A 144,179-nucleotide genomic window follows, 5' to 3' on the forward strand; every position below is an offset into this window, starting at 1 on the left:
ATTTAAGCTACGAGTGAGCTAACGCTCATAAAAGTAATAAAGTATTAATCTAGCTATTTCTAAGCATGGCAAGAGAACAGAAAGTTAGAACAAAATGAGAATCACAATCACGCATTCCATAGATTATCCCTTTTTGGTTTACCACTGAGGATTTCAAAAGCATGGTCGAACACAAGTACACTGAGATCAAGCTATGTCAACCGGACACAAGATGAATAGTCAAAGATTCACATGGTAGTGCATAGATCTCATAATGAATAAAAGCACTTCAAGGTCATCAGCTTAGTCCACATCATACCATAGAGCACTGTGGCTCCACAAGAAACGCTATGTCTCACCTGCGGTCAATGGTGTTAGAACTTGGTCCTACACAATTCCCTTTTAGATTGCCAATATACATTTCCCATTGGCAGGATGCACTTACCAACATATTATTTCCTCATTGGCAGGGTCCACAATTTTAACCTAAACCTCCACAAGAAGTTTCAACAACAAAATATGGCAATGATCATGAAGATATAAACAACACCAAGTATTTTGAAAAGGTCATACGCTGAGGCTTACACAAATAGAATTTTACATATTCAATAGAATGTTCAATATCATGACAATAGTGGGGATAATTCAATGGAGCTTGGAAAGACAACAACAAAATCTGAAGGCATGTTAAAATGAAGCTTTAATCCAAAATTGTAGGCTATTCACTAGGTTTCATATATATATATATATATATGAATCCATGTACAAGATCGTAAATCTAAGGAAGTACCACAGGAATGTTTTGATGTCAAACACTAAAATAATTTGATATTGCTTACCTCAATCCAAAATCCAATGTTCTTCATACTCAAATTTCGATCACCTATGATTCAATTTAGAAATGCGTCCTAGTAGTCCTAAATATCATGATTGCGTGCAAGTTGTTGGATGAACGAGGAATTGAGGCACAGAGGAAGATGCCATGAAGATATAGAAAACCAAAAGTTCCTCATTCGTAAACCCAGAAATCCTAGTTTACTAGATTGATGATGGTGATTGAATTGAAAAACACAAAGAATAGAGATAAATACCAATGTTTTTTACTACCCGAGTAGTAGTCTCTGCTTCATCCAGTCCTTGAACAACATCGAAATTCTTCAAACTTGAATGCCCTAGAAGTTGGAGTGATAGCTATGCTAGATCGGACGAACAATGTAGATATTGAAGAACACTTCTTCAATCTAGGCTCCAAGCTCAAAGAGGAAAAATGTGTGAGTATTCTTAGGGAACAAGAGGAAAGAGAGTCAAGGAACTTGACAGGGAGGGAAAGAGTGCAAAAATCGTGTGGTCCCTTGCGCTCTTTCCCTCTCTACCTCTCCATATTTATAGAGGTAGGGTGGGCGGTTTGGACGCCCGAGGCAACTTGGACGCCCAACCGTTCCCAAAATCTTTGTTTTGAAAAAAATTCCATTTTTCCTTAAACCTTTTGTGCAACACAAATTTTACAAATTGAAATTTTCCTCTCTTTTACTTTTCCGTAAAGTTTCTCCACCAAAATTGGAAATTCCAAATTTCCTCTATTTAATTAATTAATCCCATTGATTAATTAACCAATAAATGCACCGTATATGCACTAAAGTGCATACTCCATATATACGGTATAATTCCACCATGTAATAATTACAAATGGCCACATCTGTTCACACAATACAATAAATCTGGGACCTAGATCCTAAATGGATCTAAATGGGTCAAGCGAGTTAAGAGGGGGATCGATGCAGGGATCCAATGGTTCATTTTGTAGAGCCCAAAATGGGCCCAACCGCAACCTCACACAATGTAGTCCAATTACGGCTGCATTAGGCAAGAGGTCCCCACCAGGGCATTACCCTGAAGATGACAGTTACATCAACATACCCTCAATCACATCGAGTATGAGTATATCCTTCCTCAAATCTATTATGTACTGGTTGTGTCCTACGGAGGTGGACTCTAATTACGCCCTGTGTCCACCCAACGGTATAACTTCCAAACAATTAGTTTGGGCCTACAAATGCATTTGCAAAATCTATTTGAAAAACAAATGTTTTCTCGAAATGCCATTACTAAATACTTTATCAAAATCGACTGGCCAATCATACTTAATAGGCTTAGCAGAGACTGAAACTGTAAATGAATTTTCTCTTTCAATAGAGCCGTAGGATTCCTTATTGGGCATCCATATTGATCTCATGAGTTACCCTATAGTCCAGTACTACCCATAAGTGTACCCAATGGGAACCACTCTGAGGTAGACCAAAACTATAAGGCAAACCCATAGACCAATATGGACACTCAGGTCTAGGGACATATATCTAGGGTCCTGGCTAACAATATGGCCTTATCCATATCTTGTCCACAAGCTATTCTCTTAATGATCCGGTTCAGTATGTGAACCCATCTCCCCACAAATTCTACTTGCTTAGGGTCAACAGCCCAAGTGACCGAGATAAGTCACCCCAACTTATTATGGAAACGAGTCTAATTGTGGTTGTGTCCAGAAAGAGATGTATAGTCTCAACCCCAACTAGGAACTTTTTAGGTTTGCAAAGAACTGGAATGCCATATCTCCTTAGCTCTTAGTATCTATGAATCCATGGGCATGACCATTCCTACGATGCTGCCTAAGGAGGAAACATGTGTCTAAAATAAACAAGCACATCACACATTTTTAATCATATATCCAATGCATGTAGGGCATATACACTAATAAAAGTGGCGCTTAAGATACTCAAAACGGGCTAAAATTCATCCCAAGGTGGACTCAGGTTCGGTCGTTTGGACTCTGAAAAAAAATCTAATAGTAAGATTTAGTAGACCCATTTTCGGTCGAAGGAACTCGAACTTTAAAAAATCCAGTACCTCAGCTTTGGCTGGCCGAAGACCTATTCGGTCAACAAAACACATGCTTCGGTCGACCATCCCTGACAGGGCAGTAGATTTATCCCAAGGCAATTTTCTTTTGATTTTTCTCAAACTTTGAATGCTTCTAAATTCTTTGTTTCTTGTCAGAATTGAGTGAGATTGGGCTCATTGGAACGCTCATGGTGAGAGGTTTCCAAGAATCTCAATGAATTTACCAAAATCTCTCAGGAACTACATCAGACAAGGGAAACTTCCCTTCTTTTACAACCCTAATCTTTGCGAAATCGAAGTAATCCATGAGATTGAAGCAAAGGCCATAATCTAAACATACTTCTCACCTCAAATCGATCTCTCTGGTGTTCTAAACGATCTATAGTGGCTCTCGGCATAAGTCTAGAGTTTTTCGTCTCCTGTTTAGGGTTTCTTCTGGAGAAAATTAGCCAACATTACGATCTATACTATAGGTTTAAGAGCCCTAACCCAGATTTTTAGTTTTGATGAAAATTCTATTAGTTTAAACAAATTTACAGATAAGTGATATTTTAGCTGGATTGTATACACTGTCCGATTATACTTGGATTGGATTGTACAAACTGTCTGATTATGGAGCCACGACTGATGACAATGAAATCCACCGTCTCACTCTCAAGTGACAGACGTGCACGTATGGTTAACCTATTGCGATGCGTACCTTGTTACTGACTGTGATACTTGAGTCGAGCATAGTGTATTCAATCGTGTAAAATTGTTAGGCATACTTCGCTGTTCTAAATGGGTTGGATCAGCGGCGGAGCAACGAATTTGGTCTAGGGAGCAAAGAATGGTTGTTGTTATATGTTGTGGCCCACACTTCTGTAGAGGTTTCTATAAACAAGATGCAATCTATTTACACTGCGGCCTTGTAAATAAACAGTTAGGATCATCCTATGAAACGGGACCTAGCCCTTTTTGAAACATACTAGAGTTCAAAAATACAATAGTTTGGATCAACCGATTCACATTGTGGCCGAACAAATCCTCGATTTCAGGGAGGCAACTGCCCCCATCGCTCCTGATTTAAGGGTGCAACCTATTTACATTGTGCCACAACAAATGAACGGTTCAGATCTCCTGTGAAGTGGGCCGTACTGTCCTTCTATAAATGGTGGACTCTACGGCCACACACCATATAAAAACTCATGATTGTTATAGGTAAATATCAAATTTTATATGTTGTCCCATATGAAGTCAAGTGTTTTTCAAAAACTACTGTGAGGCCAAATTCATAGGATGATCCAAACCGCTCATTTGTTTGGTCACAATTAGATAGGTTGTGCCCTAAAATTCATTTCCATTCATTGATACTAACCTACAGAGTTGGTCCCGTTATTGATCAGAGGGTTAGGATCATCCTATGATAATGATTTTTGGGGCACAACTTATTTACATTGTAACCAAGAAATAAAGGATTTGGATCATCCCATGAAAATGGGTTTCAATCGTTTTTTGAACACAAACCATTTAAAATCTCCTCAGTTATTTCAACTTTTGGCCCACAAACCATATCCAGATTTTTTTGTAGGTTAGAAATGGAAACTTCAGTGAGTGGGTAAGAGAGTACTAGAGACAGAGAGAGAGGGAGTTAAGTGCATTAATTTGGTCGGTTATTGAGGATATTACGGAGCAAATGCTATAAAAAGGGGCTTTACGAAATTTGGCATTGATTTCCGTTGTTAGTGGAGAGAGGAGTTAGGAAAAAAGGCGACGTGGATAGTCTGACATGCGACATACCAGCTGCGAAATGCCTTCTCTGCGATGGACGTTAGCAATTTCCTTATTTGCACATATTCTAAGGAGACTGATATCTGCACGACCATCTTTTGATACTGGGACTAACGGACCTTGTTTTCCATGTTTTAACCAGCTGTTAATAGGCTGTTACAGTTCCCAAGATGCTCTCAGCAGCCTATTTGAGAGGTCCAAAACAAAGTTAGTCCTCCATTATCAAAACATGGTGGCGCACATATAGTAGCTTAATGTTTTTATGGAATTGATTTTAAGAGCACTGCTACGAAAACAGGATTCCATTTTGGGAAAAAAATGGGCGTAACTAATTGGAGCCACGTCCACTAAATGACAAAAGGAAGGGAGCTCAAATCTCCATAAAAGCAATAATTCTCTTGAAAAAGTCAAATGAACGGTCACATCACACCCATTTTTATTTCCAAAACAGAATCCGGTTTTCAAATTGTTGTCCTGATTTTAATGTTGATTGTTAGGGATATGCCAGCGTCCATCACATAAGGCATTACGCAGATGATCTGTTGCATCTGACAGCAGTCACCTCGTGAATGAAGACAAAATCTGTCAGACGCAGAGTGATGTAGAGCCTGGGTGGCAGCTGTCAGATGCAACAGACCATCCGCCAAATGCCTTTTGTGATGGACGCTCGCAAATCCCTAATTATTACTATTTTTAAACCCTTAGTATGCACCGACTAATCTATTTTCCAAACAAGGTGCAAATTTTGTGGTATCCAAAGAGTTCCTTAGTCGAGAAGGGTTAGCTCAAAAGCCAGAGTCTCATTTCCTATATTAGTAGGATATATAATAAAGAACGGGTGGAAGGTCAACCAAATTCTAACAGGCCACGCAATCCACTAAGGATCTCCAGCTCATTTTGCTTTATTATGCAGATGAAAAGGGCAATACGTGCATGCGAGGTGTTAGAGAATACCACCAATCTGTAGTGTAAACCAAATTATATGGAAGGAATGTGCAGATGGGCTTTCCTCCTTCCCATAGCATTACCTAATCTACCTCCTGTGGAGTTGGGGACCGCCACTAGCAACTTGCCCATGACCTTTCTTCAATCATTCGAACGTGATTCCACATGTTATGGATTCCAAAGTGGAGGATTTGCAGGTCTAGACACCTTTCTTCTTAGCTGCATGAAAAAGCTAAAGCCTCTCCCTCCCTTTCTCTTTTTCTCTCCCAGTACAAAGATTTTTCTCAACCAAAGCACCAAAAAGGCACCCTCTCTCTCGCACTCTACATGTATGATTGAAAGAGACAAAAAGCAATTAAAGATGCAATCTTTCTCCAATCTTTCCAATTGAAAGATGGGTGGAGAGGGAGGTTTATTTTCTATCCAATTAAACTATGGGATCAAACCCACTTGGTAACTTTTGAATTGGGATATCAACCGAATATCGGAATCTCTATTTTTGTTTTTTGTAGTTCAAAGCAAGGGAAGATCTATTGATTGTAACAAAAGAAAATTTTACAAGATGCAAAGTTGCACCACAAAATAACATTTAAGGAGTGCAATCCCAAGAATGGAATATCCTACTAAGTTGACAGTGCCATAAGTTCCCAGGGTGGTGGATTCCTTTTCTTTCAGTTTCATGGCTTTGAAACTAAAGTCTTTTGGGACCAATGTGAAAAGAATCGCATTCCAACACTCACGCCATTTTTCCTTTTTAGTTTTTTGTCCTCTCACTCGTGGCTTCTCGCACGACACTCCCGTAACTGGGATTGCTGACCGAACTTAAACATGACAAAAAGGAAACAAAGCGAGAATAGAAAACAGAAAACAACAGGAAATAACGTGGTTCGGCTAGTTCCCTACGTCCATAAAACTATCACTTTAATTGTTCCATTCGATCAACCAAAGTACAACTTAAATATAAAGAAACAGTAACTAAAAAGGGAAAACCATTCCTAGAAGGAAAGTGGATATGACTGTATCCCCACCATATCCCTTTTGTTGTTCGCTAATATGCCGCTCAATTTGAAGCGTGAATATCATAAATGCCGAAAGGAAAAAAAAAAGTATACATTTTTTCTTTTTTTCAATGAGTAAGCTGGGGTTAGGCAAGACCCCCACCAGAATTCATTGAAAAAGAAAAACAATACAAACAAAAAAAAGTAAACATGGTCTTTACAAATGGTGATGCAGTCACAACTTGGCAGCTATGCCATGTCTAGATGACTTGGACTGACTTTCAAAGGTTCTTTTGAAATAAATGGTTGAAAAACTTTTCCAACAACTACTCATTCAGTAGTCCTAGTAAGTTGCATTCCATAAGATGTCTAGTAAGTTGTGTTTAATTAACAAGTATCTAGTAAGTTGTATTTCATTTAGTTATTCTCAGTAAATTGTGTTTCTTTACACAGTTTGGTGGGATATCTTCACAAAGGAGGTAATCAAGGAAGCCGGTTCCTACTTCGTGGAAAGCAAGTTATCTAGACTCTATTCTGTTGGTGGGGTCCAGCCCCATGGTGTGGCCCACATCCCACATACCACGTATCCTATTGAAATAGGAAACAAGAGGTTTCCTATTGAAAAAGGGAAAGTGGTGTGAACAAAAAAGTGAGAATAGAAGGGGAAAGAGAAAAAAAAGAGAAAAGAAAGGGGAAAGAAGAAGAGAAAGAAAACTAGGTTTTTTGTTAGTGGCTTTTTTGGAGGGTATTCTGTGGGATCAAAACCAAGGTTTTGGAGTGTTCTTCTTGGAGATTTTCACCGCGCCGTTGGATCCTCTTGTTGTATGGAGACTTCACGACGATTCGGGATTCTTCGACTTGAAGATCGAAGTTAGTAATTTTTGGTGAGAAAGTTGGTTTTGTTATTCTCAACAAGGTAACCTTTTATCTCTCTTATTTCCTGTATGGTCATAAGTTTTGGGTGAAAACTTGAGAGAAAGACCTTGTATTACTTATTTTGATTAGTGGATATTTCGTCGGATTCGCCCCGTGGTTTTTCCCTCTTCGTTGGAGGGTTTTCCTCGTAAATCTCGGTGTTCTCCTGTGTGATTGCTCTCCTGATTGTTTGGCTCTTTAAATCCACATATTTATTTCCATCGTAATTTAAGTGGGTTTCTTCGGCGAAAAACCCAACAAGTAGTATTCGAGCTGAGGTTGTTTGTGAGCCTTTTGTGCGGATTGAGATGGAGAGTTCTTCAGGAACCATGATCAAGTTGACTGGATCAAATTGGATGATTTGGAAACCAAAGATGGAGGATATTCTTTATTGTAGGGATTTGTATGAACCCATTGAAGGTGATGCGGCCAAGCTGACTAGCATGTCTGATAAAGATTGGTAAAAATTAAATAGAAAGGCTATCAGATATATTAGGCAATGGTTGGATGACAGTGGGTTCCACCATGTGTCTAACGAAACATCTGCACATTCTCTTTGGACGAAGTTGGAGGGTCTTTATGAGAGAAAGACTGCCGTGAACAAAGCTTTCTTAATTAGAAAGCTTGTGAACCTAAAGTTCACAGAAGGTGGTTCGGTTGCAGAGCATTTGAATGAAGTTCAGAGCAAAGTGAACCAGTTGTCTTCAATGAAGATGGTGCTAGATGATGAGTTGCAGGCATTGTTACTTTTGGGCTCGTTACCTGACAGTTGGAAAACTTTGGTGGTGTCACTTAGTAACTCTGCTGCAGATGGTGTACATAGTATGAGCCAAGTTACTAGTAGCTTGCTTAATGAATAGAATAGAAGGAAATCAATGGGTACAGACCATGCACAGGCTCTTGTCACAGAGAACAGGGGTAGAAGTAAAAGCAGAGGGTCAAAAAATTATGACAAATCCAGAGAAATGTCGAAATCGAGAGAGAGAAAAAATGCTTCCACTGTGGCAAAGGGCCATATAAGGAAGAATTGTTGGGTTTACAAAAGAGAACAAAAAGAAGGTAAAAATCATAGAAAAGGATGATGATAAAGACACTACGGCTACCTGTGAGACCCGATCCCGCGAGAGGGGTGGGGCGCGAGCCGCCACGTCTTCTCTTGGTCTCTCGTACCCACGCGATTGGCTTGTGCTCTTTTATTATTGATTTTAATTCATCTTTTATGTGAACTTGGGACTACTAAGGCAATCCGAATTCCACACAAAAGAGACTGACAGAGTTGCCACCTAGATGTGGGATCTAGGACCCATAATTAACCAGAAATCTAGACTCGCTACCTGGTTACGAGAATGGAAGGTATGGGGAGTTATCCACCACATGCACCATTCCTGCCCGATAATCGGTCTTCGATTCCAAAAGCTAACTCTTTTAAATTTATTTTAAATGGCTCATTCAACTCTCTGTTAATGTGCGAACTACGGGACATGCATCCTATGATCTAATTTCAATGTGAATCCTAAATGTGTATTTTGATTTCTTAATTTGTCTGGATTCAATCTAAGTGCAAGTTCTCCTAAGATTCTAATTTCATGGGGAATCCTAAGTGATTTAATTAAGAATTTACAAGAAAATTAATATACAAAACACCACAATTTGTTGTAGTGCCGACTCGCGGTTGGTATGCCATCAGACATCCAAGCTGCCTACGTACCCAAGCCTCACTGGGATCAGAGTCGACGTAGTTCAGTGCACCTAAGCTAAGCTACATATGCCTAACTCAACTAAGACACCGACCTAGACGGATTTGACTGTTTCAACAGTTTTAGGAGAAGTTATTTAATTCAAGTTGAGGATTTTATTATCCTAAGATTTCATCTAAGTTGCTATATGATTCTTATCTAAATGCAAGTGGTTCCTTAGACTAATGCAGGTTAACCTACATCCTAGTTTACTAGGCTTGTCCTAGGGAAAGAGTGGGTGACTAGTGTAACTAGACCTAAGGCACGGTTCATATCCATAGCAAACGTACGTGATGAGGCTGGACTCCCTAAAACCTAAGACTCCCTAAAACCTAGGACACGACCTGACACAAGTGTTCCTAAATTGGGCTCTAATGGTTCTTATGACGGAAACCATGATCCAACGATTCCGAAAAACACAAAGTAAATCGATTTAAGTTCTTGAGGTTAATTAATTTCAGATTTCAAGGATTTTTGATTTCTGGATATTTAAGGAATACCAATGGTTCTAGGGTTCACCAATTTCAGCCTCGAATGGCATCCAAGGAAGGGAATCGTGCGTTCTTTTCTTGTGCAATTGAATACTTAGGTTATAACATCTTATTACCTGGCATATCTCAGGATTTCCGTGGACAGTGAACCTCAGAGCCAACAACATGCTATAGCTTAAATATTCAAATTGTCAAAGATCGAGTGCAATTGGGATACGAATATGGATGCACTGACCATTTTTCCAGGAAAATCTAAAGACCCTAAAATTTCTGTTTTAATGGATTAAGGAGTTAATATGTGACAGAGATTTAAGGTTCTTTAGAGATTTTCAGATGATTTTCAATTAATTTTGGATTTTCAATGAATTTTATCAATTTTAAACATATGAGTGATTTTTACAAGCGGAACTGTTGCAAACGAATTCAAAATGAGTTGAAACTTCTACAGCAGCAAGATATGATCAAATGTAGCTTACGGGAAGATTTTTACAGATTTTTACATTAGGCTCATATTTAAATTTGATTTAACAATTAATTGACCAGATTGCAAAAATAACACAGAAACTACTAGAAATAGAAATGTAAATTGAATGAAATTTCTTCAGAAATAAGATATAAGTAAATATAGCATGCTGTGAGATGTTCCTGAATTTTGGAAACTATTTACTATCAGTTTCGGATTTTTCAATTTTCAAACCAGATTATGAATTAACACTACATCCCATATGAAACAAGATCTAAATCACTTGAAAATTTTACAGAAACTAGAAATATAGAATATAAGACTACTGTAAAAATTGTGGGAATTTTATCTGTGACCTGAGGTCTGTAAAAATTCTCCCAAAATCTGATAATTTTCAAAGAAAGCATAAAATAATATACCAAACCAATTCTAAAAATTCTCAAATATTCATGGTAGAATATACCAGTATCATATGATTTTCCCACGAAATTCCATTAATTTTCGAATCCGTTTAGTATATAATTTAGTTTTCTTCGTCAAAAAGATATTTTTGAAGAGTTTTCTATTTTTAAAACACGATTTTCGAGAAAATTACGACTCCGGAAAACGTCCTTTAATCTTGTTCTGCTATGATGAACACAAGAAAAATTTTAAATTCCAAAAAATAGATCATCCTGAGATGGCTATTTTTTCGAATTTTGTAATTTCTCAGCCATTATTTTAAATAAAATTTCACTCATCACTCAAATTTTTGAAATCCTTTGATTCAATGTCCGATCCAATCCGATGGTTATTTTAGTCTATTTAAATAGATCAGTGTATTAAATTTCGGGACGAATCGGAATTGAAACACTCATGTAGATCGTGATTTTGAGCAGATACATATAATATTGAATTAAATTCAATTAAATGCTAAAACTCGTGCAAAAATACATAAAAAAATATCAAATAATCCTGAAAAAATCTGAGAATAGTGCACCTACCTGTGATGAAGATTTTGGGTATCCTTTGAATAGGACAAGATTTGAAGGCGGGGATATGGAGGATTTCTCTAGTAGTTTTCTTTGAGTCTTCTTCCTCTTTTTTTCTCCCCCTTTTGAAAGAAGAGAGCATGAGTATTTATAGGTGAGGGATGAGCCAGGTTGCCATCTTTAGGGCCTAGAGGTGTAGGGTGGAGATTGAGTGATGGAAAAAGAAAGGGGAAAGAATCGCCAAGATCGGATTTTTCTAGAATATTCTCCCTCTTCTTTGGCATCTTCCATTTAAGCCATGACTATGTTAAAAATGGCAGGCACTTATGCGGTCAGGATCAAGTACTAAAGATTTAGGAACAATTCAAGGTCCAAGATGATGCCATTTGTCCTTGGAATCTTTGTAGATTTTGGAAGCAAATTTCAAGGTAAGGGAAATGTCCAATTTGGTTGCCTTTGTAGAGAATGGCAACGATTTGGATGGTTGCTATTAACTGCAATCTCCATGTGATCGAAAGAACGGGCGAGATCGGGTCTCCAAATATCCTGAAATCTTTGCAATGATATGGAATAAGATTGGGTGATTGAGATCAATTTCGATCGAAAGAATGGACGAGATGATGCCTCCAAATCTCCTAGAATCTTGTAAAAGATTTTTCAAATATTTTGAATGTAAAAATCGAAAAATGCGGTTTTCAGGAGATTTTGAAGTCCAATTTCGATAATTCTTTCGCCAATAAATCGTTGATTTTTCCTCTTTCATTTAAGCCCAATGTTGCCATAGAAATATTATTTTCAGAATTTTTGACCAATGCGAGCCGTCGGTTTTTAACAGCGAATCGTTTTTCCAACCGTTGATCAAATTGACGATTCGATTGATCCAACCAACTTAATCAATTTTTTTATGAATGATCCTAACCTTTGAAATATGAATTTTGACAATAATTAAAGTACTGAAAGCACTGTTGTTGATAATTTGGTTAAATTATTTTGACGGCTCTCGTTCACCCACATTGATCCGTGATTTTTCACTGGGTTTTTGCTCAATTAAGTGACACAATGTTTAATCTGAATTTGAGATTAACCTTGATCGATCTAAATGATCACAAATTCTTAGTAAGGAAAGACACCCAGGTTAAGATCTGCCCTTGATCTAACGATTTACGGAAATCGGGTCTCGGAATGGAATCAGGTCCCGGGCTGTGAAGTGACCCTAGCTTATTTTGTCCCGATTGATGATCCGGAAAGTCAGATCGAGATATTAATGACCTAAAACATATAAATCAATGATAGAGGGGCTCTCACATGGATTTAACACACTAAATTCACCAATCAAGGTATTTTTCAATTTTTCGAATCTAATCATCTCACCAAGTACATCTCTTTATCATTTCAGTTTTTAGAAAATTTGAGGATGCATACTTTACCAATGAAATTTCACGGATCAATATATTAGGTTATTGTTGGTTAAAGTGTAGCAAAATGAGGGTGTCTACAGATGCCCCTCTTTGGTCCCTCTTTGGTAGAGATGACGTAGTCATCAAATACCAAAGTAAAAGTGACAGAGCCATTTTGCGTAGCTTTAATCGACAAAGGACTCCCTAGACACAATGCAACCTACTATAATGCAAGACCCTAGATAAAATCCTAGAATTTGAACATATATCAAACATCTTTTACTCTAAACACCATGAGATGGCAGTTTAGAAACATGGAGAATCAGATTTACCCGGGGTGTACAAATCTTGCAATCCAGAACAAAAATGATTATGATGCGGCGCCGTTCACAAACAGGCAACGAGAGAATGAGATATCATTTTCGAATGGATTCTGAAGAGAAGGAACAAAGATCGTTCTCAAACGGTTTTTAGAAGAAAATGAGACACCGTTCACAAACGGTTCAAGGAAGATAAGAGATATTCCCAAATGTACTTAGAAAATGAGGCACCATTCACAAACGGCCTCAAGGAGGATAGGAAACCATTCACAAATGGACTCAGAAAATGAGACACCGTTCACAAACGGGTTTAAGGAGAAGACGAGACCATTCACAAATGGACTCGAGAAATGAGGCACCGTTCACAAACGGGCTCAAGGAGGACATGAGACCATTCACAAATGGACTCAGAAAATGAGACACCGTTCACAAACGGGTTCAAGGAGAAGACGAGACCATTCACAAATGGACTCGAGAAATGAGGCACCGTTCACAAACGGGCTTAAGGAGGACATGAGACCATTCACAAATGGACTCAGAAAATGAGACACCGTTCACAAACGGGTTCAAGAAGAAGACGAGACCATTCACAAATGGACTCGAGAAATGAGGCACCGTTCACAAACGGGCTTAAGGAGGACATGAGACCATTCACAAATGGACTCAGAAAATGAGACACCGTTCATAAACGGGTTCAAGGAGAAGACGAGACCATTCACAAATGGACTCGAGAAATGAGGCACCGTTCACAAACGGGCTCAAGGAAAACAAGACCATTCACAAATGGACTAGAGAAATGAGGCAGCGTTCACAAACTGGCTCAAGGAGAAGACGAGACCATTCACAAATGGACTCGAGAAATGAGGCACCGTTCACAAACGGGCTCAAGAAAACATGATAGCTTTGATTGATGAATTCAACAACGAAGAATTTAGAGATTTTTCATGAACTTGAATTTGACGTAGGATTGGATTTTTTTTGAATCGGGGATTGGATTTGATGAATTTTTTTTTTTTGAAAAATGAGGCACCGTTCACAAACGGGCTCAAGGAGGACATGAGACCATTCACGAATGGACTCAGAAAATGAGACAACGTTCACAAACGGATTCAAAGAGAACATGAGACCATTCACAAATGGACTCAGAAAATGAGACACCGTTCACAAACGGGTTCAAGGAGAAGACGAGACCATTCACAAATGGCCTCGAGAAAAGAGACACCGTTCACAAACGGGCTCGAAGAATTTAGAGATTTTTCATGAACTTGAATTTGACGTAGGATTGGATTTTTTGAATCGGGGATTGGATTCGATGAATTTTTTATTTTTGGGAAATGAGGCACCGTCCACAAACGGGCTCAAGGAGGACATGAGACCATTCACGAATGGACTCAGAAAATGAGACACCGTTCACAAACGGGTTCAAAGAGACCACGAGACCATTCACAAATGGACTCAGAAAATGAGACACCGTTCACAAACGGGCTCGAAGAATATAAGAAACTATTCCCAAATGGATCTAAAAAATGATGCACCGCTCCCAAACGGGTTAGAAGAAGATAACAGGCCATTCCCAAATGAACCCGGAAGATGAGACACCGTTCACAAACGGGTTCAAAGAAACGAGATAGCTTCGATTGATGAGTTCAACAACGAAGAATTTAGAGATTTTTCATGAATTTGAATTTGACGTAAGATTGGATTTGATGAATTTTTGATTTTTTGAACTCAATGAAATCGGGGATATTATGAATCGTGCCTGAAAAGATATTGGAAACTAGGAATTTGACAAATGATGAAACGGCAAACCTTAGGAACGAAGAACCATTACTAACAAGAATGGATTAGGAACACTTTTATGAAACTTCAACAAGATTTTTCTCAAAGAGACTGCTGGTCTTGTCTTCTGGGGATTTTGATAACTGAAACCTTGAACATGATACTTGAAATTGGTAATCTAGAACAACGGGTCTCTTGGATATAAGTGAGATTTGCCTCTTGACAGGTGTTTAGATAAACATTTCTTGACCAGGATAGTATTTAACTAACTGGAAGGAGATTCTGAATTTTAATGGTTCATCTCTTTGAGAAATTGGCTCAACCACCATTGCATCTGAGGCTCTTCCAAGCTTAAGGTGCCTTCCTGGGGTATGATCTTTTTACGGAAGCTGGGCTTTCTGATGTTTCTACTTTTAAATTTTTCTGAGTTGATCTTCTTTGAAATGAAGCTGCTTGACTAGATTACCGAGCTCTTTCGTACGATCGCAGGGAGCTGCCGAGGCCGGGCCTCCTTCACCAAGACAGTTGCATCATTTGGACATAAGAACGACGATTGACTCTTTCTAAAGATAAAACTTAGGTAAAAGGCACTACTCAAAGGATTGAGCAGCCCTGAAGGAGTGAACATAGAATGATAAAGATTGACTAACTACACTGACAGACACAGTAATGCTTCTGACTTAGTTAACGTTTTATTTGGTAAGTCTATCCTTTCAAGAAATGGTTTTTCAATTGGTAAACACTGGACTTTTTCTTTAAAACAGTATTGCCTCAAGGATTTAATTACGCCCCCTAAGATTGCTTAGCTTCAATGCCCCCAGTTTTGAGGATGTCACTTGAATTTACTTAAACTTCAGTTGATCTTCAGTCTTGATACCGGCTGTAGCCTTCTTATAATGATTCTCTTACCGTGACCAAGTCACCTCTTCGAGGTTTTTAACTTGGCGGACCGTGCTAGCCTTAACTTTTGCCTGAACCACCTTTCTAGGTTTTTGATCCAGCAAGATATCCCCTTAGCTTTTGCCTAAGCCGCCCTTTCGGGTTTTCAACTTAGCAGGAGGGTGATCTTAAATTTTGCCTAGACCGCCCTTTCAGGTTTTCAGTCTAGCAGATTTTCAAACTCCGTTCTTTTTCTTATTCATCATTCATTTTTTTTTCACTTATTGTGTCTCGGGACCTAGATCATTAATTCTGAAAACCGGAGGGACTTTATAGGTAGGATAGGGCTTTTCAAAGAATGGCTTAAGGTTAAACAAAGATTTCGACCGAACCTGTGAACAGGTTGCCTACCTATCCCAAGGTAGGAATTAGGTCGTGTGTAGTTCAGGGCGGATGCCCCTAGTTTGAAGATAAATTGTTTGAAGGTTAATTGATTTTTCTTTTTTTTTTCTTTTCTTTCTGGAATAATTGACTTCTCTTCTTTTGGAACTTGTCCCTCTTTTTTTTTCTTTTTTTTTTTGAAAGTGGTTGAATTTCTCTTTTTTTTTTTTGAATCGACCGAACTCGGTTTAACCGAGCTGCCTACGTACCCCAGTGTAGGGATCAGGTCTCGCGTAGTTCGGGGCGAATGCCCCGAGTTTGATGGGTTTTCAAGAAAATTTGATTCAGGCTCGAAGGGTTTGCAAACCGGTATTCTTTTGACATTGGGTTCTGATTTTGGGATTTAATCGGCCAAAGGAGGCCTTCCGATGTTCAGATTGGGAATCGATCTAGGTTATTAGAGTCCCTCTGGTACTGATTATTTATTTATTTTTATTTTTTCGGAGTTTGACGGCATTTCTAGGTAAGAGATAATGGATCTTCTTCTTTCAAGATTCTAATATGTGCTTTCGACTTTCATAGAGCAAAATGTGTTCTTTGACATCCTCCATCTATGGATTTGTAACTCTTGATATTTGATGATCACTTTTCAATACTTGCTCTTGAACTTCTTATCTTGAATTTGTTGGCTTCATGTTATGAATTTGAGAACCGAGGTCATTGATTGGAAATATAAAAGTTGTTTCCGCTCTATGCCCCTTGTATAGCATATATCTTTCACTTTCTTCATTCTCTTGAGCTTTCTATCTATGTATTGCCCCTGGTATCGGTTGTAGCTTTTCCAGACAATCTTCTTATTCTTGAAATAAGTTTATCAATTCTTCACACTCTTTAGAGGGTAATGTACTTTTAATCGGCATTCACTGAATCAAAGTTTCAGTGCCAATGTTTACCACTTCAATTTCATCTTTGAAGGCTAGGATTGGCGCTCCTCCTCTTGTTCAAGTAATTGCTGTGACTCAAGTGGAGTTTCGTCAATTTTGTCCTCATTTGAGGAGGGAGTCTTATTTTAAGATCAAAAGCACACTTAAGAAATAGACACAAGTGAACTATTGGAACTGAAATTTTATTTAAAGAAAAAGTTATTACATCTGACGACCTATCCTGAACATGCTCAGGATTCACAACTCTGAATAAAAAGAAAAGCAAAAGACAACTTGCCTGGACTAGGCATTAACCTTGAACTGTAAGACCGGACCCAACAATTATACTGACCATGATGACTGACTCAACATAAAATAGTAAACGACTAAAACTTTAACTGACGCAACTGTCTAGCTTCGGAAGCTCGACGAAGGCTGGTTCATATCATGATAGCAGCTACTAGAACATCTTCATTGTTTGCATCTTCTTCTTCTTCAAAAGGTTCTGACCCAGATGTCTCAAAGGTAGGTTCTAAGGCACAGATAAGAGTGAGAAGATCAAATTTTGGGTCCCCTATGGTTATAGCACTGACAGTAGCAGCAGGGTTTGAATGACCAGGTAATGGGTTATCGGGTTTTGGCTCGAACACAAGATCTTTGTTGTCGAGCAACCTCTGGATCCTGAATTTTAGGGCAATGCAATTATCAGTGAGATGGCCAGAATTTCTATGGTATTCGCAGTGTTTATCTGTTCGCCAATTTGCTGGTAAAGGATTAGGAAGAGCCCTAATGTCGGGCAGGATTATGCGACCTGAGGCTAGACACTCCTTGAGTATCTCAGATGGTGGAAGAGGGAGATGGGTAAATCCATCACCATGGGGTTCTGAGGTTTTGAAGGTTGAGGCTTGGAACGGGAAAGGTTATTAATTTCAGCTGATGGAGACTTCCTGAATTCTCTGGTATTCGGGTTACTTCGGTTGAATACACCTTGAGCCATAGCCTCCTCTATTTGGGTGCCTGCCACGATAAAGTGTTTGAAGTCTAGATAATACTGCAACGACATGTGATACTGGAGCTGGGGGAAAATATTTTTCATGATTATCTGGACCTGCTCTTCCTCAGAAGGGTGCTCCATCATCTGAGCTGCTAGTCTTCTCCATCTCTTCACAAAAATTAGAAAAGATTCCCTCGAATCTTGCTTGGTCCTTTCCAAATCCTTTCTAGTAATTTCTGTCCCATCGTCATATTTGAACTGCCTGATGAATTGCTCACCGATGTCTTTCTATGTCCTATAACGAGTCTTGTCTAGGACCATGAACCACCTTCTAGCGACCTTGGTTAGGAAAACCGGGAACAATTGAGCCATTTGCTCAGGAGATAAGCGTTGAGACTGACACATGATGGTAAACATCTGTAAATGGGTGATTGGACAACCCACACCATCATATTTGTCGAAATCTGGCATTTGAAAATTGGCAGGGAGACGGATTTCGGGAAACAGCGTAAGATCACTTGGATTGAAGCCACCCTGGTCTTGAAACTGGATGTCTTGAACTTTCCTGGCAAGACTTTCTAATTTCTCCATAACTGCCTTGTCTATCATGGACTGAGAAGGCCTACTGCGATCCTCGCTATACTTCTCTTTTTCCAGATCTTCTACGGTTTTATCAGGGATAGTGATGAACACTGGCTGGGCAGGTGTTGCTGAAGTAGCTGCTTGGTGCATAGGCCCTTTATCCTTGGACAACGACGGTCCCAACTTCTCAGAAAGCTGAGCCTTGATAACTCGGTTCTCTTCTTTGAGTTCTTGAAGCTGTTGGAGAATCAAGGTAAGAGTATCGGTAATAGCAGCGGGTGGAAGGCCATCTTGGTTGTCTGCCATTGGTGAGGATGAGAAAGAAGGAGATGCTGGGGTTCTCGGAGGGTGGTGGAGAGATAGAATTCCTCTCCAATCGGGAAGAGACCCGAACCCAAGGAGTAGTAGGGTTAGCTATGGTGTTCACTGCCCTGAAATATTTGGAAGACACATTTTAAAATCCCAGAAAGAAGTAAACAACGATGCATGCATAGACTAGGATAATGAGAGGAAGATAAACTTTATTGATAAATCATCAAAGCTTGAGTACATGGTTTATTTTTTTCAAAGATGAACGGATAAGATTAAACATGAAACTAATCACTCTTTCTAGACTTCTTCTTCAGACGACGATCTTCCACAACTGACTCCTTTAAAGGTTTGATGACTCTGGCATCCCAAGCAGATGAAACGGCTTTGACAATTTTGGGTTTGAGATCCTCAGACGGATAGAAATGACGAAGGGGAGGCACAATGGATTGCTTCCAAAGAAAATGGGGAATTAGCTTCCCCACTGACCACGAATAGATTTAAACCCAAGAAGCTTTCCTGGATTTTCAGTTGTGAACAGTCCTGACATGAGAACAATAAGAACAGTATATGAGCTTGACATTCAGGGAATTTTTCTTTTCTATGATTGACATGATAATTATGATATGACTAGTTAAGGAATGGGAGGTAAAATGATGGTTCCTCAAAACAAATAAACACAACAATGATGACATGATAGCACGTGGGGAATGCCCCTAGTTCAAGGATTATGAGAGTGAACTCTGAAGGACTTAGCAAAATATTCTTGAAACAGGTTGTCCTTAGAGTAAGAAGAGACAAAGGGTACAAGTACGATTAGATCACCCAGGGTACAAGAATTGAAACACAATTCTTGCCAATTGAGGGAGGGAATGAAGATATAATCGAATCACACAAGAGGCGAATGATAGACACATGATCAAAAGATTAGATTGCATAGGATTACTTTCAACGGATAGATCATGAATGACTAATCCTATGAGATCTTTGGAAATGATGGGATTTATATCCTAACCCCAAAGGGAAAGTTTTTTTATCTTCGCACATTTTAACAGTGTTACCTAAAGACATCAAACCCTAATCCTAATCTAGCAGAGTGGAGAGAGGATCTCGACTCATGACTTTGTTTGTGTACCTAAAGACCGATCGTAGCCATTGGAAGATGAACTACGGCCTAATCTAGACACAAGTGGGTAGGATGTCCTAAGCTAGGCTCACACACGTGATGCACATGTGTTCGTATACTACATGCATGTGTGGGTTAATCTATGTGTAAGGCCAAGAGTTCCCTTAGCGCGAATCCATGTTCGATATACTGTACCAGTGTCCGGCGTATCAGTACGTGAACAAGAGATCCGTTTACGTACCATAAAGGTACTAGGCTAAGGGTGGAATGCTTCTCTAGCACAGAGGCACCAGGTGATGAAATCCCAGTCAACCATGCTAGATAACACTCCAGGTTCCTAAAATAGGACGTGTGTGCACGTGAGATGCAAGGGTTTAGATGCAAGTGATGTAAGTGTGTGCAATATGTTTGCGCAATCTATGATGCCTTCAGGTTTTGTTAGATTAAGTTCGAGTAAAATGTGATGAGAAAATAAAACAAGACAAACTAATCTAACAAGTATAAAAAAAAAGATAGAGTTTTTATGAGCCAGTTAAATTAAATCCAAATGAGTTATCTTTTGAAATTTTAATGAAGTTAGGTGGTCCCCAGCAGAGTCGCCAAACTGTGAGACCCGATCCCGCGAGAGGGGTGGGGCGCGAGCCGCCACGCCTTCTCTTGGTCTCTCGTAACCACGCGATTGGCGTGTGCTCTTTTATTATTGATTTTAATTCATCTTTTATGTGAACTTGGGACCACTAAGGCAATCCGAATTCCACACAAAAGAGACTGACAGAGTCGCCACCTAGATGTGGGATCTAGGACCCATAATTAACCAGAAATCTAGACTCGCTACCTGGTTACGAGAATAGAAGGTATGGGGAGTTATCCACCACATGCACCATTCCTGCCCGATAATCAGTCTTCGATTCCAAAAGCTAACTCTTTTAAATTTATTTTAAATGGCTCATTCAACTCTCTGTTAATGTGCGAACTACGGGACAAGTATCCTATGATCTAATTTCAATGTGAATCCTAAATGTGTATCTTGATTTCTTAATTTGTCTGGATTCAATCTAAGTGCAAGTTCTCCTAAGATTCTAATTTCATGGGGAATCCTAAGTGATTTAATTAAGAATTTACAAGAAAATTAATATACAAAAGACCACAATTTGTTGTAGTGCCGACTCGCGGTTGGTATGCCATCAGACATCCAAGCTGCCTACGTACCCAAGCCTCACTGGGATCAGAGTCGACGTAGTTCGGTGCACCTAAGCTAAGCTACATATGCCTAACTCAACTAAGACACCGACCTAGACAGATTTGACTGTTTCAACAGTTTTAGGAGAAGTTATTTAATTCAAGTTGAGGATTTTATTATCCTAAGATTTCATCTAAGATGCTATATGATTCTTATCTAAATGCAAGTGGTTCCTTAGGCTAATGCAGGTTAACCTACATCCTAGTTTACTAGGCTTGTCCTAGGGAAAGAGTGGGTGACTAGTGTAACTAGACCTAAGGCACGGTTGCTATCCATAGCAAACGTACGTGATGAGGCTGGACTCCTAACTCTAGGACTCCCTAAAACCTAAGACTCCCTAAAACCTAGGACACGACCTGACACAAGTGTTCCTAAATTGGGCTCTAATGGTTCTTATGACGGAAACCGTGATCCAACGATTCCGAAAGACACAGTAAATCGATTTAAGTTCTTGAGGTTAATTAATTTCAGATTTCAAGGATTTTCGGTTTCTGGATATTTAAGGAATACCAATGGTTCTAGGGTTCACCAATTTCAGCCTCGAATGACATCCAAGGAAGGGAATCGTGCGCTCTTTCCTTGTGCAATTTAATACTTAGGTTATAGCATCTTATTGCCTGGCATATCTCAGGATTTCCGTGCACAGTGAACCTCGGAGCCAACAACATGTTATAGCTTAAATATTCAAATTGTCAAAGATCGAATGCAATTGGGATATGATTATGGATGCACTGGCCATTTTTTCAGGGAAATCTAAAGACCCTAAAATTTCTGTTTTAATGGATTAAGGAGTTAATATGTGACAGAGATTTAAGGTTCTTTAGAGATTTTCAGATGATTTTCAATTAATTTTGGATTTTCAATGAATTTTATCAATTTTAAACATATGAGTGATTTTTACAAGCGGAACTGTTGCAAACGAATTCAAAATGAGTTGAAACTTCTACAGCAGCAAGATATGATCAAATGTAGCTTACTGGAAGATTTTTACAGATTTTTACATTAAGCTCATATTTAAATTTGATTTAACAATTAATTGATCAGATTGCAAAAATAACACAGAAAATACTAGAAATAGAAATGTAAATTGAATGAAATTTCTTCAGAAATAAGATATGAGTAAATATAGCATGCTGTGAGATGTTCATGAATTTGGAAAACTATTTACTTTCAGTTTCGGATTTTTCAATTTTCAGACCAGATTATGAATTAACACTACATCCCATATGAAACAAGATCTAAATCACTTGAAAATTTTACAGAAACTAGAAATATGGAATATAAGACTACTGTAAAAATTGTGGGAATTTTATCTGTGATTTAAGGTCTGTAAAAATTCTCCCAAAATCTGATAATTTTCAAAGAAAGCATAAAATAATATACCAAACCAATTCTAAAAATTCTCAAATATTCATGGTAGAATATACCTGTATCATATGATTTTCCCACGAAATTCCATTAATTTTCGAATCCGTTCAGTATATAATTTAGTTTTCTTCGTCAAAAAGATATTTTTGAAGAGTTTTCTATTTTTAAAACACGATTTTCGAGAAAATTACGACTCCGGAAAACGTCCTTTAATCTTGTTCTGATATGATGAACACAAGAAAAATTTTAAATTCGAAAGATTGTTGGAATGGTGAAGATGGAGTCCTTCACTTCACTTCATATAAAGCAGAAGACTTTGGTATGGTGAAGATGGACAATAGTAGTCTCTCAAAGATTGTTGGAATTGATGATGTGTGCATAGAAACCAATGTTGGGTGCACATTGACTTTGAGAGATGTTCGACATGTTTTTGATTTGCGCGTAAATCTTTTTTTTGGGATAGCAATGGATAGGCAAGGTTATGAAAGCTACTTTGGTAAAGGAATTTGGAAACTTACCAAAGGGCTACTCGTTGTTGCAAAGGGGAAGATTTGTTGCACAATATATAAGACTTATGCAAAGGTGTGCAAGGATGTGGTAAATGTTACTGAAGACAGTTCTCCTAGCTTGTGGCATAAGAGGCTTGCTCACATGAGTGAGAAGGGGTTGCAGATTTTGACAAAGAAGGCACTTATTCCATTCGTCAAGGTATGCATCTTTACCTATGTGATCATTGTCTATTTGGTAAACAACCAAGAGTCTCTTTTGTTACGTCATCAGAAAGAAAATATGATATTTTAGCCATGGTTTATTCTGATGTGTGTGGTCCTTTTGAGGTGGAATCTCTTGGTGGCAATCGTTATTTTGTCACTTTTATTGATGATGCATCGAGGAAAGTGCGGGTTTATTTTTTGAAAACAAAAGACCAGGTGTTCCAATGTTTTTTCAGAGATTTCATGTCATGGTAGAAAAAGAGACAGGAAAACCTTTGAAGTGCCTCTATACAGGTAACAGTGGAGAGTATATATCAAACGAGTTTAAAGGTTATTGTTCTAAACATGGTATAAGACATGAAAAGACAGTTCCTAGTAATGGAGTGGCAGAGAGGATGAACCGCACTATTAGTGAGACAGTCAGATGCATGGTGAAGATGGCTAAGTTGCCAAAATCATTTTGGGGGGAAGCAGTTCGCACTGCTTGCTACTTAATTAACAAGTCTCCCTCGGCTGCATTGGATTTTGATATTCCGGAAAGAGTATGGATAGGAAAAGATGTTTCGTATTCTCGTTTGAGGGTGTTTGGGTGTAAAGGTTATGCTCATGTGCCCAAAGAGCAAAGGTTGAAGTTTGATGATAATGCTACTCCGTGCATATTTATGAGCTATGAAAATGAGGAATTTGGCTACAGACTATGGATCTTGAAAAGAAGAAGATAGTCAGAAGCAGAGATGTAGTGGTCCATGAAGACCAGACTTTTGCAGATTTTGAGAGGCGTGAAGACCTTAAAGGTAAAGGTGTGATTGATGGTATTATTGATCTTACATCTATTCGTTCTCCATTCGAGCATGTTACCCATGGGGCAGAAGTGCAAGAAGATGGTAGTGATCATGGATTAGATGCAGGTGGTCATGATACTATGATAGATCATGAGCAGGGGGAGCAGCTCCCAAAGAGAGAGATAGTGGAATCTCAGGTTAGAAGATCTACTAGAGAGCATCAACCATCAACGAGATATCATACCTCAGATTATATATTGGTTGCTATTAAAGGGGAGCATAAAAGGTTTCATGAGATACAATCTCATAAAGGCAAAGAATACTAGGCAGTAGTGGAATTGATTTTCAAGAACCGATGGATCCGTGATGTGATCGACATGTGTTATTGCAGTTTAAGAATATTCATACTGATAGGAATCTGTCTGATATGATGGCTAAGGTTGTTTCCAAAGGAAAGCTTGAGCTATGCTTATACATAGCTCGTATGGACTCCAAGTGAGAATCAATCTTGGTGTGTCCTCTTCATGGGCCGGAGGGGGAGATTGTTGGTGGGGTCTAGCCCCATGGTGTGGCCCACATCCCAAATACCACGTATCCTATTCAAATAGGAAACAAGAGGTTTCCAATGGAAAAAGGGAAAGTGGCGTGAGAATGTGGGGTGTGTTGACGTTTTGTAAAACGTTAAAAAAGAAAGAAAAAAGTTAAGAATAAAAAGAGAAAAAAAAGGGGAAAGAAGAGAAAGAAAACTAGGATTTTTCTTAGTGGATTTTTTGGAGGGTTTTGTGTGGGATCAAAACCAAGGTTTTGGAGCGTTCTTCTTGGAGATTTTCACCGCGCCGTTGGATCCTCTCGTTGCACGGAAACTTCGCGAGGATTCGGGATTCTTCGACTTGAAGATCGAAGTGCGTAATTTTTGGTGAGAAAGTGGGTTTGTTATTCTCAACAAGGTAACCTTTTATCTCTCTTATTTCTTGTATGGTCTCAAGTTTTGGGTGGAAACTTGAGAGAAAGACGTTGTATTACTTATTTTGATTAGTGGATATTTCGCCGGATTCGCCCCGTTGTTTTTCCCTCTTCGTTGGAGGGTTTTCCATGTAAATCTCAGTGTTCTCTTGTGTGATTGCTCTCCTAATTGTTTGGTTCTTTAAATCCACATATTTATTTGCTTCATAATTTAAGTGGGTTTTCTTCGGCGAAAAACCCAACATATTCCTCAACTATTAAAGTCCCTAAGCTTCTCTCGTGACTTTAGACCTATCACTTTATAGAACTTCAGTTATAAGATTTTTGCAAAAATCATAACTACGAAACTTGTCGTCATGCGCCCAGAGACCCGAACTGACACCACATCCCAATATGCAACAACGCCACACACCCGCAAACAGAACTCTACCAGTATGCAAGGCTACAAGAACTATTCAGAACCATGCCCTCCTACTTTTTAATATAGATTAAAGTACAAGTCATAAGGATTTAATGAGGTAATTATAAGAATCCCTCACTCTTCCCAACAAAATCCAAATTCGATAATAACACGTACCATGTCTAGTCAAAACCCACTCGAATGAAATCTAAAAGTCAGAAAGTGTCATAATTAAAAGAACTAAACTCCCACTGCACTAAGTCAGAGCCAAAATCAACCCTAAGGATCTGAAATGCAAACCACTACAGTGAGCTAACGTCCAATGAAGTAATAAAGTTCTACAACTGGAAGGTCTAGACATGGGAAAACAAAAACCAATATCCTAATTTCATGTGTGGTAATCCAAAGTGGCCGAATAAGGTAGGTTAAATACCCATCTGAATCCAATTCAATATAGTTTGTAGAAAATCACTAAGTGTATCACATGGAAAAAAAGATTCAGATGTCATAACTAAAAAGGAAATGGATCAAAACAGAGATCGTGGTCTAAATTCAAATATCTAGAAGTCAGAAATCAAAATTAGATATCAGAAATTAGATTCAGCACAAATATCAGAATAAGCTCAGGGTCATAGGCTTAGTCCAAAAATCAGCAGGCTCGTTATTTTATCACTGACAGCCCACGGTGCCGGAAATCATTCTCACTGAAGTTTCCTATCGACAGGGCTAGCGTATTATGAATTCCCCACTGGCAGGGTCCAGAACCAATGTATTATGCGTTTCCTATTGGCGGGATCCAAAATTGCCAACATATTATGCTTTCCTAACTAGTGGGGTCCCAAATTCAATTCTAAGCCTCGCACGAGGCGCCAATCACACAGTGATCCAACAGTCAAGTAAGCATAGCATAAACTAAATGTACATGAATCGATGCATCAACTAGTCAATCAGAACCATGATGGGATAGATTCTTACTCTGTGGAATACCGACAACCAAGTTACAGAGGCAAGTAAGAGCTGGAGATCAACAATAAGGCAAGCACAACTCAAATTGTTTGAATACGTAGTTCCATCGATCAATACGATCCAATTCGAGGATGTATGAAAGGGTTTGGGAACATATGACTAAAGTAGCCCCTTATTACTTACATCTATTAGAAGTCCAAATGTCTTTCACATTTTACTCTTCGTTTACCTACGATCAATGGCACAAGAATACGCTAATAAGTCCCAACAGGGTTATCAGATTCAAAGAGCGTGTCTAAGATGCTCACGACGGATCAATCTGAGGTTACGTGAAAACCAGAGTATATGGGGCAAAATATCATTAAGACCATACCAAAGAGCCTTTATCAAGGGGATTTGTGCTCTTGAGTGGAAGTTGGGTCGCATAGACCCTCAAAATAAAATCCCCAAAAAGTCATGGTTGGATGCCCGAGCAAGCCAGTTCGAGCATTCGAGCAACTCGGTTCAAATGTTTCTTCAGGCGCCCAATCTAATCCGAACTAGAAAGCCCACAAATCTTAGTCATGTTTATTCAGACAGCCAAAGGCAGGTTGGGCGCCCAATTAGGTCATTTAAGCATCTGAATCGACGAATGGAGCTTCTTGGTTTTTGGGTGATTTCTTCTGAAATGCAAGTGTGACAACCCAAGAGGGGGGTGAATTGGTCAATTAGAAATTTTAGGCTTAATTAAGTGGAAGATTAAAAGTCAATCCATTAATTAAGCACTAATTAGCCTAACCCTTGTTCAAATAGGAATATCAATGAAAGCTAGGGTTTTGACATTCGAATCATGCGCAATTACTCACCCTTGTTCAAATAGATATTGTAATACAATTAGGGTTTAAACATTTCAATCAAGTGCATTTAGTAACCCTTGTTCCATTAAAAGCATAAACAAGTTAGGGTTAGAGATTACCAATTACCACATGTGCAAGAGAGAGATAGAGTAAGCATCCACAAGGCACAAGATTTATAGTGGTTCGGTCTATCACAAGACCTACTCCACTCTTCCAAGTTTTCCTCCTTGGGATCTTCACTAAAAATGATGAAGTCGTACACTCGACTCCTCCATCACCAAAGGGAACAAACCCTTTCTGCAAGAAGCCTTGACGAGGGGACACACCCTCTTACATGATTCACCTTTGTTAACAGGCCGAATCAGAGACCCTCATCTTCACAACTCTTAGCGGGCCGAAGAGAAGACCCTCATCTTCACAATTCTTACCGGGCCGAAGAGAAGACCCTCAATGAAGAACAAAGAAAATGAAAAACACTCAATGCCTCTTAATAGGCGGATTACAAAGTTTATAGCTCGCAATCACTCTAAAGAAATAAGCAAAAGAAAGACCTATGGAGTGCCTCTTGACAAGATGTTGAAATGCAAGCTCAAAGAGGTTTTGCTTTTGATTTTGAAAAGTTTAAGCACTAGGAAAGAAGGGATTTGATCTTTCAAATGTTGAAAATCTTATTTAGATAGGTTTTAATCATGTATATATAAGGTAATTGAAAATATGACCGTTTGGGGGTAAAACTGTAAATAAGTTAAAAAATTCAACCTGCAAAAGCCCCAACGGCTAGTTTGCCGGACCGTCGCGGTCGACCGAGCCACCGCGGTCGCCCGCTCCTATCGTGTGCCCTTTTATATTTTTAAATTTCTTACCGTCACGGTCTACTGTTCCCATGGCGGTCGCCCGATGAGGTCAACCTGTTTGCTCAAAAATTCAACTCAAAAACCTATCTCAGTCGACCGACCCACGGCGGTCACCCTCCCAAACCCATGTCGGGATGTTCTATTTCAACAGAACATATTCCGTGGTCGCCCGGCCCTTCCCGGTCGACCGGCCTGATAAATTTCTGCAAGTGCTGGGTTTCCAGCTACCTTGCCGCGGTCGCCCGAGAGACCTCTCGTCGACCGGCCCTGTGTAAAAGTCCATTTTAGCATTAAAAATCAGGGATTTTGGGCCATGGTTTTTGGACTTAAGTCTAAGGTTTTCAAACACATTTTTGAGTGTGTGTATAGTTTTCACAAATGTAAAAAGTTAAATATGAAAACCGTTTGAAAACCTATTGAAAGTGCATTTACAAAATATCAAGAGGACTCTAAATATATTGTAAAAGTGAATACCATGAGTCTTCGTGGAATGTGTCAGCTTCTTTGCACTTCCTTGGACTTCTTCTGCTTGGGTGAACATCTTGACCTTGTCTTGGCTCTTGTGACTTGTCCTCCAATCTTCAATGCATGTTGAGGTACATGAGGTTTTACCATGGCATGTTCAACTCCAAGCTCCTTCTTGACACTTGCTAGGAACTTGTGGTATCTTCATGTTGAGCTTCTTGACTTGAACACCTTCAAATGAGGATGTCTTCACTGTACGTGCAAGCTCTTGGTTCCTTTGATCCTTGATCCACAAGCCATTTGTTGAGAAGAGTTGTGTAATGACGATTATGACATGAAAATCGTGTATACAACACAACACCTCAAAGCAACACATTAGTCCATAAATGCTAATCAATTTGGTTTGCTAACATCAAAACAAGAAGGTAAGGTGAATGATTAACCCATGGGAACCCTTGGGCTTACATTCTCCTCTTTTTTATGTTGGCAAACAAATTGATTAGGGAGGCAGGAGATATTAAACAAATAGATGAATAAGCTTTAAATACTATAAACAATGAAGCCATGCTCCCCCTCACTATATGCACAAGTGTAATATATGAATGTAAAGCATATGATGCATACAAAATATGGACAACCTAATAAATTCCCAAAACTCTCCCCCTTTTGGCAACAACAAAAAGGAAGAGATTCACAAGTGATAGTGCAAGTGGGGTGTCAAGATGCTTAATAGCTTATAGAAGCTATATATATGGGATATGATAGGACATTCAAGCTCATATGATGCTTATTAAAATAGAAAACAAAGTAAAGTGCATGATAAGCCCCCTTTTTTTAATTTTTTTATTATTTTGATCTAAAGATTTGCATGAAAAGCACAAGTAGGGGGTAATACACCATGTGAGCACATCACAATGATTATATAAACATGAGTATATAACTATTTAGCTTTCCCCCTATGTATTTGTCATTGGCCCTTGGTGAAACCTATGTTAGGGCATGACAGAGTAGAATGGTTGGAAAGGTGACGGGTTTTAACTTTGAACTCTTGGGTAATGAGCAGACAAGTCTCTTCTAGAGCATGAATATACTCTGAACTTATAAAATAACTTTTTAAGCACAAGTTGCTTACCCTAGAGATTTGAAATTATCGCTCCCCCTGACTATGTGCATATGGACTAAATATAATACCTCAAGCACATAGGGCAATTGAGTTGCCATTTTACACCTTTAATCATTCATTATTGATCCATTCGAAAGAGTTTTTCATTTGAAATGTGAATGGATGAATATCAAACAAAAGATATACCAAATGAAATGAACATGGTCTGATATAAAAATGCACATGGATACAAAAATAGATAAGTAAATACCATATCCATGGCAAATAATGGAACATGTATATATAGAGAAAGCAAAATAGAGTTCTATGTACATGAACCAAAAATGGAAGAGATTTTACTATTAAAGCTCAATTTATAATATCATGATTTCTCTCCCAAAGAACTTATCATGTATATAAGATGTATAAAGTGAAACATACATGATAAGAACAATCAAACATAGACCTGAAAAATAGCAGTGTAGAGCAAATCTATGTTTGAGAATGGGCATAGATAAAGTGATTTACTGTAAAGCACTTCTATGACCCATGAGACTGCAAAGGATAGGCATAATAAATGATAAGCATATACCTTGCTGGGAAGGTTGTTAAGGAAGCCTTGGACATGATTAACGATCCTCTTAGAATTGGCAGATCTGTTACTTTTCAAGATGATTTGGAAATCTCTCGAAAGAAGTAAAACTGAACTGCGCATCATCCTTTCCGGAACTCATTTTCAAAATAATTTAGACTAGCTTTACAATAGTCTACATATAGTTAGAGCTCTCATACAAAGCCTTTCGACTCTTTCAGATGAGTTACGAAATGACTCTCCAAGAGGGAAACGATTGAGATACAAGACTACTGATGAAAGTTGAGAAGAACTTCAATCAATGCTTGATCTTTTCATCCTTGTGCATAATATTAGCATCCTTAACAATCTTCCTAGTTGGAGGGACTGTGTACTTTGTCTTAAATCTTTTTCTCTCATCAAAACATAATCCTTAAGAGGATTCAAGAAATGCACATGCCAGCCTTTAGTCATGAATCATCAATTTCCATAGTCTTTGTTCATCCTTCACTGCGGAAAGGGATAGGATTGGATAGAGAAAAATTGTGTACATCAACCATCTTATTACATCTGGCACAATGGAGAGAGACAGGTATCTTAGACAAGCTGCGAAGATCCAATTTTCTGAATTGGTCTTTTCTTTCGCAGACAAACGAGATGATGAGCAATGATGGGACATGACAAACTCAATGATATTAAGGATGATACTTTGCCATCCCAAAGAATCATCTCTCCCTCAAACAATTGTCATTAGCCTTAGATAAAATCTATAGGGTAAAGCATGACAATACACAATGGCTATAGATATGTCTATAAATGTATAGCCATTGGATCTTATCATGATGAAAGATGTTCTTTTTCAAAACACATGATAAGAGATAACTCATAGGAAACAAGATGATCAATTAAAGTGCGATCCTATGAGGAAGAGTTCTAGAGATTTTTTTAAAACTCTAGAACAAGATACTTATCATTGGAAATGATGATATCATATAAGTCCATCCAAGATAAGTATAACGCCTAAAAGGATATATCATTAAGGCACAGGCTAAGGGGACTTGTCATAAGTGAGATATGCTCTCAGAGTGACAGTACAAGACAAGACCCAATTACCACACATATGGAGCAATATAGCTCCACATGAGTGAGCTTATCATATGTGATGCACATCAAACAACATATGATAAGATGGATGGATAGACATTGAGCATGTATGGTTCTCTCTTTAAAGGTGAATTCAAAGGGGTGTCCAACCAGAGAGACACCAAGGGATTTAAAGGTGAATGATTTTCAAACCATCCTTGGCCCACTAATGCATGATTTGCTAAGGATATTAAAGTATCAACCTAGCATACCATGCTCCTCCTAAATATGTGCATAATATATATATATATATATATATGTATAACACACAAGGCACATTTGGTTTATCATGGTTAAGATATTGGCTAAAAACTAAAGAAATTAGTGTTTTAATTAAAGGTGAGTGTACACTCTCCATCTTACTAGGTAAGAGGACTAAGAGTACCAATTGAGTGATTTTTAAGTTTATGTTTACCATCTTTACCATGTACCTAGTAGCATACAAGGGAAAATAACTATAGATTATATAGATTATCAATTAAGCTTAAATCTATAAAGCTTAGACATTATATGATAGATCAATACAATCCCATGTCTAAGAGAGACATCCATGGCTCATGCAATGAGAGCATTCATGGATAGTCAACCATGTTTGGACACAAGAATCCTGGTCCAAACATCTATGCATTACATCCACAAACCACTATATATATAAGATAGGGCATTTAAGCACAAAGTGCAAAAGGCCCATGGAAAACTAAGATGTGTGGGATACAAGTGTTCCCATCACAATGTCTTATATGATAACCACTAAAATGAGTAGCTGCCCAACAGAGATCCTAAATTCCTATGATATTTTCAATTTTACTCAATTGAGTTTCACACATTGAATCTAGACTCATCTTCAATTCTCTAAAAAAACTACTATGACTAGATAGTTTTATCTTAGTCATGAGAGGATATTCATTTTAAGCTTTTTGGAATATATCAATTTAACCCATCAAGATTTCTTATGCATTTAATGATAATCATTAAGCACATAAGAATGGGTTAGAAGGATAACTAGGTGCATAGTAATAAACATACTTACTCACCTAGGGTAAAGGGATGTCTAAGAAAGGATTTGAGTGGATTTCCTTAGACAAGGCTTTTAACACACAATCTTGCTAGAAATGATATTCTACCTGGGTTGAATATACTAAGATCTAGCAAATGCCGAAATTGTCCTAAATAGAGTTCAAGACTGAAAGGAATGAACTTGAAAGATCAATTTGAACTCAAGGGCAAAAAGGGTGGTTGACTTTCATGAAAGCACACATATGGTTTTCACATTTGAATTTTCTATTGTGGATTTACTTTGGGGATACTAAGTGCACAAGTGAAGTGATTTGCACTTAGATAGGGTTTTCAAAAAGATATTCAATAAAGCACAAAAATATAGTCTAAGACAAAGATTTTCATTGAGTTACTTTTAGACTATAAAAAAGATGTGATCATTTAAGCACAATGAGTAAAGATACATTCTTTTAGAAGTGATGAGTATCTATGCTTATGAAAACTAGATACAAAGAGTATTCAATAAATTAAAGTATCTAGAATGAATGTGAATGATACAACAATGTAGCACAACCTCTAAACTAATACATTCACTAATTACTTTAGATGGGATACTTTGGAACCCAAATCCCTTTGGTTCCATCCAAGTTTGTTTGTGGGAGTGTATATTTTCTTAACCAAACAAACTTGTTAAATTTCATAAATCTAAGCTTACATGTAGATTTGTGATGTCCAAATCTACCACAATAAGTACATGGGTAATGATTGGTAGAGGAGGAAGAAATAGAATCACAAGACTTTAAAATTAAGCAAATATGCTTATCTTTTTTTCTTGTAGTCTTTGATTCTTAGTGAAGAGTTCTTCATTTATATTGTTCTTCATTTTCACAAATATATTTATATTTTTTAACAAATTCAATGTTTGTGCATTCAAGGCTTTCTTTTTCTTTTCCAATGATGAAAATGATTTTGCTTTAAGACATCTTCTGGGAAAGAAAAACCCCTTTCAAAGACATCTAAGATGTCAAATCTATGGATTTGAGATAGACTTGCATTTGTGCTTTCCAAGCTTCATAATTCATTCCACCAAAGAATGGAAGGATTTTGGTGGATCTGCCTTTCCCAAAATCCATTTGGATTGTCACAGATATTTTCTCTTGTAAATTTTTAAGATTAAAAATCTCTTTAAGAGCCTTAGCTTTGATACTAAATGAAATGCAAGTGTGACAACCCAAGAGGGTGGAGAATTGGTCAATTAGAAATTTTAGGCTTAATTAGGTGGAAGATTAAAAGTTAATCCATTAATTAAGCACTAATTAGTCTAACCCCTGTTCAAATAGGATTATCAATGAAAGCTAGGGTTTTGACATTCTAATCATGCACAATTGCTAACCCTTGTTCAAATAGATATTGTAATACAATTAGGATTTAAATATTTCAATCAACTGCATTTACTAACCCTTGTTCCATTAAAAGCATAAACAAGTTAGGGTTAGAGATTACCAATCACCACACGTGTAAGAGAGAGAGAGAGAGTAACAATCCACAATGCATAAGATTTATAGTGGTTCGGTCTACCACAAGACCTACTCCACTCTTCCAAGTTTTCTTCCTTGGGATCTTCACTAAAAATGATGAAACCGTACACCCGACTCCTCCATCTCTAAAGGGAACAAACCCTTTCTGCATGAAGCCTTGACGAGGGGACACACCCTCTTACATGATTCAGCTTTGTTAACGGGCCGAATCAGAGACCCTCATCTTCACAACTCTTAACAGGCCGAAGAGAAGACCCTCATCTTCACAATTCTTACCAGGCTGAAGAGAAGACCCTAAATGAAGAACAAAGAAAATGAAAAACACTCAATGCCTCTTAATAGGCGGATTACAAAGTTTAGAGCTCACAATCACTCCAAGGAAATAAGCAAAAGAAAGCCCTATGGAGTGCCTCTTGACTAGATGTAGAAATGCAAGCTCAAAGAGGTTTTGCTTTTGATTTTAAAAAGTTTAAGCTCAAGGAAAGGTGGGATTTGATCTTTCAAATGTTCAGAAGCTTATTTAGATAGGTTTTAATCATGTATATATAAGGTATTTGAAAATATGACCGTTTGGGGTTAAAACTGTAAATAACTGGGTTTAAAAAGTCAACCTGCAAAAGCCCCAACGGCTAGTTTGCCCGACAGCCGCGGTCGACCGAGCCACTGCGGTCGCCCGCCCTTATCCGGCGCCCTTTTATATTTTCAAATTTCTTACCGCCACGGTCGATCGGCCCCATAGTGGTCGCCCGGCGAGGTCAACCTTGCTCAAAATTTCGGCTCAAAAACCTATCTCGGCCAACCAACCCACGGCGGTCGCTCGTCCAAACCCATGTCAACAGAACATATTCCGTGTTGGGTTTCCAACAACCCTGTCGCGATCGCCCGGGAGACCCCCGGTCGACCGGCCCTATGTAAAATTCCATTTTAACATTAAAAATCAGGAATTTTGGGCCATGGTCTTTGGGCTTAAGTCCAAGGTTTTCAAACACATTTTTGGGTGTGTGTATGGTTTTCAAAGATGTAAAAAGTTAAGTATGAAAACCTATTGAAAGTGCATTTTACAAAATATCAAGATGGCTCTAAAGACATTCTAAAAGTGAATACCATGAGTCTTCTTGGAATGTGTCGGGTTCTTTGCACTTCCTTGGACTTTTTCTGCTTGGGTGAACATCTTGACCTTGTCTTGGCTCTTATGACTTGTTCTCCAATCTTCAATGCATCTTGGTTCCTTTGATCCTTGATCCACAAGCCATGTGTTGAGAAGAGTTGTGTAATGGCGATTATGACATGAAAATCCTGTATACAATACAACACCTTAAAGCAACACATTAGTCCATAAATGCTGATCAATTTGGTTTGCTAACGTTAAAACAAGAAAGTAAGGTGAATGATTAACCCATGGGAACCCTTAGGCTTACATCTCCGATTTTCACCAAAGTTTGGAAGGACATGTCCTCTTCGTTTCTCGTTGAAAGCAAGCAGGGTTAGATTTGTTGGAAAGCTCGTGATGTGAGCCTAGACTAGGGTTGGACATATCCCCACTATTTCAAGAATGATACTATTCATTTTCTTTTACACTTTTCTGGTTGGTTACTGAGAGCATTCTAGGAATTGTTATAGCATTTAGTAGATGCTTAAAATTTAAAATGAAAAGAGTACTGCCATTATAAAAATATGTTACTATTGATACCTGCCCCTTTGTTCTCACTTTCATTTTTTTAATTCCTCTTTAATTTTAATCAATAAATTTGAAAAAAATTTAAGAGGCTAGTAGAACCCTAGCATAAGCCAGCTGAGTTGAGTTCATGAGTCGAGCCATCTCTTATATAAACTAATAATTAGAAAAAAAAATCAAAATCTAGGGTTAGCATTAACGGTTTAATAAATATTATATATAGTTACATTACATTTATGGTATGGGAGGATGTCGAAGAGGATCAGCACGGAAAAGGGTGAAACAAACGAGATAAGGTCACAAGGACACATGCTCACATGGCTTAACACATGAAGAACCCTTGCTCAAAGACAAGATGAAATCCCAATAGGCAAACCAAGAGGGGTGTGAATTGGGTCTAATTCAAAATTTTGAATTTCCAATGTGAGTTAAAACCCTAGAAATTGAAAGTGCAACTAGCCCTTGTTAATTTATAAGAGAATAAGGAAAGATAGTAACAACAATATTGCACAAAAGAGAGAAGAGTGAAAGAGACAATGAACACAAAGATTTACGTGGTTTGAAGCAAGTCCTACGTCCACACTCCACGTAGGAGCGCGGGTTCCACTATCTTGATCCTCCTTCAAATGGCCGGATCAATGAGCCAATTACAATCAACAAGCTTCTCATTTCTTGGGCCGAAGCGTAAGACCCTCTTACAATCAAGCTTCTCATTTCTTAAGGCTGAAGTGTAAAATCCTCTTTAAAAAGTTAGACAAATCAAAGAACAAACACTCTTAGCCTCTTAATAGGCTTGAATAATACAATGGATGCTCTCAACTCTCCAAAAGAATAACAATGGAAGCCTAAGGAGACCTTCTTCAAGTGTAAAATTGCACAAATTAGAGCTTTGAAGAAGTATTAAGAAAAACTTGAAGATTTGATAGTGTAAGCTCAAATATAAGGATTTGATCTTTAAAACTCTTGATTTTGAAGGTCTAAAATAGCCTATATATAGGCAAAAAATAACATATGACCGTTGGAGGGCGAAAGGGTAATTTTGTACTTTAAAAAATTAAAGACCCGTTGTCCAATGGTTATATTTTTTCCAGATCAGATGTCTGGTCCATCATCTGGTTGCATCCAGGGAGCAATCAGATCGATGATCGACTAGAAGTCTGGTCCATGATCTGGTTTGGTTTTTTCCTATGATAATGAATGACTTTTCTTCCCAAATTTTGTGTGTATAATGCTTGATTATAGAGAAGGTTGTATACCAAATTTGAGCTTATTTGGAGATCATTTGACTCCTCTTCTAAGTGATATACTAGTCTTAGAAAGTGGGCCAGAAGTCTGGTCTAAGATCTGATTGGCCAAAACATAAACCTCCCGGATGAGTTTTCTTACCAAATTTGATATGAATATCATTTGATATTAAGGGAAGGTTCATAAAAAATTTCAGCTCATTTGGAGTTCATTTGAGTATTCAACTGATGGGCAGACCTTCAAAATATATTAGGAAAAAGACTTTGAAATTTAGCTTTAAAATTTGATACAACTTTTTGGCTTCACAAAAAAGGTTTGTATGATCATTTGAAACTTGTTTGTGCTGAGAAATTCAAGGTTTAAGTTAGTTTTAAAAATCACTTTGAAAACCCCTTGAAAATGCCGTGAAAATGTGCAAAAATAACTTGAGATGATCTCCAATACAATGTAAGCATAAAAATCATCATCTTGGGATTGTAATGGCTTCAACATCTTCAAAGACTTGACTTGGCTTTGATTTGGATGGTCCATGTGGCACCTTCACTTGAATTGGCTACTTTTGCATGTACTTTGAAAGGATCACCACCATTAGTTCTTCTCTAAGCTTGTGGCTAATCCGCATGTGCAAGTGAACTCTTGAGTTTGCTTTGGTCCATGTAACTTGTATCAATCTTGATCAACCAACAATTTGAGTCCATAAGTGATTCACCATGTGTAGTTCACCTCCAAGCCTCCATTTAGCTCCTAGTGTTGATTTTGATAAAACCTGGCTAAACAACAACACTAGCAAAACCATTAGCATCATATAATCAATTTGAGTTTGCAGATCATCAAAATGTGGATAGGGTTGAACCCTTAGGCTTACAATCTCCCCCTTTTTTTATGATGACAAACCAAATTGATTATAAGGTGGAAGCTCACCCTTAAGGATTGAAAAGTGTAAATCTAGCTCCCACTCAATCTATGCTTATAATAAACATTGCAAATGATGAGACTAAGCATGTTTAGCAAGTTTATAACATTGAAGCATAATATGCATAGAATATGCATGCTATGTGATCACAAAAGGGACATATGTGCGTGATATGAGAATATGAGCAAAGGTACTTCAAATATCATGAACAATATGTAAAACATATCAATTTACTCTTACTTCCCTCCATTTTGTCACATAAAAAAGGTGGCAAAAGGATATAACCATTTAAGTAGTTTTCTCCCGAAGTTTTTTTTTTGAATTAGAATAATTAACATTATGAGCACAACTAGAGGGATAATGGACAATGTGAATACACTACAATGGTCCATATAATCATGAGAAATGACACTCTTAAGCTTCCCCCCTAAGGATTTGTCATTGGCCTTCGATAAAACATTAAAGGCAAGGCATGACAAGCAAGATGCTAGAGATACGACAATGATAGCTCATCTTGGACAAACTTATTATGGATATAGATGTAAATAGCTTTAAGAGCACATGATAAGTGTGTAGATTTATAGGATATAGGATTAATTAAATGAGACAAGATCCTATGGATAAAATTCAATAGAATTTGCAAGACAAGGCTGAAAAATTAGAAACTTATCGATGGCAAAGGTGATAATCATCATGAGGCCATTCAAGATAAGTTTGAGACCTAAGGAGGATATGAAATTGAAGCACAATCTCGGGGCTTTTGTCAAAAACCAAAAAAATGAGAGGTATTCTCAAAATAAGAGCATAAAGACAAGCAAGCCCAATATAAATGATCCAAACGATGCTCCAAATGATGGTACTTATCATATGACAAAGTGAAAAAACAACAAGCCTAGATATGACAAGACCACAAGTATGAATAGATATAGCAATGAAGCTCTAGGCAAGAGTACTTATCATATGAGAATAATGAACACATGATGTACCATATGATAAGTCCAAGATGGGACATATATAACTTCGAAGCTCCCCCTTTGTTAATGACTCACACCATGAGTGAATCTAAAGGGCTATCCAAACATAGTCATCAAGGGTTAACTAAGAGAATGGGTGAAAGAGAACGCTTGGGCTACAATATTGCAAGCTTGCCATAGACTAAATAGAATCATAGAATGTTTTGGCAAACACATGCTCCCACTGAATATGTGCACCACAAGTCACATAATCATAGTTAAGAGTTAAATGACTTAATAGATTTTACATTTGGGTTTAAGATCTAAAACCAATTGAGGGTTACTAAATAATAGAGTGCATATACAATAAACAAACAACCATATCAAGGATAGCAAATATAACCATTCCAACAATCTAACCTAGGACAAGCAACTCTATCATTTCAAGATGACTAGCTCAATTTGATTTTTCCATAGATACAAACTAGATTTCATCCCTTATCAATGTGTTTTGATGGATTTGAGTAAAAAAAATCAAGTTATATTTACAAAACACATTTTAGCCTAAAACAAACGTTTCTAATTCAAATATCTCAGTTTTAGGCACAAGTTAGGCTTATATAATCATAGTCTCATGAAATGCAAGTTTGAGTGAATAAAGCAATTTAGGTTTTCACATAACTCAAACTTATATGATATAAAGTGATTTAGCTTAAGAATGATTTAACTTTTGATACACATAGATCACACATATATAATAGACAAAATATATAAATTTTAATCATATAGCATTAGTTAAAGAGATTCAATGAATATTACAATTGTTGTTCCCTCTTTAATTAGAAGTTCACACAAATTTGGATTATTCATGACTATTTAAATTTTGTGAACTTATCATAGATCATATGGAAATCATAGACAAATAATCATATAAGACACTCCATAGACTATGTGCACCTATATTTATTGTGAAGGGGTTTAAGATAATCAAAATTTCATAGTACTTCACATCCTTTAATCAAATTTCACTTGTTTGAGTGTTTTATGTTCTTCTCAGACTTATTTTAAAACAAGTGAGCTACATGTCATAAATGAATGATCATATTGAAGCTCGTAGACATGAGTAGTTCAATAAAAAGTCAAGATAACTCACATGTATTTCTCACACTGAACCAAGTCTCAAATATTCCTTAAATGATCTAAGATTTTGAGTTCAAGGGGATTATATCAAAAGCCAAGGATATTCAATTGTATCTCATAAATGATAAACACCTTAGGCTAATGAATCAACTTATAAATTTCTCATGATATTAACAATAGTTCTGAAAATTCACTAACTTTTGTGTTTTGACCCAACCTTGTTTGTTTAGAGAAGTCTGAGGTTTGATTTACAATGATTTTGCTTAGACAAAATATTTATGCATTTTTCTTAATTTTTTATCATTTCTTCTATTTTCAATTTCTATTATATTTCTTTTATGCTTGCTAGAATGACATGATCAACAACTCTAAAATAATGAAATCTAGCAATAGCAAGACTTGTTTCATTTGAGTTCAAGTTTCAAGATATTAGACTAAGGAATCTAGCTTGAACCAAACTAAGCTATTCCTATGGGTCATTAAGGATACTAAGTGCATGAATGAGTTTCAAGTGATATACCAAGCACTTAGACCATACTACACGATCATACAAAAATAAGAGAGTGTAATTTATTATGCACAATAGCATGAGTTTATAGAGATCAACATAATTGTAAGCCTAAGGGTACATCCCTCTCTTGTTTTGATGATCAACAAACCCAAATTGATGGTAGTTTGCTAATGGTTGTTCAAGTATTGTGATTAAGACAGGGTTCATTCATGTCAACACTTGAAGCAAGAAAAAATGAAGGCTAGTCTTGGAGAAAGTCAAGTCTTGGTGGTCTCCCTTCAAGCCGTATGGTGTATTGAAGAATCAAGGGATCCACAAGTGCAAGAACATGTTTGAAAACTATCTCAAGACAAGGAGAAGATCGTGCAAGCGCCAAATAAGATTGAAGATCAAGAAGACCCAAGGTTGTAGTTAGTAGAATGCATGGGAGTCCTCTTGGCATTTTGTATTTTCATGTTTTAATGTTTTCGAATCGTCTCTAAAATTATTTTCTAGGTGCATAAATGTATTTGAAAACACATGTTTAAAGTCCAAAGACCATGGCCCAAAAGCCCATGGATTTTAAAGTTAAAAATAGATTTTCACTCAAGGCCCTGAAATTCAAAGACATCTCGAAACTTATCGGGCCGGTTGACTGGGACAATTCGGTCGACCGCAGATGCATTTCTAGAAATTTAGAAAACATCCAGATGGGTATCAGAGGTCGACCGCCAACCCCTCGGTCGACCGCGAAAAGTTTATTAGGCAACATAAATTTTAGAAACAGTAAGCCCATGACGGGCGACCGCGAAGGTCAGGTCGACCGCGTAACCCTCTTTCAAGCCAAAATATTTCTAAACAGTACGCTATCGCGGGCGACCGCGACTACTTCGGTCGACCGCGGCGATAAAGATTTTGAAAATAAAAAAGGGCGCCCGATAAGGGCGGGCGACCGTGGTGGCACGGTCGACCGCAGCGGACTCGTAAAACAGACGTTGGGGTGTACAGTGGGTAGGTACAACCACCTAGTTTTATTACAGTTTTGCCCTTGTTCTCTCCCAAATGAACTAGGGTTATTTAAACCCCATCAAAGACCTTCTCTACCACCTTTTGAATATTTGAATATCAAACCTAGAGCTTTCTCTTGAAAAATCAAAAGGATTCTTCTTCAAATCTCTTGAGTATTTAAACTTACATTTACTTCTTGTCAAGAGGTTCTCCCTAAGCTTTAGTTTTAATCATTGGGAGTCTTGTGAGCTTTGAGAGTTGTATACGCCTATAAGAGGCTTGAGTGTTCTTCATTTTCCCTTCTTCTTCCCTTCATGTGTATGTGAGATTGCAAAGAGGAGTTTCTTGCTTCAAGGCCGGAGTGCAACGAAGAAGAACATCTTTGGAGGTGGATTTGTAATACAAGGGTGTGTCCCCTTGTGGAGGTGGTGAATGTGTATACGCTTTGTGAGACGGCGTTAAGGAGTCTCACAATAGTGGAGGAAATTCCAAGGAAAGGCGAAGTACTTGGGTAGTGGAGTAAGTCAAGTTGTCACCGAACCACTATAAATAATCGTGTGGTCACCTTACTCTTCCTCCTCTCTCTTGTGGTGTTAGTAATCTCTTTCCCTTTTATTTTTAATATAACTTGAAGAAGGGTTAGAACTAATTAGGCCAAATTAACTTGCCCTAGCTTTTCAAATCGAAAAATTTGAAAACACCAATTCACCCCCTTCTTGGTTGTTGCCCTTCGGAATTTCACTTGGTATCAGAGCTAAAGGTTCTTAATAGAGATTTTATATCCTAAAATCTACAAGAGAAAGATCCATGGCAACCAATCCTCCTCCATCTTCATCCAATCCCCTTCCTCCTCCGGTAGCTTCCTCAGGGTATATTGAGGGTCATGCTTCAAATAGACCTCCGTATTTTAATGGACTAAACTACGGGTATTGAAAAATTAGAATGGCCTTTTATTTAAAATCCGTAGATTTTAAAATTTGGGAGTTAGTCCAAGATGGGTACATTGAACCCACAACGGATAGGAAGGAATGGAGTCCCGCCGACAAGAGAAGGGCTACATTGGATGTCAAGGGAGTAACACTACTATTTTGTGCTCTTTCTCCTGAAGAGTTCAATAGAGTCTCGACTTGTAAGACGGCGAGGGAAATTTGGACCTCACTTGAGACAACCCATAAAGGGACAACTCAAGTGAAAAATCTAAAGTAAATATGTTTATTAGTGATTTTGAAGCCTTTGAGATGCATGAAGGAGAATCTATCTCCAACATGTTCACAAGGTTTACTAATATTGTAAATAAGTTGAATGCTTTAGGAAAAACCTATAGAAATTATGAACTGGTCCAAAGGCTCCTGAGATGCTTTCCTCACTCATGGGATCCAATGATCACGGTGTTAGGGGTAAAATCGGCACCTACTGTTGATGAATGACACGTGGCATTTCCAAGTGATTAGGAGCTGACCTATGGGATAAGGGGATGAGACCTTATCCCCTCCTTATAAATAGCACCGTCTATAATTGGGGAACCGACTCTCAAAGAGGCAATATACTCTAAGGCGGTGACTTTCTAAACATAAGGGTCTCATTATTAGTAACCTATTGATATAGGGAAATAAGGAATCTATTGAAAGTAGATATAAACTTACCTCCTGAGAAAGTTGACCAATAAGGAAAGACTCCTAAAACAGTAAGATTTTATTTATCATGGACTCTATTCTCTATAAAAGGAGACCTTCACCTTCATAATGGAACTACGTTATACTTGATCCCCAAAAAAAGGGGTACGTATGCAGCTTGGGAAGACCAAGTTTAGTCCCAATCCTTCTCCATCAAACGTCATTGGTAACACTTTTGAACTTCATCTCCTTCCCTTCAAATCACCTGTGATTCCGATTTCTAGCTAAGTATTGTAATATCACAACTCTGGTACTCTTAACACCTTTCTGTGAGTGCAAGTTGCTTACAGGAACAACTCTATCACCGCTAGATCGCATAGAGCGGATTTTGGCATCATTAGATTGGCGCCATCCGTGGGACCTTCATGACAAATTCGAGATCCAAAACCTCGAAATCAGTCGCCAACCCACAAGGCGAAGGAGTAATGACCAGGAGTCAAGTACATGCTATAATCCCCGAGAATCAAGTTCCGGAGGAAACGCTTAACAACGAAGATATCACTCCAGTCATTATGACCATGTTCAACCAACTTGCGTCGCAAGTTGGTGATGTTTCTACTGCCCTTCAAGAAATATTAAGGCGTCTGCCACCCCCTCCACCAATGGCTCCGAAGGTCAATGTTTCCCCATTAATAGCAGAGGTGAGAGACCTGAGGAACTCACCCTTAGAAGAAGAGCAGGATGAATCACCCGAGGGCGAAAACCCTCGTAGTCGAAGGCCAATTAATCACCGACCCTCTGCTTCAATTACTAGCCCCAGGCCTAATCATGGGAACGGGGAAGCGAACGATAGACGGGCACCAGAATTGACCTTTAGGCCTATACCGAACCAAACCAACGTTCTCCAAAGAACTAACAGCGTAGGAAACCCGAACCACGCGCAGGACAACCCGCCTCATAATTTGAGAAACGGAATCAATGCGCCTGACTCGGGACTCCTCGCTGAACTTCAACGACAAGTCAGGGAGATGCAACGTCACATTAAGAAACCCTATGAGCCGGATCTCCTGACTGAATGGGAAAATGAGGTACAATCACCATTCAAAGAAGTTACAGCACAGGCCCAATTAATGCCAAATTTTGACTTACCAAGGCTTGATCTCTACAATGGTACGTCAGATCCATTAGAGTACCTACAGGCCTACCGGCGGGCGATGGAATTCAAAGGCGCTAATGACAGAGTCATGTGTCGCGCCCTTTCTTCATATTTAAAAAGATGAGCGAATAGTTGGTACGGCCACCATAAACCTAACTCCATATCTTCTTTTCGAGAGTTAGGTAGGGAATTTGTGACGTACTTCGCCAATAGTCAGCCACAACGCGCTCCTCGCTCTCTGCCAAGGAAAGGATGAATCCTTGCGATCTTTTATAGGTCGGTTCGGGGCTGAATTATCTCAAATCAAGGACCCTAATCATGAGATGGTTAGAGCCGCGTTGAAATCGGCTGTCCACGATAGGGATCTCAAGGTAGCCCTGAATATCGACCCTCCCCGCGATCTCCAGGAGCTAATGGCGGTAGCAGACAAATATGTTAACAATGAAGAATCTTTCGCCATGGAAAGAGAATTGGAACTCGCCAAAACACCAGAAAAGAGGAAGGAGGAGGTTCGTTCAACCAATGGTTAGGAAAAACCTCCTCGATCCGACAATAGGCAGCCGCAATCTGGTAGCCGAGCTCCCTCACAACAGTTTGAAAGGTATAACTACACTCCTTTAAATACGTCTGTAGCGAATGTCCTTTATGAAATCCGAGGAAAGGAAGATCTTCAATGGCTACCAAAGATGAAAGGTACCTGTCGAAAACGCAATACTAGTAAATATTGCCATTTTCCCAACGACCATGGCCACACTACAGATGATTGTTATAACCTGAAGAATGAAGTCGAAAGGCTGGTAGGGCTCGGACGTGTCGAAAAATACTTGTTGAACTCGAAGCATAGTGGACCTTCTCATAAACCCGAGATTCCGAAGAAGATCAATCCGACCCAACCGACCACCGAAAATGATCCAAACAGACATATTTCCAAGATTAAACAACTCCCGGACGTAGGGACCGACGCTCCAGCTAGAATTGTAGGAAGTATCGATGTCATCGCTAGGGGATTGGCATCAGCAAGACCAACAATTTCTGGACAGAAAGCCTATGCGGTAGAAGCCCCGACAAAAAAGTTACGATCTGATCCTACTGACAGCAGGGAGCAAATAGTCTTTTTCGAAAAAGACTACGATGATGTTTCCCTCCCTCACGATGATGCGATCGTCGTCCGACTCATTATTGCCAATTTCAATGTGAGTAAAGTGATGATAGATACCGGTAGCTCTGTCAATATCTTACATTACAAAGCTTTCAAAGAAATGCACTTGGGGTTGGACAGACTTACACCAGTAGAATGGTCCATCTACGGTTTTTCCGGCGGCTCAATTAGTATCGAAGGAAGTATTGACCTACCTATAACGTTCGACACCAAGCCTCGATAGAAAACCATCATGCAAACTTTCCTGATTGTTAAGGTCCCCTCCACTTATAACGCCATTATAGGACGTCCGGCTCTAAACAAGCTTGAAGCGGTTGTCTCAACACCCCATCTGAAAATCAAATTCCCTACAAAAGCAGGAGCCCGCGAGGTAAGAGGAGATCAGGAACGGGCTAGGAACTGCTATGCTGATTACACCAAAGTGGTCAACAAAGCAAAGGAAGCTTTCCAAATAGCCAGCACCGACCCACGTTCAGATACCCACCAGATGCATGGAGAACTGGTAGAAGAACTAACCCAGATACCGTTATTCGGAGAAAACGATGAAAGAACGGTCCAGATCGGCTCACTCCTCACTGGTAAACTCCAAATCAACCTAATCAATTTCTTGAGAGCTAACGCAGATGTTTTTGCATGGTCTGCTTTAGATATGCCAGGTATCTCGACGGACGTTGCCGTCCACCGGCTCAGTGTCGACCCCTCTCACAAGCCCGTCAAACAAAAGAGACGGAAGCCGGCACCGACCTACGTTCAGATACCCACCAGATGCATGGAGAACCGGTAGAAGAACTAACCCAGATACCGTTGTTTGGAGAAAACGATGAAAGAACGGTCCAGATCGGCTCACTCCTCACTGGTAAACTCCAAATCAACCTAATCAATTTCTTGAGAGCTAACGCAGATGTTTTTGCATGGTCTGCTTTAGATATGCCAGGTATCTCGACGGACGTTGCCGTCCACCGGCTCAGTGTCGACCCCTCTCACAAGCCCGTCAAACAAAAGAGACGGAAGCCGGCACCGACCTACGTTCAGATACCCACCAGATGCATGGAGAACCGGTAGAAGAACTAACCCAGATACCGTTGTTCGGAGAAAACGATGAAAGAACGGTCCAGATCGGCTCACTCCTCACTGGTAAACTCCAAATCAACCTAATCAATTTCTTGAGAGTTAACGCAGATGTTTTTGCATGGTCTGCTTTAGATATGCCAGGTATCTCGACGGACGTTGCCGTCCACCGGCTCAGTGTCGACCCCTCTCACAAGCCCGTCAAACAAAAGAGACGGAATTTCGCTCCTGAGCGGCAGAAGGCCATAAAGGAGGAGGTCGATAAACTTCTACAAGCCGGGTTCGTCCGAGAAATACATTATCCGGAATGGCTCGCCAATGTGGTAATGGTAAAAAAAGCGAGCGGGAAATGGCGGATATGCGTCGATTTTACTGACCTGAATAAGGCATGTCTGAAGGACCACTACCCCCTTCCCCGAATTGACACGTTGATAGATGCTACATTCGTCCATGAGATGCTCAGCTTCATGGATGCCTTCTCCGGATATAATCAGATACGAATGTACTCCCCTGATATCCCCAAAACATGTTTTGTCACAGAGCAAGGCCGATTTTGTTACAAGGTCATGCCCTTTGGTCTCAAAAATGCGAGAGCCACGTATCAAAGGTTAGTCAATAAAATCTTTGCACCACAGATTGGTCGGAACATAGAAGTATACATCGATGATATGCTTGTTAAAAGCTTCAAAACTACAGACCATGTCACCGACCTCCAGGAGGCTTTCACTGTCTTACGAAAATAGCAGATGAAACTCAACCCCTCGAAATGTGCATTTGGGGTGACATCCGGTAAGTTCCTCGGATTCATGGTGAGCCAACGAGGTATAGAGGCTAATCCTGAGAAAATACAAGCCATCCTCGATATGACACCACCAAGAACCGTGAACGAGGTACAGCGACTCGCAGGAAGGATAGCGGCATTGAGCCGATTCATGTCCAAATCCGCTGAGAAATGCCTCCCGTTCTTCAAGATACTGAGAAATATGAAAGATTTTCAATGGACAAACGAATGCCAGGATGCATTCGACAAGCTAAAGCAATACTCCAATCTCCTCCAGTGTTAATGAAGTCGTTACCAAATGAAGAGTTATATCTTTACCTAGCGGCAAGCCCTTTGGCCGTAAGTGTTGTGCTTACTAGGCAAGAACAAAGGACGGAACACCCTATATATTATGACAGCCGCGTCCTCCATGACGCCGAAACCAGGTATGAAAATATCGAGAAGTTTGCATTCACTGTGGTCATTGCCGCCCGGAAATTGTGCCCATATTTTCAAGCTCACAGCATAATTGTCCTCACCGACCAACCATTGCGTAAGATCTTGCAGCAGCCGGATACTTCTAGGCGGCTAATCAACTGGGCGGTCGAACTGGACGAATTCGACATACAGGTATGACCCCGCCCTGCCGTTAAGTCACAAGTACTTGCTGACTTTGTCGTGGAATGCACGGCTCCGACTAACGACTCGGGGGGGGGGGGGGGGCAAGAGGAGATAAAATATGAAGAAAAACTGTTTCCATGGATGTTGTTCGTCGATGGATTGGCCAACTCAGACGGTAATGGTGCCGGATTAGTCTTAGCCGGACCCGATAGATTCCTAGTAGAATATGCCCTGAAACTCGTCTTCGATGCTTCCAACAATGAGGCTGAGTATGAGGCACTTCTGGCCGGACTATCACTAGCCTTAGAATTGGAAGCCAATCGATTAAAGGCCCATAGTGATTCACAGCTCATTGTCGGACACATTAATGGCCTTTATGAGGCAAAAGACCAAAGGATGCTCAAATATCTAGAAAAGGTGAAGGGGAAAATCTCCCTTTTCAAAGAATTCAAGATTGTGCAGATTTCTACAACTCTTAATGCAAGGGCCGACACTCTTTCTAAAATGGCCTCCTCCGGCACCACCAACTGAGGGAACGTATACGCTGAGATACTCTCCTGTCCTAGCATCGAGAAAGAGGAGATTGCCCATATTATCCATGAAACCAGCTGGATGGACCCCATTATACAATACCTTAGAGACGATACCTTGCCAGAAGACCGAAAAGAAGCAAGGAAAATTACTGCCAAGGCCGCCCCTTACATCCTCAAGGGTGAAGCATTATACAAGCGATCGTTTTCTTGGCCGCTACTAAAATGCCTCCGACCCGCAGACGCCGACCGAGCGATGGCGGAAGTACATTAAGGCATATGTGGAGATCATTCGGGGGGCAAGGTGCTGGCTCATAAGATCCTTCGTCGAGGATTCTTTTGGCCGACTATACTAGGAGATGCTCAGAATTACGTCAAGAAATGTGAACAATGCCAAAGGTTTTCATCGGTACCTCACCAGCCAGCAACCCAATACTCCCTATCTCCAGCCCAATTCCTTTTGCGATGTGGGGTATGGATCTGTTAGGTCCATTTCCACCGTCAATCGGCGGGCATACAATGATATATGTCGCGATAGATTATTTCACCAAATGGGTAGAAGCCAAGGCAGTAAAAAAGGCCACCTCTAAGGTGACAGAAACCTTTTTCTACCACGACATCGTATGCCGGTATGGGATGCCAAGGGTATTGGTTACTGACAATGGGCCCCAGTTTGCTAGTGAACAATTCAGAAGTTTTTGCTAAAGGCTCATGATCGAGCAAATATTTACTTCGGTTGGACATCCACAGGCGAATGGACAAGTCGAGGTAACCAACCGAATTCTCCTTCAAAGTTTTAAAAAGAGAGTTGAAGACACCAAAAACATTTGGGCGTCAGAGTTACCGAATGTCCTGTGGGCCTACTGAACTACCCCACGCACCGCAACAGGTGAATCTCCATTCAACCTAGCATTCGGTGTTGAGGCAATCATTCCGGTCGAGATAGCCATTCCCTCTCCAAGAGTCAAAGGCTACAACGAATAAATGAACGATGAACTCATGAGGAGTAGTTTGGATCTCGTAGAGGAGACCAGAGAAAAAGCTCGAATCGGAGTTACCGCCTACCAGCAGAGGGTCGCTCGATACTACAACCATCGGATGAAAGAAAGAGCTCTTAAGGAACGAGATCTGGTACTCCGTCGGGCAGTGGTTTTAGACCCAAGGAATGCCAGAAAACTCATCCCCTCATGGGAAGGGCCTTACAGAGTTATAAGGAACCTACGCCCAAGAGCATACCAATTGGAAAATCTAGATGGCGCACCAATTCCCAAGACATGGCATATGCAGAACTTAAGGAAATTCTATCAGTAAGTTTAGTTAATTTCCCTTTATTTGTTTTTGGTATTGTGTTTTGTTTTCGTTTTTTCAAATGCAGGAATAAGTATAGACAGATCTCCAAGAAAGAAATGATGTAATAAGGAATTTCACGTGATGAAATAAAAGTTTAGTTTTGTTTCAATAAGTGTTCCTATTATACTTCCATGAATAATTAATGTTTCTATGTGTGTTTGAAAAAGTCTTGAAATATTATAGCCCTCACCAATCGTGTAGGTAGGTTGATTAAAACAGGGTAAAAATGCTTACCCTTGAAAAGGAAGAGATAAGCTTATACACACCTATGTTAAATAATTATGTTAAAAAAATAAACAAACAAAAATATTTATATGCATAGAAATATGACTACATCATTTAACCTCTTAAGGTTAATGCCCACCGATCGAGCCAATAAGTCGGCCGAGTAGGGTGAGGCACTCGTCCGACCCATTAGACATGAGTACCCGATGCCCTGATCCTTAGATCAAACCAGATGATATGATATGTGCGACCGAGGTTGATCATCCCGGATACCACTAAGAATATCACTGGATATGAGTTCCCTCATAAAAGGAGAGCGGGTCAGTCGACTTCGAATTGATCAATCGAAGAAAGACGACCGACGTGCAAAGCACAAAGGGAGTACCCGAAAATTGTTACCTTTATAAAGGAAAAAGAGAGCGTATCCCTAAATAAAATGGGAACAGGACCGAAGGTCCGGCCCACTCCTCGTAAGTAAAGTACGGACCAAAGATCCGGCCACTTCTTTACCTGGATTCCCCCCTTTTATTTTTAAATAAAATGAGAGAGGAGTAACCAGAGTAATAAAAGAAAACCCCGCCCCTCACAGAGGAAAGGCAGGAGGTTTATACCAAGAGAGCGTATCCCTAAATAAAATGGGAACAGGACTGAAGGTCCAGCCCACTCCTCGTAAGTAAAGTACGGACCAAAGATCCGGCCACTTCTTTACCTGGATTTCCCCCTTTTATTTTTAAATAAAATGAGATAGGAGTAACCAGAGTAATAAAAGAAAACCCCGCCCCTCACAGAGGAAAGGCAGGAGGTTTATAAAATTAAAATGTACAAGTCTTATTCCCCCATAAAGGTGAGGAATACAGCTCGTACATTGTATAAATATAAATTACTTGTAAGTATCAAAAAGTGCTAACAAAAGCACACCAACACAAAGTATATACCCCATCATGAGGCAAATATTACAAACCAAATAAGTTTAACCAAACGCATCTAGAAAAGAACTTTACACATTAGCAGAAGGAGGGTTCAATTCGGCAATGATCGGAGAGTCAGTAGCCACGGTATCTGTCTTACGGACGGTGAAACGATCTACCGAAAAATCGGGCATAATTTGCAGGACTTGCCTCTTGCACTCTTCGAACCCCCTCACTTCAAAGTCGAGAGCGTGGAACGCCACTTCAAAACCAAAATCCTCGCTTTCCTTAAACTTGGAAATCGCCTCTGCGTCGACTACCGACCGATCTCGAGCTAGATCGCTAACGGCCTCCTCCGACGTTTTGAGTTTCCTCTGCGTGTCCTCCAAGTCCTTTCGGAGCACGGCAATGACCTCTGCATCGGTTTTCTCCTTTCCCTCCAATTCTGCAACTCTGTCTTGTAAAGAACCATTTTTTCCCTCTAGCCGCTAACCACATCCCGAAGCTGTAGATTGTCTGCCAACGTATCCATAATATGGTTTTAAGCTACGGCACTGAGATCACTCATCTAGCAAGGGATAGCGGGGAATAAGTCCGAGCAAATATGAAGAAAAAAAAAAGAAAAAAGAAAGGTTCGGTTATACTTACTATCTTCTGTTGGCGAAGGAAGAAGCGGCTTAAAGCCCCAACGCTCAATTTCCGTAACTCTTCCTTATTACTCGGGTGTACGCTGTTCAAACACATTTCTACCCCGACCGTCGGATTATGGATCGCCGAGTCTTTGTCCCCAACCTTCCAAGAAGGAATAAAGGGGTCTCCTCAAACTTGGGCGTCCCCTTCCAGAAGATCGACATGATGAAAGAGAAGTTGTGTTCGCCTACTCCCGTCAATGGTAAAGGAAGAGTGAAGATTACTGGGACCTCCATCTATCGGAACCCCATAAGTGTTCTCCTTGAGTTTCTTCCCCTGGGTCAGGCCGTTCTCCTCTAGACGGTTCTTTCGATTTCCAAAAAAAGAGTCGTCAAAGGAGGAGCAGTGCCGGGTTGATTCCCTCCATATCTAGCTCTTCGGGCCCTCTCCAAAGTCGCCGCTGATATCATGGGAGCCGGACGAGGAAGAGCTCCACCCCCTTTAGGAATTTTATCCTTCTCGGACTCTCTACTCCTTTCAGGAGCCGGGATTTTTTCTGTGACTTCTCCCCTCTCAGGAACACCGACTTGTTGAGACGCCATTCCTATATAAAGAAGCATAATTATTAGAATTTTCAGCAAGGGCACAACCGAACGAATAAAAAGCACAAACGAGAATTACAGCTTTTAGCGGATCCGACCCCCTTGATGGAAACTCTGGGGCGAACTACCTCGCGGCACAAGCCAAATTCTACAAGCTTCTCTTGGTCTTTGAACTCCGGGTGTCAATCTTAAAGCTTGATGAGATGGACTTGAAACTCTTATTTCCCATATCTCCTAGCTTCGGTAAAACACTTAATCTGTCGGCCAAGGGTTTTCTCCAATCAAAGGGAAAATTCTATCCGGCGCTCGTTGGAGACCAAATGAAAATAAACTCATTCTTCCACCCTTTGATTGAAGAAGGGGTTTTTGCCCCGATCATTATGTTCCGGCGATGCGTGATGGTCAACCATCCCCCATCATCCACCAGTTTAAAACACCGACGGAAGATGTCAACCGACACATTAGTATTCAAAAGTTTGCTTTTGGCCAAGTAGGCCAGTAAATTTTTCCAACTGTTCGGAAAGACTTGAGAGGGAGCTATCCCATAAAAGTTGAAAATTTGAGGAATTACTTCCGCCACAGGGAATCGTAGACCTTCGCGAAAGGCCTCTAAATAAAAAGTTGTTTCACCCATGACCGAACTTTCGCAAGCTCGCTCGGTGGAATCGGTATCCGAATATAATAATCATCGGGAATGAGGTACTCCCCGCGGATATCATCTACATCCTTTCCTATCAAGGTGCAAACCTGAGTAGTGACTATTTTCGGTCTATGGCGCCCCCCAACGTCCCCCATAGCCTCGAAAAAATCAGTCGACTCTTTAACCAAGGAAATGTGTTGCTCCCCTAATGGCGTTTTCATTCTCAAACCTAAGGGTTTATAAACCTCGCTGGTAGCCCCTGAATCGGTTTTTGTCCTTTTAGACAATTTTGGAGCCCTCTCCTTCCTAGTAGGATTTCTCTTCTTATAAGATTTCGCCGGAACCGGTGGCTCACTAGCACTGGCCTTGTCTCCAAGCCCTTCCTCTGAATCTACTTTATGAAGAGACTCTGAGTTCTCCATGTGTCCTATACTCTCGGATGGATTTTGTGAGCCTGAAGCATCAGACATATTTAAGGGCAGAAGTATCAGAAAGAATAGGAGAAGAACTTACGAGTTTTCGCGGAGATAAAGGTTCCAGATGAGCCTTACAAGTCGAGGAAAGCTTCACTACTCTTGTCCACCACCTTTGAAACAAATTCAACGGGTAAAAAGGCTTTTGGTAAAAATAAAAAGAGGAAAAAGCCATATAAATGGGGTATAACCCTTAGGCGGGAAAAACCAGGGTTTCCCTCTAAAAAGAAACACGTGTCATGTCCTTAGACATTGACGATTCACATCCCCATCATTGCGCCTAAAATAATGGCGGTTACTGTTATAATCAAGAGTGTCGATTCCCAAGGCGATAACCGTCAAAAGTTAAAAGGTATGGTCCTTTTCATCCGGTACCGATCAATAAGAAAATGACAAAGATGACCATTTTCTAACGAGCAGTAGTGGATCCTTCTTCGGGGCTGAGGCGAGATAATCAGAATGAACTCGTGACCCAATGAATGTGCATTACAGAATGACATATATAAGTAAAGGAGGATTATCATTAATCTGTTCAAGAAATTACATTTGGGGACTTCAAGGTCGACTTCATAAAAACAAAAAATTAAACTAGACCGAAAACAAGAAGAATTTACTATGATCAACAAAAAGAAGTGAAAATTATCCGCGCCTGCCCCAGATTATGTGGAAATACGGGAGTGCAAAGAGCAAAAGTCCCTTCTCCTCAACAACAAAAACAGAGTCTGGGGTGCCGAGGAATATCATTCGGTAGGGAGCATTCCGGAAGGATTGCCCGAGGGGCCGGCTCCCCCTGTCAAACTCACCAAACGAGCGCGCAACACCACGTTCTCTTCCTCCAGGAGAGCCGCCTTCATCTCCAGATCACTCAACTCCTCCGCTAATTCTACAAATCGGCGGGCAAACCCTATGCTCTGATCCTTGGCCCGCCTCACTGAGCGCCGATGGTTACGAGCGAATAACCCCATCCCCTTTAGATCAGACATCTCGCATTGAGCGTCTGGCGGGCCTGAAGAAGAAGGTTTAGCCTCCTCCGGCCTCTTTCTAGCCGACGGCGGAGTGGGAGAGGGGCGCCTAGTGATCTCTTCCATCATCTCTTCTTGTTTCGCTACCCCCTTTCTGGTTGAGGCCCTCCCGGTTCTCTTCGCAACTGGTTCTGCCGGTGGTTCCGGTGAAGATATAGGGATAACATCCACCTCTGGAATAGCCTCAACATCGATGGCCTCAGCGTCAATGGATTGGGCTTCGAAAAGCCCAGGGGTGGAGAGATCCAAATCCTGGTTTTCAGCCATAGCAGTGGAAGAAGCGAAAAAAGGGGAAAGGGGAAGAAGAAATGGGTCACTGTCAAAAAGACCGCAAGGATGAAAAACCGAGAAAAACCTCCCTTTAAATAGAATTTGAAAGGCGGTGAAAAAGATATCCTTTGGATTCTCCCGCTCTTTTTTGACACGTGGCATGCGGCCATTTGTCTTGGGAAACGACGATCATTATGAGGGAGTCCCTTCCCATCGTATCATCATGCTAAATGTAGTCATTTCTTCAAAAAGAGATTTGACAGCTGGTAATGATACGCAATGAACAATGAGAAAATACGGTAACCCGCGTATAAGAAATTTGGTTCCTCCTGACCGACCATATACCAAGAACGATCAGTTATGATTAGAATAAGTTTATACCACGATCGGTACCGTGTGATGGATATTAGTTTGCATGTTCGGTTATACTTTTGAGCATTAAGTGATATACCGCGTCATGGTATTAAGTCCATGACTCGATAAACATGTAATTCGGATCAAAACAGGCGAGTGGTAAAAGCAAGATGAAATTATTGTGAACAATAGTTACCAATAAAGGAGTAAACCTTTTCATTAAAACTTCAAAATTGTTTACATGTAAGGGGCTCAATGGCCAAAAATATATAAACAAAAAGTAGACAGTAAAAGAAGAAAAATCCTTTAGATCATCTAAAGAATGGCCACCTCTCCCCAGCCTAATCAGACCAGTCACGAGGAGTTCTCCTCGCTCGAGTAGTCCTCGTTGTTAGGCCTTGGCTCCGAAGAAGTCTCCAGGGAGTCAGTCTCGTACTCGGCCAGTTGTCTGTTGAGTCTGTCTACTTGCTCCTTCAGACTCAGGTTGGCAATCCGGAGGTATGTAATCTCTTTATCCATGGCCAGTATCCTCTCACACATCTCCATCCCCTCATGATGCGTGGAGGACAATCACCAAGAATGATTTGATGGTTCCCCATAATAGACCACGAGGAATAAAGAAATCAGAAGTAATTACATATATGAGAATCAGTCTCATTTTAAGAAATACCGACCGGATATGAAGATCGCATTAGTAGCTACAACGGTGAGTTTATGAGACCGTTGGTACCAAACAAATCCCCTGCGTAAATCTCTGAACTACTTCCTCGACTCAACCATGACTCAAGGAAGTGGGGGGCAATATGTTAGGCGTAAAATCGGCACCTACCGTTGATGAATGACACGTGGCATTTCCAAGTGATTAGGAGCCAACCTATGGGATAAGGGGATGAGAGCTTATCCCCTCATAAATATCACCGTCTATAATTGGGGAATCGACTCTCAAAGAGGCAATATACTCTAAGGCGGTGACTTTCTAAACATAAGGGTTTCATTATTAGTAACTTATTGATATAGGGAAATAAGGAATCTATTGAAAGTAGATATAAACTTACCTCCCGTGAAAGTCAACCAATAAGGAAAGACTCCTAAAACAGTAAGATTCTATTTATCATGGACTCTATTCTCTATAAAAGGAGACCCTCACCGTCATAATGGAACTACGTTAGACTTGATCCCCAAAAAAAGGCGTACGTAGGGAGCTTGGGAAGACCAAGTTCAGTCCCAATCCTTCTCCATCAAACGTCATTGGTAACACTTCTGAACTTCATCTCCTTCCCTTCAAATTACCTTTGATTCCGATTTCTAGCTAAGTATTGTAATATCACAACTCTGGTACTCTTAACATCTTTCTGTGAGTGCAAGTTGCTTACAGGAACAACTCTATCACCGCTAGATCGCATAGAGCGGATTTCGGCATCATCACACGGCAGTAGAGCAATCAAAAGACTTGGATACCCTTGAACTAAACGACCTCATGGGTAACCTCATCACTCATGAGATGAAGATGAATAAGAGGGAAAGCAAAAGAAAAGGAAAGAAGGAAGAATCTAGGAAGAAGGATGTGGCTTTCAAAGCCAGGGTGGAAAGCGAAGAAGATGACAGTGAGAGAGAGCTAAGTATGGAAAACCTAACTTCGAAAATGGCTCTCCTCTCCAAACGGTCCAAACGGATCTCGAGGTTTGGGAAGTTCAATCGGAAAAATAGGAGCTCAAGAAGAAGCACCTCCCCAAAGAGAGATAAAGATAGAAGAAGAAGAGATAATGATGATGATCCTATTCGATGTTTCGAATTTGGTAAAGAATGACACATTCGTACTCACTGTCCATCATTCAAGAAGAAGGAAGATAGAAGTAAAGGAAGAGATGACAAGAAGAAGAAGAGTTCTAGTGCTAATTGGGATGGGCTGAGCGATACATCAGATAGCAAATCAAGTGGAGACGAGAAATCCAACTTTGTGTGCTACATAGCAAGTGATTCCTCCAAACTCAATGTAAGTCAAATCTTAGACTCTTTTGTTCGAAGTAGTGATAGTGATAATAGTAGTGGTAGTGAAAGTGATAATGAAAATGAACAACCTACCATGAATGAATTAATTGATACCTGTCAAAAAGTCAACAAGGCACTCCTTCTTGAAGTTTCCAAGAACAAAAAATTAAAGAAGTCACTTGAAAATATAACCAAGGACTTTGAAAACGAGAAAAATGAGCTTGATGAAAAATCTTCTCTAAATGCATGGAAAACAGATTGCTTAAAAGAAAATATGAAAACTTGAAGTAAGTTTGATCATTTGAAAGAAGAAAATGAAAAATTATATATTGATATTGAAAAGATATATGATGAGAACAAGAAACTCAAATATGAAAATGATAAACTTGTTCTTAGACATGCATGTGGAAAGGACAAACTTGATGAGATATTGGCAAGCAAGGTTTCTATTGGGAAGCAAGGTCTTGGTTACAGAGATTCCCAAAAGAACGTTGTTCATAAAATTAAGTTTGTTAAGTCCAAAACTCCTTACAAGAAGTTTAATACCTTCTCTCCTACATGTTATTATTGTGAAAAATTAGGACATTATAATTATCAATGTAGATTGAGAAAATCATCTAACTTTGTTTGGGTAAGAAAGGATAAGTCTATTGATACTAATAATGGAGGACCCAACATAGCTTGGGTACCTAAGGGCAAGACTTAAACCTTCTTGTAAGGGTGCTTGAGCTCAAGAGCCACAACAGATAGATGGTACCTAGACAGTGGATGCTCAAGGCACATGACCGGAGACCCCACCAAATTCTCAAGCATTATCATGGGAAATCAAGGACATGTCACCTTTGGAGACAATGGCAAAGGAAAAATCATTGGGGAATGTACTATTAAATTCAAAGATCCTAGTATAAAAGATATTTTTCTTTTTGAAGGCCTACATCAAAATTTGTTAAGTATTAGCCGACTATGCGATGTTAATTGTGAAGTTTTGTTTAAAAATAACATGTGCATAGTTAAGAAAGAAAATGAAAGTAAAAATAAATTTGCAGCGGCTAGAGACAGAAGCCTATATTCGTTGGTCCTAGAAGAACTAAATGACCAAGACGTGAAATGTCTTTCCTCTACGGAAGACAATTTATGGATTTGGTACAAAAGGCTAGGACATGCGAATATGGATCTAATGTCGAGGCTTGCCTCAAAAGAAATTGTGAAAGGTTTACCCAAGTTGAAATATGACAATGATATTGTATGTAGAGGTTGTCAACTTGGTAAACAACACAAGGATTCATTTAAACCCAAGCATATCATATCTACTTCTAGACCATTGCAATTATTGCATATGGATTTGTTTGGTCCCATGAAAACATGTAGTCTTAATGGTAGAAGATATGTGTTTGTGATTGTTGATGATTTCTCTCGATTTACGTGGGTTTGTTTTCTTGCATCCAAAGATGAAACGTTTGAAAAAAGTTTTACTTTATGTAATAGATTACAAGTTGAAAAATGGTGCAAGATTTTAAAAATTAGGAGTGATCATGGAACTGAATTTGAAAACATTCACTTTAGTTCATATTGCAAAGAACATGGAATTGATCACAATTTTTTTAACACCTAGAACCCCACAACAAAATGGTGTAGTGGAGAGGAAAAATAGGGTTCTTCAGGAAATGGCTAGGTCTATGCTTCATGACAAAAATGTGCCTAGAAATTTTTGGGCGGAAGCCGTTAACACGGCTTGATATGTCATTAATAGAGTCATGATTAGGCCTTACACTCAAAAAACACCTTATAAGCTGTGGAATGATAGAAAGCCTAATATTAAATATTTTAAGGTGTTTGGATGTAAGTGCTATATCTTGAATATAAAAGATAACCTTCATAAATTTGATGCCAAATCCGATGAAGGTATTTTCCTTAGATACTCTACTTGAAGTAAATCATATAGAGTATTCAATAGAAGAACACTCTGTGTTGAAGAAGTCATTCATGTGAAATTTGATGAACTTAGTGAAGAAATGAAAAGATCACATGATGATGAAGATTATAAGGTTACTCCCTGAAACACAAACCTAAACGAAATTGAAAATGAAGTGCCTGTTGATAATATTAGCGAAACCCTAGAGACACTAGAGCTAGAAAGTCCTCCTAAAGAGGTTGATGATCAAGGAAAAGGAAAACGGATTCTATCCGGTTACCCATGTACCCAAATCATTGGTGATACCTCTCAATGAGTCAAAACAAGGTCTCAGTATAGAAATATATGTGAGTTTGTTGCATTCTTGTCACATATAGAGCCTAAGAGTACAGATGAGGCAGAGAAAGATGATTTTTAGATTATTGCCATACAAGAGGAGCTAAATCTATTCGAAAGAAATAAAGTTTGGAAATTATTTCCTAGACCTAGAGACCATCTTGTGATCGGCACTAGATGGGTCTATAGAAATAAGCTGGATGAACAAGGGGAGATTCAAAGGAATAAAGCTCGATTGGTAGCCCAAGATTACAATCAAGAAGAAGGAATCGACTATGATGACCTTTGCACCGTAGCTCGGTTAGAGGCCGTTAGGATGCTTCTTGCATTTGCTTGTCATAAAAGATTCAAGCTATATCAAATGGATATCAAGGGTGCATTCCTAAATGGATACATAATGGAGAAAGTTTATGTTGAGCAACCACCCGAATTTGAAGATTTCAAATTCCCTAACCATGTATATAGATTGGACAAAGCCTTTTATGGTTTAAAGCAAGCTCCTAGAGCCTGGTATGATAGGCTTAGTTCATTTCTACTAGACAAGGGTTTTGATATGGGTAAGGTGGATAAAACCATTTTCATCAAACGTCAAGAAAGTGACATACTCATTGTACAAGTATATGCGTAAAGAGTTTGCTCAATCTATGCAAGATGAATTTGAAATGAGCATGATGGGAAAACTCAAATATTTCATAGCTCTACAAATTCATTAATTAAGAAATGGCATATTCATCAATCAAGAAAAATATACAAGAGATTGCTTTAAAATGTTTGGGATGGATAGCTCTCCAACAAAGCCTACTCCTGTGAGTACATCCACCAAACTAAGCAAAGATGATCTTGGCCCATCTATTGATCAAAAGAAATATAAGGGTGTGATAGGGAGTCTACTATATTTGACTGCTAGCCGACCGAACATTATGTTTAGTGTTTGTCTATGTGCTAGATTTCAGTCAGATACTAAGGAATCCCATTCGCAAGGTGTCAATAGAATATTCAAATATCTCAAGGGGACTCCTAGCCTAGGTTTATGGTATGAAAATTCCAATGATTTAAACCTAGTAGGGTGTTCGGTTGCTGACTTTGCCAGATGTAGAGTGGATCGAAAAAGTACAAGCAGCACTTGTTAGTTCCTAGGTAGATCCCTTGTTTCTTGGTTTAGTAAGAAGCAAAATTCGGTCGCCTTATCCACTACAGAGGCCGAATATATTGCTGGAGGAGCTTGTTATGCACAAGTCCTTTGGATGAAGAACACCTTGGAAGACTATTGTCTCAACTTTAAATGTGTTCCAATTCATTGTAATAACACTAGTGCTATCAATCTAACCAAGAACCCTATTCAACACTCTAGGACAAAGCATATAGAGATAAGACATCATTTTCTTAGAGATCATTCATAGAAATGTGACATATCAATTGAGTATATTCACACTGATGCTCAACTTACTGGCATATTCACCAGACCCCTATGTGAAGAGAGATTTTGTGATCTTAGGAGTGGTTTGAATATGTGGTCACTTCAACAGGTAAAATAATTTTGAACTGGCATGCATATACAAATACTCTATATATTTGAATGATTGTGTATTATGAAAAGCATGGTCATGATGTCAACTTAACCTTAAAAGCTACTCAATTTGTACTCTTAGTCCTCTTACCCGTAAGATGGAGAGTGTACACTCACATTCTAATTAAGACATCTAATCATTAGGCTTCATGCCTCATCAAGACTATTATCATGTATATTTGTTCTCGAAATACTATATGTATCTAGGCATGTATTCTACAAAGAAAGGGGGAGAAACCGGCTTTTATAAAAATAAAAAAACAATAATATATATATATATATATATATATATACACACAAAAAGGGGGATTTTCACGTGTTTTTATCATTCCCCATTCTTTTTTATGTGACGAAAGGGGAAGAAGAATGGCAAATTGCTTATGTATGCATGTGTGTTCTCACACTTTTGTGTTCCATGCATATGCTTTCCCTAACCACCATGTTAGCTCTACCTATGCTTATTTTGTGCTCATTGTCATTTGTTAAAAATGGATTCATAAATCTTTTAATCTTCACATTTATGATAACCATATAATGAGGGGGAGGCAAAATTTGTATAAATGTATTATCAAGGGGGAGCCTCCAACCCCATAATCAATTCAGGCTTATCATCATAAAAAAGGGGGAGAATGTAAGCCCAAGGGTACATCCCTCTCTTGTTTTGATGATCAACAAACCCAAATTGATGGTAGTTTGCTAATGGTTGTTCAAGTGTTGTGATTAAGACAGGGTTCATTTATGTCAACACTTGAAGCAAGAAAAAACAAGGGCTAGTCTTAGAGAAAGTCAAGTCTTGGTAGTCTCCCTTCAAGCAGTATGGTGTATTGAAGAATCAAGGGATCCACAAATGCAAGAACATGCTTGAAGACTATCTCAAGACAAGGAGAAGATCGTGCAAGCGCTAAACAAGATTGAAGATCAAGAAGACCCAAGGTTGTAGTTAGTAGAATGCATGGGAGTCAACTTGGCATTTTGTGTTTGCATCTTTTAATGTTTTCAAATCATTTCTAAAACCATTTTTCTAGGTGCATAAATGTATTTGAAAACACAAGTTTAAAGCCCAAAGACCATAGCCCAAAAGCCCCTAGATTTTAAAGTTAAAAATAGATTTTCACTCAGGGCCGGTCGACCAGGGCATGCCAGGCGACCGCGAGATGCTTACTGGAATTCAAAGACATCTCGAAACTTATCGGGCCAGTCGATTAGGATAATTCGGTCGACCGCGGAAGCATTTCTAGAAATTCAGAAAACATCCAGATAGGTATCAGAGGTCGACCGCCAACCCCTCGGTCGACCGCGAAAAGTTTATTAGGCAAAATAAATTTTAGAAACAGTAAGCCCATGGCGGGCGACTACGAAGGTCCGGTCGAGCGCGTAACCCTTTTTCAAGCCAAAATATTTCTAAACAATACGCTATCGGCGGGCGACCTCTAGTACCTCGGTTGACCACGACGATAAAGATTTGGAAAATAGAAAAGGGCGCCCGATAACGGCAGGCGACTGCGGTGGCTCGGTCGACCGCAGCGGACTCGCAAAAGAGACGTTGGGGTGTACATTGAGTAGGTGCAACCGCCCAGTTTTATTATAATTTTGCCCTTGTTCTCTCCCAAATGAACTAGGGCTATTTAAACCTCATCAAAGACCTTCTCTACTACCTTTTGAATATTTGAATATCAAACCTAGATCTTTCTCTTAAAAAGTCAAAAGGATTCTTCTTCAAATCTTTTGAGCATTTAAACTTGTATTTACTTCTTGTCAAGAGGTTTTCCCTAAGCTTTTAGTTTTAATCATTGGGAGTCTTGTGAGCTTTGAGAGTTGTATACGCCTATAAGAGGCTTAAGTGTTCTTCATTTTCCCTTCTTCTTCCCTTTATGTGTATGTGAGATTGCTGATGAACACATTTATGTGTGAATGGTAGTATAGGAAACATGCATATTTTCTCATTTAAAGCGATGCTACTAAGGTATTTTCCTTGTTTTTGGTGTTTCAGGTTATTTATGGGTTTTCACGAAAATTGAGCTAAAGAGATGAAATTTCGAAGAAAATTTTAAATACGAGAACACCACCTTTGTGGCCCATCATTGGGTTTAGATCATCTATGGTTCACTAATTGGTTGGCTCGGAATAACCTTAGAAAATGATTCGAGGGGTACATCCAATTCCATCAAGGTTCATAATTTTGAACGGTTCAGATCATATTATTGAAATAGTTTTAGGAGTGCAACCAATTAAATGATGAGCTATAAAGTGGACGGTCGGATCAAGCTATGGAGATGAATTAGAAGGGCAACCCATTTATGTTGATAGCCCATCATTTGAACGGTTTGGATTACCTGACGGAGGAGTACAATTAATTTAATTGTGGCCCATTGAAATGGATGGTTTAGATGAACCCATGAAAGACTGAGTTGTGGGCCCTACCATTGGAAATGATATTTTGGGATGTAACCTTTGTGGCCCTATTATTTGGACGGTTGAGATCACGAAAAGGATCAAGATGTGGTTCGATTTATCACTTCCAAAAATGGGAAACGTTTCCAACCTACTCTCTCTATATCTCTATTCTTTCTATTTATGAGAAAACAACCCATGTGTAGAAGAGACCAAAACAGCCCCCACTTTTGGCAACTTGTGATCTTCCTATTTTGGTGCAACACTCTCCTTGCCATGTATTTAGGATTCGGTCATTCAAATGGGACCCACTATCCAAGGCAAGAAAGAGAATGATATTGTTTCTAAAAAATGGGTATGTGTGCATGCATTTGTATGGCAAGTGATGTCCATCAATTTTGGCATCTTGCCTATGAACGTACAACCTTCATGCAATGGTGGGACCCACTTGGAATTGCACAATTCCATTTGATATAATAGCAGCCACTCTCACGTTTTTTTATAGTGTATTGCTAATACATGCAAAACCGTGGGACCCACTTATATCTATTCACAGCACTGTTTTTACGTGAGGGTGAAGTTGCCCATTTGAGATGAAAAGCCATAATACATGCAAGTGGGCCCATCAAGCTAAATGATTTGTATTAGAAGTTGGAAATTTGAGTTTCGGCCAGCTTGTATTGGGGCCACTAGCGATTCTTGTTGAAGAAAGACAGAGGTAAGATGCAAGCCATGCAAGTATACACGAATATTGGTTTTAGAATTTGAAATTGGGGCCCACCTAAACCGTTGCATTAAGATTATATTTGGTGGAAAAGTTTAAAGAAGGCAATGTCTTAAATTAGACCCTTGTTGCCAAAGCCAATTATTGCTCTCGAAAAGCAAGCAAATGATGCCGACCGTCCACAATTCGATCCAAGGTGACACCAAGGCTTGAAGGAAAGCGATCAAGGATTCAACTATTGCGAAGAGGAGAAAAAGACTAAGTTTTATTTAATTTTTGTTATTTATTTTAAGTTCAATTTGATGTAATTTTGTTTCAATTCAAGTTAGTGAAGAAGTAATTAGCTTTTGTTTAATTTTCTTTCAAGTTCTATATGGCAATTCTTCTCCCATCTATCTCGTTTATTTTTATTTTTCTTCCCTTCTTCATGAGTAACTAATTCCTAATTACTTAGGGTTTAGTTGAAGCCATGGGGAAGGAGAAATATTTATAATTAAATCAATCTACTCAATTGAAAAATTGTGTAGGATTTTGTGTTTGGAAAATCTCAATCATTCATGCCATTGGCTTTTCCCTTTCGTATGAATGATTGTTGATTAACAAATATAAAGTTCTATATAATCAATGTAAATTGGAGAGTGGATTTGATTAATTACTTATAAGGAATGACATCTCTTTGATCTTATTCCTTATTGACTAGTTAATCGAATTTTCAACTCAATTCAAGAGTTGTTTTAATTAATCAATTTAATCCAAACCCATGGTGGATTCTTTTTTTTTGAAATGGTAAATTATATATTGAAGGAAGAGAAACTGAGATGGTTCTCAATGATTACATTAAAAGATAAACAACAAAATAAAATGACTCAAGGCGGAAAATAGTTGAACCATTCCAGACCCAACCTAGGCACACCCGATCTAGCTAGAGCATCTGCTTCACCATTAGCAGATCTCCTAACATGATTAAAGGCTATAGAAGATCCGAAGGTTAAGTCTGAGATCTCATCAAAGAAGGAGAGAAACCTCCAAGGAGGGTCAACCTTTTCCGAAAGCCAACTGATCACATTTAAGGAGTCCCCTTCTACAACCACCTCATTATAGGACTCTTTATTCAGATGCTTGATGCCATGGAAAGCCGCCCTAACCTCCGCTTCACTAGAATCACATATTCTAATAGGACCAGAATAGGCCCACAAGACCAAACCAGAAGAATCTCTGCATAGACCCCCAACACCTGAAGGACCCGGATTGCCTAAACAAGAACCATCAAAATTTAGTTTAATAAAATCATTAGGAGGGGCTTCCCACTTTTGAACAATCATGGATCTTCTCTCCCTATCATTGCACACTATCCGCCAACCCTCCTAGAGATCAAAAGCCGATACAAATCTAAACAAAGGGGTACTTCTAGCCCACAATATGGAGACTGCAATAATTTTGATATAAAGTCTAAACGGAGATTTAGCCACCCCATCAAACACCCTAGAATTCCTTTCTTTCCACATAACCCACCAAGAGGCCAAAAGACAAATCTTCCATAAAACCTTCTCTTTCTTCTTCCAAGGGTTTGACTCCCAACTCTTAATCACCTCGGGGATAGATTTCGAAAAAACCCAGCATATTCCAAACCGCAATAAAATAAGGCCCCAAACCTCTCTAGCAACCCTGCAGTGGATAAAAAGATGATATATAGACTCTCCATCTTCCAAACATAAGGGGCAATGGTCCACTAACCACATCCCTCTTTTTCTAAGAAAATCCATAGTTTGAATGCGACCACGACTCACTGCCCAACCAAAAAAGGAAACCCTAGGATGGCACTGAAATGACCATACCTTGTCTGAAATAGAAGGTAAACCACAGGGCACAAGTTGAAAGTCAAAAGATTTAACTGAAAAGAAACCCGATGGATTCCAGATCCAAATTCTTCTATCAGACCCAAACCTCTTGATATAACACCCTTCAATCAACTTTCGCAATTGAGCAATAGAAGCCAACTCTCTAACAAAGAAATTCCTTCTGAAACTCGGATTCCAGACCACCCCAAGCTCAGACCGATCAAAACAATCAGCAACCAACGCATTCTTTTGAGAAGCATGGTGGATTCTAACCCTAAGTAATCTTTTATATTGAATTAAGGATTTTACACTATTCCAAATTACTTTTGTAATTTTTCAATTCACTTAAGCCCTTAGAATTTGGTTTTCTAATTAAATTAGATAAGTAGTTAATAGAGATCATTAAAATTTGCTACACTTTGCCTAAATTAAGATTTTAAATATAAAAGAAGATCTTAGTTAAATTTGATTCTTAGATTGAATAGAATATACGCTTATATATAGTGTTGGCTCCGAGGTCTAAGTCCACGGAAATCCTGAGTCCATTCCAGGCAACATTATATCATAGCTAGTATTCTAATCGGTAAAAGAATAAGATTGACAACTAGATTTCTCTTCCCTGAGTTCGACCCGTATTTACACGATCCGTGCACTTGCGGTTATTTAATATTTACAAACAATTGCAAACAGGAGTCTCTTGGTTCAAGACCGGAGTGCAACGAAGAAGAACATCTTTGGAGGTGGATTTGTAATACTAGGGTGTGTCCCCTTGTGGAGGTGGTGAATGTGTTTACGCTTTGTGAGACAGCGTCAGGGAGTCTCACCATAGTGGAGAAAATCCAAAGGAAAGGCGAAGTACTTGGGTAGTGGAGTAGGTCAAGTTGTGACCGAACCACTATAAATCATCGTGTGGTCTCCTTACTCTTCCTCCTCTCTCTTGTGGTGTTGGTAATCTCTTTCCCTTTTATTTTTAATATAACTTGAACAACGGTTAGAACTAATTAGGCTAAACTCACTTGCCCTAGCTTTTCAAATAGAAAAATTTGAAAACACCAATTCACCCCCCTCTTGGTTGTTGCCCTTCGGGATTTCAATAAAATATCATGTCATCAATGGTATGAATACCTAAATATAGACACATATAGATAAAGCAAGATAAGCATATGCGTATCTATAATATATTTTTGAAATGATGTGATCTTAAGAACTAATGGATACATGAAGATAATCAATAATGAGCACATGTATTATAGAACTCATTTTCAAATAATATAACTTTTAAGCACAAGTATAGATTAGATACAAGAAGTGAAGTATCTAGAGAACCTTTTCACTAGATATAACAATCAAGTGCATGTGAGTGTAGACATCCTATTTTGATCGGACCCTAAACTATCATTTCTTTGAATAAAATTCCAAAATGAGTGAATTAGAGTCCCAAAATTTACCCAAGGGTATTTTAGGATCCGAAGAAGGTCCCTGCAAAATTTCATGAGAATCGAAAAAAAATCCCTAATAAGACAAGTCAAGTTTGAATTGTAGTGCAAATGGAGTGAATTCCCATCTAACAAGTCAGTTGCACACTGAAACCAGAAGGGGGTGAGTTAGCATAGAAAGGGAATGTCTTAGCTTAAGATCTAAGCTAACACCTAAACAGGGTGGATTATCCTCACTAATATTTCATTAAACGTTTTACCTGAGACCGCCCTCATTCAACAAAACAATTGTTAAATTGCAATGCAAAGGGGGATGTCCCGAGGAGGATTTGAGGGGTGAATTTAACCAAAAAACTATAAATAGAGGTGTTAGGGTTCTCTAAATCTAGGATTTTGATAGATTTCTAGAGAGAGACAGAGAGAGAGAGAGAGAGAGAGAGTTCTTTTGACCTTCTTCTCCGGTGGAGATTTCTAACTCCAGCGATCCTTTCAGACTCTGATTGCCATCAAAACTCTCATTGCTACCTATATTTCTTTCAAAACCTGGATCTCACACTCATCATTACTAATTTTCTTAGATTATCCTATCTCTTCTCTAGGAAAAACCTTAGATCTGCCCTAAATAATCCTTCTTACAGGATGTTTTTCTCAGAATTTATCGAACTCCAGCTTTGTTTCCATCTTTAACCATCGTTAAAACCTATTTTTAACTGATTTCTTTCTTCTCGTTATTAGATCTCAAGATCGCCATTATATCTGGCGAAATTCTCCAGAGACTGAAGAGATAGCTCTTAGATCTCAAGATCTGATTATCATTGCTTTCATCATCACTAATTCATTTGCAATTCCAAGAAATTTGCCAGAATTCGTAGATTTCATAAAGATTTGGTGATCTTAGCATCGGATTTGTGTTTCGATCACCACATTCCGATCATCACAGCAAAAGTACTGATTTGATCAGACCTTAAAGAGGTAAATAAGAGTTATTCACATCCACAATAGTCCGAGCAAAGAAAAAGAATCCATCGGTTCAACTTGTGGGGTTCGAGGGGAATAGAACAATCGCAAACGTTCAAGGAGTAGATCAAGCAGCGTGATTCATTGATTTCTTCTTCAAAGATGTATTTCTTTATTTTTAATTAATCTATTCTCTAGGATCTTGGGCAATTGCAAGATCGAAAAAGAAAATTTAAAGTTCTATGCGATTTTTGTTCCGCTGCCGATATGATCTTGCCGGAAGAGGATAACCTTCCTTCAAGTGCTATCAAAGCAACTAGGGCTCAGATTAGGAGATTAATCTATCCAAAGACAGATCTTACGATATATCCGTTGTGAGTCCGGACGTTCTATCCCAGCTCTCCGATGTTGTTATCAGTATTGTTAATTAATTAACATAAGGACTATTGTGTAAAAATCAGATATGTTGATCTACTCAATGGGATTCTTGATCTGATCTTCATTGATGGTTAAAAATTAGACTCGAATACGAGTCCAACGCATCAAGAATCATCAAAATCCAATGAGCAGATTGGGAGATATGATTTTTAAAAGTTAGGCCAAAAGTGCAGTCTTTTGCTGATTTTTATTTCGGGAATTACATGTTTTATTTCAGAATAACCCCAAAGTTGTGAGAAAAAATTATAGCCCAAGATTAAATTTTTCAAGCATTATTAAGGTGTGTTTTAAGTATAATCAGTAACAAATATGGTAGTTAGAATAATTTTTCTCCCACTTAAAATATTCGGAAATTATGCTATTCTGAAACGGTTCCCGAAAATAAATATTTTGAGCTTTTCTTGCTCAAACGATTTCGTTTTTGTGCAAATTTTTTTTGTGGTGACTTCTGACATCATAAGGATTTATTATATCTAGTTTGTTTAGATGTCAGTAGTTTTTATGGCTGAATTAAAATTTATTTAATTTAATTTCAGTATGATTAGATGTCTATTGGTGAAAATTGGGCAAAAAGGATTATTCGACCTCTATCCATGCATGAATGAATATGGATAATATTTGGGGATGTTTGTTATTTATTCTTATGGTTTGATATTGCTGGAATGTAGCAATTAAAAGTCTGCAATGTAATAATTAATGATTTTATTGGTTTATGTACTCCCTCCGGGCAATTGTGCGGACAATTGGTTTTCCATGAAGAATTTCGTTTGATGTACATATTATTTAAGCTAGTGTAGGACACTAGGGTAGTCTATTTCTTATTACATCAGAAGTAATGAAGAAAGGAAATCGCTCTTAAGGTGGTCAATCGAAGAATCAAAGAAAACTTGGACATGGCGATGCTTCAAGAAAGCTATAGATGATGGCAGACCTTGATTCTATCGATCCAATGGAGGGCGGACGCATTCTTCATGATTTGTTACTGATCTAGAATACGTCATATGATGAAGTATATCAGTATCATTACCTTTGAAAAATCGCCTTAAGGTGCAGATTTTTTCTATTGCGAATAGCGAACAGTTGCCCAAATTTCACCCTTAATGTTGGTAATATGGAATTATGGGGATTAACTAACTCTAAAATAGTTAGATAATCCTTAAATGGTTAGTGGGAGAATCCTTATAAATTCAAGATGCCAAAACTAAGCTTATGGATGTGGTTGTTTTACTTTTCGTGGTTTGGAAGTGTGATAGATGATTGCATTTTCATTTCCTTATGTATGTATTTTCATTGGATGGTTTGTTTTAGATGAATGCATAGGAATAAGATTCACCCAATTAAAAGAAACCCTCGTTATAAAATATTAACTTGTAAATAGGGATTTAAATCAAAACGATTAATCTCCATGACCTTCCATATCCATCTATTGGTTGGCTTGTTTAGAGAATAAGACGGTCATATGCCAAAGCATAAGCCGATCTTGATTTTCTATCTAGAGTAACTGATAGATTCCTATAAGGATAAGGGATAATTGAAAATATATTAGTCAAATGCCAAAGTAGAAGCCAGTATGTTTTGTAAAATGATTCTGAGGAAGTAGGTGTTAGCTTAACCAAGCAAAGAGTGTTAATCCCAAAGGATAGATACACTGCGATGCTTGGAGGCCAAAATCAAATCGGATATCATAATTATAGTATGATGGATTTGATGAATCCTCTCATACTCAATAAAGTTGTTGTTGATGAGCATCCAATGCCAATTGGAGAAATTATGTTATTTCTCTTGGTTTATGTGTTTGAGGGGCACATAAATGAGACAAACAGTGGGCAGTAGCATCACAGATCAAAAATCCATATCTAATGGTTATATGTCATGATAAAATGTAAAATGGTTAGTCTTGCTTATTTTACGCCTCATATCCTTTACATTAGATATGGCATCCTTCAATCCATTAGCTAGGATCCTTGAAGACAACAAACTTATTAATTCAAACTATGTGGACTGAAAGAGAAACTTAACCCTAGTGCTCACAGCAACCAAAGTTTATCGGGTCTTGCCTACTGAGGAACCTAAGTTGACGGGACCCGATGCACCCTAGGATGTCAGGGGCAGAGCCACAAAATGTCATGAAGATAATGAAATGGCTAAGTGCTATATCTTTGGGTCGATGTCGAATGTGTTACAACAGCAACATGTCAGAATGGCTTCATCATGGATATTATGTACAATCTTAGGGAGATGTTTGGAGAACAAAATCGCAGTGCCAGACAAATAGCAATAAGGGCCTAGTTTCCAGTAAAATTGTTAAAGGAACCCCAGCTAAAGATCACATGTTGAAGATGATGGGCTATCTAAATGAGCTCGAAGTTTTAGGAGCCATGTTAGATGGAGAGTCGCACGTCGACATGGTGTTAGAATCCCTACCACCATCATTCAATCACTTCGTTATGAATTACCACATGAACAAATTCTCAATGACGTACACAGAGTTGTTTAATCATCTTCAATCTACTTAGAACCTTCAGAAAAAGAATAAATAATCATCTTTCTTAGTTGAAGCTAATGTAGTCTCAACTCCCAAACCGAAAGGCAAGGGAAAAAGAAAGGGTAAAAGCCAGGGTTCTAAGAAAAATATTTTCATGGTCAAGAACAAGAAAACTTTCAAGAAGAAGTCAACCAAGACCAATGATGCATACTTTCATTGTGGAAAGGTTGACTGAGGGTTAACTCTACCTACAGGTTGGAACGGATGCAACGGTTGCAGTCCAAGCTGTGGGTGATCTACTCCTAGCATTTTCAAGAGGATATTTACGCTTAAATAATTATCTATATATACCTTCCATAAAAAGGGATTTGATTTCAATATCTAGACTATTGATTGATGGATATTCAACAACTTTTAGTAAAAGTAGTGTTTTTATCAAACACGAAAATTCCTTAATTACAGAAAGTACATTAGTGACGAATTGTTTATAGTAAATGTCTTAGAAAATATAAGTAACATTGAGGATATTCCTATTCAAAATATCCTTAACCTCAAAAGGGTAAGGAATATAACTAATCCCACACATCTATGGCACCTTCGATTAGGCCATATTAACCTAGATAGGATTACAAGATTGGTAAAAGGCAGTCCATTGGATTCTATCCAAATGGAATCTTTTCCAACTTGTGAACCATGTCTTCAAGGTAAAATGACCAAAATTCCCTTTAAGGGCAGGAGTGGAAGATCCCAAGATTTGTTGGAGATTATACATAGTGATGTATGTGAACCCATTTCTCATCCGGCAAGAGTGCTGATATACTTCGTGACTTTTTACGGATGACCATTCAAGGTACGGATATTTATACCTTATGCGATGTAAGTCTGAGACCTTTGAAAAGTTCAAAGAGTTCAAGAAGAGGTAATGATCGGTTAAACAAAAGAATAAAGACTCTTCGCTCTGATAGAGGTGGAGAGTATCTCTCGGATGAGTTTAGATATTACTTAAACGAAAATGGAATTATCTCTCAAAGGACCCCACTTGCAACACCAGAATTGAATGGTGTTTCAGAACGTAGAAATAAGACTTTTTTGGACAAGGTCCGGTCTACGATGAGTTTCGCAGAAGCACCTCTGTTTCTACGGGATATGCCCTAGAAATGGCGCTCTATGTCTTAAACTGTGTCCCAACTAAATCAGTACCATCTACTCTATATGAGATGTGGATATGGACTGGCAAGAAACTCTCATTGAATCATATGATGATATGGAGGTGTCCCGCACATGTTAAAAAGATAAGTGCTCATAAGTTGGAGACAAGAACAGAGAGGTGTATTTTCATTGGATATCCCAAGAAAACAAAGGATTATATATTCTATAACCCAAGCGAGCAACATTGTTTTGTAAGCAAGAATGCGGTATTTTTAGAAGAAGAGTTCACCAAAAATACTATCAAAAGGGATATGATTGCCTTGGAATAGCAACCTCAGATTCCAATAGAGAAAGAGGAAGACAGTGTGCAAAAACCAACTATACCCATACAAACACTCCGTCGTAGTAGTAGGATGATCAAACAACCTGATAGACTTGTCTACTTTGGTGACACATATGATACGATCTCAGACAAAAATGATAATGATCCCCTCAACCACAAAGAAGTGATATCGGTCATCGATACGGAAAAATGGATGGAAGCTATGAAATCTAAAATGGACTCCGCGTACACTAACGGGGTCTGAACTTTAGTTGATCCACTAGAGGGCATTAAACCCATTGGATGCAAATGGATATTCAAGAGGAATAAAGGCCCTGACTGTAAGGTAGAGACCTACAAAGTACGGTTGGTGGCGAAGAGATATAGTTAAAAGGATGAAATTGATTATGAGGAAACCTTCTCACTGGTAGCCATGCTAAAGTATATTGGGATTATATTAGCTATCTCAGCACACTATGACCACGTGATTTGGCAGATGGATGTCAAAACCGCTTTCTTGAATGGAAACATTCAAGAGAATATCTATATGATCCAGTCAAAAGGTTTTGAAGCTGCTGGAGAAGGAAGTCAGAAAGTGTGCAAGTTTATGGATTAAAGCAAGCATCCCGCAGTTGGAATCCTCGCTTTGATCAAGCAGTCAAAGAGTTTGGTTATACTTAAAACGTAGATGAGGCTTGTGTTTACAAAAATGTCAGTGGGAGTGCTGTGACATTTCTTGTTTTGTATGTAGATGACATTCTACTTATTGGGAATGATACTGGAATGTTGTCTAATACGAAAGTATGGCTTTCTAGCACCTTTGCTATGAAGGATTTGGGTGAAGTATCTTATATCTTAGGCCTTAAATTATTTAGGGACAGTAAGAATAGGACACTTGGACTGTCACAGAAAGCTTATAATGATAAGATATTGGCTAAGTATAATATAGTAGATTCTTAGAAAGGGGTAATACCTTTTAGACATGGAATCAAGCTCTCTAAGAAGATGTCTTCTAAGACATCTAAAGAGAAGGAAGAAATGAATAGAGTTCCCTATACCTCAGTAGTGGGAAGCTTGATATATGCCATGTTATGCACAAGGCCAGATATTTGTTTCTCTGTATGCATGGTTAGTAAATATCAATCAAACCTAGGTCCAGAGCATTGGACGACGGTCAAGCATATTTTTAAGTACCTCAAAAGAACCAAACATTACTGTTTAGTATATGGAGGAGACAAATTAGTCATTTCTGGATATACCGATGCGGATTTTCAATCAGATGTTGTCGACATGAAATCCTCATCATGATTTGTCTTCACCTTAGCTAATGGAGCAGTTTCATGGAGCAGTTGAAAGCATGACACCACGGCGGACTCCACGACTGAGGCAGAATACACAGCTGTGAGTGATCTGGCCAAGGAGGCGGTATGGGTGCGGAAGTTTATAGAAGAACTTGAAGTCGTACCCTCTGTTAAGAGACCTATTACGCTAAATTCTGATAACAGCGGGGCGATCACTCAAGCAAAGAAACCAAGGTCTCATCAGAAGTCAAAGCACGCCCTCCGAAAATATCATGTGATACGAGAAATTATCAATAGAGGGGATGTGTCCATATCTAAAGTAGCTTCAGTGGACAACGTGACAAATCCTTTAGCCAAGTCCCTTATTTAAAAGGTTTTTGACAAGCATCTGAAGGGAATGGGTCTAATATACATGCATGACTGGCTTTGAGGGCAACTGGGTGATTGTTAGAGTATATGCCCTGAAAATCCAATAGAATGATATTTATTAATCGAGAAAGATTTGTTTCTGTAGACACCCTCATTTTGCTACACTTTAACCAACAATAGCCTAATATATTGATCTGTAGAATTTCACTGGTAAAATATGCATCCTCACATTCCCTGAAAACCAAAATGAAAAAGAGATGTACATGGTAAGATGATTTGATTCAAAAAATTAGAAAAATACCCTGATTGGTGACTTTAGAGTGTTAAATCCATGTAAGAGTCCCTCTATCATGGATTTATATGTTTTAAGGCATTAATATCTCGATCTGACTTTACGGATCATCAATTGGGACAAAATAAGTTAGGGTCAATTCACAACTCGGACCCTGATTCCATTATGAGACCTGATTTTCGTAAATCGTCAGATCAATGGCTGATTTTTTACCTGGGTATCTTTCTTTACCAAGAATTTGTGATCATTTATTCAAAATAATATCAATCAAGGTCGATCTCAAATTTGGATTAAACATTGGGCCATTTTAATTAAGCAAAAACCCAGTGAAAAGTTACACATCAAGGCATAAGCGAGATCCGTTGAAATCCTCCCATTAAATCATCACTTTCTAATGTCTCAACTATTGTCAATATCATGGTTTAATAGTTTTAACCGTTGGCCCAAAGTTGATCGAATCAGTTGCTTCGTTTGGACCATCGATTTGCTCGATCTTAGGAAAAACGATCTACCGACAGAGATCGGAGGCTCGCATTGGTCGAAAATTCTGAAAACAGTATTTCTATGTCAATATTGGGCTTAAATGAAAGAGAAAAAATCAACGATTCCAACGGCGATAGAATTATCGAAATCGGACTTCAAAATCTCCTGAAAATCGCGTTTTTTGATTTTTCACCTTCAAAATATTTAGAAAATCTTTCACAAAGATTCTAGGAGATTTTGAGGCATCATCTCATCCATTCTTTTGATCCCCTAACGATTGCAATTGATCTCAACCACCCATACTTAGTCCATATCTTTGCAAAGATTTCACGATATTTGGAGACCCCATCTCGCCCATTCTTTTGATCACATGGAGATTGCAGTTAATCGCAGCCATCCAAATCGTTGCCATTCTCTACAAAGGCAACCAAATTGGACATTTTTCTTGTCCCAAAATTTGCTTCTATATTCAAAAAGATTCCAAGGAAAAATGGCATCACCATGGACCTTAAAATTATTAGGAATCTTTAGTGCTCGATCATGGCCGCACAAATGCTTGCCATGTTGAACATGGCCATGGCTTAAATGGAACATGCCAAAGAAGAGGGAGAATATTCTAGAAAAATTCGATCTTGGCCATTCTTTCTTCTTCCTTTTTTCATCACTCAATCTCCACCCTACATCTTTAGGCTCCTAAGAAGGCAACCTAGCTCACCCTTTACCTATAAATACCCATGCTCTCTTCTTCTCTAGACAGAATTCAATACTCCAAGAGAGCCCACAAAAAAAAATCAGCTCTCTTCCTCTCTAAATATTCCGTCCACCCTAGATCTTTTTCTCTCTCACAATTCGGCCAATACATCTTGCCGGCATAATTCGCGCATGAATTAGGAATCATTTTGGGAACCAACGTCAAAGGAATCATCATCTTTAAAGTTCTTCACCAAAGGTTCATTAAGCTTCGAAAAGATAGGCCATTTAACTTTGAAATTATATAATAAGAGCATGCGAATTTCTTTGATTACTTTAGATCTTTGAATTAAGAGACCATCGGGTTTGGCTTCTCAAATTTGAAAAAGTGTATCCAAATTCGAAGATCTCTTAATTAAAAATCGAGAAATCTTCAGGCATGAAAATTTGAAAGATGGTTTTGAAGATTTCGCCGAATTAGATCTAAAAGTGGAAGTAAAGTTTTGGGGGCTTTCGGAGAATTAGAAAATGACAGAAATATGCATGCCTAATATCAGTCCATGGGGATTCATTGCCGAAACTCAGCTATTTTAGTGACTTAATTATTAGTCCCATTGGCCCTAATCTTACTGGTTGGTCTCCTTAGATCCTTATGCCAAAATATAACTATTACCTTGATCGTGGTTCACTCGGCCTACTCTAAACCATTTCCAATAGCAAGAGGCCAGAGACCCAATCTTTGGTGCCTCAATTCATGCCCTCTGTGTGTGTATTCCATGTAGGTTTCGACCCAAAAATCAAATCCAGCTCTATTGGGCCCACGCCAAATGGCACCTCAAAGTCAACCCAAGCCATACCCCAAACCTGAGCCGCACCTCAACTAGACTCAGCCCATGAACCCGAATTAAAACCCATAGGCAAGACATCTTAATCCCTTTGCCAAGATCCTGAATACCATGAACCTTTGATCAGGAACCCCAACACCATGAATCCTTGGTCATAACACCATGAACTCCAAAATCGTAAATCCATGCGTCAAACTCCTCGGACAAATTTCACATAACCATATCCACATACATCTCAGGCTACAGCCCATCATATGCTTAATCCTGAATCCATCTTCGTAATGCCATCTTCAGAAATCAAATAGCCGCAACCCAATACCCCACCTCTATAGCCATCAGATCATGTGACCCATACTCTACTTATATCTCCATCTCTATTCAATTGCATTGTCATACTCCTATGAGCCCACCCCCCATAAAAAACACCATCCCAGCAGTACCCACATCCTCATACCCATATTCCTAAAATTATGTATCCTCATGAACATCTCACATAATGCATTCATCTATTACTATCATACCCATCCGACAGCACACAGCCGAATCCTAACTTGAACCCAATCTAAAGCCCAACTGACCGAACCCGGTTCAGCCCCAACTCAACCTGAGTCAACTTGATCTAACCCAGCCCTAACCCGAGTCCAACTCGGACCTGAACCCCAACCCAAGTCCAACTCGGACCCGAACCTTAACTCGCACCCCTGAAACTGCACCCCTAACTCCAGCCCGATCCCAATCCTCAACCCAAACCGACGGCCAACCCATGCATAACAAAGCCCCCTACCCATGCCTAATCCAGCCTCAAACCCGTGCCAAAATGAGTTCTAAGTTCATGATCGTTGCCTCATTGGTTAAGGCATATATGCTGTGCATATGAATAAGTAATGACTAAATCAATTATGGTCGAATCATGCACTGTTCGCATATGTGAATGGATGTCCAAACCCACCAAGGATAGCTTAACTCATGCACTGTATGCATTCACCCACATCTAAATCCATATGAATTTCAATCCAAACCAATTAGCCACCCTCCCATCGTAACCATGCATCAACCCATCTGGACAAGCCACTTCTCCACCCATCAGACCCTACTTTTTCCCCAACTATGGCTGTGGAGCCAAACCCCCCACGCCCAAATTGGTCAAAAAAAAAAACATAGTATCCAAGCATCGCCCAATTTTAGCCTCGCCTACCACCCGGCCCGACCTTGCATCAACCCCGCAACGAACCCGCAACCTGGCCCCAACCCCAAGCCAGCCCAAGCTAACCCGGTTCAGCCCTAACCCAACTCGGTTCGACCCAAGTCAGCCCAAGCCAACCCAAGTTAACCTGGTTCAGCCGTAACCCAACTCGGGTTCAACCCAAATCTAACCCAAGCCGCGCCCCTAGCTGTATCCCACACAAACCCAACCAGCCCCTACTCCAACCCAATCCGGTTCAGCCCGTAACCCGAACTCCAAATCGGTCTGAACCAGACACAACTGACCCCACTCTACCCGTCCATTAACCCAACGGCCACATAGTCCATGTCCTTACCCCTTCACATCTAATTCATGTATCATCTCACCCCACCTTATTAACCAGACCACACCCAATCAATTAAACATAACCATGCCTAACCAACTGCTCAAACTCAATCGGGTTCTTTAACCCAAGTAACACCAAAACCACCTTCCCTAAACCCTATGTGTTGTATACATGTGTGAAGTAATAAGATCCATTCTTGTCAATACACTGTGCATCCCACGAGTCTTTTATATGCAGAGCACATGCATGGACGACTAAAACCCATTTCCCCATATACTATGTGTATCTTTCAAATCCATTAACCATATGCATAGTATGCATGCCCCAAGCCCCCAGGCCATGTGTACGTCAACCTAACTCATTAATCATGTGCTGTGCACATTTGTTCTAGCCCCGAATTTCTCTTGGCTCAAACCAATGGGACCCACCCGGTCCAACCCAACTCACCCTAACTCTATTTGACTAGGCTCACGACCTTCGCCTCAAGGGGTCCACTCGCTCACCACAGCCAATAGGGTCGAATCCACTCGCCCACCACAGCCCATTCGCCCTTAGGGTCTAACCCGAACCACTCACTTCACTCACTCGCTTCTACCCATGCCTATCCCCTAGCCATCCTCCATTCTAGCTTAACCTCCATCAGCCCATACATATCATCTAAATTAACCTCATACCCTTTAATTCCATACGATCCATCCATGCTCCCATCCCCACACTACATCACCCACTGCCGTACCCATACGCATAGATCATACTCCCATACCCATTACTACCACCCCCTAGCTAATCACTCATGCCCATCATCCCAACCCCATCAATTCGAACAAACCCTATCCCATACAACTAATTCCAAACGCTTCTCATATCTTCATGCTTGAACCCCATTAGTGTACTTCTCTCTCGGTTATCCCTAACAAGCCTAATCCCATCTACTGTGCCTAACATCGTAACCCACAAATTTTAGACCCAATTCAACCCAGTTCATCCCGTTCTCTTGGATTCCGCCACTCACCCTACCAAGTGGGCCTCACCCTTGCCTAAACTGAGTGGACCCCACACTTACCCAATCAACCACACTTACTCAATCAAGTTGCACCTGTAGCCCATCCAAGTTTCATCAATAAACTTGCACCCGCTTTCCCTAACTGAATTGGACCGTTTTCCTAGTAAGGTTGCTCCCTTTGCCCAAGCCTAACTGTACCCCTTTTGCACTCCAACCAAGTTGCAGGTACCCAGACCTCCACCAAGTCTCCTATCTTCTTAAAACCGTTTGGCTGAGTATCTATGGTTCCAAAACCAATGTCCCTAGATCCACTCCTTGATGATTCCTTTGAAGCCAATTCCGAAACCTAAATCCAAGTTCTTAATCCAAGATCTTACCTCAATCTCAATTCCCATTCCAAATTCCTATGGAACTACGTGTGGCTTGATCCCCACCACGGGGTACGTAGGCAACTTGGCACTCCTAAGTTCAGACACACATTTCTCCATCCTTCTCGTTCCCCTACACCCTTCTTCATCCCTTCCATTTCCTTGTTCACCCTTTCATTTTCCTTAAGCCTTTTTGCATGTTAGATGTTTCTTTTTGCTTAGTTGCATGATTAGTTGCATGTTTAGATCTCTTTAATTGTTCTTATCGTATGCTTAGAATCACATGCTAGTTGTTTTGCTTTGCTCTTTGCCTATTTTGGTACTTTGCATGCTAGTTGCTTTCTTTGCATGATTAGTTGTGTTTGTTAAATTTGGAACTCAAAAGAATTCAAAAATCCTAAAGAATCTAAGAACTCCTAATCATCTAAGTTGGAAAATCTCAATCTCCAAAACATAAAGTTATAGGTTCTAAACTTAGAAATCACACTCTAAGTCCTCAAAATAGAATTCTTAGAATCCAAAGTTCACAAATATAGTAAAAATGCAAATTAGGTCAATTGCATTAGATCTAGGTTCATATAGCATAGGTCACTTCACTTCAAATTAATCAATCAAATTCAACTTCAACCAAATCTCCCCAACCTCATAAAATATAAAAATCACTCACATAAGCACATAGGCATGTAGTTGCATGTAGGATGCACTCCTGGCCCTCATGAGTCTAAACTGTTAACGGCCAAATCATTAGTAATATTTAGATTTTCCAAATAAAACTCACAATTGCCCCCTTTAGTTAAAACTTAAACAACTAAAGCATTTAAAAGCTAAAGTCTAATCTCGTAATCAGGTACTTTCGTCAGGTAAGATCGATGATGTACACTTCGTGTGGTACACCTTCTGATCTCGTAATCAGTTAACTTACCTAGAATTTAAATTGTAGACCAAATATACAGAGTTAATCATGGGTCCTAGATCCCTAATCTAGGTGGCGACTCTGGTCCTGACTTCTCTCGTAAATTAGGATTTTTATCCTAAATTTACGAGAAAAGCAACCATATTCAAATCCAATGAACAAAGGCGCTATCATCATAAAAACACACACCCTCGTGGACCCCCCTCGGGATGGGATCCACTGTTTCATGACATGAATGGGAATTATAATAATGAATGTGTGTGACATGCTTGCTTATTGACACATGTTTTTCCTTAGGTAGCATAGTAGAAATGCCGTGCCCAAAGGATTCACTGATCCAAGGAACCAAGGAGATATGACATCTCGGTTCTATGCAAGCCTTGATAGTTCCTTGTTGGGAAAGAGACTTGACTTGTCTTTCTGTATACAACTAGCACCAGTCTGGTCTACATGCACGTGTCGTGAGGTGACTTATCTCTGTCATTTGGGTAGTGGACCCTAAGCAAGAAGAGTGAGTGTGACGATTGGATCGCGCAACTAAACTGGATTAAATAAAGATCAACTTGTGGGGAAAAGAGTATAAAGTTGTTTTTCCAGACAGGACTCCTGACAATTCCTTAGACATGAGGTATCTTATTGGTCTGCCGGCTTGTTCTAGGGTCTTAGTCTATCTCATAGTGATTCTAGTTTAGAGTTACATTCGGATAGAGCTATATCCTAGAGTAAACCCTCGAGACTAATAGTGATACTCAACAAGAAATTCTTCACCCTAAAATTTAGGGATTGACATCTACAATTTTGTCAAAGCGGTAGGTCTACTAAATAGCCTGGCCAGGCGGATTTGACAAAATATTTATCGGAAAGTTTTATGAAACATTGAATAGTTTTTCAAAGGATTTTACAAATGCATTTGGAGGCCAAACACCGCTTTATAAAAATAGTATACCAAGAGTGGGCCAAGGGGGTAAGAGGTGTCCACCCCCCGTATGACTGAACTCAGTAGATGTAGTCAAGAAGAAAGGACTTGCACATACAAGATGTGATTAGGGGTAAGATGATCTGACGGTCATCTTCAGGGTTACGGCTCGATGGAGGCCACAGACCTAATGCGTGTAGTTTAACTACAGAGCGAGATAGTAGTGAGGCCCACTACAGGGTTCTGCAGGATCGACCGTCGGATCCCTACAACGATCCCACTCATAAATAGAATGACCCAGTGACATCCAAACAGATCAGGGTTTCGCCTTTTATGTAATTGCACGGACGGATATAATCTGTTAGATCAATGTGGATATTAATTAAGTAAATAAATATGATATATGTATATATATATATATATATATATATATACATGTCTTTGTTAATAGTTAACAAGAGACAATAAGAGAATTATTTTAATACAAATTGGAGCCGAAATAACTCCCATTTGATGTGAGTTATTAATTAATTAATTTGTTGGTTAATTATTTATTTATTTTACATTATTATTTATTATTAATTTGATTAATAATAAGAATAATAATGTGTAATCCAAATGAGGATAGTTATCCCCAAACCGGTTTTGCAAAAATTACGAAATTGGAACGGAATTGGGACTAGGGAATTGGGACAGGAGTACACATTTGGATAAATATGGTAGGGCCCACCACACACCCAAATCAGTTGGAGAGCTGGGAAAAAGGTCTAGCAAATGCTCAAGGACTTTGAGTTGCACTCAAACTCCTTGTTAGATAAGAATTGCTAAATTGTAGGATCTGCAAAGCAAGCAATTTGTTTTCAACACCAACTCTTATGAGATAAAGCCATAAGGGCTGTAAAGAGACTTCAGTACACGTTCTTTATGTATCTTGGGGGTCCCTACACAGCCTTGGATGTTTGGGAGAGTCACATTAATTTGATAAGTCTCAATTCAAGTTGGTTTCTCAATTGGATAGAAATTGGGGGAGAGAAACAAGGATTTATCAAACCAAAACTCTTTATAATATATATGAGAGAGAGATGAAGGAATTTTGATGTAGGAATACTCAAAAAATCGTCCACCCCTCTCCCCTCCCTTGTGAAAAATCATTTTCCATCTCTCTCTCTTTCTCTTCTAATTGAAAAAGTTCAAAGAGAAAGGCTTCCAAACAATTTCTCCTTTCTCTACAACAAAAGTACTGATTAAATCTGACCTTAAAGAGGTGAATAAGAGTTATTCACATTCACAATAGTCCGAACAAAGAAAAAGAATCTATCTGTGGACCTCGATCTTGAGAATGGTGAGGGACAGATCCCCTTCATCCTTTTAGATCTCCACATGTGAAGGAGAGCTCTACCAAGGAACTCTGAAAATGGTAAAAGTGCTCTCACAGCATGAGTGACTATATATGAGATACTGTAGACACCCCCATTTGCTACACTTTAAAAAAGCAAAAGATTCAGTAGTTTGTCAAGTTTCAAGTATGTATTCCACCTAGGATTAGGCATCTTTGCATTTTAGGGTAGATTTCGCCTCGTTGAAGAAATTCTGAAGTTGATTCGCGATCCTAACGATTTCTAGGGTGTTCCAATGGTATCTAGAAGATGTGTCTAGTCTGACCCCCGAGTTATATTTGAGAAATCTTGAGTGATTTTACAAATTTTGAAAAAGCTGCTATATTTAGAAACTCATGGGGCTTCCACATTTTCATCATCTTATGGATATTTCAATCATTTCTCATATATCTAAAACTATCTTGAGGGTACGGCTGATGAATTAAGAGTAATTTCGTATGATTTGGGAAACCTGCTAAATTTAGATCTCTCAAGGTTTTCTCTTAGTCTTGCACTTCGGGGATATTTTAGACATTTTCAACATGTCATATTTGGTCCCTAAGTTGTGTCTAAGAAATCTTGAGTCCGTTCATAAATTTTCGAAAATTTGCTATTTTTGAAATTTCTCAAGGTTTTCCCTAGTCTCGCCAAATTCTTGCACCTCGTGGTAATTTGGTCTTTTCCTGTGTAATTCTTTTGATCCCCGAAAGGTGTCTGAGAGATTATGAATGATTTCCTGAATTTTGGAAAACCTGCTAAATTTAGAATTTCTCTGGGGTTTCGCTTAATTTGGAAATTCTGAGTGTTGAGCTGAGGGCATTTTCGGTATTTTCAGGGGATACCAAATGATCCTGTTTGATATTGCTCACCGAAAGGACCCAACTTTAAAAGTTTCTATTTTTGAAGTTTGACCATAAAGACTTTCCATTTTTTTATTTTTCCCATTAGGGGTGAACCAATTTGAGTGTATTTTGGTCGCATTTGGATGTGTAATGGTCAAATATGGGCATTTTGGTCCGAAAGTTATTTTCCCAAAAAAATGGTCTGATCACTTGTTAGGGATGCACTATAAATATCATATGCAAATCCTCGTCAGTGAAAGATAAAGCTCTGAAAGCTCTTGCTATTGCCACTAAACTGACCAACTCGTCTGGAGTGATGTCAACTAAGACCTGAGATGCATTCAGCTCACGAAGTACAACTTGTCTATTCTTTGGGGATGCCATTAGCAAATCCCAGATGAAAACATTAGCTTTTGTTTTCTTCAATTGCTTTAATAAGTTGTCTTCTTCTTCTTCAACACTGTTTCTATTTCTGTTTCTGATTCTCTGACGCCCTAGCAACTTCAACAGGATTTTCAACTCGTAACTCAGCTAGTTTGAAAATGCGTCCACCACGTGTAACATGGCGGAGTTTATCACACTGTTCATTCAGGAACAACAGATCATCATCCTCTATCTTAAGGGCATATGGGGAATTAGTCTCTTTCTCTTCCTCATCATCACCAATCCTTAAAATATATGGGGTTTCATTTCCTTTCTCTTCATCTTCACACTGAAGGACATATGATTTGCTGGACGACTCAGCGGTATCAGCGTCATTCCATGACAACACATATGCTTTCTTATTCTCTGACCATTCATCTTCTTCCTCAAATTTAAGAACATAAGGCTCATCAGATATAACGGCACATATAAAGGATGTAGGATTAAGAGCAGACTCCTCAACACAAATGACATTTACTAAGGCTGGCGGTCGCACTGCATGTGTTGGTAAGGGATTTCTAGTTACATTTGGTTGCTCAACGGTATGTTTCCCCTGTTCAATCATGTTCTGAACCTGGTGTTTCAGAGCCAAACACCTATCAGTAAGATGATTAGAGCTACAGTGATAATCGTAATCTGATCCTCTCTCTAATATTTCGACAATGGATTTGGCAAGGCTCTAGGATCAGGTAATGTGATCTTTTTGTCCCTCAACAACTTCTTTAGAACTACGGACAGCGGGTAGGGAAGAGGATCAAAGTGACGAGGGGGTTTCTTCTCCATTGGCTTTCTCACCTCAGTCACTGCTTTAGCTGGTGGCCTGGCATAATTGACGTTATGCACCTCTTTCGGCACCACCATAGGTCTCTTTCCTTCTCTAACCTCAGAGGAGATCCTTGTCCTTAGGCCTTTGGCCAAGGCATCCTCTATCTGAGTTCCAATCTTGACAAGATGGTTGAAATCACTGAAGTACTGAACGGCATATATGGAAATACTGCGGTGACAGATTCTTAACCACAATCTTGATTTGATCCTCATCTAACCATCTATGAGTCATCTAAGCAGCTTTCCTTCTCCATCTTCGGATGAAGGAAGTGAAAGTTTCGTTATGCCCTTGCTTCAACATTTTTAAGTCTCTCTGTCACATCGATTCCCTCCTCCATGGAAAACTATACCACGAACTTGTTAGCAATGTCTTCCAAGGTTCTAATCTGTTCCGGCTTCAGACTCAAAAACTATTTCTTTGCAGTTCTGACTAGAGAACTAGGGAATATGAGAGCAATCTGCTCTGGAGAAAGACCGTGATGTTGCAGAAGAAGGATAACAGATTTCAGATGACTTCTGGGACACCTTGTCCCATCATACTTGTCGAGATCAGGTACTTTGAATTTAGGAGGTAAAACTACTCCCGGGGCTATCATAAAGTCTGTCATATTCAACTTCTTTGGGCCCTGGTATTTCATACTCTCCATTTCTTGAGTCACCTTCTCTACTTGATCAGCTAATCCCTTTCCTTTATCAGGCCTATCGAGGTGAGGAAGACAGTTTTCTTCCACATACTGTTCATCATCAAAATCATCATCAACAATCAATACGGCGGGCCAAGTTGTTACAGGGGGAACAATTGGGGGTTGCTGAGGAATAGGCCCCTTAGAGGTAGAACCTCTATCACTTTTTAGACGGGCTATTTCTTCATTCATGTTGTTCATTTGTTGCAACATCTATTTCATCATCTCACTCATCTCTGCTAAGGTACTTCCGGATTCCGCCATTGGAACTGGGGTAGGTTGAATGGGTGAGAGTGTTCCTGAAAATCAAAAAGAGGTAATGCTGGAGAAGTAAATGAAATGGGTGACAAAGATTGTCTGCTCAGCCTGGAATCAGAAGACTGAAGGGACTAGGTTGGTTTTGAAATAGCGGTTCTCTTTGGAGCAATGACTGCTCACCTGTAGAATCCTGAGATGGAAATGTAAACACTAGGTTAAAATATTGATAATTGGAATAGAATACTTTGAACAAATATATATAGGATAAAACATAAACACATTTCATTAATTGATATTTGAGTGGGTTACACAGATAAAACAGCTGACAAAATGAAAGATAGTATTGTCATAACAAGGAAACTCTGGATAACAAGATGTTCATGACATGTAACAGTCATCTACAAGATAGAATTTTCAATCATCCTTCTCCTCCAATCTCGCCTTCTTAGGTTTGCGCTTCTCGATGTCTTCCATCAACCATTGATAATAGCCTTCAGACACCCCACAATAAGTCTTGCCTCGCATACCCCAAGATGACTCTATTGACCTGTGATCCCAATCTTCCATGATATTTCGGGCAATGAAGTGGTCATACTTTATAGACCTTGTCTTTGAGACTTCCGTATTGGCAAAAAATACGGTCAGGGATATAGAAAGAGGTTTCTCGAAGCCCGGGAATTGAACATATCCACACGCTCTGGTCTGGGTTACAAATTGATGATAAACAGGGAACCAACAAGTAATTTGGTCAGCTTGACGAGATGCTAACCAGTCAATCCATTCTTTCTCGGTATAATTAAAAGTTTTTTGTTCCCACTGATTGAACTTGGACAAGCTAAAGTTTATTTTGTGAAGGGGCATAGATCTGGAGTTTTAAACAAAGCCAAACGTACAAAAGGACTGGGGAACCAGCAAAAGAGTTACAGACTCCATTGACAATGTCATTCAATCCATTTAGGGTTTCTGCAAGGACAGTAGGGATTGGATTACTTCCTATAGAAATTTGATACACAAAGTCCAAAAGTTTAGGGGAAGCATAATGGATATCCGACACACAACACTAGGGCATGACGACGACTCTTTTGAAATTCAGCAGTGAGTTTACCAGGTTCATCAAAGTATTTGACCAGTTGCTTAATGGACACACCTTTCTCTCCTAAGAAGGATTTAACTGGAGCAACTTGATGGGGAATAAGTTGCTTAAAGGCATGATGATAACCTAGTTTAGTGTCAATCTTGACCAGGGGACCAGAGCGTTCATGATCCATCAAATAACACCATTCATCAAAAATAGGGCAGACCACTTGCATGCCAAATCGAAATACATGGACATCAGGTTGCCAAAATGTGGCGGCTACCTTAAGGAGATTCCACTCAATCTTATCGGTAGCAAGATAGAAGAAATTGGAAATGTCATGACCAGCGGAGTTAATGAGAAGACGACAACCTCTATGATCAGACATCCATTCCTTCAAAACTTCATTAGACATAATGAATTACCTGATAATCGAAGGAGATAAGTAGGATGAGAATAAGGTCAACCCTAAATTTGGAGTTGTAAACACCCTCATTTTGCTACACTATAACATACGATAACCTAATACTGATCCGTGGAATTTGCCCTCTAAATCACTCAATCTCACACTCCTAAGGTCCAAAATGTACGGCAAGATTTGCCTGGTAAGACATAGTTGGCCCGAAACGTTAAAAATACCCTGTTTGATGAGTTAAGCGTACTAAAGCATGTGAGAAAACCTCTCTAATGAATTTATATACTTAAGGTCATCAAAACCCTAATCCAACCCTACGGATCATCAATTGGGGTAAAATTAGGTATTGTTATTTCACAGCCCAAGCCCTAATTCCATCCCAAGACCCATTTTTTAAATCATCAAGATCATTTCGTTCAGCGTAAAACCTGTGAAAAGCTACAGATCAGTACGGATAAATGAGAGCCGTCGAAATTATCCAATCCTATAATAAATAACAAAATTTAAACTCATCAACTGGTGGTTTGAAGGCTCAGATCATCAATCCGAAGTTGATCAAGTTGGATCGTCCAATCGGATCGCCAATTTGATCAAGGTTGGAAAAATGATCCGCAGTTAAAAACCAACGGCTCTCATTGAACGAAAAAATTTAAATTTGGAATTTATATAGTAATATTGGGTTTAAAAGAGTCAGAAAAAATCATGGAACGAGAATTGGTGAAAATCATTTAAAACTAGCTACAAAATCTAACCCAAATCTCCAAAATCCAAAATTTTCCTCACTTTCCCTCTCCTCTTTTTCTCTCCTCCATCACACGTTTTTCCAACTTGGGAAAATGTTTATTGCTGTAATTCACCCTCTTTTGTAGGGATTTTGGTATTAATTTGGGAGGTTTTAAGTTATTTTCACCAATTGAAGTAAAAAAGACAAGACTAGCTAGATTATTGCCAAATTAAATAAAGCTAGTATATTTTTATTGAAAGACCATGGAAACCTTCTATTCCCAGTAGCACACGTCCATATTGGATTCTTTTCTTGGATTTGAAGACATTCCAATTTAAAAATAAGAACACTCTAGCTTCCTTGATCGCTACCATTGTGTGGGACCCGATCCCGCGAGAGGGGAATGGCTCACAAGCCGTCTCCCTCTCTCTTGGTCTATCGTACTCACACAGTTGGCGTGTGCCGTTTATTATTGATATAAGCCATTATTTCCGTGAACTTGGGATCACTAAAGCAATCCGAATTTCACACAAAAGAGAATGACATAGTCGTCACCTAGATGAGAGATCTATGACCCATAAGTGACCAAAAATCTAGATTCGTTACCTGATTACGAGAATGGAAGGTATGGGGAGTTACCACCACATGCACCATTCTTGCCCAATAATCCGATCTTCAATTCCAAAAGTTAACTCTCTCGAATTTCTTTTAAATGGCGCATTTAACTCTATATTGATGTGTGAACTATGTGACATGCATCATGAGATCTAATTTCAATGTATTCCCTAATGTGTATCTTGCTTTTCTTAATTCGTTTGGATTCAATCTATATGAAAGTTCTCATAAAATCTAGTTTCATGGAAAATCCTAGGTGATTTAGTCAAGTTAATTTCAGGTTTTAAATGAGAGATGAAATAAAAACTACCCTAAACCCCACTGATTTTGTGTGGGGCCGACTCGTGATTGGTATGCCATCAAGCATCCAAGCTACCTATGTATCCAAGCCTCACTGGAATCAGAGTCGATCGTAGTTCGATGCATGAACTAAGCTACATGCCTAAGATATCTAGGACATCAATCTAGACTGGAATGGCTGTTTCAACAGTTTAAGAGAGATTATTTAGTTCAAGTTGAGTAGATTTTATTATCCTAGGACTCCATCTAAGATGCTATATGGTCCTATCTAAGTGCAAGACATCCCTTAGACTAATGCATGTGAGCCTACATCCTAGGTAACTAGGCTTGTCCTATGGGAAAAAGGGGTAACTAGTGTAACTAGATCTATGACTCAATTGCTAATAATAGTAATCGGTCGTGATGAGGCTGAACTCCCTAACTCTAGGACATCCTAAAACCTAAAACACAACGTGACAGAAGTGTTCCTAAGGGCCCTAAAGGTTCCTACGATGGGAGACCGCAATCCAAAGGTTCCCAAAAGACATGGAGTAAATTAATTCAATTCATTGAAGATAATGATTTCAGATCTTTAAAGGTTTCCGACTCCTAAAATCTAAGGAACACCAATGGCTCTAATTCTGACAAGTTTCAGCCTTGAGTTGCATCCATGGAAGGGAATCGTGCTTTCCACCCTTGCATAATTTGGCACGTAAATTATAGTATGTTATTGCTTGGCATAGTTCTTAGGATTTCCGTGAACAGTGGACCTCGGAGCCAACAACATACGATAATTTAAATGCTCAAATTATCATGGATTGATCGCAATTAGGATACGATGATGAACACAATCTTGGCGGTTAAACTATCATAGCATTGCAAATTAGCAAAGGGAATCAATGATTCCTAAGGTTTCTATTTCGATAGTTTAAAGATTAAATACATGATGGAGCATTAGAATTCTCAAAAACAATTTATAACAATTTGAATTTATTTCGATTTTCTTAAATATTTAAAAAAAATTCAATTCAGATTATAGATTTACACATCAACTTATAGCAAATCTAATCGAAATAAGATGAATTTTTATAGTAGCTTTCTCTTGACCAGAAAAGTCTATTGTACAATTTTCATGGATTTTAAATGTGTTTTGTTATCCGTTTTCCAACGTTGAAGATTTTTGTCCAGAATATAAATTTACACATGAACTTATAACAAATCTAATCGAAATAAGATGAAATTTTTACAGTAGTTTTCTCTTGACCATAGAAGATTACTGTAAACTTTTCATGGATTTTAAAGATGATTTACTAACAATTTTCGATTTAAAAAATATTTGTCCAGATTATGAAATTACAAAAGAACACATAGTAAAAATAGTCCGAATCAATCCAAACTACGTGAGAACTTGTCATTCCAGCAGTAAATATCAACAAACTATTTACAGAATTTTTTATTACAATTTACTATTTTTTTAGATTTAATATGGCATGCTTGATTTGGCATAAAAAATATCTAACAGCAACAAAAAATCTTAAAAAAATCACAGGATATTAGATCAGGTTTTAGTTATTTTTCATCCAAATTTCAATTTTGAAAACCCTATATACTTTTCAAAAATTGATTTTTTCCAAAAATGCCCCTAGAATTAAATAAATTTTTAAACCCCTTAAATTAAATCCAAAATTTTTCAAAAAATTCGTACTGTTTCAAAACCTTAAAAGTCAATTATGTTTAAATTTTCATTGATTTTTTATTATTTTGACATCTTTTTAAATTCGATCTTTGGAATTTTCCCCCTTTAAGGGTAAAGTTCAAAAGGTCAAAACGAAATCAAAATTCTTGAAAATTTTAGATTTCTATACTTTTTAATACACAAAAGACTCAGGAATTAAAAAACTCAAGAAATTTCAAGGGCTTATTATAGTTGCTTTGTAAAGTGGTTTTAAACCTTCTTATTTTCAAAAAATCATATTTTAATATTAAAAAATAGATTTCTCAAGAAAAATTTCAGATTATAAAATAACTTAAACCTGATCTCATCTCCTCAAAATTTCACATGTAACCACTTTCGTTTTGATAACTTTTCAAGGAAAATCCTAAATTTACTCTTAGCATGCTTCTAGTTTAAACTACATGAAAGAGAGTTTAGAAAAGAAACATTGCTAGCTCTCATTGTCTCTAGGGTAAGTGATCCTTAGATATACACTTTGACTTACCCTTTTAATCGCAAAAGAAAACCCCAAAGAATAATAATCTAGCCTCCAATATGTTGAATATGTGAAAGTACTTTATGTAGAACCAAGTGGAAGATATGAGCACCAAAGCACAAAAAAGATGGAATGAATTCCAAGGGGAAAGAGAGAGGGGCGAATTTTCCAAGGGAAAGAATTGCCTTGGGAAGGTTTGATTTTATACATAAAAGACTTAGGTTGAATGATTTTGAAAATTTTCATTGTGAGCACTCTTCCCTTTGGCTTGTTTCAAATTTGTGCATTGACTTTCTCATTCTTTGATTTCCATATTGAACTTATTTCTAAATCTTGTTTCTTGCAAGCTAAGCAATGCTAAATTACACAATGAAGATCCTTCAAGATCAACCAAAAAGGGCTGCTCGATGTTTGAGCTCGTTTTTGACATATTTAAAGGCTGATTTAGGAAAAGTCATAAACTAGAAAGTTGTAGATCTTTTCGAGACGTTCGAAACGAGTATAACAGTCAATTTTTTAGATGATAAGGTAAAACGTTATGGCCGTTTTAGCAACCTGACCATACAAGTCATTTCTAATTATAACTCTTCATTTCTTTATTATTTTTTCAAAACAACTATGATGTCACGAACCACCTCATCCCATGTTTGACGTTTTCGTATGTGGCCTCCTCATGTGGGGTGCTCACTTATGTTGCTGACCCACATGGGTGGGTCCACATAGACCCCCACCTTGTGGGCTTTAGCCTAATGGGCCTTATGACATGTATTTTGGGTTTTTTCAATGAAAATTCAATAAAATCCTTTAAATTTAAAATTTTTATTGATGAACCCAACTCATATGATATTTATGGTGCACCATCGACATATGGTCGTACCATCCCCTTTAGAAAAAAATAATTTTTCGGAACAAAATACCCCTATCGACCATTACACATCCAAATACGACCAAAATACCCTCAAATTGGTTCACCCCTTAAAGGGAAAAGTTAAAAATGAAGTCTTTGTGGTCAAACTTCAAAAATAGAAACTTTTAAAATTAGATCATTTTGGTGGGCAATATCAAACAGGATCATTTGGTACCCCCTGAAAATACCCAAAATGCCTTTGACACATAAAATTTCCAAGTCAAGCGAAACCCCTGAGATTCTCTAAATTTAGCAGGCTTTCCAAAATTCATGAAATCATCTAAGATTCCTTAGACACATCCTAGAGGTCAAATGAAACATATTGAAAATGACCAAATTACCCCTGAGGTACAAAATTTGGTGAAACAAGGGAAAACCCTGAGAAATTTCGAAAATAGCAGGTTTTTTCACTTGCTTGAAAACTTGAATTTTCATCTTCCAGATACTATTGGAACACCCTAGAAACCTTTAGGATTGCGAATCAACTTCCAAACACCTAAAATGAGATGAAATCTAACCTAGAATGCATGGATGCCTAATCTATTTGCGGAATATGGACTCGAGACTTGACAAACTACCGAATCTTTTGCTTTTTAAAGTGTAGCAAAATGGGAGTGTCTACACATTGCCATCATTTCTAATTTTTTCATCTTTCAATCACAACCCTTGCTCTCCAATGCTCTAACTTAGCAACCCCTCCCATTCTAGCTCTATAAATACAGCCTACCCTCTTCCAATAGAAGACACACACAAAAAGTTTGTTACTCTCTCCCCCCAATGTTCCCCAAATCAACCCCCTCTTTGTAGTTTCCAAAAAGCCCAAAAGACTGTAGAAATTGTGAAATTTGGTGGGACCCACAAAATCTCATTAAAGCCACAACCTTTTCTCCTTCAAAGATCCATCCAAAGATTTCCAAAGATCTCAATTTTGGTCTAAAATGTGATGTCTTGAGCATAAAGAATAAGAAATTCTTCTCTATTGATTTTATCCTCAAGAATGATTGCAAATATCCAAAATATTTCAAACTTTAAAGAAATAAAATATCCTTAGGAGATGAATTTGAAAAACTTGGAGGGGAAGCTAGAAACATTTTCCTAGGGAAATCAATCTAGAGAGATTTCAAAGATCCTTAAAAATTCTCAAAATATCTCAAAAGACACCTATAAATACCCATGTTCTCTTCTTCGCTCTAAACAACCCAATACTCCAAGAGCCCACACAAGGAAAAGTCTTAGCTCTCTCTCTCTCTCTCTCTCTCTCTATAACCACTTAGCAAGTTTGGCCTCACCCTCAACCCTCAGCAACCCAAACCTTTAGCCCGCCAAAAGAGTCATCGTCTTCGAGGAATCATTGTCATCAACAAGTCATCGTGTTCAAGGAATCATCCATCAAAGGAATTCGAAAGAAGAGAGCATCATTACAAAAGAGGTAGGCCGAGTTTGTTTTCCAAATTTATGTTGAAATTGATGTGAGCTTTCCGAAAGAAATTCTTGGATTGAAGTTTTTAGGATTGGATGAGATCTTGATCTAAGATGAGAAAATCCAAAATTCAAAAATTTCAATCTAGGGAATTCTTGAATCAAAGTTGATAAGCCCATAACTTGTGATTAGAAAAAAGTTATTTTGGAGAACTAGCTTGTTCTAATCTTAAATTTGAGAAAAGGTTTCACAAATCAGTAATTTCAAAAAGAGTCCATCTTGAGAAGCTTTTATGATTAGGATATTGTTTTTTAGATTAATATGGTCTTTTCTCTTTTCTTTTTCTTTTCTTTATTTCTATCTTCTTAATCCCGGGTCCCGATTCGGTCTCTCCTAGTAACACCCTAAAACAGCCCCAGTGTAATCCAGCAAACCCAACCCTTGATCATACAACCAAGACAAAACCCCAACCCAATCCCATTATTGTTATGACCGATCCCAACCTCTCCCCCCACTCCATTTGTTGTAGCCGAAAACCCATATCTTCATCGACATGGCATAAACCCATCCCATAACCTATCCTATATCATTTCACCATGCCTAAACATTCCACCCGAATTAATTCCACTCGGTCACATCCCGATTGATCCCTCATTAGACCATACCTATATCTAATAACCATATCCTCATGACCACCATGTACATGTTCCAACACCATAAGACCTTGTCCCACCTCCCACATCCTTCAAGCTTCTACTATCCTTTCATCCCACTCTCTCCTCTGTTATTCCAATTGATTACATGTACGCCCATAATATCACAGTGTAATAGCCTATGCCCAGCCATGTCTCCACCAAAGCACAATTTTGCCCATACCTATGCCATGATATACCATAGCCAATAACCATATACCATAGTCCATAACCCTACCAAATCTAAATGGCATTGGTACCATCATCCTCTTATCTAAGCCCATACCCAACGACCATATCCGTACTCCAAACGCACATAGAGCTGTAATGGGAACCCAAACCCCGACTTTAAACCCGAACCCAAACCCAAACCCTGACCTTAAACCCGCAACCTGCAGCCCCGATCCAACCCGGATTTGGCTTAACCCAAATCAGACCTACCTGGTCCAACCCCGATTCACCCAACCCAAGTCAACCTGATTTCAGCCCGAGCTAATTCGGTCCAACTCGGAGCCGATCCAAGCTAACCCGAGTCAGCCAGAGTCCAACCCAAGCCAACTCGGGTCTAACCCGAGTCAACCCCAGCCAACCCGAGCCGACCCAAGTCAAGATGACCCGATTCAACCCGGCCCAAACCAGGCCTAACCCGACCCAACCCATTCAAGCCGGTCTTACCTCAACTCAACTTGGTCTGTCCCAATTCGACCCATCATTTTAATCAGTCGTACACCATCTAATGTTCTCATGACCCATCCCATAGCTTAAATTACTCATCCCCATTCTCATAGTTTATAACCTGGCCATACACCCTCTCCTCAACATCATTCAGCCACAATTCCATAACCCATCCGAGCACTACCTATACAATGCTAGCACCCCACCATTCAAATGGCCATATCATTCATCAATCCCTCCCCAACATGCATCCCATCCTCAACACCTCACATACCACCAGGTTATTACCATAGCACTAGCCATAGCCATCAGCTCCCATGCCATACTCCCATTAACATATACGCCATAGCCATTACCCATACCCCCGTTAACCCACTACGCAGAATACTATATACATAGCCACTAACCATGTCCCACGACCATCTCTTAGTTAATACCCACACTTCATAAACCGAACCCCATCTCCATATCCCATGTTTAATACCCAACAGATTCCATAAATGAGCCCCTCACATCTCATACCCCCATTAACCCAAAGCCGCAACCCTTTTTACCATGCCCATAGCTAATAACCATTTACCATGACCATCCCATAATTAAATACCCATAGCCTAAAGACCATGATCCCAACCCCATCTCACCATGTACCCATAGCCTATAGTCCATGTCACACTCCCCATCCATCACACCCCAAATCCTACACCCGCATACCCCTCACTGTAGATCTATCCCCACAGCACACATCACCATAATCATTATAACCCATAGCCACCCACATCAAATACCACCAGACCTCATCAATTTCATTAAATTCATATTCCAAGAACCCATTCTTTTAGCGCCACATCATATCAAGCAATCCCACGTGCCTCTTCGGCCAACACACAACACTCCATCCGGCTACTCCTCTTTGCCCCTACCTCCAATCATAGTCGTTCCCATAGCCTCATCAGATCGATACCCGCAACCTACACAATCTGGTTTGACCCAAACCTAACCCAACTCAACTCGGTTCAACCTGAACCTAACCTGACCCCACTCAGTCCAACTCGGACCCGAACTCAACCCGAGTCCAATGCGAGTCTAACCCGAGTTAGCTCACCCTAGTTGACCAAACCCATAACTTAAACAATCATTTCCTCTTACCCTCCTTTGCATCCCAACTGAGTTGCAGCCTTATACCCGAACCACATTGCAGCCCCTAGACCCCAACCGAATTGCATCCTTATGTCCAACACAGCCCAAATCCCATTCACTTAGCCGAATTTCATAAGCCCATCCCTTGGACCCTCAAATCACATTTCTTGGATATAGATGATTCTTTGTTCAAACCCTTGAAACCCATTCCAATTCAAAATTCCAATCTAAATATCAATTCCAATTCCAAAATTCCATCTGTCAAAATCCAAATCTCCTAATGGAACTACTTGTGGCTTGATCCCCACCACGAAGTACGTAGGCAACTTGGCACTCTCAAGTTCAGTCGCACATTTCCGCACCTTTCTGCACATTTCTCCACCCCCCTCTTCATCTCTTCTATTCCGTTGTTCACCCTCTCATTTCCCTTAAATCTTTTCGCATGTTAGATGTTTCTTTTTTAGTTGCATGAGTAATTGCCTATTTTAAATTTCTATATTTAATAATTGTTCTCATCATAAGCTTAGGAATCACATGTTTAGTTGTTGTGCTTTGCTTTCTCTTTGCATGTTTTGTTAATTCGCATGTTAGTTCGCTTTCTTTGCATGCTTAGTTGGTTTGTTTGAGTTTGGAACTCAAAAGAATTCAAAAATTTTAAAGAATCTAAGAACTCGTAATCACTTAAATTGGAATATCCCAATCTCCAAAATATAAAGTTCTAAGGTTCTAAACTTAGAAATCACACTCTAGGTTCCCCAAAAATAGAATTCTTGGAATCCAAAGTTCGCAAATAAACTAAAAGTGCAACTTAAGTCCATTGCATTAGACTTAGGAGCATGTAATATAGTTCACACAATCTAATCCAACTCAAACTAAATCTCATCAATCTCAATAAAACATCAAAAGAGTAGGCATGTAGTTGCATGTAGGATGCACTCCTGGCTCGCATGAATCTAAACCATAGTTGTAAATACCGTTTCGTTTCGTCCGGAATGGACGAAACGAACCGGTTTCGTTCAAATTTCGGAATGAAATTGACAAAATTTCGTTTCGGACGAAATTTCGTTCCATTTCGTCCATTCCGGACGAAATTTTCCGAAATCCGGAATTTCGTCCGGAATGGACGAAATCCGGAATTTCGTCCGGAATGGACGAAATTCTCCATTCCGGCCGAAATCGTCCATAACGGCTAGTTTGACTTGCAGAATTTACGACAATGCCCCTGCAACGGCTCTTTTTGGTTTTTGACCATTTTAACCTCAAAATGTGACCGTTTATAGCTGTTGGGAAGGGTATTTTAGTCATTTTTAAATGCACAATCAATAAAAAACTCTATAAATAGCATTTTCCCTACCTTCTTTTCCTCCACCTTCACATAAGTGATTCTCCTTCTCTTCTCTACTTTCACTTACACTATCTATTCTACTAAATTTCCTACAAGTCTACCCTCTTCTTCAACTCAATCCAAGTCTATTTTGGAGCAAAGGGAAGGCATACATTCAACTTACCACTACAAGAAGTCAAGAACTATTTCCAAAGGCTTATTTCAAGTGAGTGAAGGCTAATTTTTTCTTCTTCTCTTCAACTCAAGTTCAACCCCAAGGTTCTCTTTATTTCTTTCCATTTCCTTTCTTTTATTTCTTACTTCATTTGTCCCCTTCTACTTCATTTTTTTGTAATTTGTTTCAATTTTCTTTCTTCTAATTCATTTTTCCCCTTCTTCTACTTCATTTCAGAATGAGTGGGTCGGGTTCGGGACCTTCCGCAGGAGCATCCTCTATTGGTTCGGCACCCGCTAGATCGGATGACCCGGCATGGTCTTACGGTACATTGGTTCCGGGTCAAAGAAATAAAATAACTTGCATATTCTGTGGCAAAGTCATATCGGGTGGAGGTATAACCCGCTTGAAAGAACATTTAGCGGTTGTTCCTGGTGAAGTAGCATCATGCAAAAAAGTGACTGAAGATGTAAAATATCGAATGAAGCACCTTTTAGATGCAAAGAGAAAAGAAAGGGCTAGATGAGCATATCCAGAGCAGAGGTTGGAGGTTTTTATGGCACACCAGACGAAGAAGAAGAGCAGGATGAAGAAGACCTTGGCACACAATTGCCTCAAGTCCCTCAACGAAGAGGTAAGGAAGTTCTTGTAGAACCGAGTGGTACAAAAAGGAAGAAGAAGGGAATCACAGGAGGGATCAGGAATTTCTTTGCAGCACGAACAACCCCTGGAGCCCAGCCAAGCATTAAAAGTGCTTTGGCTACTAAAGAAACAATGGATAGAGCAGACATGGCGGTTGGCATGCTTTGCTACGATGCCAATCTCCCTTTCAACGTTGCCAATTCACCTTTCTGGCAACCTATGTTTGACGCTGTGAATGCCGTGGGTTCGGGTTATAAGGCACCTACTTATCATACTTTAAGGGGTCCCATTTTGAAGAATACAGTGGATGAGGTAAACAACTACTTGGAGGAAATTAAGATGTCGTGGAGATACACTGGTTGTAGCATTATGGCAGATGGATGGACAGACACCAAACAACGTTCCCTAATCAACTTTTTGGTGTACTGCCCTAAAGGAGTCATATTCCTCAAATCCGTTGATGCATCTAGCATAGTGAAGAATGCCGATGAATTATACAATATCTTTGCAAAGATTGTCGGAGAGGTGAATCCGGAATATGTGGTGCAATTTGTAACTGACAGTGAGCCAAGTTACAAAGCTGCTGGGAAAAGACTAGAAGCCGCGTTTGGTACATTCTTCTGGACTCCGTGCGCAGCTCATTGCTTAGATCTCATCTTGGAGCATCTGTGCAAACCGACTGTATTTCCTCACATAGCAACCACAATTGAGAGGGCTCGAACGATTACAAAGTTCATCTACAACCATGGAAGCCTCTTGAATTTGATGAGGAAGAAGTTCACAGGAGGGAAGGAGTTGTGCCGCCCTGCTGCAACCAGATTTGCTACAAATTTCATTAGCATACAAAGTCTGGTGTTGAATCGGAAAGCACTTCAGCAGATGTTTGTGTCTGATGAGTATAGTACTAGTAGGTTTGTCCAACACCCACTGAGTGAAGGGGTAGTTAGTACTGTGTTGGATAAATCTTTTTGGGACCAATGCAAGTACATTCTAAACATCAGCGAGCCTTTAGTGAGAGTGCTGCGCTTGGTAGATCGGCAGGACAAACCGGCGATGGGTTACCTATATGAGGCTATGGATAAGGCCAAAGAGAACATCAAGGAGAGGTTGAAGAGAAAATCAGATTACAATCTCATCTGGAGGATCATCGACCAAAGATGGGATAGGCAACTCCACAGTCCCCTCCATGTAGCAGGATATTTTCTTAACCCTGCTCTCTTTTTCACTCCTACCTTCTCTAGGCACAGTGAAGTAACCAGAGGCTTGTTGGCATGCATCACTCGACTGGTACCTGATGAAGGTACACAAGACCTCATCACCAATCAGATTGAGGATTATCGAGACGCTAAGGGTATGTTTGGAATGAAGCTTGCAATCCGCAACCGAACGAAGTTGGGACCAGGTATATTTGAGTTTTTTGTTTAATTAAGTATAATTCATTTTAACTTTCAGTTTCTCAACAAATAATGATTTACTATTTATTACTTTACAGTTGCATGGTGGAATCAATTCGGAGGTGACGTGGAAGAATTACAGACATTTGCGATCAGAATTCTCAGTCAGACCTGCAGTGCGACTGGGTGTGAAAGGAATTGGAGCACCTTCGAACACATTCACTCTGCAAAGAGAAATAGGTTGGAGCACCAGAGATTAGATGACTTGGTGTTTGTCCATTACAATCTTAAGTTTCGAGAAAGGTATACAACGTAATATAATGTTTTCAACTCTCACCTCATAACTTTAAGCTTTTAAGTTTAACCTTTGACATTGATTAAACTTAATGTTTTCCTTTTCAGGGACTTGTTGAGGAAATCATCTACCACTAGTGACCCTTTAAGCATAAACCATCTGGATGTCATGATGGATTGGGTTGCAGAAGAAGAAGATGTCATATTCACGCCGGAAGACATTGGGTGGGAAAATCTTAAAGCACCTACTGTTGTGGTTGGGGCCGGGGACGACAATGACGACTTTCTCATGCCTCTTGAAGAAAATGTCCATACTGGTGGTCCAGGTGGTGATGACGGCAGCGGCGACGACGACGACGACGAAGAAGACATTGAGTATGATCATCCGGGTTATGATGACTGAGAGTTGTTGCTACTAGCTATTGTCTATGTTTCATTTTCATGTATCTTTTTTTTTTAATGTTTTTCTATGTATCAGACTATCAGTTGCACTTGTGCAAGACTTTGTGTTTAAGTAATGAATATGCCTTTTGGGACACATATTTTGGACTATTTATTAGTTTTTCATCTTTTTCTATTGATTTTTTATTTTTTTGGATTTTTCTCATATTTTTTAATATATTTTTTGTGTGAACGAAAAGTTTCGACCGAAATGCACAGAAATGACCGAAATCCCACCGAAATTCCGTTTCGGTGGCCAAAACGAAATGGCGACCGAAACGGAATTTACAACTATGATCTAAACTGTGAATGGCCAATTTATTAGTAATATTTAGGTTTATCAAATAAAACTCACATTACCCCCTTTAGTTAAAACTTAGCCAACTAAAGCATTTAAAAGGTAAAGACCGACTTTCGTCGGGCAAGAAGGATGCCTAAACACCTTCCCTTTTTGTAACCAGGTAACTTACCCAACTCGGAATCGTAGACCAAATACACAGAGTTAATCATGGGTCCTAGGTCCCTAATCTAGGTGGCGACTCTAGTCATGGCTTCTCTCGTCAATTCGGAATTTCATCCCAAATTTATGAGAAAAGCAAGCACTTCAAAATCGACGAACAAATGCGCTATCATCATCATAACACGCACCCTCGTGGGTCACCTCCAGGCGGGATCCACAGGAGTTTACAAAGAATATCTTTGGCAATACTTCACTCACTCGAAAGGATACAGATAAGATCAAACTTTTCCATCAATGATCTCGACATGATCCAAGGGTAGGTAAATTAATGACAAATGGCGTGGAACAGATCTATGATCGAAAGGGATAGAGAATGGACCATGGCCACAATATTTGCAAAAGTATGACCATTGGCCAGATCTGACTCTCAAAGATGGATTGATATATTTGATAGATTTAGACAAGGAAGCCTCACTGAAAGTAGGTCATAGTCTAATAATCAATGGACATAAAGAACAGATTTTATCATCAACGAATCAAGAGATAGACTATGGTCATAAGAATGGTTAGTAGAAACCAATGACCAAGTCTAAATCTGAAAGATGAATCGACATAAATGATGGATTAGCAATAGATATAAAGATTGAATTTATCATCAATGAATCAAGAAATAGACCACGACCATAAGAGTGGCAAGTAGAAGCCACTGACCAGGTCTAAATCTGAAAGATGAATTGATATAACTGATTGAATTAAATAAGAAAACCTCACTAAATAAGTAAGCCCTAATCTAATAATTAATAAAGATAGGCATATATATATATATATATATATATATCCTAACCAGGGGCACCAACCCTAGTTTAATCTAGCGGAGTCAAGGATGTCTTGACTCATGACAGACTGATGAGTGTACTAGAACCGTTTTTGTAGTCACACGAGGTGAACTACCCTAGTCTATAGATAGGACAAGGCTCCTAACTCTAAGCTCTACATGTGTAAGCAACACATGTTCGTCCCTATATGCAAACAATGGACAATGCAATATATAGAAGGGTTAAGGCTGAGGTCCACCTGGCCGGGTGCATAATTACTTGTACAATGTGACTGTCGTCCAGTATACGAACTATGTCTGTTTTACACACGAAGTGTCCAAGTGTTGAGTGTACTATAGGTGCAGTGATGCCTGAGTGAGAGCGGGTATAGCTCTCGTGGCTCCTGCTGATACTACCCCGAATAAGTCATCTGATATCCATCCACAACAAACCATAACAGAAAAGTAACCAATAAACAGGATAATATATGCAGGGACGAAAATGGTGTGTGAGCACTTGTTTTATTATGCACCTATTTGGTGCCCCTGAATTTCTAATAATAAAGTTCCCATTTGAAATAATTTTGGCCCAAATTTCTTCAAAATTACTTAAAATGGCATTTTTATAAAGTTAGGCAATATCACAAAAGATCCCTAGCAGAGTTGCCAGCCTATGGACTCGCGATCTCGAGGCTGAACCCCAAGGGGCCTCTCGATCTCCACACGATGGAGAGCTCTACCAAGGCTCTCTCGAAATGGTGCCCTCACAGCATGAGTGGCGATGTATAAGATACCCCTTGATTTGGAGACAAGCCCGGAATCAAGATGTACCTAAAATATGAAGAGTCGTCATTCATTGAATACGACTATGGAACCAAAAATCTACTCTGTGCAATGGATAAATCCAGAGATAATTTGGGTCCGTGCCTGATTACGAACGTGGGAGGTGTTAGGCACCCCATTCGCCTTAGCACACTAGGTCTCTTATGCCATTTTTTACTAACTTTGAAGAGTTTTGGGCAAAAATCATGTGAAATGAGAACAAATATCCCCGAGAAAATATCTACCTAAACATGCATGACCATGGGATGGGAAAAAGAAAGAATAAAATATCCAAGTCCTAATGAGAAGTGATATCAGAATTATCTGACAATTGGAATGAACACTAGAATCCACCATCACATAAAGAGGTGGAGAAGACTAATGCTAATCCAATATCTGACAACCCTGTTACCTATCTTCACACATCCCATCTAATCATAACTCATCACATCTATGAAAGCGGTAAACAAACGCACGCATATCTATAGCTAAGCAGGTAATGGCAATGATAATGAGCAGATATGATAGGCTAGAATAAGCAGAAAAGTAATATAAAAGCTATAGCTAAGCATATTATCAAGAAATAATAAACTGGAAAGCAGTAAAGAACGATAGCTAAGCATGTGAGTAAACGTGTAAGGTAAGAAAGAAATACAAAATACTACAGCTAAGCATGTGAATAGCAGTACAGAAAGCAATAAAAGAATGAGCATACTCCATCTAAACATGTGAATGAACAATAAAGAAAGCAGTCTAATACTGCAGCTAAGTGTAGAAAAGCAAGTGAGGCTGTGTAAAAGATAGGACAACTAAGTAATAGAAGGAAAACATATTAACATGTACCTATGCAATAAGTAAAGACAAATATCAGATCATAGACCCTTACAACTCTCGAACAATAAAAAATGTGCAACAGTATTCACCTGAACTTGGATGACCAGCCACCCATGATGCCTACGTATCCAAGCCCCTTTTTGGAATCAAGGTTTACGTAGTTCTGTGGCCTATTCTAAACTACAATGCCTATTTGTGCCTAGACCACTAAACTAGACGCAACCTAAAAGACTTGACTTGTTTTTAAATCTTCTTGTATGCGATTAGTTAAGTTGAAGTGAATTGTGAATTTTAGGACACCCTATATGCCCTAACTAAATGCAAGTTTAGCCCTATACTAATGCAAGTGGTCCCTACATCCTTTGTGCAACTAGGTTGTATCCTAGGGAAACAATAGGCGGACTAAGTGCATCCTGAAGCTAGCCATCAACCGACTTTGTGAAACTACACTAGTCAAACTAACCGCACAAGGGCTCCTAACTCTAGGACTCTCCAACTCTAGGACAGACTTCTAACTCTAGAGGAAGATCTTTTTTTTAAAAAAAACAATTTATTGAAGAGGTTTGAATTATTTCTTTTTGAAAGTTTGAAAATATTTATTTTGAAAGGTTCTGCTGGACTTGGGATGAAGATCCCAAACTGCCTACGTACCTCGTGAAAGAAGATCAAGCCAATGTAGTTCGGAAACAGCTTTCCTAACACGCTACTAATTTTCCTAGCTTTTCTGATGTTTCAAAATACTTTTGAGATTTTGAAAATCTTTTCACCCTTTTAGCTAGAGGGAACCTAAATGACCACACTCCGTGATCCACAGCCTGGCGGAGTGTCAACACTAATGTAAGTCCAAGGGTACGTCCCTCTCTTGTTTTGATGATCAACAAACCGAAATTTATGGTTGTTTGCTAATGGTTGCTCTAGTATTGTGATTAAGACAGGGTTCATTCATGTCAGCACTTGGAGCAAGAAAAACAAAGGCTAGTCTTGGAGAAAGTCAAGTCTTGGTGGTCTCCTTTCAAGCCGTATGGTGTATTGAAGAATCAAGGGAACCACAAGTGCAAGAACATATTCGAAGACTATCTCAAGACAAGGAGAATATTATGCAAGCGCCCAACAAGATTAAAGATCAAGAAGACCCAAGGTTATAGTTCTTAGAATGCATAGGAGTCCTCTTGGCATTTTTTGTTTACATGTTTTGATGTTTTCAAATCATCTTTTAAACCTTTTTTTCTAAGTGCATAAATGTATTTGAAAACACATGTTTAAAGCCCAAAGACCATGGCCCAAAAGCCCCTGGATTTTAAAGTTAAAAATAGATTTTCACTCAGGGTCGGTCGACCGGGATAGGCAGGGCGACCGCGAGATGCTAACTGGAATTCCAAGGCATCTCGAAATTTGTGGGGGCCGGTCGACCGCGGAAAGTGTTTAGGCAAAATAAATTTTAGAAACAGTAAGCACATGGCGGGCGACCGCGAAGGTCCGGTCGACCACGTAAGCCTTTTTCAAGCCAAAATATTTTTAAACAGTTAGCCCTCTGCGGGCGACCGCGATTATCTCGGTCGACTACGGCGATAAAGATTTTGAAAATAAAAAAGGGCGAGCGGCCGCCGTGGCTCGGTCGACAGCGACGGTAACGCGAATTAGCCGTTGGGGTCTGCAGTGGGTAGGTGCAACCACCCAGTTTTATTACAGTTTCGCCCTTTGTTCTTCCCAAATGAACTAGGGCTATTTAAACCCCATTAAAGACTTTCTGTAATACCTTTTGAAATTTTGAATATCAAACCTAGAGCTTTCTCTTGAAAAATCAAAAGGATTCTTCTCCAAATCTCTTGAGCATTTAAACTTGCATTCACTTCTTGTAAAAAGGTTCTCCCTAAGCTTTTAGTTTTAATTATTGGGAGTCTTGAGAGCTTTGAGAGTTGTATACGCCTATAAGAGGCTTGAGTGTTCTTCATTTTCCCCTATTCTTCCTTTCGTGTGTATGTGAGATTGCAAAGAGGAGTTTTTTGCTTCAAGGCTGGAGTGCAATGAAGAAGATCTTTGGAGGTGGATTTGTAATACAAGGGTGTGTCCCCTTATTGAGGTGGTGAATGTGTATACGCTCTGTGAGACGGCGTCAAGGAGTCTCACCATAGTGGAGAAAATTCCAAAGAAATGCGAAGTACTTGGGTAGTGGAGTAGGTCAAGTTGTGACCGAACCACTATAAATCATTGGTAATCTCTTTCCCTCTTATTTTTAATATAACTTGAACAAGGGTTAGAACTAACTTGGCCAAACTCACTTGCCCTAGCTTTTCAAATAGAAAAATTTGAAAACACCAATTCACCCCCCTCTTGGTTGTTGCCCTTCGGGATTTCAACTAAAGACAGAATCCCTCTAGCCTAAGGGTATACTCCTATCTAAAGAACAGACTCCTAAAAGGAAAGATCAGACTCCTATCTTTATAATGGTAGGACAGACTCCTGAACTGCGCAAAGGTTAGGACAGAATCCTGAACTGCGCAAAGGTTAGGACAGAATCCTGAACTGTGCAAAGGTAGGACAGAATCCTATGACTCTATGACAGTAGGACAGACTCCTAAACTGAGGGACTGGCTCTTAACAGTAGGGGACAGACTCCTATCTAGAGGACAAACTCCTAACCAGAGGGTAGACTCCTAACCAGAGGGTAAACTCCTAGTCTATAGGGGTTGACTCTTAATATATGGGCTCTAAAGGGAGTGCTAACTAAACTAAAACAAGTCTGCTAGAAGAAGAGAAGACAAAGAAGGGTGTTAGTGAGACTGGGCAAGTCTCCTAGACATAGAGGTGGGCTCCAAGTATTCCTATCATTACCCTTGCAATGCTAAATAAGACTAACTATCTAAAAGACAAAGTTATAACTTAATTGGGAGTACAACTACTTGTGAGACTCGGATAGTCTCCTAGTATAACTCACTAATGAAATCATGATGGTCTCCTAAATGGGGGCTCTAGATGACTCTTTCATTGTCCGTGCAATGATAGAGGGAACTACCATCTAAGGTTCATGTCTAAAAGACTAGGAAAGTCTTCTAAAAGAGAGGGGGAAATGCTTCTGTGACTTAAGAAGTCCCCTAAATGAATGGGCTTGGGATGACTCCTTCATCGCCCTTGCAATGATACGATGAATAGGCTAGAAAGATTAAATTAGCCCTAAATTAGTAAGAGTAGAAAACCCTAAGTATACATTACTAAGCCTCTAAAAAAAATATGCATGTCAATGATGGTGAGCATATGAAATGTAAACTTATCTGTATTGTAATAGAGTCCATCAAATTAATTTTACCTTTAATATCTCAACAAGTTTTTCTCATATAGGCTTATTGATGAGTATTCTTGTTCCACATAAATTTAACCTAAAGTAATAACATACAACCAGCTTCTGAGATATACACTTAATGATTTATAATTATTTTGACAAGGAAATAATGCCAAAGCCAAATTCATTTTCATTTTCCTAATCATTAAATTCTCAACCCTTATGGAAATATACTTAACCATCATTACATTTCCAGTTTATTACATTTTCACTGATTATTAAACGACAAGGATACCCTTCAGGAGATATTTATTAAGATTAATCATTATAAAAACTAACCAAACATATACAAGTAATGAAGCATTACAGTACTGTTTACTAACCAAATTTTTCACAAGCTTTATTTTATAATCGAAACTATAAGGTCGTTTTTTTAAATGAAAACCAAATAATAATTTTTATATATCATAAAATACAGGACTATTAAGAAAATCACAAAATTAATCTAAACAGGTGGCATATCTACCCAAAAACATGTACGGAACTTCTTAACTCAAACATACTAATTACCTTTAGGCACACTAATCTACTCTCTACACTTATCATAAAAATGACCAAGAAGCCGGTGATTAGTACCAATAAAAGAACAAAATTTTGAACCACTAAACCAGCTATTCTGCCCAATGAACAGTCAAACCAATTTCATTGCTAAACTAACTTTTCACCATAAACAACACTACTATTTTGCGGAAGGAATCCTCATTAATTTTTACATCAATAATGACACTATATACTATTCAATGGATGAAATTGGAGTCAGTTTCATTTCCTAGCCATGTAGAATTTTCAAATAAAATTCAATAAGCATTCCTTTTGTATTTCTTATTTCACAAATCATGTGAGACTGCCAATTGTAAGTACTGTTTCAATCAGGTCAATCTATAAATTTCAGCCACTTGTGCTATGGAATATGCAACTATTGAAAGTAGTATGTGTGTGTGTGTGTATATATATAAGTAATCTCAAAAAAAAAAATCAACCAGAGAAACTGCAAAGGCAATTGTAAAAAACACAAGGGGTGAATAAGACCAATACTTCTCATTTGTAACCTGTACCTTTTGAATCAAGAAACCCAAGCTATGAAACTGGATAATGGCAACATCAAGGGCCTAATGAAGACATCAGCGTAAACATCGCTGCAATAACATAAAACTCTAAGATGATTTGATCAAAGCCAGAAATACATGTCACTTTCAATGCCACACTAGATAAATCCATGATAACCTTTACCAACACCGACTGATTAGTTCTTAAAATAAGAGACCAATATGCAAAGCCCAAGCTACATTGCAAAAAAAAACACATATCTATGGACTGGTATTTTAACATCATTAGGTTCATAAAATGCCTGTAAGTTTCATTGCCTAAACAGGATAAAACTCCAGACCATTTAAGTATTACATGCTTAAACAAGACAGGGAACAATAATATAAACAAGGGATAGCATTGAACTCGCATGCAATATAATTGGAGTTCAAAAATCTGCCAATATAAAGGCAAAAGATCCATTTCACATACACCACACTATGTTCTCAAATCTATAGACACCAGCATTATAACACAAGATTAAAGACTCAATGAAGGTCCAAACAGCATAGTTTTTTTTTTTTTTTTAAGGTTAAACCCTCTCCAATTTACACAAGGATCCATTAAAAGGAGACTCAAGCACCAAAAATCATAAATCATGAAAAATGAGGAAATTAAGCTCAGATTCTTGATCACATCTTCATTCCCTTTTGAATGAAAACATCTAAAACAATCATAAAATCCTATTCAGAATCGAACTTAGAGATTAGGCTGATGTTATTAGTTGAATAAATGCCCCCAGCTAAGTTTATTCTCTTTGTCCATGAACTGCTTGGGTTACTCATTATGACTCGGTTCAAGCAACAACTATCTAGACTAAAAGAAATTGAAGCTACAAGAGAGGGTAATAGAACCTGTTATAAAAGAAGCCACTACCAAAAGCATACAAATGGATTAATTATAGTACCTGTTAAATAAAAGAGTATGGCCAAATATTGTTTCTACAGGGTAATGCAGATATCAATCGTTTACCATTACCTTACAAATATACTTTTCAAAACTACCCCTACTTATCTTATCTTTTCTTTCCCTACTACGGCCAAATATCTTCATAGCTTACAATCAACTAACCTGAAAGAACAGACTAAACTTTACCAATATGATTACTATTCCACTCAAATACCCCTACCTGTTCCTCAAATGTCATCATCACTAACTATTAAGATCATTTTGGAACTCCAAAATCCACGGGAAACATAAGGAGACCAATTTCATTTCAATTTTTAACGAAACATCATATATCAATAATCAAGAGATAGAATCTCTAAACTATCCTACCTCCTATATCCGTTTAAATCATTACCTCTTGACATAATAGCCAATGAAAGTAGAAATAATAAGCTCATCACAGTTTATTGCAAAAGAAATCCATTGAGACTAAAGCATAAAACACTTCTAACCCAACAAGTACTACAGTTCATCATAAAGAAGATTGAACTCTGATGAGCGCATTTATGTGTGAATTGTAGGTAGGAAAATCATGCATAATTTGTGTTTAACGCGGTACTACTAAAGTATTTTCCTTGTTTTTGGTGTTTCAGGATTATTTCTTGATTTTCACGGAAAATGGAGCTAAAGAGATGAAATTCCAAAGAAAAATTCAAGTATGAGATAACTACCCCTTCTAGCCCATTAATTTGAAGGATTCGCATCGTCTTATGGCCCAGTAATTGGTTATCTTGAATCAGTCCATGAGAATGGTTTTGAAAACCAACCAATTTACGTGATGACCATTAAATTGGACGATTAGGATCATCCAAGGAAAATCTTCTTTTTTTTTGTTAATTATGTGCCAACGTTGGAAATAATTTACAAGATACGGCCCATTTAGATTGTGACCTATCATATGGACGGTTTAGATTATCCTACGAAAATGGTTAAGGGACGCCATGAGTTTATAGGTGCATTCAATTTACTTAGTGGGTTAACAAATGGATGGTTCGGATTAGCTTTCGGAGATGAGAGGAGTAATACAAATAATTTACCTTGTGGCCCATTTTGATACGGTTTGAATTCCCACAGAAATGATTTAGGGCATTACCAAATTCCATTATCGCTCAACAAATGAACGGCTTAGATCAACCAATAGAAATGGTTTGATGGTGTGATTAATTTATATTGTAGCCAATAATTTGGATGGTTTGGATCACCTTACGGAAATGGTTTTAGGAGCATTAATTATTTATATTGCAGCCGACCATACATTAAATTGAAAGGTTTGGATCATTGTGTATGCCCAACTCTCACTCTCTCTCCCAACCGATCATACATTTTCTCTCATTATCTAAATTTGAGCTGGCCAGCCTTTCTTATTATAATGCTATGTGGTAGGATATTAACTGGACATTTGGATCATACAATGGTTGTGCCAATATCAACGGCTATAAATGAAAATCGATTTGTGATCAAAGTTGACCGAATGGTGGTGGAATATTTTTTTTTTTGTGCAAAGGTGTGTTATTCGGCCATACAGGAGGCTTCAACATGGTGACGCATTTCATAGCTAGGTGGTAATAGAAAGTGGGGCCCACTATTTTCGAATTCACAAGATATGGGATTTCATGCAAAATGATTGGGGCCACAGATGGTCATTTCAAAATTAGACATGTGGAGCTTGCTAGATAAAAGACAAATGGAAGGGAATTATTTTTAAAAGGTTATATACAAGCAAAATTCGGACAATCTTAGTGGAGCCCACTGATTATGTGAAGGTTTGGACTTGGCCTCATAATAGTTTCTATTTTTGAGTAAAAAACCAAATATACGAGTTCCAGAGGAGAATGTGGATGGTTTATTTTTGGGATGTTGCCTCTTTACCGTTTCTACTAGTGGCAATGTCACTGACATTGCAACTTTATTTCAAGAATTTTACTTTTGGATATTGCTTCTAATTAAACGTGGAAGGAGCTACGGGGAGGCAAACTACTGCAAATACAATGTTGGGAGTCTGAATAGCAGTTGCTTAAATTTTATCACCAACACAGAAATTACCGAAATTCCAATGCGCTAGCTATGTTTGGCATTCTATTCCAATGTCGGTTTCAATGTTTGGGGCAACATATGTGGGACCCACTTGCTATTCCCACTATTCTTAATACTTTTTGGCATATTATATCCATTGTTTTTCCAAAACAGTAGCTTCTATATTAAGATGGGATGATGTCACATATTAGCCATGGAAGCCATTAGACTTGGCAAAATGGGACCCGTACCCGCGGGTACACCCGGCCCGCAGGGGTACGGGTACCAATTTCATTACCCGCGAAAAAAAATACCCGCACCCAACCCGCGGGTGGGTCTGGGTCGGACGTTGGTTCCCGTGGGTTACCCGTCATTCGGTTTTCAACTTTTTATTCTTAATGCCTAAACACTAAACAGTAAAAAATAGACTACGTGGGTGGGCCAACAAAACAAGTCAAAGCAATTAGACTATGTGACTGGTATCTTTGGTTGTACCAAAACAAACATTTGTTAAAGAAAATGAAAATTTGTATGATGAATGGGCGTATAAACATGTACTCATCATCCCATCCTTGATATTTGATCCAACAGCAGCTGACTTGTTAAGCTGCTGCTGCTGTTGGATTAAATATCAAGGCTTGTACATCCATCGTACCACCTTTATGTGTTCATACACCCCTTAATCATTTAATTTCTTTTGGTATATATATATATATATATATATATATATATGAGGAAAGTGTCTCTAGTCTCTCCCCTAGATAAGCTTATCTACTCCTCCCTTTAAAAAAACACATTGGGCCCACGCTGTTTGGATGATCCAAAGCATTCATTTGATAGGTCCTAACATAGATAAGGTGTGCCCAAAAAATCAGCACCAAAGGGGCATCCTAGAACTTCATTTTGTGGTGCCTTGTGGTACCCAGACAAATGTGGGTACCAAACAAATGTGGGCCCCCACTGTATTTTAAGCTAGTGTGTAGAGAACTATCTACACATATGTGTAGATAAGTTATCTACACACTAGCTTAAAATACAGTGGGGGCCACATTATTTGGGTGATCCAAACCATTCATTTTTAAGGCCCTCACATAGATAGGGTGTCCACAAAAAATCAGATCCATAGGATCATCCTAACCATTCGAACTGTGGAGGCAAAAAATGGACTAATTTGTGAAGGTTTAAAGACATCCATTTTACCTCCACAAATCATAAGGTTGGGATGATCCTATGGATCTGATTTTTTGTAGACACCCTATCTATGTGAGGGCCTTTAAAATGGATGGCTTGGATCACCCAAACAATGTGGGCCCCCACTGTATTTTAAGCTAGTGTGTAGAGAACTATCTACACATATGTGTAGGAACCGTTTTCTCATATATATATATATATATATATATATATATATAGAGAGAGAGAGAGAGAGAAAACGGTTCCTACACATATGTGTAGATAAGTTATCTACACACTAGCTTAAAATACAGTGGGGGCCACATTATTTGGGTAATCTAAACCATTCATTTTTAAGGCCCTCACATAGATAGGGTGTCCATAAAAAATCAGATCCATAGGATCATCCTAACCATTCGAACTGTGGAGGCAAAAAATGGACTAATTTGTGAAGGTTTAAAGACATCCATTTTACCTCCACAAATCGTAGGGTTGGGATGATCCTATGGATCTGATTTTTTGTAGACACCCTATCTATGTGAGAGCCTTTAAAATTGATGGCTTGGATCACCCAAACAATGTGGGCCCCCACTGTATTTTAAGCTAGTGTGTAGAGAACTCTCTACACATGTGTAGGAACCGTTTTCTCATATATATATATATATATATATATATATATATATATATATATATATATATATATATATATATATATATATATATAATTTGAGGAAAGTGTTGGTGAGCTTAAGCGCCCAATCACATTGGGGCCTACTTTGTTAGGATGATCCAAATGAATGCATTTGAAAGGCCCTTACATAGATGGGGTGTGTACAAAAAATCAACTCCATAGGATCATCCTAACCCATCCATTTGTAGAGGTCAAAATGGACAGACATTATTTGTCTACAAATCTGCCCATTTTTGTCCTCCACAAATGGAGGGGTTAGGATGATCCTATGGAGCTGATTTTTGGTACACACCCTATCTATGATAGGGCCTTGCAAATGAATGGTTTGGATCACCACAGAAAATGTGGCACCCAAGTGATTGGGGCGCTTAAGCTCACCATAAGTTTACTCATTAACACTTTCCTCATATAATTTATTCTTTAAATTTGCCGGGTTACCCGTACCCGCCTGGGTGAGTTCCGGGTTCATGAAAGGCCACCCGTACCCGCGCCGGTATTTCTTACCCGTACCTGCGCGGGTTACCCGTTTGCCAGGTCTAGAAGCCATGCATATAGAAACTGTGGGACCCACTTGCTATATTACATATATTTTGTCTTCTTTTCGACTTATTCCCACGTTGAAAAGTCAAAAAGAAGAGAGAAATTTAGAAAAGCAAGGTGCAAAGTTGGTGAAATGGTAAAGAAGAAAAGTAGTTGTCAAAATTACCAACAAATGATGAAGTTGCTGAAATCACCAGAGACAGGTGGTGGTTGCCAAAAATACGCGAAAGATGCCAAGTTTGTGTCTTTCCTTGAGAGATGAAAATAGAAGTGTATGTCATATTGAATTCAGGGCTCTCTCTCATGCTCTCTACTCTCTACACTCTCTCTCTTAGGCTCTCTTGTTCTCTTTTCAAATTCTTTTTCTTTCTCTCAATCAAGGCTCGATCTAACCATCCAAGATTCAATCCAAGGGTGACAACAAAGCTTGAAGAAGGACAAAGATTCAACCATTTATTGAGGAGGAGAAAAAGAATAAGTTTTTCTTGTTTTTGCTCTTTATTTCTATTCAACTATGATGTAATCTTGTTATTATTTCAATTAAAGAGGAGTTCTTGTTTTGTTTTCCTTCTCTCAAGTTCTTGAATGGCTCTCTCTCTATTTTTCTTTTTCTTTACTTCTTTCCCCTTCTCCATGAGTAACTAAACCCATCTACTTAGGATTTAGATGAAACCATACGGAAGGAGAAATATGATTAATTAAAACCAGTGGCTTATATAACATCATATATAGGGGTTTATATTTGTTGGATCCCAATCACTCATGCCATTGGCTTTCTCCTTTCATATGAGTAATTGCCGATAAACAAATATAATGTCTTATATAATCTATAAAATTGGATCGTATGTTTGATCAATTATTCATGGGCAATGACATCCATAGATCTTATTCCCCATTGATTGGATTTATCAAATACACTATCCAATGCAAAAATTGGATTAGTTGATTATCCAATCTAAACCCATGGTGGATTCTAACCCAAAGTAATATTTTAATTTGAATTAAGGTTTCAATTAGAATTCTAATTACTTGTGCAATCAATCTCCAATCTATTTTAGAGCAGTTTTTCAAATCCAATTTTTCAATTAACATATGCTTTAGATTTTAGTTTTCTAATTAGGTTAGATAATTAATAGATTCCTCTATTGGTTTACTTTGCCTAAATATAAGGGTTAAATTGGTAATCGTTTCTTTATTGTTTTCGATCCTTGTCTATTTAGTTTATAAATTTAAATATATTGTCGGATCCGAGGTTGTAGTCCATGAAAATCCTGAGTCCATTCCAGGCAACAATATATCATAAGTTTATTTTCTAAATAGTATAAGGGTAGAAACCACAATAAGCTCTTCCCTGAGTTCGACCCGTATTTACACAATCCGTGCACTTGCTGTTATTTAATATCACAATCAAACTCCAAACTAATTCTTATGGTACTTTGATGTACTGGTTAAAGACCTTTTCCTAATAATGTTGACCCATGTAGAAACAACAAAGAATACAGTCCCAACTTTTAGGCCCCATTGGTTTATATGCACACATCCAGAGTTAATTATTACCAAAGAAAAAGCTTACACAATCCCTAATTTAAAATAATAATAATAATAATAATAAATGAAATAACATAAGCTGAAGTCAAATAATTGCCAAAACATTGGTTTGGCTAATGTCATACCTTAAAGGTATTAGAGCAATAAGCTTTATTGAAAAGACCACAAACGTAAACTGCCCAAACAAATGTAGAATAAGCTTTATTGAAAAGACCACCCGTATTTACACAATCCGTGCACTTGCTGTTATTTAATATCACAATCAAACTCCAAACTAATTCTTATGGTACTTTGATGTACTGGTTAAAGACCTTTTCCTAATAATGTTGACCCATGTAGAAACAACAAAGAATACAGTCCCAACTTTTAGGCCCCATTGGTTTATATGCACACATCCAGAGTTAATTATTACCAAAGAAAAAGCTTACACAATCCCTAATTTAAAATAATAATAATAATAATAATAAATGAAATAACATAAGCTGAAGTCAAATAATTGCCAAAACATTGGTTTGGCTAATGTCATACCTTAAAGGTATTAGAGCAATAAGCTTTATTGAAAAGACCACAAACGTAAACTGCTCAAACAAATGGCTCCGATTGTGTCTCCTTTAAAGTATGAAACCACATACATATAAAAGCATTTTATCCTAAGCGACAGTACCCTAAAAATCTACCTTGAAATCAAAGTATTTACAAAAAGGTGAAATAGCATGTACTCAATGCAATGTTCAACCTTCTATTTAGAGCATTTAAAATAATATACTGGAGATAAAGAAATGAAGTCAGATGAGAAAATGTAAACTTATATACTATCATACTTTGCAATTAATAACTATGAGTCAAGGAATCCAAATAAAATACATGTTTCATGCCCAAAGACTACCAATTACCAGAAATTAAAATGGAATTGATCTCAATACCCTAAGCAGATCCTTTGGACCTTCAAATCATTCAGGTATACATATTCACGTTCATGAAATTTGAGGTAAAGGCTGAACAAAAGCTCAAGTATTACTACTGTATCTTCCAAATATCAAAAAATCAAAGTAAATTAAGCGAAGAAAACGCAAAGCCTTTCACCATTGATAAAACATTGTCACTTGACTACCTAAAAAAAATTCCATCTTTAAAATCACGGTTTCAATGTGAAATTATTCTAATCCTGATTCTTTTTCATCAGCCGAGCAAGAGAGAACAGGTTAGAATAATATGAATATGGATACATAACTACTAAAACATTCCATCAAGAAATACAACAGTGTTTACTTACAAAGTTCAACAAACTAAATAACTATTGGAATAACACTTCAATGAAACAAAGAGCATTTCAAAACTTAACAGATGGAATGACTACAAAGTCACTTAGCAAAACATAAAAAAAATTGAAGCAACTTGCCACATAACACTATCAGGTATTGAACCTACAAAATCAGAGCTTAGAAATTTTCATTGCTTCAACTTGACTGATAGTTTAACAGAACATAATCCTCGATTTTTTAATAAAAACAACTTGATGCCAAATATTATAAACAGGATCAATGATATAAAAAAAAAATTATTCTCATGTTAGAACTTCAACTTCCACAAATCATGGCATAGTTATCATAACATATACACATAATCAACCAATTCTATTAGAATCATGATCTAAAACCACTACATATTTGAGATTTCTTTGAAACAATAAAAAATATGTTAAAATTTAAGAAAACTAATCAACTCCTCAGATCTCGCTAATGAAGAAAGGGAAAAAAATCCTAAAGTGACTAAAAAATTTTTGATCCAGCTAAGGTTCCGGCGGATCTGCCGAAGAAACTAATCTGACAAAAATGATTTTTTTTCTTAAATCAAAACAGAGAATGAAATTTTCAGCAAATGGTGACAAAAATATAATCAACCAATAGAATTCACAATCACAGACATTCTATGTGTTCTTTTCCTATTCCTCTTTCCAAAATACCACTTGAAAATAGTAGATAGGAACTCACTGAGATTATCTCGGAAATTAAAAACAACATTAGACACTAAAATACCTGAATTGATCTTCCGTTTGTTTTTTTCTTGCTTCAACTGCTGATTCCTCGTTCTGAATTGTAGAGATTCAATTCGTTCTTCTTCTCTCCACAGATTTGGTTAGATCTAATGCAAAACATTGATTCAATAGAAATGTAATTTCGATACACAATTTTAGGCTAGGAAAAAGACAGATTGGAGCTTTAATATTAGGTTCTAAAGCTTGATGTTCAGATCTAAAGCTTTGGAATATGGGTTTAGGGTTTTCTATGCTAAAGATTGCAGCTCAAAGAATTTGAAGGCTTGCAGAAATGGAAATTCGTCAAAGGTTTAAGAAAAGATGCCCGCCGGAGATGTGTCGGAGATCGGCCAGAGAAGATTCAAAGAATTTGATCGGAAAAAATGAAGAAGACAAGCTAGGGTTTGAGGGGTTTTGCTCTCTCTATGCTAAGGTTTTTATAAAAAAGAAAGTCTTAATTTTTTCTTGGCTTGTTAGAGAAGCCAACACTCTTTTTATAGTAATTTTCATAATTTTTGGTCCCCATAGGTTGTTCGGAGAACCCCCCTTATGATGTTATTTACTTGTTTTTGATAGATGGTGGTGGTCTCATGAAAAAGTTTTAATAAAAAATTAGACAAAATGGTTTACCCTCCTTTACGTACCCGGATACTCGGACACTCCCCTTCCTGCAAATTAGTCTCACTAGCACAAACCTAAACCGGCTAAACCACTCGCCTCTTACACTATCCTACCACTTTAGTTCATTTCATTGGGCAATTCTCGGCAGATTGCTCTAAAATTTTACTGGTACCTCTAGGGATCCTAAACTACCTTAGGATTAAATTTGAGACTCTAAATCACTCGTTTAATAGGGTTTTAATCAAACGAAGTTATCTAGGGTTCTGTCAAAATGGAGTGTCTACATTCGCAATAACCCTAGAACTATGTAACAATTAAAATATGTCCCTGTAAGTAAATTGTACTATAAACATCAGCTATCCAAGAAAGATTGTTACCAAAATTGTGACAATACCTCTTGATGGCGTCTGAATCTAGGTCTGCGACTGCACAGTCGGTAGAGGGCGTCCGCGGGGTCTGCAATCACAAACAGAGGGGTCAGGGGTGGGTCCTGGACGACCACTTCGACACCCAAGTCAGATCCTTCGACCAATCAATATAAAGAACAGCGAGAGGGGGAAGGGGTTTCGATACCATGGGCAACGTGCGAAATCTTTTCTAAGTGCGTGAGTGAGTGGGTCGGAGGGGACTAGCAGGGAGAGTAGGATTGAGTTCCTAGCCTCCTATGTTGTTACCTCGCCTCTTTTCCCGGTGTCCGGAGTGGAGAATGGGTGAAGTCTTCTTTTTTTCGAGCAGGCCCCCTTCCTTCTTCCTCTTCCTCCCTTTTAAAGGGAGGCGCGCGGCCCCTTTCATCATTATGGAGAGAAAACCTTCTTTTGCAAAATTGGGCCGTCGTCCTGCTTCGCCGGCGCGCATGGATTTGGCGGTCATTTCCTTCCATAATTTCTGATGATGAGGCTTGGGAGGCAGGAGGGTGACACGTGTCATGATTGTGTGGTCTTTGCCGTTTTTCAACGTCTTTCTTCATGATGATTGGGCTCTGGTTGTGCATGGATGACAGGTGGCGATATCTGGAAACACAGCCGTATTTGTGTCCTATCATAACTCCCCCTTACTCCTTTGGTCCATTGAATGGGCGAATGGAGTAACGTTTTGTTCGGGCGAAGTCATGATGAGGATATTTACGAGGGCTCCGGGGTACGAGGAGGCGCGTCGTTTTTCGGCGGCCGTCCCCGGAAATCGGTAGCGTCATTAAATGTGTTGCCTTGTTTCGAGGTACCAGGATTCCCTTCTTGAGTTTAAAAAGGGGGATCGCCCTGGCGCCTTGCAGTTGTGTCCTTTCGTGCCTGTTTCAATAACATGTCTGGTCTTCCTTCGTGAGTTAGGGGCAAGGCCTGTCTCTTCCAGGAATCGTCGAGTGACCCCGACTTGTCTTCGAATCCGAGGGAGGACCCTGCGGCTCTTCGGAGGAAGGCTAGGAGGAACCCGGGTTCTTCCTCCGGTTTCCCCCCCCCCCTTCGCCTTTCCTCCCTGCCCAGGAAAGACAAATCGTCTCGTTCCCGTGTCATCAGGGAGTGGTCTTTTTTCTCCCGAGCCTATCATCATGAGAAAGACATTGGAAAACGGCAAAGACCACACAATCATGACACGTGTCACCCTCCCGCCGCCCAAGCCTCATCATCAGAAATTATGGAAGGAAATGACCGCCAAAGCCATTCGTGCCGGCGAAGCAGGAGGACGGCCCAATCCTGCAAAAGAAGGTTTTCTCTCCATAATGATGAAAGGGGCCGCGCGCCTCTCTTTAAAAGGGAGGAAGAGAAAGAAAGAAGGGGGCCTACTCGAAAAAAAGAAGACTTCACCCATTCTCCACTCTGGACACCGAAAAAAGAGGCGAGGCAACAACAGAGGAGGCTAGGAACTCAATCCTACTCTCCCTGCTAGTCCCCTCCGACCCACTCACTCACGTACTTAGAAAAGATTTCGCACGTTGCCCCTGGTAATCCTGATCGAAACCCCTTCCCCCTCTCGTTGTTCTTTATATTGATTGGTCGTAGGATCTGACTTGGGTGTCGAAGTGGTCGTCCGGGACCCACCCCGGACCCCCTGACCCCTCTGTTTGTGATTGCAGACCCCGCGGAGGCCCTCTACCGACCGCGCAGTCGCAGACCCGGATTCAGACCCCATCATATTGGCGCCATTCGTGGGACTCGTCGAGTACTGAACGCCTTATGGCGATGAGAAACCACACCCAACAGCAAGAGATAGGGGTAATGACCAGAAGCCAGGCTCAACGCGCACAAACCAACACCTCAAGCTCCCGAGTTGGCCCAGCTTTCTAACATGGACGTCCAAAGGTAGTACATAAAATCACGGACAACTAATTCTGATAATAAAAACATCCAACATTCAGATTTTTACACTGATAATAGAACTCTAATTAGCCAGACAAATTGGAGAGTGTTAATTGAAACAAAAGAAACAAATGAAGAAGATGAAGAAGTAATCACTAGATTAGTGTTGAGAAAACCCACCGGGCAGACCAATCCGATCGTGCACAAATTGCACAAATTAGACGGAAAAGATAAAATAAACAAGCAAGCCACAAGATGAACACCAAGATTTTACGTGGTTCGGCCAAGCCTACTCTACGGGCGAGAAACACGATCTTCCACTATGAGAAAACAATATACAAGGATTACAATGGATTAATCTCAAACCCACAAACCCGCAACCCTTTCCTTGCTTCTCACACCCAAGACCGTACACCGAGAGATAACATGAGAGATAAACCCAAAAAAGAACCCAAGAGAAAACCCCGAGATGAAAAACCTCTTCTCCCTTTCTCTCTCTTTTTCTTCTCTCTCCTTTGGCAGCCGACACACCAAAGACGTCTTACTTCGCTGCAACCCAAGAGAACAACACTTCTCTTTTTATAGTTTAGTTTTCCCAAAAAGCTAAAAATAGAAATCTCTATTTTTGCCTTTGCCTTCCCACCTAAGCAACCACCGTGGGTGGGAAATAAGGCAACTTTCCCAACAATTAGCAATGCTACTTTAGAACCATCTCTCTCAATCTTTTCCCTCAACAATTAGGGTCTGGTCATGGAGTTTCTAAGGGTTAGGAGGTGTAAAATGGTTGAGGTAGCAGAAAATGGAAGCATGTAGGTCAGATCTGTAGAGGAGAGGATGAGATTTGTGAAAATTTAGATCTAAGTTAGAAGAGTTGAAGCTTCCACTAGGGTTTCAAAGGTTTCTATAACTAAATCTAAGGTTTTAAAGCTGTGTAAAGAGGTTAAAGGTCAGTAATTAAAGAGATGGAGTTGGCCGGAGAAATGGCCGAAACTCCGGCGAGCTCGCCGAAGAAGACGAGTTAAGGAAAAGCCCTAATACTCTCTCTCTCTCTCTCTCTCTCTCTCTCTCTCTCTCTGTTGAACGATGAGAACCCTAAGAAAATGAAAATCTCCTCAATAAGGACCCTAACACCCTTATTTATAGATATATGAGTTAATTTTTACCCCCATTAATTGCTTCAGTACAGCCCCCTTTTATATATTTTACCTTTATTTTGGTTAAGTAGAGTGGTCTTTGGAAAACTGTTTACTGAAAATTAAAAAAAAAAGATTCAGGCCCCTTTAGTTGCCTAGGGACAACCCCTCTACTGCAAATTATTCTAACTAGACCACCCCCAAACCGGATAAACCACTCCCCTCTTTCTACATTATATTACACTACACTACGGACTACGGTCGTCTTATTAGACAAACTTTGGCAGATTTTTCTTAAATTTTTCTGGAACCTACTTAGGATCCTCACCTACTCTTGGAAGAAATTTGGGATACTAACTCCATTTTCTAAAGGAAATTTATTCAAACCAAGTAGTTTAGGGTTCGATCAAAATGGGATGTCTACACAATCGATTCAACTTGTGGGGTTCGCAGCGATCAGAACGATCGCAACCGTTCGAAGAGTAGATCAAGCAGCGTGAGTCATTGATTACTTCTTCAAAGAGGTTTTTTTACATTTAATTAACATAATTAACTAATCTAGACTATAGGATCTTGGGCAATTGCAAAATTGAAATGAAAAATTTAAAGTTCTATGCAATTTTTGTTCTGCTGCACATAGTGATCTTGCCGGAAGGGGATAACCTTCCTTCAATGACAAGACTGTCAAATCATTAGAAGATGATGAAGATTTTCATTCAAAGAAGAAATCCAAGAAGAATCCATTGTAGTTTCATTATTTTATCTTTTCATCAAGAATGAACTTTGTACTCTCATCTTATAAATAAATAAATAAATAAATAAATATATATATATATATATATATATATATATATGAGAGAACATTTCCTACACACTTGTGTAGGTAAGTTACCTACACACTACCTTAAAATACAGTGGGGGCCCACAATGTTTGGGTGATCCAAACCATTCATTTGAATGGTCCTCACATAGATAGGGTGTCCACAAAAAATCAGATCCATAGGATCATCCTAACCATTCAAACTATGGAGGCAAAAAATGGACTAATTTGTGAAGGTTTATACACGTCCATTTTACCTCCACAAATCGTAGGGTTGGGATGATCCTATGGATCTGATTTTTTGTGGACACCCTATCTATGTGAGGAGCATTCAAATGAATTGTTTGGATCACCCAAACAATGTGGGCCCCCACTGTATTTTAAGGTTCTGTGTAGGTAACTTACCTACACAAGTGTGTAGGAAATGTTCTCTCTCTCTCTCTCTCTCTCTATATATATATATATATATATATATATATATATATATATATAAAGCGGAATCCTCTAAGCAGGGGTGCTGCCACGTGGCTGCCCCTCTTCTATCCTGTAATTTTAAGAAGCCCTCTTTATCACGTTGCAAATTTTCTATTACACGGAAGAAAAGCTATGAAATCTCCTATTAAAAGCTATTGAATCTCCTTTTATATCTCTTTCTCTCTCCTATGTCACCTAATTTTTAAAAGGACTGTTTGTTTCCAAAATAAAAAGATTTACCTTATCTATATCATATCATATCATATCATATCATATAATCTCTTTATTATATATAATCTATATATAATAAAGAAGCATTCATAGTAACTTCTAATAAATATTCCACGTTACTTAAATAATATTACGGTTTCTCATTCCAGTATTTACTCCAAATTTTCCTCCTCCTTAAATGCCAAAATAATCTCTTCTAAATTCCCAATATAAAGACATTTCCTATACCTTCCTAATCAGATAAATATCGTCGATTTACTTCTCCGCATTTACTTAAAAAAAGTAACTCTCCATCGCCCATCTAGAACGCATTCTCTTTGTATTCTACAATTTCCTATATATTGGTTATAAAACTTCCCAAATGCTCTCTCACAGCTTCGATGGATCTACAGATCCTTGTGGATCTGAAACTAACATAGCAAGTTGTAGAGATAGATATGCTTCCAACCATGCTAGAAGGATATGGCCCAGAATTTCTGGCATTTATGGTTGATGTAGCCTCGATCTCTCTCACATAAGATGTAGCCTTGATCTCTCTATGTGATAAGTGAAGGCTTTCACGAATTCCAATTCCGCTGCTTTTGTGAAAAGGAGTTTGATTTATATAGTTGGGACGGGGCAAATTTCAAGGTCTGGTGATGTGTAGTTGGTTTTTTGCTCTTTCAGTTTCTCTGGAGCAAAGGAGGTTATAAAATAAGCGGCATGGGTTTCTATTAGGGTTAAAGAGCTGGAATATCATTATGTGAGGATGCATGTGGAGTGTGCTCTAGGGGTGGACATTCCATAACGTTCTCTGAAGAAACCACAATTTCCATTTTATTATTTATTCTTTATTTCTATTGGTTTTTCATGCATTTTTTTTTGTTGAGATAGTGACTGTCTGCTCATGCTCAGCGAAGATAGCCTGAATTCTATACCTTTTGTGTCCATTGTGTTTTTTATTTACTATTCGAAGAAATCTCCATCACAACTAAGTGAGTTGCCCAAAATCATCCTATTCAGGCTTCAGTGAATAAAGGGAGATGCACTGAATCAAACTATATGTTTTATTCTCTTTGTTACAGTAAGTTGATTGTAACACCCATACAATAAAAATATTTTAAGATGGTATCCACATAGACATATATTACTTTTAAAGAAATGCATAGTTATATTTAAGTTTAAAACTATATGAACGTAAGATTATATCCAAATAGCTTTTAATCCTACCCAAAGATACATTTGGGCCCAAATTTTGAGCAGTTTTGCCTACTAAATTGTGTCATTTTCATAAAAAGGTTCATCAAACATTGATAATGAAAGGACGATGGACCTTTGCCCCACGAAATGATTCACATCCACGAAATCATAATCATCATGTCTTTTCCAAGGCAAATGATCTCATGGTCCAATTAGCATAAGCCTTAAAAAAATGGCTATTATGATCACTCATGGCATGGAAACTTTCAAATTACTAAAACCCCAACTCTCCACAAGAACCGCCCCTTTCTGTATTTTTATTGTTGAATTGCGTAGTCCATAAAGAGGACTTTGCCTTTGCCCTGTGGCAACGCTCAAACTGTTGATTTCAAGGGCCACAATGAGTTTTGATTTCATGGACCACCGAGAGTTTGATCTATCTTCATTTATCCATCATGATTACATGTTGTCACCCCATTGATTAGGCCTTGATCAAGAAATTATGTGGTGACATTTATTTAAAGGCTTCTCAAGAAAATTTGAAAGTTGTTTTACTTTTTGTGTATCAGATAAATTGTGTTGTTGTGAAGTGAAGAATGGAATCCATCAATATTTTTTTATATTGACTAACCATAGTAGTTCATTAAGTTTCTTTGTTTTCTGTTTTGGTTTTAGTTTCCTCTAACTAATCCTATAATTACAAATAAATCTTCCTTATGAATGTTTCTTCTTTCTTCTCTATTTTTTCCTAAAAAATATTTAAAGCATTCTTTTTTGGGCCGCCCGTGCATCGCATGGGTCTGCAACTAGTATATATATAAAGTGGAATCCTCTAATCTGTGGTGGTGCCACATGTCAGCCCCCCCTCTATCCCGCAATTTTAAAAACGCTATTGTATATTTATTTCCTTTTTCTCATAACAAATCTTTTAATTACCTCCCACGCTAAAGTAGGAATAAAAGCGCTACTGTATTTATTTCCTTTTTCTCATAACAAAGACTTTAATTAATTAATAAGATACTAGGCATTATGTATCTACTCCATAATTAAGGTTGGAGACGTTTGGGTTAGAGACAGAATTTCAAAAGTTTTTTTTAACTTTCGTGTGTATCTATTCTCTTACCTAATTAATCTCCATAAATATAGCACAAAATCGTGAAGAGATGGTTTCAAATCTCCATAAATATAGCACAAAATCGTGAAGAGAAGGTTTCAATTTCCATAAAGTGGGTGTTTTATCCGTCTCACTCTGAAATACGAAAAGAAATTTTCTGAAACTGGAATCCAAAACCATTTGACGCATGGCCTATCCCAATTAAATCTCCTATAATCTCTCTCCCTTTACGTCATTTCAACAGATTTGCATGCATTTATCCCTGTATCTGCTAATATACACATATCCAATAACCTGATAATATTCACATATCCTCTGTGTACCTTTGATTTTGAGATTCATTTCCAATCCCTATCTCATAGCAATAACAATGAGTTAAATGGAAACGTTACCCATTTATGGCTGAGTACCCACTAAGCATGCAATTAATGAAAATTTGCCAAAATAATTCACGCCATTTATGGCTTTATGACGAGTTAAATGGAAATGTTACCCATTTATGGTTAAGTACCCACTAAGCAAGGAATTAAAGGGATTTTTCCACCCAAAAAAAAAAAATCACGCCATTTATGGCTTTATGGCATTATTATTGCCTTAAAAATATATGTTTATTGATATCAAAAGCCAGATTTTGTTGTTGATGATGGACGAAGAAGACGGGTTCGAAAGCAAATCTCTAATCACGGTCAACAATAACCCACCTCTAATACGTCTCCAGGCAAGCTTCAATCCTTCTATTGGGTTTCAAATCCCAAACCCTCATCTTCCTTGAATTATTACGACAACTTTTTCGTGAATTGTAACAGATCTGAAGAAATTGCAAGCCCAAGCTACATGATCCTAAAGATACTCTTGCATATATTGTGCCTGAAATATTATCTCAACGAGAGTATGCTGATTTTCTTCATTTTGTTCTCATGTAAACTGATGCTAAATTTATGTGTGTGTATTTTATATTTTGACTAAATTTTTGTTTGGGTTGAGGTGGAATCCGACTGGTTCGGATTTGCTAACTGTTTTCGATTGGTTTTACCTAGCAGGAATGGGGATAGCGAATGAAGGTATTATTGATTTTGTGGTTTCTGACTCATGTGGACAAATCATGCTTCTATAGTTTTCTGATGCTCTTTCGTCTGTGAGGAACGAGTAATTATAGTGGCAAATCAGCTTCTTCTACATGCTCAAAGGGATCCTGCAAGTGGTTGTTGCTGCTTCAACTTGGATGAGGATACAGTTCTGTTACAAACTGAAGGATGGTTTCTTCTCCAACATTGAAGCTATTTATCTGCGGTATCTTAAGGTTGATATAAATGCAAGTAGTTTCAAATATTTATCAATCAATGAAATTCTTCTAATTTTTTAAATGTGTTCAAATGTCTTATTCATGATAATTGCATTCATCAATTAAGGACCTCCTTGTGTCGAAACTCTCATCTTCTCATTATTATCAGTAGTTCCCACCATTGATCATCCTCATGCATCTTGGTTTCGATTAGACTCTCGTCTAATGGAAAATCAACTCCACTACCTACACTAGTACCCATGGCTGATTCTTCTTAAAATCCTCAACCCAACAATCTTGAAGCAATACTAAATAGTCTTGTCCAACTAATGAAAGAAATCAAAGAGGACAATCAGTTTCTTAAAGTCCAATTTACCAAAAAGTTTGTCCATCCTCTTCCTCATCTTTGAAAGGAAAAGCACCCAAGTATCCAGTTCCATCAAAGGTTCACTCATTGTCTAAGGTTACCCCTATTCAAATCAGAGTCCCTAATCAAGAACAATATGCAGAAGAAAATTGCATTCCTGTCACCCCTCAGGAAGATAAGTCCTTACCGAGAAATTTAATATGTTACTTAAAGAATTGAAGTAGATGAAAGATCGAGAGTCAGGGAGCTTCAACCTAGATGATCTCACCCTATTCCCTGATGTTCGACTTCCTCTAAATTTTCACATGCCGGACTTTGAAAAATATGATGGTTATGGGTGTCCTACTACCCATCTGCAAATGTTTATCATAAAAGTGCAATCCCAAGGTTTTACCCCAGAACAAATGGCCCAACTATTTTCTATCTTATTGGTGGGTACTGCACGAAAGAGGTATCTAAACAAGACACTGGTCAAAACATGAAAGGAAATCACTCAGAAATTCGTAAAGCAATTCACTTATGACGGTGGGTCCGAGATCACTCTGCAAGATTTAGAGGCTGCATTAAGCAGGGGCCAAAGGAGTAATTCGTGACCATTGTAAAGAGAAAGAGAAAACAACGGCTATGATGTTGGATCGCCCTTCAAAAGAAGATCAGCACAAAAGATTATGTTGAACATTCTCCCCCTCCAATGCTCCAACATATGACTTTACAATACTGTCCTAATTTTGATACATTTATCAATGCTGAAACTAAAATTGAAGATGCCATGAATAAGGGAATTCTGTCTAGGAATGTTCAGAAAGATTACAAGAAACCTGCACCCCCAAAGGAGGTCAATAATGTTGCCACTACTACCCAACCTCAAACGGCTATGGTATTTGATTATAATCAACTGGGTGCTAAGCCTAAGGGAAGACCGAAAAGAGAATTTACTTAACTCCCAGTTCCACCATCCGAAGTCTTGAAGCAATGTTTGGCTTCTGGCGAAATCGTTCTACACCCTATTAGACCTCCTCCAAATCCACTTCTAGAACCTTGGAGACCGCAAGATCACTATGATTATCACCAAGGACCAGGCGATACCACTAATTGATGCTTAAGTCTGAAACATGTGATCCAAAACCTCATTGATAATGGCAAAGTTATCTTTCCTTCAAAACCAAATTGTGGACAAAAAGGACCAGGTACTAAGGCATCGAACTATTCCATATGTTAGAATCCAATGGGTGAACCATACTAAAATAGAAGCAACTTGGGAGTTTGAGGAGTCAATAAGGGAGAAGTACCCTCACTTATTCCCTGACTTAGGTATGCTAGCTTTATTTAAATTTTGTAGATGAAATCTCTTTAAGGGGGAGAATGAAATACCCAAATACCCCCTATTAAAAATTTGTCCCTTTCAGTTGGGAGAAGGGTGCTTTCGTCCATACAGTAATTGGTGATTAGGACTTCGTCATAATCTCGTATAAATATTAATGATGGGCAAATCCTACAGAGAATACACAAAACCTAAGAGAGGAAGCCGTCCGAGAGAACCAAAACCGTGTGGGACGAGGAGAAGAGGCAAGTTTGGAGGCTAGAGACGCGATCTAGGGTATCTTCGGAAGTATTTCTGATGACATGAATGGATTCAATGGAACCGTCCCGTCACAAGGATTCCAATGGATCCAACAAGGATCAATTTGGATGACTGGCGTGTGAGTTATACCCCTTTAAAGTTGGCGAAATTGGAGAAAGGTGAAAACCCGAATAGAAACTCGCACGGTAGATTGTACGGTCGACCTTCCACAATGTTGTTAGCGGGTGTTCCCGACTGCAGCGGGTGTTCCCGACAGTCGATCGTGCGCAGGTCTGTTCGCGGGGCATTGTTTTGCAAATTTATTCGCTTTGGTTGGATTTTTGGCTTTTCTTTTTATTTGTACACCCCCCACAAAGCTCTCTAATGATGGGATGATTTTGAATGATAGGTAATCGATCCTTGAACCTAGAAACTTGAGGAGTTATTTCCGAGGTACATTTTTTTGTCAGATCTTTGGTGTTTTGTAACTTAAAAGTAAATCTGTGAGTGTTTCAAAGGGTGATTTAGTTTTTGAAAACTGTTAAACTATATTGACCCGTCTGTATTTCAAATGATGAGTTGATACTGGAAGTTTGTTGAACTATATTGTTAGTTTTGAATCATAAATGTCTAAAACTAGGATCTGGCATGCTAATGATGCGTTTCTAATGATCTATTGATGTGGATTGAATTTCCTAATATATGCTTTATCTTGATCTGATGTTCCATGTCATGCTATGGATAGTTTTATTTCATATTGATGCACGTGGGGTTCATGTCCTGCTATGTGATGCATGGGATTGCATTGTGTCATGTATCTGATACTCTAGTTGCTTTTCGTGTGTCCTAGAGGTATGGGCGGTATACGTCGGTATCTAGATATCTGTGATACATGGGTTGCTTTGGGTGTGCCCTAGTGGCATGAGCAGTATACCCCAGTATTCGGATAGCAATATTCACAGGTTGCTTTGGGCGGGGCCTAGAGGCATGGGCAGTATACCCAACACGTGGGTTGCTTAGGGCGTACCCAAGAGGCATGGGCGGTATACCCTACGTATTGAATATTGAGGTACCCAAGTGTTGTTGTGTGATTATTCACTGTGTTGTTTGCTTTGCTCTGCTCGAGGAAGCAAAGGTCTCTTGAGCATTGGTTACATGTGTTGCTAATATATCATGATGATTCTGGTATCACTTATTTCATTGCATGTGTATATATATATATATATATATATATATATATATATATATATACTATGTGTTGGCCTTATATTGTTCTTGGCATGCCTGGATCCGCCATGGACCCCCATATAAACATATTGGGCGCAAGCTCACCTTGTTGATATCATTTTTCAGATCCAGAGAGTTGGTTTGGACGGAGTCAGGAGGTGCAGAGCACAGGCGCTACAGGATTCACTTAATAACTTATACCTTTCATTTCTTTTTCGTGAGTACTATTGGAACCATGTAATAATTTTTTTTATTTTATTGGGCTGGGTTGTGAGACCACGAGTAATTAGTGGTCATTAGTTTTGAGATTAGAGGTTGGATGATGTGGTTTCTTTCATTATTTCATTGGTCATGAGATATTTTTCCAATGTGGTTATCTGGTTATTATTAGGGGTAAAATCCGCATCTCCCATTGATGAATGACACGTGGTGCTATCTTCGATTAGAGACCGACTTAATTGTGATAAGAAGAAAGATCTCGAGGAATCTTTTGCTATTCCTTAAAAATAGTAACGTCTCCAGAAGGGAAACCGTCCCCAAGGAGGAATCCTTGAGATAGGTGGAAACTTTCCCTCCTGTATGGATCCCCATTAAAAGTAACCTACTTATAAAGGGAAATACAACACCAATCAAGAATAGATAGAAACTTATCTCCTGAGGAAGTCGACCAATTAGGCAAGACTCCTAAAAAGGTATGTTTCCTACTAAGTTGGGGACTTCTCTCTCTAAATAGGACCTGTATATTCGTAACAAGGACATTCACATTCATGGATAATGAATCTTATCTTTATCTTTTTCCTTCCACCTTTCACTATGATACCGATTTATGACTTGAGTGTCGAAGTGGCCACCGGAGCCACAACTACGGGCGCTAACACTTTTCTGTGGGTTCAGTGTTCTCACATGGACATCTTTACCACATCTAGATCGTACGAGCGGATTTCGGCATAATCAGATTGGCGCCATCCGTGGGACCATGACAAATTCGAGGTCTAAAGCTTCGAAGTCTGCCGCGGTCAACCCACAAGGTGAAGGAGTGATGACTAGAAGTCAGGAGTAGGTTACAGTTCCTGGTGCTCCCATCCCTGAGGAAGTACCCTCCAACGATGATACTCCCCGGTCACCATGACCATGTTCAATCAGTTGGCGACCCAGATCGGAAGCGTCTCATACGCGCTCCAAGAAGTGTTGAAACGTTTAACACCGCCCCCATCGGTAGTCCAAAACATTAATGTTCCCCCACTGATTACAGATGCAAGAAATCCACCTCTAATGGAGGAGCAAGATGAATCCCCGAAGGGAAGGAATCCTCGTCGCAGAAGACGGGTGAACCCCCGACTGTGTGCTTCAATCACATGCCCCGGGCCGAATCCTAATCACGGCACCAGAGATGTGGAAGTTAATAGGCAGGCTCCATAACTAACCTTCGCCCCTCCACTGGCTCAATGACACTCCACAAGGAGCAAACAATGCGGTAAACCAGGAGCAAGGATTTCACCACCCTCCTCAGAGTCCACTTCATCAAACTCTGTATAGGAATGGGGTTAGACTCTAGATCCTGTCCTCTTTGCCAAGCTCCAGCATCAAGTGAAGGAAATGCAACGGCATATCAAGAAGGCATATGAGCCTGAGCTCTTGGCCAAGTTGGAGAATGAAATATAATCTCCATTCGTTGAAGCCATATCAAGGCCTCGCTTATCCCGAACTTTGATCTTCTTCGCCTAGAGCTTTATGACGGAACGTTAGATCAATTAGAATATTTGCAAGCCTACCGAAGGACGATGGAATTCAAAGGAGCTAGCGATGCCATCATGTACCGAGCTTTCTCCTCTTTCTTAAAAAGGGGAGCAAAAAGATGGTATGGCCGTCTCAAACCTAATTCCATATCATTGTTTTGAGAACTTGGACGAGAATTCGCTACTTATTTTGCAAATAGTCACCCACAAAGAAAACCCGTGGATGCGCTCCTAGCTCTCTGCCAAAGGTAAAGACAAAACCTTGGCATCCTTTATAGGAAAATTCAGGGCAGAATTGTCCCAGATTAAGGACCCTAATCACGAGATGGTAAGGGCGGCCTTAAAATCTGCCATTCGTGATAGAGACTTTAAGGTGGCCCTTAACATAGATCCTCCTAGAGATCTCAAAGAGCTGATGGTTGTAGTGGATAAGTACGTCAACAACAAGGAATCTTTCACCATGGAAAGAGAGATGGAACTCGTCAGAGCTCCCAAAAAGCGAAAAGAACAACCTCGATCAAGCAATGGCCAGAATAAACCTCCCCGACCGGACAACCGACCATCACAATCTAATACTCGACCCCCGGCGCAACAGTTTGAGAGGTATAACTATACTCCCTTGAATACCACTGTTTTGAACATTCTTTATGAAATCAGGGGAAAATAGGACATTCAATGGCCAAAGAAGATGAAGAGCATTGGTCTGAAGCGCAACACCAGCAAATACTGTCATTACCATGGTGATCATGGTCATACTACCGACGAATGCCATCATCTTAAGGTAGAAATTGAGAGATTGGCAGGACTCGGTCATGTCGATAAATACCTATTGAATCCCCGCGACACCCGACTGTCTCTTAAATCCGAAGTGCAAAGGTCACCCGGTCCATCTCATTTGACAAATCCGAATCCACCTGTACTCGAGACAGACCAAGCACAACAATCATCTGAGACGTGACATTCTCCGAATAGAAGGTTGGACGTGCCACAACGAGTCGCCGGAAACATCGACATGATCACAGGCGGATTGGCCTCAGGAGGTCCGACAATCTCTGGGCAGAAGGCATACGACGCCCAAATTCATGCAGTTGAAGCTGTGTTGAAGAAGTCAAGCTCGGAACCTACAGACAGTGATGAGTTAATAGTCTTCTTTGAGGAAGACTACAAAGACGTCCACCTCCCCCATGACGATGCAATCATCGTACGTCTTATCATCGCCAACTTTAATGTAAGTAAGATACTGGTAGACACTGGAAGCTCTGTTAACATCCTCCATTACAATATGTTCAAAGAAATGCACCTAGGAATGGACAGGCTTGCGCCAGTTGAATGGTCGATTTATGGATTCTCTGGTGGCTCAATCGGTATTGAAGGCAGAATAGATCTTCCTGTTACCTTCGGTACCGAACCTCGCCAGAAAACATCATGCAAACCTTCTTAGTGGTTAAAGTTCCCTCTACATATAATGCCATCATAGGCCGTCCGGCCCTTAACAAACTCGAAGCAGTCGTCTCCATCCCTCACCACAAAATCAAATTCCATACAAAAGCAGGGATCGGAAAAGTAAAAGGAGATCAGGAGAAGGCTAGAACCTGCTATGCCGACGACGTGAAAATGGCAGGAAGGCCAAGGAGTCGCTCTATATTGGCAGTACCGACCCTCTTCTGGAGGATCAGTTGACTCGAGGAGAGCGAATTGAAGAGCTAGAACATGTGCCCCTTTTCGCCCACGAAGATGAGCGAATGGTCCAAATTGGGTCGCTCCTTACAGGTAAGTCCCGTACCGATGTGATTAATTTTTTAAGGGCTAACGCCGATATATTTGCTTGGTCGGCTTTAGATATGTCAGGCATCCCGATAAATGTTGTTGTTCACCGACTCAGTGTCGACCCTTCCCATAGGCCGGTTAAACAAAAGAAATGAAATTTTGCTCCCGAATGCAAAAATGCTATTAAGGAGGAGGTCGAAAAGCTCCTTCAGGCAGGATTTATCCCAGAGATACATTACCTAGAGTGGCTTTCGAATGTAGTAATGGTCAAGAAGGCAAACAGGAAGTGGCAAACATGTGTTGATTTTACCGACCTGAATCGAGCTTGGCCGAAGGATCGTTATCCACTTCCCCTAATTGATATGCTGATAGATGCCACATCTGGTCATGAAATGCTAAGCTTCATGGCCGCGTTCTCCAGATATAACCAGATACGTATGCATACCCCCGATATTCAAAAAATGTCCTTTGTTACAGAACAAGGATTGTTCTGCAACAAGGTCATGCCATTTGGCCTCAAGAATGCAGGTGCGACGTATCAAAGACTGGTAAACAAAATCTTCGCGTCACAAATTGGTCGAAACATGGAGGTATATGTTGATGATATGTTTGTTAAAAGCTTTAAGGCTTCCAATCATATTAAATATCTTCAGGAAGCATTTTCAGTGCTCCAGAAATGTGAAATGAAGCTCAACCCCTCAAAGTGTGCTTTTGTAGTGACCGCCAGCAAATTCCTCGGGTTCATGGTAAGTCAGTGAAGTATTGAGGCCAACTCGAGAAATATAACAGCCATCCTCGACATGACTCCTCCAAAAACTGTGAATGAAGTACAACGACTCGCCGAAAGAATAGCAGCATTAAGCTGATTCATGTCAAAATCTGTTGAAAAATGTCTTCCTTTTTCCAAAATATTGAGGAATATTGTGGGACCCGATCCCGCGAGGGGGGCGCGACCCGCCTCCCCCTTTTGGTCTCTTGTACCCACACAAATGATGTGTGCCTTTTCATTATTATTGAAGTGAATCAACTTTTTCGTGAACTTGGGATCACTAAAGCAATCTGAATTTAACGCAAAAGAGAATGACTAGAGTCGCCACCGAGGTAAGAGACCTAGGACCCATAAATGACCAGAAATCTATATTCATTACCTGATTACGAGAATGGAAGGTATGGGGAATTACCACCACATGCACCATTCTTGCCTGATAATCTGGTCTTCAATTCCAAAGTTAACTTTCTTGAATTTCATTTAAATGGCTCATTTGAACTCTTTTGATGTGCAAACTATGTGACATGCATCCTAAAATATAATTTCAATGTAATTCCTAAATGTGTATCTTGATTTTCTTGATTTTTGAGATTCAATCTATGTGAAATTTCTCATAAAATTCTAATTTGGGAAAAATCCTAAGTGATTTAATCAATTTAATTTAGGGTTTTAAATGAGAGAAGAAATAGAAAACTACCTTAAAAACCCCACTGATTGAGTGTGGGGCCGACTCGTGCGAGGAATGTCATCGAAACACCCAAGCTGCCTATGTACCCAAGCCTCACTAGGATCAGAGTCGACGTAGTTCGGTGGCCTAAACTAAGCTATATGCCTAAGACGTTTAAGACACCGATCTAAACTGGACTGATTTTTTAACAGTTTTCAAGAGACTGTTTAATTCAAGTTATTTAAGTTTTATTATCTTATGACTTCATCTAAGATGCTATATGGTGCTATCTAAGTGCAAAACGATTATTAGACTAATGTAGGAGGGCCCTACATCCTAGGTTAACTAGGCATGTCCAAAAGGGAATAAGGATTATCTAATGAAACCTAGTCTATGGCTCAGTTGCTATTAATAGCAACCTGCCGTGATGAGGCTGGACTCCTAACTAGGATACCCTAAAACCTATAACGTGACGTAAGTATTCCTAAAGAGGGCTCTAAAGGCTTCTACGAGATGATAGCGTAATCCAACGGTTCCAAAATGACTTAAACATTGATTAATCCAACTTAATTTATTAAGTTACTGATTTTCGGTTCTCTTAAGGGTTCTTAATGTCAAAAATTTAAGGAAAACCTAAGGCTCTAAGGGTTAACAAGTTTCTTGCTTAGGTTGCACTCATGGAAGGAAATCGTGCTTTCTACACTTGTACAATTTGGCATATAAGTTATAATATCTTATTGCCCGGCATGTTCTCAGAATTTTCGTGGACAACGACTTCGGAGCCAACAACATATTATAACTTAGATACTTAAACTGTACAAGATAGATCGCAATTGGTAAATGATTATGATGATATCTTGTGTTTCCAATCAAGTGTGGAAACCTGCTATTTTTGGAATTTTTTAAGGTTTTCCCCGGTTTTATCATTTTCTACATTTAGCAGCTTGGTCAATTCTGATATCTCCCAGATTATCCCAAAAGTTTGTCTGAGAAATTATGAATGATTTCAAGTATTTTTAAAAACCTGCTATTTTTAGAATTTTTCAGGGTTTCTATCTTTTTTGGAAATTTTGTGTCTTAAGGGTATTTTGGGTATTTCCAGGGAGTTCCAAATGATCCTGTTTGATGTCATCCATCATTTTAAGTGAGTTTCAATGCTTTCTATTTTTGAAAATCCTCATCACTTACGTGCCATTTTTAACTTTACCCTTAAGGGGCATTCCAGTTTAAGGGCATTTTAGTCACTTCTTGATGTGTGTTGATCAAACAAGGTCATTTTGGTCAAAAATGATTTTTCTTTAGGGGGAGAATGGTTTGGCCATGTATATGGGCCCCACCATGTGTGTCATATGGTGTGGGCCCGCTCTCATCTCTTTAATCTGACCACAATGGTTAGGGGACCACTATTTTTATGTTTAAGTGAATTACCTCACTTATAAAGAAAGACTTAACAGGCTCAGCTCACTAAAATGACCATAACTTTTTAACTACTTGTCCAAAAAATTCGTACTTTTACTTGTTGGGAAACTTGTTGGAAACATCTCGAGAAGGGCTGTAACTTTCTAGTTTACAACTTTTCGTTATTCTTCCACGAAATAAGTCAAAAATAAGCTTTAAAATCAGGCAGTGCTATTTGGACAGGAATTCCAGCCCACCAAAATTGTCATAATTCTTTAACCGAATGGCCAAATTTGAAGCGTAAATATGCTTTAGAAAGATCCTTCAAAGGGCTACAACTTTGTAGTTTACCACTTTTCGTGATTCTTTGGTTAAATAGGTCAAAAAATGAGCATTAAAGTTGGACAGTGCTTTTTGGACGGGAATCACCATGAGATCTTGCATTGTTTTTTTTTTTTTTTTGAAACTACAATATTTAGAAATGCAAAATAGAATGCCTTGGTCAATAAGATAGCCTTTTGTATGGAATTTGGAAACAATTACAATAAGGAAATAAAAGGAAAAGCAAGCCAATAGAGAAAATTAGAAAGAAAGCTAGAATGACAACTCTCACATGGGAAATTCCCATTCTTAGTTTTTGCCCTAACTTTCTTTACAAAAGGAGATCAAACCAACCTTTTAGATACTCTTGGATTTTCGTCCAGCCATTCCCTCCCCAAAAAATTCGTCCACCCTTCTTTGTGAAGGAATTGTCTATATCTCTTTGAATTTTAGTGAAAGAAACATATCTTCTTCATCTTCTCTTGGCTATTATTCGAAGCGGCTCATCTTTTCGGCAATTTGGGTTTTCTCTTTGCTCAAAAGGCTTGTCAAAGCGAATATCTTGGATTACCAGCCTTAGAGACCTCGGATTAGCGATCAAATGTTAGTACTCAAACCCTTTTAGAGTAGAAGTAGTAACATGTTTAGGGGTGTCCTTATCTTGTTTTTTCATAGATTTTTGTAGAAAATTCATGAGATATTGTCTTGCATCAACATAATATGATTTATGATGGGCCAATTCATATTATTACTGATTTTCGTGGAAGAAAAATCATTTTACATGTAGAAAATAGGATGTTACACGAATTATGATTTCAATTGGTTTTTGAGTCAATTTTCAAAGCAACTAGTTCAAAACCAAGGATTTTTTCTAAGGTCTAAGGTTATATTTTTTGAGTTTTAATTGAGTTAAAAGAATATTAGAAATCCAAAAATTTCAGTAGGATTCTTTCATCTTGATAATTTAAAATTTTGTTTAAAAAAATACCTAGAAAAATGATATTTGGCGAATAAAAATTAGTTTACATGTCAAAATAATTCAAAATTTGATGAAATTTTATTCTCAATAGCCTTCTGATATTTGAAGATCATTAAAAATTTGAGAGGATTTTGAGTTTATTTATTATTTTTATTGGATTTTTTAATGAAAAATAATTATTTTCCACATGTATAAAAGAGATATTATCAAATGAACTTCTTGGAAGCTGATATTCTATAAGAAGATGGATTGGCTCAGAAAAATCATATTATGAATTTTTCAGAATTTTTGTGCATGCGTTGATATTTTTAGTAATTATTATTTGAAAATGCCAGCACATAAATAAATCTATTAAAAATAATAAATTCAAGAAATAATGTGTAAATTTTCTACTGTGATTTTTTATTATTATGAACATGTCCCAATGTTAATTTGGATCGATTTGGATGATTTTTTCTATAGGTTGCTTTTGAACTCTAATAAATTGCTTAAATTTGTAAAAATCATTAAATATCACATAAAATTCTTAAAATCATGAAGAATTCTAGAACATCACAAAATTCCAGAAATATCATAATCCTCATGTTGCTTAGATAAAAATTATTAAAACGCACTAAAAGTGTTCACAACTTGCTAAATTGGTCAAAATCCTAGTTTATGTGAAGTTACCCTTAGAGCCTTAGAATACCTTGATTTCTAGGTGATAGGAACTCCTTAAAAGATGAAAATCACCAACTTAATAACTTGGGTTGGGTAAACCCAAATTCAGATCTACTCGAAAACCTTGGATCATGGTTCCATCTCGTCGGAACCTTTTGGAGCCCCTTTTAGGAACACATACGTGACGTCGAGTTTTAGGTCTTAGGAAGTCCTAGAGTTAGGAGTCTGGTTAGCCTCATTACCAGGAATTGCTATTGTTAGCAACTGAGCCATAGATTAGGTTTCACTAGTTAACCCCTGATTAGGTTTCACTAGTTAACCCCTTTTCCCTATAGGACATGCATAGCTAACCTAGGATGTAGGGCTCACCTGCATTAGTCTAGGGAGTGTCTTGCATCTATATAGGATCATAAAACATCTTAAATGGAGTTCTAGGATAATAAAACATAATAAACTTGAATTAAATAATCTCTCTTAAAACTGTTGAAATAGTCTGTCCAGTCTAGATCGGTGTCCTAGATGAGTTAAGCATGTAACTTAGTTTAGGCCACCGAACTACGTTGACTTTGATCCCAGTAGGCTTGGGTACGTAGGCAACTTGGATGGCATTCCAAGCTCAACTCGACTCTACACACACTCCAGTAGTGTTTTAGGATTTTATTTTGTTTATTTCTTTATTATTTTTTGAACCATTAATTAAATTGATTACAACACTTAGGATTTTCCCAAAATTAGATTTTAGGAGAACTCTCACATAGATTGAACCAAACTGAATCAAGATAATCAAAAGATATATCTAGGAACCACAATGAAATTAAATTATTTAGGATGCATGTCCCGTAGTTCGCACATTAAGAGAGTTTAAATGTCCCTTTTAAAAGAAATTTAAGTGAGTTAATCTTTGAAATTGAAGACCGGATTACCGAGCGAGAAAGGTGCATATGGTGTATTCATCATACCTTCTATTGTCGTAATCAGGTAACGGATCTAGACTTCTGGGATCGCAGATCATTGCAGTGTCACTTATGGGTCCTAGGTCCCTTGCCTAGGTGGCGACTCTGGTCATTCACTTTGCGTGAAATTCGGATTGCTTTAGTGATCCCAAGTTCACAGAAAAGATGACTCATATAAATAATCAAAAGCACAAGCCGCTCGCGTGGGTACGAGAGACAAAGAGAGAGGCGGATTTCGCCCATCTCGCGGGATCGGGTCCCACAGATTGGCGACTCTGCTAGGGACCACCTAACTTTATTAAAATTTCAAAGGATAATTCATTTGAATTTAGTTTAATTGGCTCATAAAAACTCTATCTTATATGCGTGTGTTGCTCTTTGCTAGATTAGTTTATATGTTATGCTTTATTTTCTTATCACACTATACTGCAGACAAAATCTAACAAAACCTGAAGACATCATAGATTGTGAGAACTCATTGCACACACTTACATCACTTGCATCCAAATCTTTACATCTCACTTACACACACATCCTATTTAGGAACCCAGAGTGTTATCTAGCATGCTTAACTGGTAGGTCATGACCCGGTGCCTCTGTGTTAGATAAGCATTCCACTCTTAGTCCAGTACCTTTATGGTGTGTAAACAGATCTGTTGGTTCACGTACTGCTACTCTGGACACTGGTACAGTGTATCGAACACGGATTCGTGCTAAGGGAACTCTTGGCCTTACCTATAGATTATCCTACACATGTGTGGACCCCGATTCGAGAGAGGCGTGGGACGAGCCCCCAGAAGTCTCTAGATCATCCATGTGAAGGAGAGCTCTACTAAGGAACTCTAAAAAATGTTGCCCCTCACAGCATGAGTGGCGATGAAAGGTGAGATACCTCTCGATTCGGGGACTAGCCCGGATTCGAGACGTACCTTAAACAAAGAAAAGTCATCATCCAAGGAAGTAGGCCCTGGATCCCATACTATGCTCTGTTGCAATGGATAACCAGAGATATAAAAGAAGGTTCGTGCCTGGTTACGAATTTGGAAGGTCCAAAGAGCACCTCGTCCGCCCAAGTGCAAGCACCTGATCTCTTATGCCATTTATTTATTAATTTTAAAGAGTTTTAGGCGAAAGTCATGTGAAATGGGAACATATATCTCCAAGAAGACGTCTACCTAATCATGCATATCTCGGAGATGAATAATAAGCACACATAAAATAAATGAAAGAAGTGTCACCTAAGAGTAGCTAGATTTTGAGTGACATGCCTAAATGATGTCTAAGTTCTGGTGTACAAACACATGCATGCTAAAGCTAAAGGTATAAGGTTTGTACATGAAAGTAAGAAAACACAACAAAACACATAGCACAACTCTACTCCACACACGACTCGACATGACAAATCCTAGACTCTAATGTGATACTTAACTCGGACCAGGATGACCATCCATCCCGGCTGCTCTACGTATCCCGGCCTCGGGAAGAATCAGAGTCGACGTAGTTCGATGACCTATTGTAAACTACGATGCCTATCCATCTAAGACCGCTATCCTAAACTCGATCAACTAGACCCGACTAGTTTTTAAAGCTTCTTGTATGATTGCTTAAGTTCAAGTGAATTGTATTTTTTTAGGACAACCTATATGCCCTAACTAATGCAAGTTGGTTAGCCTTAAGCTAATGCAGGTGATTCATATATTATATGTGTAACTAGGCTGTGTATCCTAAGGAAAACCATGGGCTAACTAAGTGTTTCCTAGTCTAGCCATCGGCTCGACTAAGTGTCTAACCGACCATGACTCGAGGCCACCTAACTCTAGGGACACTCACACGTCAAGACACAGCATATCAATACAAACATGACAGACTCCTAACTCTAAGACACCCCAAACATATAGGACAGACTCCTAACTCTATGGGAAGATCTTTTTGAAAAGATTTTGAAGAATTTTTGTATTTTTGGAAGGTTTGAAATGTTTATTTTAAAAGGTTTGGCTGGACTAGGGATGTGAATCCCTAGCTGAACTACGTACCTCGTGGAAGAGGATCAAGTCAACATAGTTCGGAAACAGACTTTCCTAACTACTCCTAATGACTGAAGACTTTTGAGATTTTTTGGAATTTCTAGATGTTTTTGGAATTTTGATATGTTTCAATGTTTTTGATATTTCAAATTTCTGATGTTTTGAATTTTTAAGAGTTTTAACTCTTTTAGCCAAAGGGAAATAAGGAGACAACCAGAACGAAAACAACACTTTTGTGATCCATAGCCTGGAGAAGTGTCAGATGAAAAGACAGAACCCTTTTAGCCTAAGGGTTGTCCTAAACAAGCAAATCGGTGTCTCAAATAGATGATAGAATGGATGAAATCCTGAGAAGGTGTGAAAACCTAAGAAGACTAAGTCAGAAATGATGTCTTGCACGGCTCTTTTCTGAAAGAATGCAAATGAGACAAAGCTTGTCTCTCAAATGAAAATGGTCATTATGATCAATGAGACATAGCTTGTCTCCTAAAAGAGAAGAAACGACTAGAAAATGAGACTGGGCGAGTCTACTGAAAGAAAAGGATGAGACTGGACGAGTCTCCCTAAATGAGAATGACCATTTAATGAGACACTGAGTGTCTCCTATGGAGGGTTCCAGATGACTCTTTCATTGCCCGTGCAATGAATAAGGACCTAATGGTTTCAGGGTTTCTGTCTAAAAGACTGGGCTAGTCTTATAACAAAAAGAGGGGAGCGCTATTCAGACTGTGCAACTCTCCTAAGGATGGGCTTGGGCTAACGCCTTCATCGCCCCTGCAATGAATAGGGCTTCTTCACACACAATAGAAAGAAAAATCAGATTAAATCTTGTATTTGTACTAATGCTATTCTTTGACCAAACTAATGTACACTATAATCTCTTAACTTCAATGACCTTCTAATAACTTTAACATGACTTGTCATTAAAGACTTTCTCAAAACAACAAACTGGAAAATAACTAATTTCAATGATATTTAATAAGGGACAGAAAATAAAAAAATTTTCAACTGAATACCCAAAAGTTAAAAATAAAAAATAAAAAATAATGCGATTATTCATAATTAATATTCTATTCTTACACTTCATTATGTTCTCCAAAATATCATGAAATACATATGAATTGAACTTTAAAATGTACAGGTTTATCAAGGGGAAATCAACATCAGTCTATTAATACTTTAGCTTTTAATCGATGGACTTCCATCAACAATTGAATTAGGGAATTTTCACAGGATTAAGACAAAGCATGCTGCTACGATATACAAGATTGTGTTAGTATCAAATTTTACCCTAATCATTTAAACAGAGTATAGATGAATATGATAAAAATAATGTGTGTCCATACCACCTTCCTCTTCAAAAAACTTCATTAGATAACCCGTATATCTTAGTTATCCACACAAAATGAATATTATGTACCTGATTACAATTAAAATCATAACAAAATGAGATTAATATATTTATTTATGTAATTAAAAACCACCTGATATAAAAGGAATTCACCTAACTTTTCAAATTTCAGATTGCAAAATGAAAATAATTTTTATAATAATCCCAACACAACAAGTACTCTAATGTGTCCTTTGCTAAAATGTTACCAAAGCATTTTGTCACTTTCTAAGTATTTCATAATTACATATACTTCATTAGATATGACAACAACAAGAAATATCTATGACCACAACACCTCAATATTTATCAACAAAAACGCTAATTATGTCTTATTTGAGCAAGCTATCAATAAATATGAAAATATCAAAGTATAAGAGCATGAATTTTCTCATTGGTGGAGGAACTCGGTCAAATAATTTCTAAGAGAAGAGACCATACAATGTAATTCCAAATTATTCTACAGCCATAGTCTTTGCCTTAATGACATAATACTTCATCCTATCATTCAACAATTTATATCTTGTGACCATAGTTGAATGCATGGCTGAATCTCTACATATTGTTCAACAATTTACTCATAGAACTGAGACACTCATTAGAACATAATTTTTTAGCACACAAATATCAATCAATTATATCCCTACTCAGGCGAACATAAAGGGGGATTATTATTGGCTATAACACTTGCCTAGAGTTAAACAAAAATATGATCACTGATTATGAGAAATAAATAACCTAACAAAAAACAAAAAAAAAAATATAGAAGCAGATATCATCCAAGATACATAAAGTATTATTACTAAATAATTATGAGTTTACATTCTCTAATATAGTGATCATCTCATAAAACTGTTGGGATAATCAAAACATTCTCAACCTTCCAGCTTGTTATCCAATGCATTTATACCACTGAAAACCACTACCATGAGATGGTACGACTCACATAAGTCATAAATATGAAAAAGAAAACTGAACACTGATATAACCTAGTATTCCCTCATTAGCACAACTAACATGACATCAAATTTCTTGCATTTCTCATGATGAAATTACATTTCCAACCATAATTCTTATATAAACACTCAATCAACTCCAAAGGAAAAATATGAAACATAATAATGATCAGACCATAAAAAAAAAAATGAAAACTGATATTATGACTCAACTACTCAGTTGCTACATTAGTAACAGAAACACCATAGAATAAACCGAGCAACTCCAATAACTAAAACTATTTTTTCACAATGATGTGACTTCATACCAATATGAAGGGAGCAAAGTTGGAGTTCCTAGTTCATTTCTTTAGAAAACTTAAGGTGAGTATTACATAAAGAGATCAAACACTCTACGAAACTGCTTCCTATATGAAGAAAATTGGGACTAACTCAGAGAAGTGAGAACTCAATATGAAAGTATTAGAAACAGAAAAGGGGAGCAGCAACTCAAAACGTGAACTCAAAATTTGTGCCAATACAAAACAATCATTTGGGAAGATATATCTGTCATTTCAAGAATAGGGGTTACAGATTAGAACACAGTAGACACACATGACAAAGAAAAAGTAACAGAACAAGACAAGCTAAAATAAAAATAAAACAGGGTTGAAGGACCAAAATTAACAATATAACAAGACAATTAAAAGAGGAATAAGTGGAATAGAGAGCAAGACCCGGATATGAAAGACAAATAAAAACTATATAACCAATGCTACCACAACTAGCAAGAATCATAAATGAATAGAAAGACATGATGCGACCTGAACTTTTAGCAATGAAAAATTGCAGATCAGAATATGAATCTCCCAGAAACTACAGGATGAAAGTCTTCATAATGAATATTTGATTATGATCCAATTTTTAGAGAAATTAACAATATGACTGACAAAATTTACATGTCATTCTAAAATCAAGCTTTTGGTGTACTCCATACATCTAAAATCAGTAAGAGAATCAGTCTCCAATTTCTAATGAAAGAATCAACGAAAAAAGGAAATCAACTACTAATCCATGAACTTAAGCTACTGCTACTTCTTTGTACAAAAGTAAACAAGAACTCCACTGATGATAAATCACCACAAATTGGCAAATAGGACCTCAATTATACACTTACAAATGATTATAAGAGAGAAATTGTATCTAATCATGGAAGATTAACCAAGTTAACAAAAAAAAAAATTGAATTACCTCTTCTTGAAGCTGAGAATGTCCTTACAGTTGCTAAAGATGATGATACCTTCCTCTTTTAATTTCTTCAATTTTTACTCAAATTTCTACTCTCAGCTCTCCTGTAATTCTCAGATCTGATCTCTCTCTAGCTTTGAATTTTAAGAAAACAAAATACAAAAGAAGAAGAAGAAGCTAATGAAATGTAAGAGGTGGAGGTTGGATGGATCGGATCTTGTGAATATTGTCAGAAACAACACCGATCGGAATTGCAGAGATAGGGACTTGTAAGATCTAGACAATAGGGTGTAGTGATGGCGATGATAAGAGACCAATCGAAAAAGATGGCGGAATGGAGCTCGGATCTAAGGTATGACCGAAATACGATCAAATCTCAGCAGAAGAACCTCTTTGATTAGGTTAGGGTTTTCGTATGTGAAAAAAATTGAGAAGAAAGTAAAGTTAAAAAAAAAAAAAAGAAAGAAAAGAAGAAGAAGAAGAAGAAGATGAACTCAACCGGAGCTTTTGGCCGAAATTATGGCCTAAGATTGACGGAGAAAATGATCGGAGGGTTTCGCCAAAACGAGATCTTCTCTATCTCTCTCTCTCTACTGCGATTTTTTTTTTAGAAAAAATAGATTCTCGATTTTTATAGAAAAAGAAAGGCTCTGATATTGGCACTACCTATATTGATGGGCGCACGATTTGGCGCGAAAATTGATGGGCGCACGACCGTATCGTGTCCTATCCGGATTTGGATCGGCTCTCTCCAGGATAATTCATCCCCCTTTTCTGTATTTGTACCACGACACTACCTTGGCTCGTTTGCTAGGCAAACACGCTCGGATTTTGACGAAATTTTATGGAGACCTAGCTGGGACCCTAACCTACCTTGGGGTGAAATTTGGGGCTTTAAAACTCTTATTTGGTTGGGTTTTACACAAACATGGAAGGCTTAGGGCACGGTCAAAATGGGGTGTCTACAACATGCATATAGTACGAACACGCGTACATTACGTGTGTGAGCCTAGATTAGGATATCCTACCCGTTTGTGTCTAGATTAGGCCGTAGTTCATC

The 144,179-nt window shown here is 38.6% G+C and overlaps 1 protein-coding gene and 2 long non-coding RNA genes across 4 annotated transcripts; 2 read left to right on the forward strand and 1 right to left on the reverse strand.

Annotated features, from left to right (window-relative positions):
* Positions 1-36,029: 36,029 nt before the first annotated feature.
* LOC143862057 (uncharacterized) lies at positions 36,030-116,422 on the reverse strand. Of its 2 annotated transcripts, none has more exons than XR_013240136.1 (3): positions 115,974-116,422; positions 106,997-107,077; positions 36,030-37,476 (listed from the first exon to the last, which is right to left on the reverse strand). It is a non-coding gene; the product is annotated as an uncharacterized LOC143862057 (long non-coding RNA). The 2 variants fall into 2 exon arrangements; XR_013240138.1 differs by having other exon boundaries at positions 36,030-37,480.
* On the forward strand, positions 98,887-100,704 carry LOC143858752 (uncharacterized). The gene is made up of 4 exons (XM_077369466.1): positions 98,887-98,947; positions 99,038-99,242; positions 99,342-99,559; positions 100,589-100,704. Exons 1-4 carry the CDS (start codon positions 98,899-98,901, stop codon positions 100,702-100,704), a joined length of 588 nt encoding a protein of 195 aa, XP_077225581.1. The 5' UTR covers positions 98,887-98,898.
* An 8,005-nt stretch (positions 116,423-124,427) lies between the features above and the next one.
* On the forward strand, positions 124,428-128,613 carry LOC143862065 (uncharacterized). The gene is made up of 4 exons (XR_013240140.1): positions 124,428-124,553; positions 124,642-124,754; positions 124,876-125,135; positions 128,399-128,613. It is a non-coding gene; the product is annotated as an uncharacterized LOC143862065 (long non-coding RNA).
* Positions 128,614-144,179: the final 15,566 nt, after the last annotated feature.

This window comes from Tasmannia lanceolata, unplaced genomic scaffold, assembly GCF_043159265.1.
Source record: "Tasmannia lanceolata isolate RefF3 unplaced genomic scaffold, GAP_Taslan_0.1 ptg000003l, whole genome shotgun sequence".
Taxonomy (NCBI): domain Eukaryota; kingdom Viridiplantae; phylum Streptophyta; class Magnoliopsida; order Canellales; family Winteraceae; genus Tasmannia; species Tasmannia lanceolata.

Coding starts and splice junctions, on each gene's coding strand:
- LOC143858752 (XM_077369466.1), top strand. CDS start 98,899: ATGTTTGGAATGAAGCTTGCAATCCGCAACCGAACGAAGTTGGGACCA. Junction 98,948..99,037: donor CCGAACGAAGTTGGGACCAG/GTATATTTGAGT, acceptor ATTACTTTACAG/TTGCATGGTGGAATCAATTC. Junction 99,560..100,588: donor TGTCCATACTGGTGGTCCAG/GTGGTGATGACG, acceptor TATATTTGATAG/ATTTAGACAAGGAAGCCTCA.